Below are 144,179 nucleotides of genomic sequence, written 5' to 3'. Positions count from 1 at the left end.
TTATGAGGCCAGCATTACCTTGATCCCAAAACCAGAGAAAGACCCCATCAAAAAGGAGAATTACAGACCAATATCCCTGATGAACATGGATGCAAAAATTCTCACCAAAATACTAGCCAATAGGATCCAACAGTACATTAAAAGGATTATTCACCACGACCAAGTGGGATTTATCCCTGGGCTGCAAGGTTGGTTCAACATCCGCAAATCAATCAACGTGATACAATACATTAACAAAAGAAAAAACAAGAATCACATGATCCTCTCAATAGATGCAGAAAAAGCATTTGACAAAGTACAGCATCCTTTCTTGATCAAAACTCTTCAGAGTGTAGGGATAGAGGGTACATACCTCAATATCATAAAAGCCATCTATGAAAAACCTACAGCGAATATCATTCTCAATGGGGAAAAACTGAGAGCTTTCCCCCTAAGGTCAGGAACGCGGCAGGGATGTCCACTATCACCACTGCTATTCAACATAGTATTGGAAGTCCTAGCCACAGCAATCAGACAACAAAAAGAAATCAAAGGCATCCAAATTGGCAAAGAAGAAGTCAAACTCTCACTCTTTGCAGATGATATGATACTTTATGTGGAAAATCCCAAAGACTCCACCCCAAAACTGCTAGAACTCATACAGGAATTCAGTCAAGTGGCAGGATATAAAATCAATGCACAGAAGTCAGTGGCATTCCTATACACCAACAACAAGTCAGAAGAAAGAGAATTTAAGGAGTCGATCCCATTTACAATTGCACCCAAAACCATAAGATACCTAGGAATAAATCTAACCAAAGAGGCAAAGGATCTGTACTCAGAAAACTATAAAATACTCATGAAAGAAATTGAGGAAGACACAAAGAAATGGAAAAATGTTCCATGCTCATGGATTGGAAGAACAAATATTGTGAAGATGTCAATCCTACCTAGAGCAATCTACACATTCAATGCAATCCCCATCAAAATACCATCCACTTTCTTCAAAGAAATGGAACAAATAATCCTAAAATTTGTATGGAACCAGAAAAGACCCCGCATAGCCAGAGGAATGTTGAAAAAGAAAAGCAAAGCTGGCGGCATCACAATTCCAGACTTCCAGCTCTACTACAAAGCTGTCATCATCAAGACAGTATGGTACTGGCACAAAAACAGACACATAGATCAATGGAACAGAATAGAGAGCCCAGAAATGGACCCTCAACTCTATGGTCAACTCATCTTTGACAAAGCAGGAAAGAATGTCCAATGGAAAAAAGACAGTCTCTTCAACAAATGGTGTTGGGAAAATTGGACAGCCACATGCAGAAGAATGAAACTGGACCATTTCCTTACACCACACACAAAAATAGACTCCAAATGGTTGAAAGACCTCAATGTGAGACAGGAGTCCATCAAAATCCTAAAGGAGAACACAGGCAGCAACCTCTTCGACCTCAGCCGCAGCAACTTCTTCCTAGAAACATCGCCAAAGGCAAGGGAAGCAAGGGCAAAAATGAACTATTGGGACTTCATCAAGATCAAAAGCTTTTGCAAAGCAAAGGAAACAGTCAACAAAACCAAAAGACAACTGACAGAATGGGAGAAGATATTTGCAAATGACATATCAGATAAAGGGCTAGTATCCAAAATCTATAAAGAACTCATCAAACTCAACACCAAAAGAACAAAGAATCCAATCAAGAAATGGGCAGAAGACATGAACAGACATTTTTCCAAAGAAGACATCCAAATGGCCAACAGACACATGAAAAAGTGTTCAATATCGCTCGGCATCAGGGAAATCCAAATCAAAACCTCAATGAGATACCACCTCACACCAGTCAGAATGGCTAAAATTAACAAGTCAGGAAATGACAGATGTTGGCGGGGATGCGGAGAAAGGGGAACCCTCCTACACTGTTGGTGGGAATGCAAGCTGGTGCAGCCACTCTGGAAAACAGTATGGAGGTTCCTCAAAAAGTTGAAAATAGAGCTACCATATGATCCAGCAATTGCACTACTGGGTATTTACCCCAAAGATACAAAAGTAGGGACCCGAAAGGCTACGTGCACCCCGATGTTTATAGCAGCAATGTCCACAATAGCCAAACTGTGGAAAGAGCCAAGATGTCCATCAACAGATGAATGGATAAAGAAGATGTGGTATATATATACAATGGAATATTATGCAGCCATCAAAAGGAATAAGATCTTGCCATTTGCAACGACGTGGATGGAACTGGAGGGTATTATGCTGAGCGAAATAAGTCAAACAGAGAAAGACATGTATCATATGACCTCACTGATATGAGGAATTCTTAATCTCAGGAAACAAACTGAGGGTTGCTGGAGTGGGGGGTGGGGTGGGAGGGATGGGGTGACTGGGTGATGGACACTGGGGAGGGTATGTGTTCTGGTAAGCGCTGTGAACTGTGCAAGACTGTTGAATCTCAGATCTGTACCTCTGAAACAAATAATGCAATATATGTTAAGAAAGAAAAAAAGAAGAAGAAGAATGTAGCAGGAGGGGAAGAATGAAGGGGGGGAAATCGGAGGGGGAGAAGAACCATGAGAGACGATGGACTCTGAAAAACAAACTGAGGGTTCTAGAGGGGAGGGGTTGGGAGGATGGGTTAGCCTGGTGATGGGTATTGAGGAGGGCACGTTCTGCATGGAGCACTGGGTGTTATGCACAAACAATGAATCATGGAACACTATATCTAAAACTAATGATGTAATGTATGGGGATTAACATAACAATAAAAAAAATTAAAAAAAAAAAAAGAAACTGAGTTTCATTCAATGTTTTAATATTTGTCTATCTGAGAAGTAATAAATAGTACTTTATATTATTTTTATTTACAATTCTTTGAATATGAGTTAGATCCAGTCTTTTTTATATATACTATCATCCATTTGTATTTGTTTTTATTTGCCTATTTATGAGCCTTAGTAATTTTCCCATTTATATGTTCCTTTTTAATTAATTTCTTAGCATTATTTTAATATTCATTCAACTATTCATTCATTTAATCTTTCAACAAGTATTTATTGCATACCAGCTATGTTCCAGACTCTGTTCTAAGTGCTAGAACACAGCAGTAAGTTGATTCTGCACTGATGAAGTTTATATTCTGAGTAATGAGGAGTGAGAGAATTAATACATTTGATATATCATGTGGTGATAAGTAAATATAGAAAAAATAAAGCAGGGTATGGGAGATTCAGTACAATGGAAATATATTATTGGATGGGGGGTTTCTGTTTTATTTAAGATTTTTAGAGAAAGATTCTTTGATAGATGATATTTAAGTGAAGACTTGAATGGATAGAGGGAGTAAGCCTAGAGGATATCTGGAGGAAGAACAGTCCAGTTAAATGAAACAGCTTGAGCAAAGGCCCAGAGATGGTTGTTGCTCAGCATGCTGGAGGACATGGAAAGAGGCCACTGTGGCTGAAAGGGAGACAAGAGAGGTGTGGTCAATGAGATAGTTGGGGAGGGTGTCTAGATTATGTAAAAATTGGCAGAAAATTAGGAATTCATTGTTAATTCATGTAAGAGGGGAAGCCATTGGAAGGTAATGTACAGAAGATGGACATAACTCATTTTCATTCATAAAGAATCCTTCTAGCAGCTCTGTGTAGAAGATACTATAAAAGAGCAAAAGGGAAACAGAATAGCAGCCATGGGTCTCAATACATTATTGAATAATCCATTGTTAATTGTATTGAGTTGCAGTGTTACCTTGATTATATACTAAATTCCCAGGTGCATTTGGCTCTTTTGGTTTTTCTCCTTTAACTTGTCTGCCATTGTTAATATTAAACTTCACCTGGCTATTTGGTAGGTCGGTAGCTAGGGTGATCACACTACCCAGTTAACCAGAACAGTCCCAGTGTACACCTGTTGTAAATCAGTTAACACCTGTTAATTACTTTTAATGTGTCTTTTCCCATCAAGTGTCCTGGTTTGGATGATGAGCTACATGCTCACTCTATAACTTCATTACTCTTCTTTCATTCCTGGTTTTCTAGGTCTTCTTGTATATTTATTTTTAAAAAACCCTACGGTTTATTTTCTATCATACCAATAAAAAGTCAAGCTGATATTTTGTTCGGGATAAAATTGAATTTTATTTTTTAAAAGATTTTATTTATTTATTTGATAGAGAGAGAGGAGAGCGCACAAGCAGGGGAGCAACAGAGGGGGAGGGAGAAGCAGGCTCCCCGCTGAGCAGGGAGTCCAGTGTGGCACTCCATGCTAGGACCCTGGGATCTTTACCTGAGCAGAAGGCAGATGCTTACCAACTGGGCCACCTAGGTGCCCCATAAAATTGAATTTTAAAAGACATTTTGGCATAATTATAATTTTTGTCATATTTACCTTTTCCTAACTCCAAAAAGAGTTCTGCATTTTTAAATATTGAAGTCTTCTATACCCTTCAGTATATCTTAAGACTTTTTTTATGTGGCTTTTGCATAATTTTTAATACTTGACTCTTTTTAATATTGAGTCATTTCATAACATGTTTTCTTATGGAATTTTTTCAAAAATGAAAAAGTAATGATTATAGGGTACTGGTCACATACAATCACCACCCAGCTTCAATTACCATAAACATTTTCCTAATTTTCTAGTCATTTTAACATTTTTCTCACTAATATTATTTTTATGGCTGTATTTTCTAAATAATTGTTCATATACTATTATAAATTGCCACATTTATGAATCCTATTATTATTTCAAAAATGTTTTTTGCTCATGGGATTGTCAAGTATAAATCCTGTCAATTGCAAATGATAAATTTGATTTCCTTTTCTCATTATTTATACCAGTTATTTGGCATTGTTATCTTACATTAACTGATTTCTTATTAACTGGCATAGATTTCAAAATAGCATTATAATAAGTATCTTTTTAACATTATTCATGTTTTAAGGAAATATGTTGATAGAAACTTTCATACTTTCCCTTTTTAAGAGCAAATTATGGGGTGCCTGGCTGGCTCAGTTGTTGGGCATCTACCTTTGGCTCAGGTCATGATCCCAGGGTCCTGGGATCGAGCCCCACATTGGGCTCCCTGCTCCGCAGGAAGTCTGCTTCTCCCTCTCCCACTCCCCCTGCTTGTGTTCCCTCTCTCACTGTCTCTCTCTGTCAAATAAATAAATAAAATCTTAAGAAAAAAGAACCAATTATTTTTGCTGAAATTAGGTAAATTTGCCAGCATTTTGATAGGGATTTCTTTTCACAAATATTAACAGTTTTAATACTATGAGAGCAACATCTGCTTATTGCACAAATGTTGGAAAATACAGACAATTATAAGAAAAAAATTGTAAAGTTTGCCACTAATATAAATGTAAATTTTTGTATTTCTCTTTAGTAGTTATTTTTTTTATGAATTTAAAAATTTATACCAAAGTTCTTAATACATGATAATTGAATCCAGATTTGGTACCCTGAACTTTATAAGGTAAATAGTTTTACAGATTTTAAGAGAGTTTCATAAACACCATTTTCAATAGATGCATACTATTCCATCAGTTCCCTATATCACTCTGTGATTGGCTATAAGCTCCTCGGCTATGGGAAGAATTTCATTCAATTGCAGTGTGTGCAGTGAGACCATGAAGCCAAATCACACCAAGCTACAAACCACTTGAGTAGTCTCTACATGCCTGACCTTCTGTAGATCACATTCTATTGTATAACTTACAGTTAATCTGCCCACCAATCTCCTACTTTTGAACTTTAAGCCATCTCATTTATTTTTCCTATAAACAATACTGTGTTGAATATCTGTGTCCTGAGATCAAGAATGGATTATCTTTTTGTAAATGGTCTGTCTCCATATGAGTGTCAGCAAAGCTCCCCTGGTGGTCTCAGGGCTGACGACACAGTAGGCTCTTCCTTTAAGAACCCCCATTGGTGAACCTGTTTCCCTCCCAAGCTGGAAAAAGACAACCCAGAGCTTGAGCTGCCCCAGAATTACAAAGGCTTGACTTTCTCCATTTTTTTTTTTTCTATTAGGTTCTAAGATCTGTTTATCTCTTCGATTAGACATAGTTCATATTTTCTGGCCATTTTTACTTCCAGTATTGATCACTTACCCATATTTTCTTTGGGTGTTTGTATTTTTCTTATTGATTGATAGAAATATGATTTTGAATAGGGATATCAACCATTTCATCTTCATATATATTATCCCTCCAGTTTGTCTTGTTTTACTGTTTGGAAATTATAATAATAAATAAGTTGATATATCTTTTCCTGCACAGCGAAAAATTCTGCAAAGTTTTATTTTTTTTTAATTTTTTATTGTTATGTTAATCCCATACATTACATCATTAGTTTTAGATATAGTGTTCCATGATTCATTGTTTGTGCATAACACCCAGTGCTCCATGCAGAACGTGCCCTCCTCAATACCCATCACCAGGCTAACCCATCCTCCCAACCCCCTCCCCTCTAGAACCCTCAGTTTGTTTTTCAGAGTCCATTGTCTCTCATGGTTCTTCTCCCCCTCCGATTTCCCCCCCTTCATTCTTCCCCTCCTGCTACATTCTTCTTCTTCTTTTTTTCTTTCTTAACATATATTACATTATTTGTTTCAGAGGTACAGATCTGAGATTCAACAGTCTTGCACAATTCACAGCGCTTACCAGAACACATACCCTCCCCAGTGTCCATCACCCAGTCACCCCATCCCTCCCACCCCACCCCCCCACTCCAGCAACCCTCAGTTTGTTTCCTGAGATTAAGAATTCCTCATATCAGTGAGGTCATATGATACATGTTGCAAAGTTTTATCTAAAGTTTCTCACTGGTTCTTCATTAGAGAGACAGGAGATTCTAGTGCCAGGCATCTGCATCCAAATCCTGGAGCTGTTTCTTACCAGCTTCTGCCCTGGGCGGTTTAGGTAACTCCAAAGGTCCCTGATTCTGGATCCTCTCATTCCTCACCTCTTGCCCCCTCATGCTTTGTGCTCCACATCCTCTTCTCTATGCTAAGCTTTCACTTGCCATGAGGACTTTGTACATTATGCAACACTTTCTTCTAACTTTTCCCCTTATGATTCCTCAAGTCTTCATGTACATGTACTTTCTGATCCAACAACAAAGGCTAAGTGTTGGGGGCAGGGACTGTAAGTTAGCTCACCCACAAACCATTTCCAAAGCCCCTCACATTTGCCTTCCTTCAGTGTAGAGCAGGGGTTATCAAAGTGTGGTTCTGGGAGCAGCGGCTGCAGGTTTTTCTGAAGACTTGTCAGAATTGCAAATTCCCAGGCTCCTTCCCATACCTGCCCAGTCAGAATTCTGGGAGTGGGGTCCAGCAATCAGTGTTTTAGTAAGCACCCCAGGTGATTCTAATGCACAGTAAGGTTTGAGAACACAAATACTGTTCAAAGTGGAATACTAAATACCCATTCCCCAGCCTCCCTTGATGCTAAAAGCGGCCATATGATGATGCAGTTCTGGTTAGTGAGAATTAAGTGAACTCAGTTACTGAGGGTCCCGGGAAGGATTTTTCTGCCTTTAAAACAGAAAGAAGGAAGGAAGAAGGAAGGAAGGAAGGAAGGAAGGAAGGAAGGAAGGAAGGAAGGAAGGAAGGAAAGAAGATCTGTCTTGGAGTGGCCTTTTGCTCTTCTACCTTTTTGCTGTCTAGAACATGTTTGAAATGAAACTAAATTGTATCTGAGAAAAGTTTACAGTGTCAAATGCAATATAATAAAATGCAAATTTTATTGTCATCGTATCTGTGATCTCATTTACATTACGGCTAAAAATGCATGACTTAGTGCTGAGACCTCCTTCAATGTTAAAATAGATAGTAATGTGGGGGGTTTTGGTATGTATTTCTCTTCTATTTGTTCAGGATAAATCTTCATTGTCTTTGGAGAGAAGAATAAACCCAATAAATGTTATATTATTTCAAAAGTATCAACTATACTTTCCAGATACACTCACTTATTTTATATGCCTTACTCCAAACACTAAATTTTGATAGTTGATGGTTTCATTGTATCACAATGAAAAGTCCGGGTGGGCTTAAGAAAAAAAAAAAAGTGAAACTTTCAGAATGAACATTTGCTATTGATTATGAGAATGTGTCAGATATGTGTGTGGGGAAGAGGGGAGGGTGAATGGTGGGTAGCTGCATGATCTATTAATAAGAAACAGTTTAATGCAGGAGATCACTAAAGCATGGCTAATTCTGAAGCCAAAACCCACACATTCTTAACTTTCCCCCCAGCTTTCGAACCAGTCTCCACACACTCAGTACAGGAACTGGAACATTATTCTTTGAAAGCAAAGCCAGTGTTTAGAAAATCTGAAGTCGAGCTAACAACACAGCATATAGAAGTCACACAGGATGTTATTTTAAACTGTAATGCAGAAATGTCAGTTCATTTGATATCTTTATTTGTTACATGTGGGCTTGAGGAAAGCATGTTATGTACATTTTTGCTTTACAGATACTCTGTTACAAGGTATATTCAACTGTCAGGGAAGTTTGAGGTCCATCAAGGAGACAGGATCTTTACTAAACAGCTTTTGGAACTTGGAGAAAAGAATATATGATGATTTCTCTCATTGCCTCCCCTAGAACAATATATATTTAAAAATATCATTCAGGATTCATTGAGAGAGGATGTTTGGGTGAATCCATTGAAATGGTTATGCAGTTTAATCATCTAACTCCTATTCTATCAACATTCTCCCTCTCCGTTGCACATAATTCAAAGATTTAAACACAATTGGATCTGAAGAAAGACATAATGAACACCATGCTTAATTGGTTGCACTTGACTAATGCTTGTGCTATCTTACAAACACTACGGTCAAAACATCTCATGTAAACCACATCCTACAATGACATTTTCTCTTTTTCCTTTATTACCAGTTTTATTTGACTACTTCCAAAACGTTAAATCGGATGGTTAATTGGTGACCTTCTACTAATTGATTAGCTGGAAAAAGGGAAAAAATGAAATGTGAAGTTTTATATCAATGACACATGCTTTCATGTTCACAGCAGTCTGGAGATTATACATCGTTGTTTTGTATAAAGAGGATAAAAAAATTAGTTGAAACTTTTTATGTCTCTGCCACTACAGATAAGCAGAAAATTCTTTTGGCTACAACACCAAAATAAAGCAATCCTTGGCGATCCTTTTGGAATTGTTTCCAAAGGAAAATAAAAAGAACAAAGTTATTTTTCTTTAGCAAAAATTAAAAAGATAAAAAAAAGAAAACCGTGGAGTGAGAAAGGACCTTACTTTTATCAGTAGAAAAGTTAAAAAGAAGGTCTGCAAGCTATAGTTATACCTATGTATCGTAGCTGTAGGGAAACTAGAAACTACAGTTTAGTAAATGGTCTTCCGAGTGGTGGCGGTGGTCTTGCATCTTGATGGAGGCCACAGCATGTGAGGGGCCAGAGCGCGTTGGAGATAATGTACAATGACTCTCCACTCCAATTTCATTGAAAGGAACTGCCTGTCAGTATAGATACTTCCAAATGGGAGATGGGATATTTAAAATATTATATCATTTTTAAACTTTATTACCTTTAACAAAAGATCTTGATAGAACTACACCTCTTTTATAAAATGACCACAAACAGAAATATAATATTTAATGTGGAGAGATTCTAGAACTATGTATATTCAAAAAAGTAAAGCACACCTCTTTCCATATGATTGTCTTGATTAAAGACAATGCAAAGCTAAAGATATTGAACGTCTTTATTCAAAAAATTTCTTAACCTGTGTGGCAGGAGAGGAGGGTATTGTATATTCCCACAGGTGCATGCTGCAAAAAACTAGGGTAGTGATCAGAAACAGCTTTGTTGACAACCATTGAATTCTTTGCATGTTTATTTTAAAGATTTTATTTTTAAGTAATCTCTACACCCAACATGGGGCTCGAACCCACAACCCTGAGATCAAGAGTCACATGCTCCACCGACTGAGCCAACCTTGCGTGTTTGCATTGTTGTTTTACGTTTCTGTTTTTACTTGTATCCAATCATCATTTATAATGAAGTGGGTGGTATTTTATTATGATTTAGATGACAGCAGGCCATACAACTCCGCTCTCAAGAATACCTTTTTGACTTAATCTCAGGAAACAAACTGAGGGTTGCTGGAGTGGGGGGTGGGGTGGGAGGGATGGGGTGACTGGGTGATGGACACTGGGGAGGGTATGTGTTCTGGTAAGCGCTGTGAATTGTGCAAGACTGTTGAATCTCAGATCTGTACATCTGAAACAAATAATGCAATATATGTTAAGAAAGAAAAAAAGAAGAAGAAGAATGTAGCAGGAGGGGAAGAATGAAGGGGGGGAAATCAGAGGGGGAGAAGAACCATGAGAGACAATGGACTCTGAAAAACAAACTGAGGGTTCTAGAGGGGAGGGGGGTGGGAGGATGGGTTAGCCTGGTGATGGGTATTGAGGAGGGCACGTTCTGCATGGAGCACTGGGTGTTATGCACAAACAATGAATCATGGAACACTATATCTAAAACTAATGATGTAATGTATGGGGATTAACATAACAATAAAAAAATTAAAAAAAAAAAGAATACCTTTTCGACAGTGAATGCATATTTTACCCAAGAAACTAATCAACTCTTGTCTTTAAAATTATTTTATTTATTCATCCACTTATAAATCTGACAAATATACATTGAATGACCTGTATCTTCTAGGCACTGTTTAGGCACAGGGGCTAGAACATTCATTCATTAATGTATTTTGATGAGTTTGTTGTCAGTCATTTTCTGGAATTCATGTCTTGGTGGGGGGATTTCAGGTTGTTTAGAAGAGAACAGACAATCATGTGACTTAATTTTTCAACTTTTAGACAGTTTGTGAGTTCCTCATGTTGTCTATATCATTATTATTTTTAAATTTATTGATAGATTGATTTTTTTATTTAAGTGTAGTTGACACACAATGTTACTAATTTCAGGTGTACGACATAGGGATTCAACAAGTCTATGCATTATGCTGTGCTCACCACCAGTGTGGCTACCATCTGTCACCATACAATGTTCTTACAGTTCTATATCACTCACTATTGTGAAGAACAAAATACAGATCACCTCAAATTTAGCAGCCCCACTACAGTAGAACTTTTTTTAAATTTAAGTTCAACTAATTAACATACAATGTATTATTTGTTTCAGGGGTACAGGTCTGTGATTCTTCAGTCTTATATACTACCCAGTGCTCATTACAACACAAACCCTCCCCAGTGTCCATCACCCAGTTACCCCATCCCCCTACCCATGTCCCCTCCAACAACCCTCAGTTTGTTTCCTAAGATTAAGAGTCTCTTATGGTTTGTCTCCCTCTCTGGTTTGTCTTGTTTCATTTTTTCCTCTCTTCCCCTATGATCCTCTGCCTTGTTTCTTATCTGTATTAAAACCACTCACTTCTTTATATAAGAAATATCTAGCAAGGATTGAGTTTACTTTGATTTGAATAAGACTTGAGTTTCCCACCTTCACTGAACATGGGGGTGCAGGAGTTAAATTCACAGTCAGAGGTCAATTTAAAAAAGCTCAGTTTTTGCATATGTGAGTTTGTGATTGCAAACCATATAACTGTTACATACCCACTGCAAAGAACTTGGTGGGAAGTACAACCAAGTCATGTATAAAATCTTCTCTGAATTATCATTTTACTTTTTTTTTTTTTTTCAGAAGAGAGAAGTTTTGAAATTCTGGTCTTGCTCAAGGCCTCTTTCAGCAGCACAAGGATCATGGTATCATTGACTACATCTTCAGCTGTTCACGGACTTTGTCAAAGCATGGAGATTTTGAGAGAGACAAAGAGACCTAGAAGGAGAGACGGAGAGAGAGCAATAGAGACAGAGAATTATATATATATATATACATATATAATTTCAAATCACAAATTTAAATGGTAAACAAAATAAAATACACTGTATTACTTTTGAGAATCTTTCATAGGAAAACAGTAAGAGATCCTGGATAGAAAAATAGAGAGCAACAAAGGGTGAAAGGAGAATACAGCTTCAGAAAATGTTACCCATTTCAATATTTCAATTCAGTGTGAAAAAAACATTCAAGAAGGAAGTGTAAGAGTCACCTCAGACTATGTTGGCACTGTCATGGCAGATATGCCCTGCCACACACTTATGATGTGGACTCTTGGTGGTGTCGCCATGATTGATCAGTTGTGCTGCCTACGTACAGTAGTTCAGTGTGCAGACTCCGGCACCAGACTGCCTGGATTTTGATCTTGATGCTACCAAGTATGAATTGTGGAAATTTAGGAGAGTTAATTCATTTTCTGGTCTCTAAATTCCCTCATTCCCAAAGTAGCCCTGGTAAAATTCTCAGACTTATAGAGCTGCTCTGAATTAAAAAAAAAAATTAGGCACTTGAAACAATCTCTAGTGCCCAATAATTATTAGCTATTATTATTTTTGTTTACATTGGTAACTATTTCAAGTATTATCATTCTCCTGAGATCTCTTATTAACCTTGTCCTGTCTTATCCTTAACTGACAATCTCAACGTCTAATTTACCAAAATTATTGAATTCCTTAGGTGTCATATCCCTCTACTTCTTATCTCTTATTGATGAGTGTATCTATAAGAACAAACTTTGTTACTTTCATCTGCTATGCTTGGGGTTGTGTCATCCCACCTCTTGTGGACCAGCTCGTCCCTATCTTTAAATTCATCCTAGCTTTTGTCCATTGGTGGTCATTTTATTCCCTTTATCCTACTTCCGTCCTTTATGGTTCTCTTGGATTATTCTAATTTCCATACTAGTTTCCTTCCTCTTTCAAAGCATTCTGCACAATGTGGCCAGACTGGACTTTTCAAGTTATTTTTGTTCCAGTTGCTCCTCTAAGTAAATCCTTCCAATGGTATCCCTTTGTTCTTAGAATAAAGTGCTAATTCCATGAGATAGCCTGCATGATCTGGCTTCTGCCTACATCTTCTTCCACACTCCCACCATACTCCACCTCTTTTACTTTGTTCCTCCAGCTACCCAGCTCTTCTCTACATCACACTAACAGAGTAAGCCCTTCCCACCCCGTCCCGGTGGTCCCCTTTGCTTGAAGTGTCCTTCCACTGCTCCAGCAGTTTTTTTTTTTTTTTACCTGATTTGATGCAATCCATCTTATTCCAACTTCGATATTACTTTATTAAGGAGAACTCTTCTGACATTCCAAACTTTTTGATCACTACTTCCTCTTAAAGTTTCCTGAAACTTCTCTTCCCTCCGTAAGGAATCCTGAAATTTCCCATGATAGTTATCTAAATTGCAGATTTAATACTTGCTTGTTCAATTCTTTACTAACTGAACCAGAACTTCAACAGTCTAAGACCATGTCTTCTTGCTCACTGTTGTATTTCTGGCACAAAGTGACTGGTCAGTTATTTTTGAATAATTAAATGAGCAAATGCTATTGCCATCAATAAGAATTTTGATGTTAGAAGATTCCTTCACCCTTCTGTTGGGATATCAAATTTCACAATTTACTGCATGAGTTTTGACATTAGCCTCAGCTTTAAACTCTCTGTAACCAGCAGAGAAACTGACTAGGAATTTTAGTTATTTCAAATCCAAATATGATAAATCAATTTCCTTGCCCCTCCAGAATTCTCTTATGATAAAAGAATGGGATTGTGTGATTTTGTAATTGAAATGTACAGTAAATGACTTTGGGGGCATTGTTTGTGGCCATCTTATAATTTTGTGCTCAATAGGTGAAACTTGGACAGGTAAATCTTTCTTTGACTTGATTCTCTCATTTTTAAATGTGAGAATATGTTTTATCCTCTAAAGTCTTTAAAGGCATTCTTAGAATGTAGTAGGTACTCAATAAATGATAGAAGTTCTTTATGATTCTTGTTATTAATACTAAAACCAGATAGCTGTATGTGATGTCTGTTTCTATATATATTTGTGTGTGTATATATGGGTATGCATATATACATACATACATATGTATGTATACATACATATATATGTACATACATACATATGTATACATACATATATATGTACATACATACATATGTATGTATACGTATACACATATACATTATACATACATGTATACAGATATATGTATTATACATATATACATATATGCATATATATACATATATGTGTGTGTGTGAATATGCATATATATACATTTGATAGGCCTGTAAATCAGAGTATTTCTTGCCAAGATACCCACTGTTAGTAACCAAAGAGCAAACTGTTACATAAGAAGGTGTCAAGAACAGTTTGGTATACAGTAGGTATGCAGTATGTGTTTGTTGAAAGAATTAATTAATAATAGAGCAATTATAATACTACAGATCTTCTATTTCTTAGAAATACAGGAAAATGGAAGAAGCTTCAAAACTAAAGGGTTTACTTAGCAAAATTAAGATATTTTAAAATCTTTATATCCATGTTGGTTGATAAATTTACTTTTTTATATATTACTTTGAATTTTTAAGTGTAATTTCAATGTAATTAAACATTTAATTCAGAAGTGATGAAGAGGTCTTGATAAAAAATATGAGTTATTTTCATATTGAATTAATTAAAAAAAAAACCTCTTCAGTACTTCCTAGTTGTGGTAGAACCCTTCTCAAAAGGTTTTAAGTTCCATGCTGTCATTTCTGACAATGGACCTTGTACAGGACACTTCTTAATATCTTTACAATTTTTTAATCTTGGAGGCTGGAAAAAAAGTATAAGTATCTCTCTATGACAAATGTCTCAAAAATAATAACAGTAAAATAAATACGTAAGATTTACATGAGATAGTTGGCACTCTAGGTCAATCCTGTGGGGTGGCAACTTGAGAGGCAGCTCTACTCCTCACTTCTCTCAGGCAAAACTCAGCTAAGTATCAGTAAATATTGCCTTCCTTAATAAAGTCATCTAATACATAATAATATAGTTCCTGTTTCTCTGAACTGATCTTAGAAGTAATAAGCAATGAAGGGTAAGCCCCTACTTCTGCCATAACCAAGTCAAGAGGTGGAACCACGAAGAGCATAATTTCTTCTGTTGGCATCGGTTGGAATGCATGGTTGGTCATGTTGGGAAGAGGCTCTGTGGAGTATCTGAGCCCTGGTCACCAACTAGGGCAGCTGCAATTGACGTTCTGGAATCATAGAGTTAGGATGACAACCGACGAGGCAACCCTGCTCCCCCATTCATCTTTGCAAGAGGAAAGAGCTAAGAAGTAGGATTAACATCACATAAGTCAAAAGTCACAATTATTCTTAGGAGGAGTCTCCAGAGCTGTTCCTGGGATAGAACCTGCAGACAGAAAGGGAAAACTGGGACTAGACATTACTGGTGCCATTTCCATTTGTATTCACTGCATATTCCCTCCACCTCCAGAAAATAAAAATGTAAAAGACCTATTTGTTAAGTGCTATGAGCTGAATATTTATGTGTCCCCCAAATTTATATGATGAAACCCTAATCCTCAATGCGATGGTATTTGGAGGTGGGGCCTTTGGGAGCTAATTAGGTTATGACAGTGGGGACTTGATGAAGATTAGTGCCTTTATAAAAAGAGGAAGAGACATGGAATCTCTCTCTCTTTACGTGCACACACAAACGAAAGGCCACGTGAGGACATAACCAAGAAGGGGACCTTCACCAAGAACTTGACCACACTGGCACCCTGATATCCAACTTCCAGCCTCCAGAATCATGACAGTAAATGTTCGTTGTTTAAGGCATCCAACAGACCAAACTGACTAAAATACTAAGTTTCTGAGATTGACTGTCTCATTCAGTCAAACTATCAATATCATTTTGAGGGTAACTCTATTTCCAATAGTTAAGTTTCTTGGGAGCCATTCTGAAACAGCCTCAGTTGGATTAATGAAAATGTTAGACTGGAAACATACAAGCTTAAAGAATATTGGAGAAGTCTGAGTGTACAATGAGGTGGAGAGTGGGAGGTTGTGCAAAAGATGTTTGTCAGGTTTCTTACTCCTGGATGGAATTCCAAGTGCCGTGGCTGCACAACACAGTCATCCACAAGAATTTACAAGATAGGAAATGTAACTGTTACAAAAACCATGGGATTCAGAACTGGTCCTGCCAGCCTTCCAAATCTGCTCCAACACTTAGAATTTATGTTGATTGAAAACAATCTAAGTAAAAATTTATTTATTTATTTATTTTATTTATTTATTTATTTTTTTAAAAGATTTTTTATTTATTTCCTTGACAGAGAGAGACACAGCGAGAGAGGGAACACAAGCAGGGGAGTGGGAGAGGGAGAAGCAGGCTTCCCGCCGAGCAGGGAGCCCGATGTGAGGCTCGATCCCAGGACCTTGAGATCATGACCTGAGCCGAAGGCAGACGCTTAACGACTGAGCCACCCAGGCGCCCCTAAGTAAAAATTTAAATAGCAAAGCACGGAAATTGATGGGAGGAGGGCACAGGCATATTATATATAATGATTTATCATTTCATAAAATGTTCAATTAAAGAATCCTTGTTAGAAGAGAATGCAAACATAAAAAATGACGAGCACTGCATATTTTAGTAATGAATCTATTGTCTATGGTGAGATTCTTTCTCTTGTGCAAACACATTCACCTTCTTATAAAATTAAGAATGTAATAACTCCAAACCAACAAATTTCAATTCTCTTCCATGAAATTATGGAGTTTGAGCAACAATTTAAAGAGGTTCATTGAAATACAATGTGGTCACAGAAGGCGTGCTTAAACACCACCACTCTGGGGGCTTGCTGCAGACAACGAACGTACATGAGGGAAAGAAAGAAAACTGTCTTCTCTGGTTTGGGGAATTTGAGTCGTGTTAGGGAAACAGTTACTAATTTATAGCAGGTATCTGGAGAAGAGATAGTCTGTCAAAATAAATGTGTCTTTCCTCTCTTCTTGAGAGAAAGCTAGCTGTTTAATGGATTTCCTTGAGATCCTTAAAAATAGCAGGAAGAGAAATATTTCCATTATTCATGCAATGCTTTATTCTTTCAGGTTGAACAGGCCAAATATTTATACTTGTATGGGTGAAACTTGAAGGTTCCACACCATGCTGGATATTGAACTCTTTGGGTATATGATCCATACCCACACCTTATATAACCTGTGTCCAGGATCCTTGGGCTTCCTTAGTCAAAGGACTTGTGTCTGACTTTAGTCTTACATGGATTCTGAAAATTTGAAAGGTAAACACAGTGGGGAGGAGAGCAGGGCATGGAGTGACCTGACTAGTTGCCTGTGAGTGCTTGCTGTCTTCCTAGATCTAAAAAGGGCAGAATTTACACGTCAAATTCCTTGGTCATCTTGCTTTAGACTATTTAATCTACATGGAAAGTTCCCCCATTTTCCTTTCCGCCAACCTCATGAATTTAATCCTGTGCTTTTGTGAAGCTTCTGAAGATAGGTAAGTAAGTCTGAGGTTCAAATTTCACCCTCATCTATAGATTGGATATAGTATCAGTTACCTGCAGGGATGTGATAAAGATTGAATGAAAAAATGTATATGCAGCCCTTAATGAAGTGCCTGGCACATAAGACACTCCATATATGATAACTTTAAATCCAGATATAAAGACCTGCATCTATATTCTTTTGATTATTGTCATAACAATACTATCCAAAAATTACTTTTCCCTTATTTAGTATACAAAGCATACTATGTATGCTTTTCTCCCTATGATCATACAGATTACCTGTAAAAAGATTTTACCTTGAATTTGCTCCGTGATCATATCATATGTTTTTCTAGTGTGGTTGTAAGTTTAATTAGGTTGGGAAATAATTAGTCAACTTCTTTTATTTTATCCTCCGAGGCTATCTTAGGCACATAGTAGGAGAGCATGTGATAGGTCTTTGATTCTGAAAATGAATTTTGAATATTTAAAAGCATACCAGTCATGCTCCTGACCATCTATCGAAAGTGAGACATCTTATATAAACAATTTTCACTTTACTAGAAACAAATGTGCAGGACAAATTTGTTTGATTGTATTTGGCAGCCTTAGATCCTTTTGGAAGATAAGGAGGAAAATAATGCTTCATAATGATTGTAAATTCAATTTAAAATTGATTTAAAAGTCTTCCTCTTTGGTTGTTATGACTGTTTAAGTGCTGGCCCTCCTCCTCTAATTACCATGATTTCTGGCCCCTTGTACTACCCCTTTATTTCTTGCCAAGGAATAAAATCAAACCCCGCTGTGATGATCCTTTTTCGTTTTTCCAAACAAGCATGATCTTTTCAGAAATATAGAGAGTGAAGTAGGAGAAAGTGAACTTCTGGTTGAACTACTCATCTCAGAACTCCCCTCCTCTGGGAAGCCTTCTACACCTTCCCACCCCTAAGTCCCTATAGAAGTAATTACTCTTATTGTGATTTTTCTTGTGCTATCTCTGCACCCTGTGCATATTTTTAATCTTTCACTTTACCATACCATACTGTAACTTCTTTCTTTGCACACCTGCCTCCCTTCTGAGACTGTGGCTACTTGGGGGTAAAGCTGTGCTGTAGACACCTTTGTATTCAGAGCTGCTGTTTGAATTATATGTGGCAATTACTTATTGAACTGAATTGTTGACTTCTTGAATCATTAGTATTATTTTTGGTCAACCCCTTTTGAAAATATGTCTACCTGTCCATGTCCACAATAAGTGATCCATGATAACTATTTGGCTAAGCCATGATTTTGAAAAAGTTTTCTTTGTAGAGTGCTCGTATTTTCTACTTTTAGAAGTTAGTGTTATGTTTTTTAATCATTAAACTCTTGGCAATGAATTACTTCTGTTTTACGTGCAGTGTGAAGCTCTTGGTGAAAAGTTTTCTGCCTGCTCTGCTTTTTCTGATGAATGTTTTCCTGTTGAGTGTGTTTCAGTTATTTACTTTTCCTGTAATGACACATTCTATCCAACTATACGGTACCTCTCTCTATATAAATATCCCAGATTTAATTGCCCCTGAGGAACTAGCCTGATATTTAAAAGATTTATTTTCTCTTGGTTGTTCCTCTGATAAATTTAGCAAATACAGAAAGGCTGTTTTTTGGACTATTATGTACCATGTTTTGTTTAACCACCTTAATTTTTTTTGAGAAGATTAAGGTGAGTATATAAAAATTAATAACTGAATTCTGTTTATCTCTCTTCCTTCTTTTCAACTTTTATATCTTAATTTTTCACTTTATAAACTTCCGAATGTAACTGCATTAGAATATCAAGTTTTTCCTATACTCATAAGAGAGAGAATAAAATAAGATATATATATCAAATATATATATATAATATCAAAATGATTAATAATATGACCACATATTAATCATAAGAGCCAAATAATTTTCTACATGCAGTTTGGGCAAAAAGGCAGAAATTAATTTCCCTATTAAGAACTAAATTATATCCTGAATCATAACAAACAAGAAAATATTTTTATTTTTTATTTTATTTTATTATTTTTTAAAGATTTTATTCATTTATTTGACAGAGAGATAGCAAGAGCAGGAACACAAGCAGGGGGAGCAGGAGAGGGAGAAGCAGGCTTCCCGCCAAGCCAGGAGCCCGATGTGGGACTCAATCCCAGGACCCTGGGATCATGACCTGAGCCGAAGGCAGACGCTTAACCGACTGAGCCATCCAGGCGCCCACAAGCAAATATTTTTAAATGCTTAAAATTATATTTAAAGTAAAATGATCTCTGCACCCTGTTATATTAGAGTTTAAAGGGATATTAATGTTAATTGTCATTTTAAGGATGAGGTTAAGTTACTTGTCCAGGGTTACATACCTAGTTAGTAGCCAAGTGCTCCTGATATGCAAACCAAGATCCTATTATTTTTAGGCAAATAAATCAGGAAGTTAAACCATGAATTATCAATGTGTTTCCGTTTCATGGTTTTAACCATGACAATTATATAATGGGCTATGTTTTGGTACCATGTTTTATTAAGTTTCAATGCAAGTCCTACTATAAATAGAAAATAATATATAGCAATAATAATAGAAAAAAGAATAATAAAGAGCAAAACGTTACTGCTTAGTGTTTGTTTCCTTCTTTATCTGTTAAACACGTTTATTTAGTACCTTCAGTGTTCTTCATGGTGTTAGGAGCTAAGGATACCTACTCGGCTGAGACACATTCATGCCCTGGGAAGGCATGGTTTCAGCAGAAGAGCCAGCCATGTGAGCACATACTCTGAACATAAGAAGTCCTTTTAATATGTGATGAAGAATGCAGTTGAGCAAGGACTGATGATATTCTCAGCATTGTCCATGTTTAAGGAGATCCAACTTTTCGAGGGACATAACTGGATATAGCTGAAACTGGGAAAGAGGTCAGTGGGGCTCTCTTGCCCACTCCTGAGAGACTGTTTCCCTGGGATTGTTGCTTTTACAACCACTTCTCATTCGTCCCCGGGAGGTCTGTGCTCTACCTCCTCAGCAATCCTTGTTGTTTGTTAAGCTCCTGTATGTTTGCAGCTAAACGTCTCTTGTTCCTGTGGTCTGTCACCTTCCTCCATTTAACTATGACTATTCATTCCTTAAGCTTCAGTTCAAATGTCATCTCTGCTTGGAAGCATTTCTTGGCCCTCCAAAAGCTATTACTCAGTCATTTGAAATGCTTTATCTTGTTGAAGTGACCACTGTTATAAATTTATGAAGTATCTACTTTGTTTTCTTGCAATTTTGCATTTTATTAATTAAATGACTTCTAACATTTTTTTAATCCTATAAAAGATATGTGGCATTCATTAGGAAAAAGATGTCCTCTTCCTCAGAAATTGAATTGTTGTCATTTAAACAGATCGTGGGTTGTTTCCTACAGTGATTACTTAAATATTCACCTTAGTGTGGAATGATAGGTTGATGAGAGTTTACGTCAGAGATTTCTTAATTTTCTGACTCGTTAGAGGGATGAATCAACTCCTAACCCTCAGTGTGGCCTCTGAAAACATTGATCTTTGGGCCACTAAAGAGATCAAGCAAACCAAAGACGGTGTGGTATGTGCTTCAAGGAATAAAAAAATTTGAAACTACTTTAGTCAATCTTTTTCTCAAAATTTTATCTATCTTTAAACATAAGAAGAACCCTTTTATGTTTAAATTGAACTGCCAATTTTCTTTATTAATAAAATGTTGTTATAAACACCTTTCTAAGTGTAATATACCGAGCAGTATAGGAACCCTAACCAGTTATAACAAGTATTGCGTGGTCTATTTTACATGGTTTATATGATTGATTCTTCAATACGTCATTTGCCTCTTTCATCTTCTGAACTCATATCGTTTACTCAATTGCCTCATCAGTACTCATTTTCGTAGAGATTATTTCAATATGTCACACTTCAGAAAAAATATCAGACCTTGGAGAGCTTGAATTTTTTGCTTTAGTTTCCTCCAAAATTGCTTTGTATATTAGGTCATAAAGATTTCCTAAAACTAAATCAGACACGTTCAATCTTGTATGGTTATAATTTCTTTCCTTTAGATAAATATTATCTATAGTAATATGAATATGTTTTAAATTATTTTATGATGTCTTGAGAAATTATGTCCATTGTAACATCAGAAACAATTTCAAATTTTTCAATTGATCTTATAGGTTAGTCGTTGATGTTTTTCCATTTCCCTTTTTCCCTTTTCCCCCTGCCCTGAGCTTTCCAGTAAAACCAACATCTCTAAACAATTATCAGAGTGAATGTAATCTCTGGTTTGTTTCTAAAATCTTTAGTTCTGCATATATTTATACCACATACCAATGAATGCTAAACAGGTAATACTGTTGTAAGACATAATGGGCTGCATAATTTCAAACATGTGTCATCAGTCTTCTAAGATATTTTAGTTTACTCTTAATGCAAACCAAAGTCCTCTGTATGGAACGCAAATCATTCAATAATACTTTTGAAGTATGAATTTATGATTCAAATCATTATGATTTATTTCTTAATGCCATCTCTTATGATTTTATCCTGTTTCTCCAGTAAGAAAGAATAGGTCATCAGAATAGTTTTTATATTACTTTTTGCCGGAGAAAAACTGATCATTACCTCCCTGCTCACATCCTTTCTGAAAAGTACCTGTTCCCACTCAAAGCTTCCACCCTGGGGGATGGTGAACCTAGGTAGCTCCTTTATACCAGGTGACCACGCCCCTGAAGGGATCCAAATAGATTCTTTCCACCAGGAATTTGGAATTTAGAATGATCAAACTGAGTGAATCATCCAGCTAAGACAAACTGAGTCCCGAGATCATGGAGTGATGTGAATGGAAGTTGGTTCTAAAAAAAAAAAAAAAAGCCAAATCCAGTTACGGAGAGAAGACAGCTACAAGTCAGCAAAGAAAGGTGGTTTTCAGAAAGAAGCAGCAGAATGAAGCAGAAGCTCCAAGCTAGGCAAGAATACGAGACAGCCCCATGAAAAGCAGAGGGAGTGGTCTGGTTCTCAGCTCTGGGGTCTGGGTGGTGTGAGCAAGCTAAAGCGGCTTTGTTGCTTACCCTCAGATCCTGGGGAGACTGCCCATTGTACTCTTACTATCAAATTTCTTCCACTATCTGCTTCAAATTTTCTGTGCAAGCTTGAGTAAATTTTTATCAATTGCAACTTAATAATCCTGAGAGCTATTTAAAAATCAAAAGGTATTTATAAATTTAATAATACCTGAGGGGTATTATAAGTCAAAAGAGTAAAAGAGATTCTCTTGCAGTTCCATTTCATATAAAATTACCAGATCCGAAGTATGTGAATAATAAAATATATGCATGTCTGACCATGCTGCTGAAAGAGAACCTTTCAATCTTCAGGTGTATTTCCATATTAGAAAACCATAAGCACTTTTTCTCTACATGATATCTATCATGCAAAGTGATCATGTCAGATATTCTCTAATAAATTCTCAAACATCTTTTTGTCCCCAATCAAACCCAAACTCTGGCATGTGTTAAGCCTGAATTTAATGGAAAGTATGCTTATTTGTCTCTAGACTGGGATTTTTCCAAATTGTGTTCTTGTTTATTCTAAATTCAATATATGTATTTTTATGTATTAGGAATCTTCTGATTGTAAGAGAAAAAAACCCCAACCTTGAAATGGCCTAGACAAAAAGGAAGATTTATTGGCTCTCATAAATAAGATTCTCTAATCTAGCCTTCAAGTCTGGCTCAAACAGTAAGTAATAATCTTTCTCTCTTGTCTCTTGACTTCACTTTCCCCTGTAGAGCTTTCTTTCTCATGTAGGTATTCCCTTGTCTTACATCCTGCCAGTTAAGAAATCTTGGCAGAAGGAGAATTTCTTGTTCTTAATGTTTCTAGCAAATGTCTGACCATACTGCTAAGAAGCAACTTCTGTGACCAGAGATAGAATGCTCTGAGTTACTAGGTCTGGGTCCCATGTCCGCCAATGAGGTCACATGAAGAAAGAATGGAGCAATGGGGGTAGGTAGTTTCCCAAAGGATAACCAAGATGCTTCTACTAGAAGGAGGACAGATGGTGCTGGGAGGCATAAGCAAAGATATCCCCTAAATCTACCCAACACTTCATCCATTTCTGTCTTTATTCTGACTTCACCTGCCCACTTCAGTTATTATAGTTTTTTTGTTGTCAATTATGTTCTGTTGACCTGTAAGTTCTTAGGCACTGATAATTATTATCTTTCAAATGGGGTCCACCAATTCAAAAATCATTCATCTAGTTATAGTCTTAAGACCTGAGACCTTTTATGTGATACGATTCAGAGTGCCTGGTGATTTCCTCTTTAGTCCAAATATTCCCTTCCACTACCTAACACAAAAATGTATTTTTTTGGATCCCAGGGGTCTTGGAGGTTTCCAGATTTATTTAAACACAAATATCCCCTTAGAGCAGTAGTATCTTAAGCTATTCAGAGTTGGTGCTTTAGCAGAGATTAGTTGATGGCTACTGATAAAACAGTTTTCTGAGGGGCAGTGTCAAAGGGAGATAGAATATTAGATGATTTTTGTTGGCACAGCATCAAAGATTTACTTGGTCTAACTTCACAATTTTGCTTATGGTTATTCCGGCTCTAAGCCATCTTTTATACTTCTGCAACCCCAATGGCAAAACACAGATAAATTATAATGGATGTAAGAGAAGAGAAAAAAAATGACAAAAGGATTTCTTATTCACGGGTGTTGAAAAAAATAAAGGTATTTCAAGTTGCAAACCACATGGAAGATAAGATATGATAGCTAGCCATCGGTGTTTGGGGAATAAGACTCTGTGTCAAAGAGAGTTAATGTTATTATCTTTGTAAGTTTTTCTGGATAGGAAGAACTCACTTCAATAACAGGTACTGCAATTATAAAAATATTATTAAACTCAAGTACAAAGCAATGTTTTATTGAATTAAATTGTTGATGACTTAATTATGTCTTTTGACATTTAATACCTTCTAAGCATAGGCATTGATCAAGGTGCTTGGGATACACTGATCTACAAAATAGACTAAAATCCTCACCCTTGCTGAGCTTATATGTGAGTAGAGGACATAAAAAATAATCCACATAATCTGTAAGCACAATACATAGAATAATAGAACCTTATAAATGCCATAGGAAAAATATAATATAGAGTAAGTTAACAGAGACAAGGAGGGCTATGTAGTGCAATTTTAAGTAGAGTAGACTTGACTGGGAAGATGACATTTGGGCAAAGACTTGAAACCACTGAGGGAATGAGAACCACGGTTGTTGGCAGGAAGTTGTGGGCACAGCGACCAGCCAGTGAGAAGTTCCCAGGTGAGACTGTGTCTTAAGGGTTGAGCAACAACAATGACATTGCTGTGTTGGGATGAATGAACAAGGTGGAGAGTAGAGGAAATGAGAACACGGAGGATATTATATATTTTCAACCAAAATGCTTTAGTACAAATTGGTTATATCCTCTAAGGTTCTAAAAGTTTAGCTCTTTCTATTTTTTAGAAGCATGTTTTGCTTTGTAAATATGATTAAGTAAGCAAGGTCTGAGCTGTGGTCTACTTTGGTTAGATGTTATTTTTACCTATTTTATTTTATTTTATTTTTTTATTTTTTATTTTTTTAAAGATTTTATTTATTTGACAGACAGAGACAGTGAGAGAGGGAACACAAGCAGGGGGAGTGGGAGAGGGAGAAGCAGGCTTCCCGCTGAGCAGGGAGCCCGATGCGGGGCTCGATTCCAGGACCCTGAGATCATGACCTGAGCCGAAGGCATTCGCTTAACCCACTGAGCCACCCAGGCGCCCCCTTATTTTAATAATAAATCTAAATTTATTTCAATTTAGAATCTCATTTTATAAATAAATGTGAACTATTTTCTAAATTGGTATCTGCCACATATATTAGAAGAGTGTTTTTACAAATATGTTTTCTTGATAGGACCTTAGGATATGAAGCCATCATATGTGACTGGTTGTAGCCACAGACTGGATGATGATAAAAAGGACATAGCCATGCTAAAAAATATGCCTGAAAGTGGATAACTGCGAACAATCTCCCTCTAGCGTCCAAGAAGGAAAACGTGCAGACCTAACTCAAGTGGAATTTGTTGGAAACAATGCTCGAGTGAAATCCAAAGATGGAATTCAATTTGGGTCTTTCTGCTGATGTGCTGGGCAACTGCAAATCAGTTATTGATCTGAATCTTCAATAAATGAAAAGGTTTGATTGCATCATTGTGAATAACTTAGTAGCTGATAAAATTTATTAGATTTCAGTGTTTACTAAGTGTGCTTGCCAAATGGCAATTGTAATTATATGTATGACCATTTATTTCATAAACATTTGTCAACATCAAGCCCTGTGGATGGAGCTAAGGTATTTTGGGAAAAAACTACAAAAACAGAAAATCAGAGTCCCTACTCTTGATAACAATAATATATTTTAGATTTTCTGTCCTGAGTATTTATTCCCAGTCCTGCCTCTGCCACTAAGTGAAACAATTTATGGCTTCTTTCTTCCAGGGAATGTGAATGCTTAGAGAATAGCAATTCATTTAGTGTCACCTTAAGTAAACACAAGAAAGCAGTCTATGAAAGGAAATAAAATATTACATTCTGAAAATGGGTCTTACACTATTACTTGTCTTTTTTAGTGGTAAAGTTGTGAATTGATAGATGTTTTTTAATTGAATGAATTTTACTAATTACTTTTATTTTTTAATTTTTTTTTTAAGATTTTATTTATTTATTTGACAGAGAGAGAGAGAGAGAAGCGAGAGAGGGAACACAAGCAGGGGGAGTGGGAGAGGGAGAAGCAGGCTTCCTGCCCAGCAGAGAGCCTGATGTGGGGTTTGATCCCAGGACTCCAGGATCATGACCGGAGCTGAAGGCAGCCACTTAACCGACTGAGCCACCCAGGCGCCCCTTACTAATTACTTTTAAAGTCAGATTTTGTTTCCTTTTAGGCCTTGAGTTCTTGTTCAGTTTTTCCTGGATATTAATATTTTTAAACTTAGTTTTTCTACTTGCTCATGTAATACTTGAATATATGTTTACATTTATGTAAATGAAACAAAAATACAAATAAGCTGTACAAAAATGAAGTATTATTGGAATATATATATAATAAAAAAATCCACCATTTACCAATCCTTTTCCTTCACTCCCTCCTATTTCCCTGCCCATGGTAAGCTAGCATTAGGAGTTTGAGTTTTATTTAAATATTCAATTTGTGTACATATGTGGTTACACTACATGGTTATATTACATTTTTCTGCATTATGCCTTTATCACTTAACTGTGTAACTTGGAGATATTTGCATGTTATAACTATTCATTCATCTCTATTGCTCCATCTATACCTCTCTTTATATCTACTTGCCTATTTATCCATCCATTCGTCCATCCATCCATCCATCCATCCATCCATCCATCCAATCATTTCTAACATCATCTAATAAGTCTCCTCTCTCCATCATTCATTTCCATCTCTTTCTGCTCATCTGTATCAATCTATCTCACTAAGGACTGACTTTTTTTCCTTCCTTTCCACAAGACAGAAAACACTACCAATAGAACCAAACACTACCAACTATCGTATTGAATCAGATGTGACACCAAATCCATCTACTATAGTCTGGGAGACAGATGATGTTTTAGCATCATGACCCCTGGAGACCTTGCCCTGCAGCTAAGAAAGCTGTGAATGAGAGGCAATTCTCAGAGAAGGGGGATCTCTGAGAAAGAGGTGGGGGTCTGGGCATCCAATTGAGTAAGTTTCCACTTATATGTAAACTTCCTCTTAAAAATTTCAATTCAATTGTAAAACCAACTCTAATACCAATAACATTACTTTGGACATTTGTATAGAAATGATCTTCATACACAACTATTTCTGGAACATCCTCCTTTATGTTTCTCCAGTTTCTGGACCTGCATTACCATTATCTGTTTCACACTATAAAATGCACTGCCTTGGTATCTGAGCCAATAAAAGTACACTATTCCCCCCCCCTCAAAAATAATAAGTCAGGATATATTGTCTGAAGTGTTATTATTGAAATATAAGGGTAGAATTTTTTAAATCAAATGCCACCTGAAAAAAGTCAAAACATGTTTATTCTAGGTCCATCTCATAGTAAGAAATATATATGGATAGTGGCACTGAAGCCAACTTATTGCAGAAGAGTTTCAAAGAGGTTAATTCCTCAAGAGGCCTTTAGGACACTTACAGACCCAATGTTTTGATGTTTTCAACTCTCTTGAAAACTTTAGAGGAGTATAAATGCTATAATCAGTATTCATGAAGACACTTTGCTTCAAAGTCCACCTGTTTGTATAATTGGAGGTTTTGTCTTAAAATTGTTGTTATTGTTATTGCTGTTGTTGTTACTTTTATTTATAGACATTTTCAAAGCTATAAAAATAGAGAAGTGTATAATAAATCCACAAATACATCACCTGGCTTCAATAATTACCAACTTGTGACCAATCCGATTTAACTTATATCCCAACACACTCACTCCTCCCCCAGGTTATTTTGTAGCAAATCCCACACATAAAGCCATCTCATCTTTTAAGTATTCCAGTATATATCCTTGAAAGATAAGAATTCTTTAAGAAAACTCATTCACAGGAACCATGATCACACTTTAAAAATTAACAATAGCTTCGAAATTTATCACATATTTGTCATGTAAGTTTTTAAATTTGTTTGCTTGAATAAGATTCATACAAGATCCATGAATTACAATTTAATGTGTCTTTATTGTCTTCTAACTTACGGATTTCTTCCTCTATCATCTTTGTTTACTTGCATTTTGTTGTCCTTGCCAGTATTTATGAAAACAGAGTCATTTATTCTGTAGAGTTTTGCACATGATAAGGGTTGATAAGGATTTTACTGAGTTCATCTCCTTGGTGCTTTTTAACATGTTCCTCCATTTCCTGTATATCTGAAAATCCTTACTGTGATCTGGAGTCTTGATCAGATTCAGGTTCAATTTTTTTGGCCAGACAACTTGAGAAGGGGTAATATGTATTTCCATCAAGCAGCACATGTTTTTGGTTGCCTCAATTTCTGTAATGTTATCAATCATTGATGATGATAGCCTAGATTCCATAACTCCTTAGGGATTGCCAAATGGTGATATTCTATCATTTATCTTTCATATATTAACCCCTATGTGAAGATAATTTCTTGACCATTTATTTGGTTATCCTGAGGTATAGTAAGAATAGGAAAGACAGAATAAATGCTTATGTTTTTCTCTTTTATCATTTTTTCAAAATAATAACCTGGTTACTTTGCATCATCCAGGGGTGACCAATGATTTTTTTAAAATATTATTGGGGCGCCTGGGTGGCTCAGTCGTTGGGCGTCTGCCTTCGGCTCGGGTCGTGGTCCCGGGGTCCTGGGATCGAGCCCTGCATCGGGCTCCCTGCTCCACGGGAAGCCTGCTTCTCCCTCTCCCATTCCCCCTGCTTGTGTTCCCTCTCTCGCTGTGTCTCTCTCTGTCAAATAAATAAATAAAATCTTTAAAAAAATAAAAAAAATTATTATGAATTTATGGGTCGAAATCTACTTTATGAGTTTCAATACATTGCAATTAATTTCCGTATTGATGCTCATTTGTCCAGTGGAGACTCTTTCCGGCTCCTAAATCCTTTGGACATCCCAATTTTTTATAATTTCCTGGTTATCTGATTTTTCAAGATGATAAGGCTGATTTTATATACTTCCTACTTCAGAACTGCAATTAGTCTTTTCTGTGAAGAGTCCTGGATCCTTTTAGTAGGAAGTTAATAGTGATATTGCAAATTTAAATTCCTGTGTCTAGAGTTTACTTATACTTAACCTCATGGATCTTACATCTGTTTCTCCTTCCTCCAATATCAAAAAGCCTGGTCCCCCACCATGCAAAAGTAATTACAGTCCTATAGAAGCCCCATCACAGTCTCAGGATAATGATACCAACCCTAACACTAAGAATCTGGTTATTGAAAATAATTAAATAATGAATATTTCATAGTTATGTAAAATATTTATATAGTTACATAGCCAACTTTATGAAATAAGACTAGTTTATATTCATGGGCCCCTCCACCCTATTCCTATTCTCTATTTTGTTTTTGTGGTGATTTGTCTTTATTTTTAAAAAAATCTTAAGCAAAAACTTAGACATACAATTGCAGATATATATTTGTATCCTGCCCTTTGTTAAATGATAGTACACAGTTTTCCATCTTGTTTTTTTTCACTTAATGATGCATCTTGGAGATCACTCCATAGTAATGTAAAAATATATATTAATTCCTTTTTATAGATATATAGGACTCCATTGTGGATATTTCCTGAGTTTGTTCAACCAAGGCCCTGCTTATAGACATTTAGATTCTTTCTAAACTCTTGATATTATAAATAGTGCCATAATAAATACCCATGTCTATGTCTTTTCTTACTTTTACTAGCATATCTTTGGAATAGATTCCCAAAAGTGGGATTACTCACTGAGTCAAAGGTAACATGCACGTGTAATTTTGCTAGACTGCCGAATTTCCCTCCATATGGGATAATGCCATTTTGTATTCCCATCAACAATGTATGATGGTGCTTGTTTTCTGACAGCCTTGCTGTAGAGATATTGTCAAACATTTGGATTTTTGCCATCTTAGAGACAAGAAATAATATATTGGCATAGTTTTAATTTTGATTTCTTTTATTATATATAAGCATTTTTTCCACATTTTTAAGAGCCATTTAATTTTTTCTCTAAACTTTCTCTTCTTATCTCTAGGCTTTCTTCTTTATAGAGTTATTGGACTTTTTCTTTTCCATTTTTAGGAATTCTTTATTCATTAGGGATATTCACCATTTGCTTCTGATGTGAGATGTAAATATATTTTCCTGTTTATCATTAATCTTCTGACTTTGTTTATAATGATCTTTGCCATGAAAAAAGATAATCTTTATGAAATCAAATTTTCCAATCCTCCTCTTTATTAGTCCTTGATTTTAAATCAGAAGAGTATTTCCCTGGTTATGGAAAAATCAGTTTATAGAGGAGTTCGTCTATACATTTGTTTAACCTCCTGCATTGTTTTATTTATTTATTTTTACAATTAAATTTTTGATCCATTTGGAACTTACCTGTTAGAGTGTGAAGAATAGATCCAGTTTTACCTTTTTTCAGACGACTATCTGTTTAAATCAACTATTAAAAAGTCAATTTTTTAGCCTACAGATTTGGAATGCTGCTTTTATCATATACTAAATGTCCTTATGCAATTGAGTATACTGCTGAGTTTTCTATTGTGTCACATTGGTCTGTATGTCTGTTTATGAACCAATAACCAATTAATGCCTATTTTAGAGGCTTTAATTTATGGTAGGTTTATCTTCATGTCTCCAACTACTACTCCTTTTCTACAGAGTTTTCCTGACAATTCTTGTTTACTCTCCCAAAAGATTTTTTTATTCAGTCTAATGCATTTTTAAATCAACTTTCCTAATGTCAGGGGAAAGGAAACATGACAGATTTTTATGGAGATTATATTAAATTTATTAATTAATTCAGGTATAACTGACATAATGTCAAGTCTTCTAAGAATATTGTCTAACTTTTCATTTGATTCAGTCTACCTTTTTTTAATCTTTCAGGAGTAGTTTTAGTTGTTTTCACTTAGATTTTGTACATTTCAGGTTATGTTCATACCTAAGAATTGTATTATTTGTTTTTGGCAATTGACAAGGGGTCTTCTCTTCCATTATAACTTCTAAATGATTTTTTGTTAATTATAAGGACTAGTGATTATTGGACATTTAGATTAAAAGCTGCTTCTTTAGTAAATTTTGTTTCAGATATTTTCCAGATATATACTTGCATTATCTGCAAATAGAAATAGTTTAACTTTTTTAATTCTATGGCTATAATTGATTTCTGTTGCTCAATTGAATGACTATTACCAATGACGCAGTGCTCAATAATTGGAGATTTTAGTCATTCCTGTCTTATTTCTGACTTTCTTATTCAAGCATCAGGTGATTCTCTATTAAGTAAAGATGTTAACTTTTGTGCTATGTATGGAGATATATATATTATAAATTACATAATATAATGTAAAATTATAATTTATATATAATGTATAATTATATATTATATATAAATTACATATAAATTATATCTATTATATATAAAAATTTATATATTATATATAAATTATATATAAAGTATAATTATACATTATACAAAATTATAATTATACAAAAATTATATGTAAATTGTAATTTTACATTATATTTACATACACACACACACACACACACACACATATATAACTCCTATTCTATTTGGTAATTTTTAACATGAATGGTGTTGGTTGAGTATTGCCATATGCTTTTTCTGCATCAATGGAGATGATCATATTATTTTTCTCCTTAGTTCTATTATACTGATAGTGCATATTAATGGATTTCCTAAACTTTCATTTCTGAATAAACCCCACTTAGTCAAAAGTATATTGTTTAAAAAGACAGTTGGATTTTGTTTGCTACTACTGTAAGATTTCTTTACATCAATATTCACAAGGAGATTCATCTGTTATCTCTCTTTTTCTCTGCTCCCACTTCTCCCTTATATAACTTGTTACTGCATATAGCCATTATATAATACTGCCTCTCTCTGAAGACCATCATGTATTCTGAATTTCATAGGTAATTGCATATTTAGTACCAGTCCTTATTTCAATGTCTCCCCAATCATTGGGGTTGTCTAAATCTTATTTTCTGGTAAATTTCTAAGGGAGGGCTTCTGTAATAATACTCTCTGAGTTTTTGGATTCACAAACTATTTTGTCTGGAACCTTTGAACATGATGGTTAGTTTAGCGGGATTCAACATCCTTGGTTCACATTTCTTTCTTTGACTATCTTAAATATTTTACCTAATTGTATCCTCGCATAAAACATCATTGTTGAAATTGACATGATCTTTTTCCCACTGCCAAAAGATATTTTTTTCAAGTTCAAGAGTTTAGAAGATGTTTCTAAGAAAGGTGACTTTCTCCTGTGTAATATTATGACATGTATTTTCAGATCTTTTTGTTTTTGTTCATTTTATTTTAGATCACTTTCTTAAATTATTTTATTTAGCAGGTTTGTTGCTTTTGTTTTTCTTCCATTGCTTGGGCTTCTTATTTGGGGAAAGCTGTTATAAGCTTGTTGGATCTTCTTTTCCTATCTTCTATATTTATCATTTTTCTTGAACTCTTTTTATCCCTTTTCTTATTTCTTTTGATTTATTGAATCTCCCTCTTTTCTCACCTGATATTTCTCAAAAGCATTATATGTTGCTCTTCTGTTCTTTCCAATTCAATGTCATTTCTGAAATAATTTTTCTTGTTACATCTTTTTTTCACATCTTTCTTTTCTTGAAACATGTATTAGAGTTTTCTAATTCTGATTTATGATGTTCTTTCATAGATTCAATTTTTTAAATTTCCTTTAACATGTTTTAGAAGTTTAGGTTACTGTTTTAATTGTTTCTTGGAAATTGTTTTTTGGCTTGCTTGTAGTGATGCTATTCTAGTCCTTATTCTCTTTTTTTCTCATATTAAATTTACACAGGACTGGGCCACAATCTTTTATTTTTGCCCATTTTTAAGTCAAATAAGTTTGTCTTTGTGTTCAAGAGAGGATTGGGCCAGAATAGCTTTTCCAGCGACGTTGCTCTAGCACTCCCCTTCTATTGTGTTTATAAAGTGATTTAAAAAATACCCTCATATTGTGGATATCTACTTCCTCCTTTTGCTCATTTTAATCTAGAATTTTTCTTTTTGTCCCAATTGTTCCTGGCCTGCTCATTTGGGTTCTATTTTCCTAAGTTTTTCTTCATTGAGGAATTATTTATTTTTTTATTTTATTTTATTTTATTTTATTTTTAATTTAGAGCCTGCAGAACTCATTCCCTCCTGGTTTTGTCTACCGTTCGCAGATTGGCTGTGTTCTTTCCAATAAGGACCTGATACAGACTTCAGGGTTCTCTGTTTTTAGAGCCCCATTTCTTTCCTCAATTCATTTTTCACAGAAATCGATATTATGTGAGCCTTATAACCACTGGTGATTTTGCTCACTCACCTTATTGCCTGATTTTACTTTAGATGTCATCTGTGGGGTTTGTTGTTGTGGTTGTGGTGGTAGTTGTGTTTATTTGTTTGTTTGGTTTGGGTTTTGTTATCCTAAGTGTCTTTTTTTTTTCTGGTTTTGTATAGGAGGAGTTTGAAAACTATGCCATCATGTATTCCCAGACTCTACCTTCAAATTTTTAGTATAGGCTTTTTGAATAACACTAACCCCTTGTGTGGGGGCTGCTTTATTTGATATTTATTGCAAGCGGTAGAACATGGGATGAGGTCAGGACAGAGTGAATGAGGAGGGAGGCAGCTTGTTGAAGTAGCATTTTAAAGAGCCAGGGAAAAAAGATGCAAATATTGTTATGGTGGTGGGCAGTCACAGAAGCTAAGGAAGGGTAAGAACTGAGGTCCTTGGGTTTTGTTGCATTTTTTTTTTTTTCAAGCAGCCAGAGACAGTTTGAAAATAAAGTGGCAGTAAGATTAAATTGTGTGGTTCATTTCCAATGCATTCTGCACATTCATTAGACCATTTGCAACATTGTTTATCTGCTTTTGTTTCTGAGTCTTCTGGAAGAGTTTTTACAGTAGACTTTGGTGCCACATGGGCAACCTCTGCACTGACTTTGACAAAGAAAGATGGCTCCTTGTGTGTAGGTGGGTAAAGGAAATCTTTCTGACTTTTTTTTTTAATCCTTTTAAATGTAGGATTCAGAAGTATTACAACATCTTCATGGGAAGAATAGATGAATTATTTTGTCAGGTCTCTCCCTTCAATTAACACTGGTTCTCCAGAAAAGTTACTTTGTAATGATCTCTAATTCTTCATCTTTCTTACTATTGATAAATGTGCATTACTGCCCTCTGCTGCATGAACTTGGACCTCTCCTAGTCTTTGTAGACTGATAACAACTGTGTAAGATCATTGATTTTTTTAAGTCCATTTCTAACAGTTGACAGGAATTCTTCTCTTGACGCAATTTGCATCCCCCATATGTATGGATTTACTTAGAAGCATTACTTAGAGTGGTTTCCTTAGAGGTATTTTCATAATAAATGGCCATTGAAAAAGAAAAGCAGATGATCATGTCTACTATATTAAGAAAGTGCTTTACAAATGAGTGGCAGATAGTGTACAAATTAACTTAAAATTAACAGTCTTAGACTGTATCCACACTTGACTAAAAAGAATGAAACGTGGTGGATTTTAATAAGCATAACTTTTGATCAGAACTTACAACTGTGGGCTTTTTAAATGAATCACCTCCTGGAATTATGCAAACACGTAGAAGGAAAATCAGGTAATTCTGTGAATTTGAAAGTAGTACTCAGAAGGTTATAATTTTATCTTGCCTATTTTATCATGTTATGCCTAATTTTATCATGTTAGAAAGGGCCCCAGTGCTAGCTCCAGGGTTAAGTGGAGGAAAGAAATATATTCAATATTGTAGAACAAAAAGATAGTTTTCAAAATTTGAATAGTTCTATTACATGCTAAGATCATATTTACAGAATACATTTTGATACCTAAGAGGCCAATTGATAAGAGGCTTGAGAATTTCATTTTCTTATTAATTAAAATACAACACTGGCATTGGAGAACAAGGCTAACCCACTTTTAGAACACAAACAGTTGTTATCTCCTCAATCTTATTTGATCTTAGATTTATACAAATTTGCACATATATTCTTGACACTGACAACAAAAATAGCATTTTATGGATTTCAGAAAGAACAATAACAAAAACCAAACTAAATCTGAGCTTATTCTCAGATTTCTTGATAATTTAAAAACTAAGTGGTCAAAGTGCACATATATTAAAATATGATTTCATGAGCAGGTTCAATGAAATCAGATATTCCCTCTGCTTCCACATATTTAACACTGCCTTGAACTAATTAAAGGTACTGTGATTCCAACTGGCTATTAATTTATTGAGTAAATGGAACAAATCAAATTAAATAAATGGACAAATTAAGTTAGTAACAGAACAACTTGCTGATTGCTAGATCACTCTATTTTTGATTGCCGCTTCCTTTTTCTTTGATCTACAATGATTTCATTTTTGTATCCTATACTCCTGTATTTTATTGTTTCCATCTTTCATTAACAAAGTGCTGTTTTTAAATGTAAAAATGACCTTATCTTCTTGGCAAACAGCTTGTATTCTTTGTTTTCCTTTTCAGGGCCCCAGTGGAATCTTGACAATCATATTCAAACTCAGTCAGCTGGGTTCATATTCAGCCATAATTCACACACAGAAGGACGGTGAGGAAGTTAATATCATTAATACAGGCCAGAGGTAAAATGTAATAGGACAAATTTAAATAACATTTTTAAATGGACGTATGACACATCTCCCACATTAAGTTTAGGAACTCTGGTAGCGTTCCAGAAATGTTACTCCTTCCCCACATGTCCAAATGTTTTAATATGCACTATGTCTATAAATCCATCTGTTATGGGCTGAATTATGTTTCCCTCACAAATTCATATGTTGAAACCCTAACCCACAGTCTCTCAGAATGTAACTGCATTTGGAGATAAGGTCTTTAAAAAGGTCATTAAGTTAAAATGAGGTCTTTAGGGTAGGCCTTAATCCAATATGATTTGTGACCTTTTAAGAAGAGAAAATTTGGCCAAATACAGAAAGGGACAGCCATGTGAGGATACAGGGCAATGGTGGCCATCTGCAAGCCAAGGAGAGTGGCCTGCAAAGAATCCAAACCTACCAATACCTTGATCTTGGACTTCTCGCCTCCAGAATGATGAATAAATTTTATTTCTTAATAATAAGTAAATTTCTGTTGTTTAAATCATCCAGTCTGTGGTATTTTGTTATAGCAGCAGACTAAGAGCAAAATAAGACACCATGTTTAGAGCAGAGAGCCTTTTCTGGTTCTCTGCTAAATGATCACTCAGTTTCCAAGAGCCTTTACAACATTGGACAGAGCTGAAATATATGTACTCATCTACTTCTATTCTTGATGTTATTTGTAGCCATGTACCAAGCTCAGCTCCTGCAGGGGAATCAGTGTTAAGTACTATTGCAATAATGGAATTTTCTCCTTTTTAAGGTGTGCTCCACATTGTTGCCATAACTGGGCATTATATCTAAAATGAGAGCCTGCTGTGCTGCCAGTTACTCTGTGCTCAATATTATTTTAATATTGGACGTTGTTTTAATGGCATGAACTAAGGGACCCAAATAAGAGAAAATACATGTCATGCATGTAGAGTACTTGACCAGCTGGCACATGGTAAGCATTTAATATATTTTGCTTATTATTATTGTTTTTATTACCACTATTTATTCCAAGCCAGATGCCTATAAAATTCCTTAAGCTGACTGTAGTTTAATATCTTAACTTTTCATATCTCAAATTGCTTTTGAGCATTGTAGCCTATTCTTACAGTATCAAAAGGTAGAATCTATTACAAAATGATCATCCCAAAATAAACTAAACACAATTTACAGTCGCTGTTACCAAGCCCTAGTTATGCTTCAAACACAGATTTTAAATTGCCACTTGGGTACCTATTTTCTTATTTTTTGCAAATAGTTCTCACATTATTTTTCAATCTATGCCACAATTTATTTTCTAGTTGAAGTTTTTCCATGGTCATTAGTCTAAGGTTCAGATAACTGACAGGAACAAACACACTGTACCATGACTGGATTAGCTACCCTGTCCTTCCATTTTTTAATACTCTCTACTTCAAGTGACCAAATCATTTCTGACTGGATAAATTGCCAGATTTTCAATAGTTTCCCCATTTGATTAATGTTTGTTTTGGAAATACTCTGTAATAATAACATGGTAGAAATGAATCCATCTTGTTGTTGGCAGGTTGAGGGCTCATAGAACATTTTGCCTAAATCACCGTGGCTTCCAAATCGTAGCAGTTAACAATTGATTAAAACCAACCAATCAACCAATACATCTCTCCCGCAAATAAAAACAATAACAAAAGCAGAAATTTAAAAAGTCATGTTTCTGGAGCCCTTTCTATAAAAAATACAGCAGCTTTAACTTCTCTAGAACCCTGGAGACCTAAGAAGCAGAGTTTGGAAGCCCCTGGTCCAGATTATTGAGAAGTTGTTTGCTTTCTTGCTCACCAAGATGAGATTTCTTACAATGAACCTCTCTTAAGAATTAAACGTTTCCCTTTCACAGCCAAATGTAGTAGTTTCCAAAGATGAATCTTGAAATAGACTGCCAGAGTTCAGCAATGGGAGTAAGTGGACCATCAGGAAGGATCCTCAGTGTATAAAACCAGCAGAAATTGGGCATTGCAAAGGGAAAGGCTTGGTGTTCAACATTTGGAGAATGTTTCTAATTTCCATTTCACCAAAGGTCTCTCGCATGCCCAAGAATCAATAGAATTTTATCCACTTGTGTTTTTTACTATAATATCTGCACACTTTTTATTAGTTGGGTTCAGGTGTTAGGGGAGGGATCTGTTCAATAATTCTCTCTCATTTGAGTGGCAGATAAAGTATTGAGAAGATGATTAATATGTCAGGGATCAAAAACCAAGCCATTATCTAAGGAATTACATTTCTGATCGATTCACTGTGAAATCCCTGAAATCATTTCACTTGTGCATGATTGTGTCAAGTACAGTAGTGCCTCAACTGTGAGTGATGAGGCCTTTTCTCATTAGCTGGTCTTGTTGTCCCTGAAATCAAGGTAGAAAAGAGTTAGTAGCTGAAAATATGGCAGGGATCAAATAGGAGATGCAAATTTTCCTATCTGGTATGGAAATTGGTCCTATCAAGAAACACAAAAAATGTTCACAATACCAGTGCTAACTTAACATTTACTGAAGGTTATTTGAAATGTAATTGACAGCAACACACGGTACTATTATTTTATAGGCAGAGTGAGAAACATGAAATTCTCATGTGATAGGATCCAAAGAGTCGAGTACTACTAGAATAGAGAACCAGGTAGCCTTGTTTACTATGGAGAGGGGAAACCCACATAACCATATTTTCCAAATCTTTTAACATCCAATAAGAAGAAGGTCTGTCACGTCCATCCTGTGTGGACAAGATGATTCGGGGTCCTAAAGGCGCTACTAAAATATACTCTCCCTTCCCAAATTTGCATAATACCATACTTCTGTTCTTACTAACCTAAAATGACCACAACTAGTGTCATTTCGTTGGGTTCAGCCACAAATGTAGGAGTATTGTCTCCTTGTGCACTCTAAAAGTGTACATGCAACTTATGAGAAAAGGAAAAACTCTGGGGGACATCTGTAATTTCTTTTATTTCCACAGTCACATGAATTCGATCTAGTTCAGAAGTTCCAGATACCCTGTGAGAGACAGAGATTGGCAGAATTCAGTAGCAGATGAGAACAGAAGAAGGCTCCCGAGAGGGCTGAGAGACAGATTTCAGTGAGGCAAGGCCTTGACAGTGGACCGCAAGCCTTTCCATAGCCAAGGCCCGGATTTATGCACCTTTGTATCTTCAAGACCCTAAACTTAATACATATGCAGTGAACAGATGAACAACTGCTAAACAGACTTATGTAGGAAGTGGTTACCAATGCAGGGAAAGAGATAATGGGATAGAAAACAAGAATAAGGCAACGATGTGTATACGCTTAGCTCACCTTAAGGCTAAGTAGTCAGAAGGAAACCAGGATCCAGAAACAACTACTGAGACAGTTGTGGTTTTTTTTGATGGAACCAAGATGACTGGAGGAGCAAGGAGGGAAAATATGGCCAAAGGAAAAAGTGTTCATAGAGGTACTTTCTTCTGAATAAGAAAACCCTATCCTTACTTCTGTACAGTGTTGCTTTTATGTTTACTCCCTAATGATGTTATTGCAAAATGCATAAAAAATATGTTTATCCAAGTAGAATATGAAGTGTGTAACTTCATGCTTATAAAAACACACATGAGAAAACACATGTGTGGTTATGACAGTAATCCAAAGGATTATGTTATTTGCAGTTAGTTGATTTTATGTATGCATATCTACTTGTCTACATGTGGGTTATGTGTGTCTTTCTGTCTGTTATACAATTTTACAGAGAACATTTGGATCATGAATGCAATTCGTTTTTACCTCCTTTTTGGGTATAATGGTGTATGTTGTAGCATTTGATTTCATAGTGTGATTTAGTTTTATGTATGTGAGAAAATGTTTGTGCACACAAAAGTGAACTTTGATTTTCAACTTTGTGTAAAAATTTGCTTTTGGAGCTTGTAGGGTGTTGTGTAAGCAAGCCTCTGAGATAATCTGTATCATGCTACCCAGAGCTGAGGGGTTTTGTGAGAGTAAATAAGGTGAGCTTGACATCATTTTTCTTTTCAGCAGAGCATTGGCAGGAGTTAGGTATGACTATATGGGATCTAACTTTGGTTGGAAGTAAGGAAAGAGGAACTGATGGAAATAGGCAAACTATCTTCAAATTTTCTCTTGGTTCATTTGTTCCCTTCTTTAGCTGATGGTGGGTATTCACAACCTTCAAATGGATGTAGAGTGGTTTCTTGCCTACATATTTAGCTCTCTTTTGAATTTTCCTTTTGCTCTAAAATACTCTTGAAAAATTCCAAACCAATAGTCTCCTAACTTAATTTTCTCCTTTTCTCTAATGTTTTCTGACTGGCATATCACAAAGAAGGCAAAAGATATAATATAGCCTCCTTAAGGTGTAAACAGTGAATCACAAGTACTTATTAATTGAGTTTCCTTGCCCTCCACTGGTGCGTGGAATGCTTCCTTTGTCCTTACAAATCCACTCCTAGACATATTTTTAAAAAGTGGAAAAAAAATTGAATGTGAAAATCTCTACCCTAAGAAAGCATAAAGGCAATCTAAAGATAAGAAAAGATGCCAGAGGGTTCCTTAAGTTTTAATGCCCCTTTGCTTGTGGTGTTTAAAAAAAAAAAAAAAAAAAATCTGCAACTGGAAGCATTCCGGGCCAGACAGACTCACAGATCAGGGCAGGAAATATGCAAAGCTGGTGCTGTCTGGGAGAACCCAGCCATAAATTCACACTTTAGAACTCGGCCCTTTTTTGGGGCAAAGAAAAGAGTCACTATCGTTCTCACTTAGCGACATGTTGAATGTATACTCCTGTACACACTGGTGTGCATCTGCATCAGGTATGAAACCTGAGGAACCCGGGTCCGAAGATCAGATCTAGGGTGCGGTTAGGGAGATCAGCTTCGTTCTCTAGTTGTTAGCTGCCAGCTCGTGGCACTGCCTCAATTTCTCTGCGCGCAGGCGTTAGAGCCTGAGAAGGACAAATGCAGCAATTCCCAAAGAACCCTTCGCGTTGCATTGGAAACATTGGCGCTTAACCGCCAAACCGCTCCAAACCCGAGCCCTGGGCTAGCCCGGGACAGCTTGTCTCTCCGGCCAATACTTCCGCGCCCCCCGGGCCGCTGCCACTGGCGCCCCCAAGCGCCGCGCGCCCGCGCGTCCCAGCCGCTCTCTGCACCTCCTTCGACCTTCTCAGACGCAAACCTGACCTGGGGAGCCTGGGGGCTGACAGGAAAGGCTTCCCTGGGAATTCCCAGAGGCTAGGGAGGAGGCAGGGAGCTGAGGAAGGCAGGGTCTCAAAGCCTTCCCTGCCTCCGTTCATTCCTGTTTGGGATTTCCTCTTCGCAAAGGGGGCAGCTGCCTGGCACAGTGGAGATGCCCGGTAGAGCTGTGAGACTGAAACCCTCGGAGCCTACTCAAGGCACCCCATTTCCCCCAACCCCGAGGAGACAGAAACGTACGCTGCGTGTGTGGTGGGGTCGTGGGGTTGGGGGGTCCAAAAGATGGAGACTAGAAAATTCCAAACGTCTCCCGGGTGAGAGAATAGGAACATCTTTCCCCTTTTTCTGGTCCTCTTCTCCCCAATTCCAAAGCCCCCGTCCACGTCAGTTGGGCACCCCCTGGCACAACATAGCGCAGCCTCACAAACACACACTGGGAGACACAGACTAAAACCCAACTTGGGCACTTGAGCGTACACAGACCGCAGCATTAACGCCCAGATGCTCACTTCTCGAAATCTTCTATGGGGCTTTTCTAGGGCTCCTCTAGGAGTCAAGCACTGGAGATGGGTTGGGAAACCTAAGAAGGGTGCTGGCGGTCCCCAAGGGCGGTGGCAACCTGCCCCTCTCCACTTCCACTTTTGCCCTCCGTCTGTTTCTAAAGGTCTTTCCACCCGCTGGAGCTGTTGTCAGGCATTAGGAGGCCTCACGTTCCTTTGGGAATGAATCCCATTTTCTCAATTGTTGTGGAGAGCAGAGGGGTGTGGGAGGGGGACAAGAGGGAGAGGCAGGAGGGGGGACGCGGGGGGGGGGAAGGAGAGGAGTGGGGCGGGAACGTGGGGGGTGAGAGAAACGTTTTCACTCTTTGTCACTCTTGAATTGGGGGCGGAGGAAAAAAAAAACCCACTGTGGGAAGCTATAAAAAGCAAAGGGGGCGGCGGTGAGAGTGCAAACGGAGAGAGCGAGACCGCGCGGCGCGCACGACCGCTCCCAGGGCATTGCTGCGTCGCCGGCAGCGGTAGGCTGCCGGGTGTGAGCCGGGGAGCGACACTTCGCCGAGACTGTGCCCGCGTCCGTGGGAGACCTCGGCTCTCCTCAGACCTCAAGGGTCCGGTCTGGGGCGTTCCTGATCCCCCTTATAGCGCCCGCTATCATTGTGTCCTGCAAAGGTTGAGACATAAAGGGTCGGGAAGGAAAAGAGGAGAGAAAAGCAACTGAGGCCGAAGGAGAAGGAAGCGGTGTGGCCCTCCAGAGCCAATTAAGAGAACTGGACCGCGGAGATCCGGCGCGAACGCGGTGGTGTGGGGCAAGGAGCAACTGAAGCGGTGCGGTCTGTGGGATTGGGTCTTCTTGCACCTCGGGTCACGCTTCCTTGGCGAGAAGGCGCCTCGCCTTTGATTGCTTCCAGTTCCTGCAGAACTTCCTGCCCTGGTGGAGAAGCGGGTCTTGCTTGGGTCGCATTCGCTCCTGGTCTGAGGCGTGAGACTGAATTCACACGGTGCTGGGCCCCCGAAGCCAAGTTGGGTTGGGGGAACAGAGCCTGCGAGCCCCCGCACCGCGAGTGAGGGGCCCGGTGTTGGGGTCCTTCCTCCCCTTGACCCGCACCCTTCCGGGCTTTGCGCCTCCCCGGGGACCCCTCGCCGGGAAATGGCCGCGTTGATGCGGGGCAAGGACTCGTCCCGCTGTCTGCTCCTACTGGCCGCGGTGCTGATGGTGGAGAGCTCACAGCTCGGCAGCTCGCGGGCCAAACTCAACTCCATCAAGTCCTCCCTGGGCGGGGAGACGCCTGCCCAGGCCGCCAATCGATCAGCGGGCACATACCAAGGACTGGCTTTCGGCGGCAGTAAGAAAGGCAAAAGCCTGGGGCAGGTAGGAAAACACTCCAAATACACTCTATAGTCAAGAGCGGTAGGCACCAGCGCTCTAGAGCGCGTAGTTTGCCTTTGCACCCCTCAACCTTTCAAGTGCGCCCCCAGGTGTGGCGCGCCCCGCAGCTGGGGAGGGGTTCCCGGAAGCAGCTCTTCGTGGGTGGGGGTGGCTGGTGGTTGCCGGTTCTGGAGGGCGTGGAGTGGGCGGGTTAGGGTTCTCCCACCTTTGCTTGGGGACATGGGCAGGTACAAGATCCAGTGTGTACTGGTGGGGAATGGTCCTTCTCCAGATTTACCACGGCAGTGCTGATGATAATGTTAGTAGCAGCTAACACATAGCAACGATTTTGGGTCAGGCACCGTTCTAAGCGCTTACATATATTTAATCTTCACAACCCTATGAACTAGGCGCGGTTACTTTTCCCCATTTTGCCAGTGAAGAAATTGAGTTATGGAGGGATTAAGCAATTTGCCCAAGGCACACAAGCTAATGTTAAGTGGCAGAGTGGGATTCCAATCCGAACAGTCTGGGTCCAGATCCTGGTCTCTTTACTGTTACATTTCACAATCTGGAGGGGGAATTTACCCCCTTTCAGGTTCTGTTCCCCTCGCAACCACTTTCTTCCTTCAAAGAAGTGAGGTCACAGACAGAAAACTTCAACAGACGCGCCATTTCTCACTTCTGTAGCCTCGTAAATAAATCATCCAGGAGGGAGCAATAAGATGAAGTAACAGTGACAGCATCGTAGCGCGGGCGACCGGAGTGCCTGCGATATAGCAAGGTGGACCCCGGAGTCATTCTTGCAAAAGGGCGTCTCTCTGTCACACAGACAGATAGACAGATAGATTGACAGTCGCTTGCAATGAGTTACACAAACATACACACACCGTAAAACGAACGTGCACACTCGGCACCCGCTGTGGCCGGCGCGCAATGGCCAAGAGAGGGGGGCCTTGTGGGCACCGGGAACCACGACAGCTCCCCCTTTCTGCTCCTTTTGTAGGAAGCCAAAACTGAAAGCTAGTTGGCCAAACAGCACGCGCACCTCTCAGCACAACTGTCAACCCGTGAAGGTGGCTCGTTGCCGCACGGATCCTGGGTTTCCTTGTTTCATCAGAAGAGCTCGCTGCAGCCGCCGTGCGAGCTCTCGGTGTCCTCCATGCCCCTGCCGCTAGCGCAGGCAGGCAGCAGGGTGAAGGGTGAGAGCAAGGGCCAGTCCTGCAGGGACAGCGAGGGGAAAGTTAGCAGCGCTTGGCCCCCTACTGCCCTCTCACGGGGACAGTTTTGCTAGTTTTGCAGTTCCAGAATGCTTCCTAGGCTTTGAAATGGCAACCATTTCAGCTATCTTTTCAAAGGAATACAAAGTCTACAATCACAGGTTGTTGTTGTTGTTTTTTTTCAGGTCTCAAGGGAAATAAACTATATATATGCCTACATACTACATGCATACATATCCTTTGCACATTCTCGCACATGTGCATATACCTCCACATTTATGTGAGCATTCTCATTCCCTCTTCCTCTTCCCTCCGAAACACCCTGACACTTTCGATAGTAATGGACATAACTTTCTATTCTCTTAGACATCCATCATGAAATGAGGCAAAGTTTAGAAAGGATCCTGTCAATCCAAATCATAAGACTTTTCTCTAATGGTATTGACTTCAAATTCCACCTTATCAGTTGAAGAGAGCTAGATATTTACTTAGTTCAGCCAAGGACAGAGGGATGGACCCAATGATCTTTTGAGGTTCCTTTCGATTCTAATCCATGTACGTTCTGTGAGTTTCTGTAAAAGACTTTCTGTTTTTATCACCACTGGGCCCCAACACTTGATGTTCCTGAATCAAATTATCAGTTATGTCAGAACTGTCATTAGCCATGGGGTTACATGGACTAAACTGAGGGTTGCTGCCCAGAATCTAGCTTATGTCTTATGTTTTGATATGTCTATTTCGCTATCTCTCCAAATATCTGCTCCTTAAAGAGGTCGCAACTCTATTTGCATGTCTTCAAACGGAAAATTTATTTATTTTACAAATGAGTATAACTCCTTTCTTTCTTTCTTTCTTTCTTTCTTTCTTTCTTTCTTTCTTTCTTTCTTTCTTTCTCTTTCTTTCTTTCTTTCTTTCTTTCTTTCTTTCTTTCTTTCTTTCTTTCTTTCTTTCTCTTTCTTTCTTTCTTTCTTTCTTTCTTTCTTTCTTTCTTTCTTTCTTTCTTTCTTTCTTTCTTTCTTTCCTTCCTTCCTTCCTTCCTTCCTTCCTTCCTTTCTTTCTTCTTTTTGAGTTGAATTTCTTATATACTCTCCATAACCTAGTGGTTCCGTGGAATATATTTCATTATATTTACTTAACTGTAATACCAATATCCTTAAGATTTGATGTTCGGTTTGTGAGAAAATGTTAATTTATGAGAGATAGTGGTAACATAAAATAAAACACTGAGTTGAATCGAAGTAAGATAGCTGGAAAATAGGAGGATTATCTTTTGTTATTTTCTGCTTCTCACTTGCTTAGCGGGTGATCTATAATGTATACTATTATGAAGAAACAAATAGAAAAATCTATCTTCTTTGAAGTAGAAAGAGGAATTCTTTGAATATTTATGGGTCTCTTTACCTTCTTTATTCTACTAGTTATGTGGTTTCTGAAAATCTTAGAACTCTCATTTTCAATAATGGAATGGAAGTTAGAAAGACTATTCAAACAGGAAGATGCCATATCCTGTTTTGGAGAAAAAAAAATCTAGAATTGAATTGTAGCTGAGCTGAATTTTTATCCATCAGAATAGAAAAATATGATTGATTGAGAAGATTGGAAATAAAGTGCCACCTGATCAAACTAGCTAATTAAGTAGTGTCATCCTGAGGCCTGATCAGTTGATTGTCTCTCCTTCCCCCATCCTTGACTGCTGATGCTGAAATGTATGTGTTTCAGAGATACAGGATTCAGGAACAGGAAACTGTAGGATGCAAATTCAAGTAGGCACTTTAGAAACTTAGTCTTTGGTCTTCTTTTCCTTAAGTGAAAATTGAATAATTGTCTGTTTTTTCTGACTTACTTTGAGAATAGAGAATTAAAGCAAAAATTTATTGTGATTGCAGAATAAATTATTGAAGGAATTTAATAATTCACTAATCTACAAAAGTAAAAATGAGACAAAATGGGCCCCAAGGTTTTCTTCATTCAATGTAGTCTGTTTTCATATAAGGTAAACATTCTTATGTATAGGAATTCTATTTGTTCTGGAGGCAAGGTGGATTATTTGTAAATCAGTACTGGAAAAGATGCCTTTGAATTTCAGGAAAGATTTAGAGAGCTCAGAAAGAGAACATACTGTTCTTCAGAGGTGTTACAATTCCATTTTTAGGTTTGCTTTCAAATACAGTTATAAGTTATGATGGAAAATGACAGAAAATTGAATATGGCAGTATTCAGGTGATTGATACAGAAGGAGCAAAAATGATTTTGCTGAATTATTCATACATATGTTTTAATCTGACTTTCTGTTTTCATCTCTTCCTTATGGGTCTTAAAAGATAGTTTACATCTGTATAAGTATATGGGATAAATTAAGTTGTGGACTGTTATTAATGTATATACATGTCAATATATTTCAGTTTCTAAAGAGATTATTGCAAACATTCTAAATTAAAAGGCATTTTAAACAAAATTTTCAATATCATGTGGATACATATATTCTGAATAAGTACACTGTTGCTCGACATCACCTCTGGAGTTTGAGGTGATCAACTTTTATCGGCCACCCTTAAGAACAAACTGAAAACAAGCAATTTAAAAACTCAATTTATCTTTGCAGTTCACTTTTTTTTTTTTTTGTAAATGGAAAACCTTTTGGATTTGTGCTTGTAATTACTTCTTTTAGTCTTCTTTACTCCTTGCTTTGTCTTTTTGAGACAAGCAGATTAATTTGAATGCAATGCTATAGGATTTTTAAATATTTTTTAAAAGTTATGAGTAGAACAGTGGAAAATAATTATGTTTTAAATGTAAATAAGCTTCTTGGCATGTATCTCTAAAAAAGAAGCTGAAAACTGGTTTAACATAAATTTAGATTCTATGATTTTCTCATATAACTTGGACATTTGGACAGGTTTGGACGAAGTTGTGCTGTGAATAAAGAACGCTTGAAATGCATTGAAACAGAAGCTTGAGGGAGTCGGCTAGAGAGTACCAATATTTATGCACTGCATTTTCTTAAATAAAAGTGCCACATCTACTTGTATGCGTAAACACTCATGAAAGTGCTCACAAAAACAACTATATATAAACTAGATAGTTTATTTTCTATAGGTGATCACTTCGCTTTTTGAAATTATCCATGACTTTTTTTTTTTAACACCAGCCCAACTTTCTCCTGCTAGAGAGTAAATATCTGCGATTTCCTCTGGACATCAACTGACGCTAAGTGTAATCGGGAATGCAAATCATTTTCAAAATGTAAAGTTTCCAAAATAGAAAGATTTTGAAACAATCCACAGTAAGGTTCCTGTTCCTTCACTGTGAATAATAGAGAAATTGATAGTTGATACAAGTGGAAGGTGACCTTGTGAATAGCAAGAAAAGTATTTTAATGATAATCTATGAGCATCTATCATTTTATTTTTGTGCTAGAGGAGAGAGAGCAAGGGACAAGTTTGCTTAAACTCACTCCAGCTGTGACTTTGACCCTACCAGAGTCTTCTTTAGTACTCCCCTGTAATGCAAACTTCTCCCAGGATGTTTCAAATCTTATAGTTTTTAAAGTAGAGAAAGCAATGTAATAGAAAGGTAACTGATATATTCTGTTCTAGGAGAATATTGCCACTTCTTCTTCTTTTCCCGGCACAATCATTTTGAATGGATATTAAAATAACCTGTTAAATTATAGAGGTCTTTTATAAAATCAACGTATTTACATTTTAGACTCACTCTTTTCTGGCTATTCATTCTTTGATATTGATGTAACATCAAAATGGATTACAATCTTATTTCTATCTGTGATTCCCTGATAGCCCTCTAAAGTCATTTTACTTCATTGGACTTCTAGTTACTTGTATTCATCAATAAAGGAGATAAAGCTGCTCCTAGTTATTTATCTGATAATTGAAAAGATTTATGCGATATTTGTGTCTGCCTGTGATTCTTACTGAGTCATTTTTTTTTTTTAATTTGAGGCGGAACCCAAAAGGAAACAAAATTAATAACAGTTAGTGGATAGATTTTTGCATTGTGTAGGATTGCTTTAAGATAACATAGATTAAATATGGAATGAATAATGAAAATTTAGTATTACCATGTAAGGTAAGCAGAAGTTAATTTACTCTTCCTCCTCTGTCCACTTTTGCCAGGAACTAGAGAACAGCAACATATTTTTCTCTAATTGTTGTTGTTTTTTTCTTTTTTCAGGACAAATATAAATCATTCTCCCAAACAAAGAGGTCAAGTGATATAAAATATGGGAGATTTTTTTGATAGGAACATCTGTCCACAGGAAGAAAAGTCACCACCCAAATATTTTAAGTAGTGGTTTCCCAGCGTGTCTCTCATGCTAGCAACTTTGGGTCACTGCTCACTTCTTTGGGTTCAAACCAATGATGGAAGGCCATGAATGATACCAACATCTAATCAAATGTCCTTAGGGAGAGCTCATCCCATAAATCCTTGTAAACTGAATCAGAGAAAACGTTAAGGCAGAGGGATTTCAGTATCAGATCGAAAATGCTGTATTTTAACTCAAGTAATTAGCTTATGTAGGCACTAAAAAACAGAATTATTACTTCAATCCTGATTCCACAACCACTGAATCTGTATAACAGATTATATCTGTGGGATCTTAATACTAGTTTAAATTTATCTATGTGCTCCAAATAATAAACGTAGAAATGAAATCAGAAAAAGCACAAAAGTAGTAAGTTTTTAAAAACCCATTACTTCTCTCTCCTCCACAAATAAAAGGGACAAATGTGCATCAGATATCCTTTTAAATATATTACAGTGCTAATTTAATTGATTCCACTTATGTATTATAATTTGGTATAGAGAATAGTTACATATTTCATAGTCATACCAATTTTAACTACCCCACCCTGGTCTAAAACAAACAAATGTATAAAATCAATGAGTGAATAAGTACAGTAAGTGGCAAAACCAGTCAAAGCATCACAATTAGGAGGCTTGATTTCTTAAAATGGTGGATCTATCCAAACATTTCCTAAAAGATGTTAGTTCTCCATATTATGCTTTATCATTCCAAGTAAGAATGTTCTTTTTTCTAGGAACTGAAGGAAGTGAGTGATCTTCAGACATATCATTTCCTTAACTGGCTTACAAGTACTTATAACGCACATTAAATTATAGTTTGAGGTTCCATTTATTATTTACTCTGTGCCATGAATTGCTCCAGATGTTTCATTTTAATTAACTCTTTTGAGCCTCTTAACAGCCCTTCAAAGGGCAAGTCCTATTATCATCCTTATTTTTAGAAGTGATGAAATATTTTATAAATGATAAAACAATATTTTTCCTGAGACACAGAGAGGTTATGCAGTTTGTATAAGTCACACAGCGTTAAAAGGAGAATGGCAAAACACACTCCCCAGTATCCATCTCCCTGCATCTGAGCACTACCAGGTGCCCACTGACAGCAGGCAGAGGTCTTCTCAGGGACTTCTCTACAAGGACTGTGAGTTGGTTTGGCGGGCATCACTCATACTCTGCTTCGATGGGGAAAAATTATCTAGGGTGAGAGCCTACTATTGCTTTCACGTCTTCCTTACTTTTGACTCCTAGCTGCCTTTCAGAGAATCAGATGATCTGTAGCAACACTACAACACTATAGTTTCCAAACAGGTTCTAACTTCTGTCTTGCCACTAACCAGCTTAATGTCTTTGAAAGAGGCACTTCAATCTCTGCTTTTTTAAAAAATATGTAAAATAAGATACAATAACAATAGCAACCGTAAGAGTAATGATACTTACGTGACTGAGGAGAGGAAAGTACACTTATTTACTGTGCTAATGTCATTATTACTACCACCATTACAGAAATAGGTAAGGCCAAGTGTTCGCACACAAAATAGAAAGTGGCTGTCCAGTCTTCCCCCGGCCAAATTGGGCAGGGGCAACTACATAAATGCATGTGATGTCCATGAGGGAAGCAAATGAACTCTACACCAAGGCCAGGAATTGTAAAACAAAACAAGACAAAATAAATGCACACACAAATATGTTATCCCATTTCTTGTATCGAATGTGAACATAGGGATGGTGAGTCAGCGCTGTCTCGTACAAAGTAAGCAAAATAGCATATAATTGAGTAATTGGTGAAATCACACAGAAGCCAGGGTATGGCAGACATTAAAATATAATCGCAGTAAGTGAAGGTCCTAACCGCCACGGCAATATTAGTTATGTAACCACAGGAACCAAAATAATTGAACAACATGTCAGAGTCTGCTGCCAACAGCATTAATTTGATATTCTCCAAAGTGAGATAGCCTCTGCAAAGGCAAGTTTCTTGACACTTTCTGCACAGCCTGGGGCCCAGAGAGCTTGCTGAGAATTTGGAAGGTTTACAACCCTCTTTGAGTGTCAGCTGTCCTACTAGGAGGACTCAGAAATTTGGAGCTCATTATTCCCATTCCATTCCCTTCACTTTCTTTGTTTTATTTGAGCTATTTCTTTCATGATTCAGGTAATCTGGAAATATTTTAACAATGTTAAACGAAGAGTGAAAGTCATCTCTTTGAAGTACATGATAAATTTCTTTTAACGGATCAGAAACAAGCTGCCAAGCTTATTTGCCAATAAGTGTTTCTATCTGATAATGAGCTAAAAGACTGCATTCAAATGGGAGGATGGGTGGGGGGAATTGTCGTTTAAAACCAACTGAAATGACAGCTCACATTCAAATAATGGTCTTCACTTGCTCATTCTAGCTTCACTTCATCTTAACCCTTTGAAACTTGGCTCAACAGGCATTGGGTTAATTTATCTCTTGAAATCCAAGGTCTTCTTTCCAAAAATCATCCTCTATACTCTGTAGTCTCTCCTTTAACACTTAATTTATCCCCTTACTTCTGTTGCCACATATTTCCATGTTCCTTTCTGGGTTCTTTCTTTCTTTCTTTCTTTCTTTCTTTCTTTCTTTCTTTCTTTCTTCCTTCCTTCCTTCCTTCCTTCCTTCCTTCCTTCCTTCCTTCCTTCCTTCCTTTCTTTCTTTCTTTCTTTCTTTCTTTCTTCCTTCCTTCCTTCCTTCCTTCTTCTTCTTTTTCTTTCTTTCTTTCTTTCTTTCTTTCTTTCTTTCTTTCTTTCTTTCTTTCTTTTCTTTTCTTTCTTTCTTTCTTCTTTCTTTCTTTTTTTCTTTCTTTCTTCCCTCTACAATCTTCTGTCCATAAATGTGGGCATTTCCTCAAGTCCCTTCCTTAGTCCTCTTCTTTTTCTGTTCCACTCTCTCTCTTTTGCTGATATGATTTCCTTCTTTGGAAATCATCTGTCGCATAGGCAGAAATCTACCCTTAGTTTGATTGAACTCCTGAGCCCCCTTACCTGCTCAACAGTTTCGGAAGTCTTTCCAGAAACAAACAAACATATCCATATCAAAAAATATACATTTTATGTCTGAATTGTCAGGAGTTAGGCAACCAAATCTTTATGATTTCTCATGCCAATAATAAAACCTGGTAAACAGTACCCTAGGTTAGTCTAATGAAGGCCGTAAGAATCAAGTCTCATTGCCCAAATTCTTCTCATGCTCTGGTCTGTTCATCACTCACTGGTGATGAAAGAAAGCCATGTAGATTCCCATGAACCCTACATATTTGAATGCTTGGGATTTAAATAGCCTCCACTTTTTTTCTCTATGATAGACCTGTTGTTAAAACAACGCATGTCTGATTAGAATGTGCACAAATCTAGAATTTATGCTTATAAAACATTACGTATTATAATATGTACATACACATTTTAAACAATATATAATGTTTATTTTTATACCTTGAACTACTTACCACAGAGTATTTTTTTGCTATTTGCTATTTTAGAAATAATTGTTAATTTTTAGTGTGGAAAAACCTTAACATTTACTTTCAACCTGACAGACGCTTAAATGTGCTTTCATAACTGTGTAAGAGGATTCTTCAAATGTACTTATTCATCATTATTCAAGATGGAGAACTTTATAGAAAGAACCAAGAGAAGCTTTTATCATCTACAGGTTTCCAGACCTTGTACAACAGACTAAAGTGGGCATAGTTGAAGCTGACAGATACAGTAGAAATCATCTCATTTAACTCATTTTATGTAGGAGGGAACCATGCTAGGAGATGTTTCCTGGTCTGCCCCAATGTACTACAGTCAGTGCCTGTGACGAAAGAATTTCTCCTGGAACTTGGATTATTTGACTTCTAATGCAAGTCTTCCAAATAATCAAAAGCAATGCTTTCTGTTAAGTCCATAATAGCAAAGCTCTACAGAAGAATTAAATTCAGTTGATTCAAAGCTAGTGGGAGTTAATTATATCGAGAGCTCTTTTTCAGCTCTGAATTTTGTATGTCAAAATGTATTATCAAAGAGTACAATGTCATTATGACAACTGTGTCAGTAGGATTTAAACAAAATTAATGAAGGGGAGTGGCTTTGCGTATATTGTCCTTGCTCATTTTTTCAGTCATGGTACTTAATGACATGATTAGCAAGAAGCCTGGCTGAAGAGAGTCTGCTCAAGAACAGTAGGAGCACACAGAAGAAGGGAAGAAAATAATGGTGGGCTCTGGGAACACAGATTGCTTGACCTTTGTCCAAGTATCATTTAGGATAGAGGCTAAAGGCTTTAAAAATTTTCTGACAGAAATGCACGAACAGAGAGATACTTTATGTTGTGACCCAGCACACACACACACACACACACACACACCTCTGAAAAAAAAGCTTCAAAAATAAATATTCTTATGATGGGTAATGCAGTGAGACATTTTCAAAATTTTAGTCCTTTCCTTCTGTTCTGTTCTATGCTGGTCTCTTGTTCTATTCTATTCTCACTCTCTCTCTCTCTGTCTCTTTAAAATGCTGGTCATGACTCATTGAATTGATTGATCAAAACCTGTGGTTTGAAAACCTCTGCCTCATTTGATACTCACTCTGCATGGAACTCAGGGTACTATGCTTGGAGATCAGCAGCACTTTAGGATCAGCCCCAGTAAGGGGAGGTAGAAAGCAGAGCAGGTAGATTCTTCATGGACAGAAGCGTGCATTGTCTCAGACCTCTCCCACTTTCTCTTCTGCAACAGTGTGTCAGCCTCTGGCCTCTATGTGGTGTACCTCTTCACCTGAGATGTACTTAAACTCTGCCTCTCTCTCCACTTCTAGGAATAGGTGACCAATAACTATACTGCATGTGGTACTTGGATGTTTCAGACATGTTTACTCAGAATCTGTTATGCTACATTAGTATTGTTCTTTTTGGGCGTATGCCATGTGCACAGTCATACTTTATTTCTGAGAAAATGCAGTTGAAGATGGTTATAGTTTCTACGTGGGACAGAAGGTGAACCTCAAAGAGCATGGGATATAAATTCAGAAGACTTGGTTAGCCTATCTTTTTATATGCTTGCCCTTGAAGAAATCACCTGACACCTTTAAACCTTAGTTATCTCATCAGTAAAATGTTAGTTCATAATAATAATATTGTATTTTCCTTGCTCTTCGCCAAGTATAAAATATTGCTTATTTAGTTAACATCATTAGAGATTATTTTGTGCAAAACAAAATTAAGACCTTTCCACTCTGAATTTATGAAGGACAAATGTGAATTAGCTAGAATCAACCCAAGAATGAGTTAATCTAATTGGATTTTATGATTCTGGAATCATAAATCCAGTTTCTGTCTTGATTGTCTTTTTTTATAAGTAGGAAGTTGAAAGTGGAAGGTTTTTTTTTTTTTTTTTGGTTTTGTGTTGTTGGTTTTTTTCTATTTGTTTTGATTTTCTTGGATTTATTCAAAGATTTCAGTGCCAGTGGTAATACTTTCACCTTTCTGATTAAAACTTAGTTTTTGTTTTTGTTTTATTCTTGCATGCTACAAACTGCTCTCTTGCTTGCTGTTAGAAAATCCTGTCCATGATATTCAAGGAGAGCTCTATACCTTTTTTTTTTCCTATCATGTCAGAGATGTGTTACTATTTATATGTTCTATCTTGGAAAGGCATGATAAGGGTCTTAATAATAGAAGTAAGTATATTTTTAAAGCTCTGAAACTAAACCTGAGGGTCATATTTTGGACACATTATAGGTTATGGGGTTCAGAATGGATAAAATTTGGGGAAATAGCCAATTGTAGTCAAGTTGTCTGGATGTGAAATCACATGGACTGTGACAGAGGAAATACATTTTGTCAAAATTCTTCAAACAGGAAAGTGGGTATTTTCAGAGCTGTTGGAAACATATTGTATTGCTAAGGAGGCATTTCCTAGTGAACAATGTAATAACTCTGATCATTCATAGTTACAAGTGCTGGAATCTCACCCAAACATTTGTCTAAGCTAAAAATAGTCTAGGCTTCCTGCTTTTATCCCTGCTCTAAAGCAATTATTCTCTAATTTATAGGATTCTACTTCTTTCTTAATATTGATCTCTTTTGATGCTTTATTGTCCTCCAATTGTCATTGTTTTGACTCAGACCATAATCATTTCCTGATGGGCTATTACAATATTGTAACAGTTTTGTACATCTCTAAACCATCCTCTATACTACTTCTAAAGTGAAATTTTTTAAAGTAAAAATCTGATCAGGCTATTCTCCATCTCATGTCTATTTCTAGAGCATGAAGTCCAAACTTCTTGACATGGCATACAATGTCATCAATTACTTTGTTTCTCTCTACTTTGTCCCTGGGGCCACACAATTGTTGAGTGAAAGAGCTGGGATTTATAACTAAGCAGTCTTGCTTGAGTCTGTCTACCCAATCACTGAGCCATGCTGCCACCTTGTATAAATTGGAAGCCAGAGAAATCAGCTAGAGAGTTTTTATTGGTACATTTCAGATTCAGATGTGACTAAATTCTTTGGATCAGTCAACTTGCTAATTCCTTATTTACTTCTTAGGTGTATTAAATGCTATAATCATAGTAAACAAACATTTGACATAGATGCCATGCTGGGTCCTTGAAATAGGTAACCATAAAGACAAATGCAGTCTTCTTGTGGAATCCAGTTAGAATTTTAAGATTGAAAGAGGTACCCAGAAATGGTCTGGTTCATTCCTGTTTCCAATACGATGTTAAAGTTGGACAACCTGCTGTGTTTTCCTTTTTACGAAGAGTTCTGAGAATGAACACTTGTATTGCATTGCTTAGTTATCTCATTATCTTAACTTTAATTATGTTAAGAATGGGAACATCCTGCTTTCTGTTTTAAGTGAAGCATGAATAAAACAAACCTGGGTATCAATTTCTATGTAAGATCCCTTCCTTATTAAGAGAAAATGTAATCAAATTATTTTAGTCATTCTTCACAGATTACACTCTGATTCCCTTGATGAACAGTCAGGCTGACCTGGAAGAGTAAGACCATCTCTATAAACAGTGAAGAAAAAAGTCTGGTCATGGTGGACATATGGTGATAATGTGAAAAGGTGGTGTCTGCTTTTTCTTTTCTAAATATTTTAGAAGGAATTAAATTTTGATTTTTTTTCCCTTTGTAAATGCCTCACTATTCCCTGAGGAGGTCTGATCCTAATTTTATCATTTATAAAGCACTAAAGAAACATTAATGGGAAGAGGTAGACTTAGCAGGAATTAGAACGGCAAGAAATAACAAAGTTGCACTAGTAGGAGGATAGGAGTCTGGTGACCTAAAAATGGAATTGCAGAGAGGGTGTGTTCAGTAAAGTGGACAAGATCTTCCTCAGGTAGGGAAGAGGGATGGAATGTGTACTAAAATACATCAAAGGAAGAAATTTGATAAAGATACAAGTTTAAAATGATGTCATAGATTTTTTTTTAAACAACCACACTGAAATATTATTTTTCCAAATTAGTCACTGCAGAGAACTCATTCTTTTGATATTGTCACTTAGATTTTCTGTTGGAACTAAATTCAGAAATAGTTTACATGTTTATTTTAGGTTATAACTTTATGACCACAAACAATGTTATACATACTGATTAACATACCACATTTAAAATACTTGGCTCCAAGTGGCTTTATATTATTTCCATAAACCAAAAACCCCACAGAAGGTAAGGATGTCAAAGAAATGTGGTATAGTTTCTGAAAGCAATTCCAAAAACTTCCAAAAGACAATCTGAGTCAAGGAATCAGTATTGTGGTTTAAATTGTAAACCCTTCAATGTTGATTGCTTTAAGGTGGGAAACCATCAGTTGGGTTTATGGTCTTAAAATTTAATATATATATATATATATATTAGTATATATATATATTATATTATCTTGTAATTAGGTCTTCTCCATTAGAAGAACCTGGTCAGAATTTATGTAATATGGTTACTATTTCTCAGAGGATCATGGTGTTCAGGAGCATTTAATGAATGCAAGCCAGCAGCACATTCCCCACCCAAAACCCACTCTTTTCCTGAAAGAAGAGGCAGGAACAAATCAAACACAGGGCAATTCCCTAAAGTCCGTCTGGTGATAAACATTACTTTATATGCCACTTAATTAAAATGTGTACACTGAAGTCAGAAAAACAAAAAGGTCTGTCAAAAGTTATTTTTTAATGCAAACATTCTATTAAAATTTCAGCGAAAAAGCTAAATTGCTGAACTTCAGTGAAAATGTTTTTGCCACTATTCAAATTAATACGATGCTTCCAAAATGTTCTTTGGAAATCCTTATAAATTTTTTTGCTTGCTTATTTGCCCTACTGCTATCTTCCCAACACTTTTCAGAGGGAAGATTTTCTTTTTAACAAGAAAAATCTTCCCGAAATTAAATTCCAGTGAGGTCCTGGCCACACCAGCTGCAGCATATTGTAACTGAATTTTAGTCTCTGTTGGTTCTTCTTGTTAAAAGCACAAGTGCCAGCACTCAGGTCTTACGCCACTGACGTCCCAGTGATTGATTGCAAATTGGATTGGAGTGTGTGAAATATACAAGCTTTCAACACAAAAGAGCAACTATATTTGACGGCTTGACACTTAAAAAAATTAAGTTAGACCAAAAAATATAATTCTGGTTCTTAGTAACCGTCAATAAAGAAGAATGCAGCCCAACCTCACCAGTAATTTTGTTGTTGTTTTTAACTCCACTTCTGGGAGAGTCAGAGACTAACTGGAGAGAATGTTCTTTTTTTTTTTTTTAAGATTTTATTTATTTATTTGACAAAGAGACACAGCCAGAGAAGGAACACAAGTAGGGGAGTGGGAGAGGGAGAAGCAGGCTTCCCACGGAGCAGGGAACCTGATAGAGGGCTCGATCCCAGGACCCCAGGATCACGACCTGAGCCGAAGGCAGACGCTTAACGACTGAGCCGCCGAGGCGCCCCTGGAGAGAATGTCCTGATAGTTGTTGAGACCAAGATGCTCTGAATTCTCAAGGGCCATTTAAAATATCTTAGGGAATCAAGGCAGGGTGACCAAAGCAATGAACAAATTATTGATTTTGAATGCATGCTATCAGATTTAAGACTCTCAGGCTTAACGATGAGTCCATTGCAACCATCATAAGGGGATTTAGTATAAGGATTTGAAAGAGTGGTGATCTGCAGCTAAAATACATGAAAAGAACAAGCATGACTCAGAGCTACTTGTGACTCACAAAATCAAGCGGGAAAAATCAGCTGACCTTTCTGTCATAATCATTGCTTATCCATGTGTAGTGTCACTATACTTCTCCAGTGAACTCCTAGCAATATCCTCCAGCCAGCATTAGTGAGGTCAGATAGGTGAGCAATACATGATACCTTGCTTCTAGAAGATAGGGCAACTAACATTTGTTGAGAACCTACTTCATGCCAAGAACTTTATATTATCTCACTTAATCTTCTCAATGCCTTATGAGCTTCTGTCATGTGCAGAGCACTCAGTAAATGTTTGTGAAAGACAGGCAAGAAGAAGATGCTGGAAAACTGAACAGTTACATTATGAGAAAGCTCAACATATGGTATCTGTGGTCCTGTGATGGTTTAGCTTCAAATTCAGAGTTATTTGATCACAGTTTTAATGTAGAATGATTTTGCCTTGCTGAGTTAGTAGGGAGACCACTTAATTTTTTTTTTTAAATGAATGAGATTTAGATGGCTATCAGGTTATCAGGCCATTGTACACATGGCCAAAAAGTACATGAAAGATGCTCAATGTCATTAATCATCAGGGAAATGCAAATCCAAACCACAGGGAGATATCACCTTACACTTGTTAGGATAGTTATTATTAAAAAAAAGGGGGGGGCAAGAAATAGCAAGTGTACATGAGGATGTGAAGAAAAGGGAACACTTGTGCACTGTTGGTGGGAATGTAAAGTGATGCAGCCATTATGGAAAACAGTGTGGAGGTTCCTCAAAAAATTAAAAATTGAGCTATCATATGATCCAGCAGTTTCACTTCTGGTATTTATCCAAAGAAAACAAAAACACTAACTCAAAAAGATATATGCACCCTATGTTTATTGCAGCATTATTTACAATAGCCAAGATATGGAAACAACCTAAGTGTCCACTGATGGATGAATGGATAAAGAAATTGTTTATAGAAATGGAAATTATATAAAATTCCATATATAACAGAATATTATTCAGCCATAAATAGAATATTTGGATATAATGAAATATTATTCAGCCATAAAAAGAATGAAATCTTGTCATTTGTGACAACATGGATAGACCTCAAGGGCATTATGCTAAGTGAAATAAGTCAGACAGAGAAAGACAAATACTGTCTGATGTCTCTTATATATGGAATCTAAAAAAGAAAGAAACCAGCAAACATATAAACAAACAAAAACCAAGCTTGGAGATACAAAGAATAGATTGGCGGTTACTGGGGGGCAGGGTAGGAGAATTAAAAATGAAGTGGAGACACATAATCCAATCACTGAGGCTGGAAACTGGCACAACTCCATATGCAATTAGTTTAGCAAGTGTGTCTGATTATTTTTTTATGTGCTTCATTTCTTGTACAAGATACTTTTTAATTGTACAGAAACAGACTAGCATGTTTTACTGAAACAGTCCTCACATGAACCAAGAAAGAAAAATGATCAGTGGCATTAAATCTGAATTGCAAATAATTTCTCAAGTCGGTCTACATTATGTTTTAATTAAGATTATGAGTTGTTTGTTCCTGTGCCTGAAAATTAAGGTGAATACTCTGATCTTGGTCAAATTGGAATCTGTTGAGTGGGTTTTGTGAAATCTTTGTTATAGTTACTGCTTTTTCAGGATGATACTACAACTCTATTTGTAACTATATTATATATTTATAACTATATTATAAAATTGAAGTTTTCTTTCCGTTTTCCTACCAATCTTAAAAAAAAAAAAAGAGTGAATGAGTTTATTTTCCCCATATTGAGATTTTATTTTGTTTTGTTTTAGGAGTTTAACAACTTTATAGAACTGTGCCTGTAAACTCTAGAAACGTTATCAAAGTGCTTATCTTCTCATCTCTGAAGAATAAACCAAAATTGCCATAATCTTTAAGAGGAGTAGATTATAAATATCTATTAAAGGAAAAAATAAACATTTAAAATATCTGATCATTACTAAGGGCTGGCGAATGGTAATATGTTGCTAAACAAGTATTTAATATAGATAGTTTGTGGGGAATTCAGTCCCCCCAAATTGCAAAGAAGTGTTAATTTATACTCTTTTAAATATTGGTTTTATTGGGAGGGGGAAGCAAAGGCAATCAATACTAATTGTTTAATAGATTCTGGATTGTGGGGCGCCTGGGTGACTCAGTTGGTTGAGCGACTGCCTTCGGCTCAGGTCATGATCTCAGGGTCCTGGGATCGAGCCCCGCATCGGGCTCCCTGCTCCGCGGGAAGCCTGCTTCTCCTTCTCCCACTCCCCCTGCTTGTGTTCCCTCTCTCGTTGTCTCTCTCTCTGTCAAATAAATAAATAAAATCTTTAAAAAAAAAATAGATTCTGGATTGTCCACCATGTTTTCTCTGACCATATTTTCATTAATAATCAGGAAGTCAAGGTGTGGGCCAAATGTCTCGTTATGTTTCAGAAAGACTAAGGAAGAGAGACCTGGTTGGTCTGATTGTTGCAAACCCAGGGACAAGAACATAGAGCATTTTTGGAATGTGCACATGCTTAGCACCTGGAATTTTCTGAGAGTTACAGTCATACTTCATCAGTCACCAGAATGAAAAGCCAAATGCCGATCTGAAGGAGAACTTCTGAGGCAATTCTTCTGGAGCTAGCCATATACCCTACTTGTCATCTCTCAGACATAAGCCTTTAATCCCCTCTTCCTAAAATTGTTTATTTTAAAATGTGAGGAAGGCTAAGGATGTCACAGTCAAGCTGTGAGCTTCCTCTTTAAAGAATCCCATCCTTCAAACCCATCTTCTGCAAAGGAACTGGCATCCCATGTGCTGAGCAGATGGCGTCCTGCAGCACTGGCCAGCCCACATGTGCAGCTGGTCCTATCTGGCACACAGGTGTCCTGATTTGGACCTTCTTGAAATTCTGACACCCCACTTTCCTCCATGGGGAGGTATGACTTGGTTATGCTGTTTTCTGGTGACAACAGATATACTGGCCTAACAATAACAGCTCTGACTAAGGTGATAACATAACCCTCTAACTCATATTTAGCGGGGACCCAGGGTGTAGGGTTTGTTCTAAGAGTTTGAGCCAACGTTTTGGTTTTGATTTCCTCTTTTATATTGTGTTTTGTCATTCATGTCTCCTCCCTTCACCTCTTTGAATTTTGGGTACTTCTCAGAAGGGTGGGAAAGTCCTTGGAGGGGGAAATGCTATTGTAATAAACAAAGCTAAACGTTCTACATCAAATGGGTGGCTTTCCTAATCATTGGCAAATACCAGGCAACCACGTTCCAATGTTAAGTAATCTTCCGGGTTTAAAAATGAGAAAAACTAGACACATTCATTAAACTTTTCATAGCATTTGACAAAAACTACTGTGAAAGTAAAAGGCGATTTCAAAACTGTAGGCAACAAAGAAGAAATTTAGTTGATGTTCCTTCTGCATAATCTCTTACATAATTATTTCAGTCTCACCAAAAATATTTGTCAGTGCAGAGCCCAGATGTTTTGAAGTTTGTTTGTTTGTTTGTTTTTTAAAAAGAAAGCAATATTTAAGAACTTTTCCATTTCTTTCCATCTTAGTAACAGCTGCCCCTAACAACTGCTTGTAATGAATATGGCTAGGTAGGAAAAGCATTCGGGGAAATAATGAGGGAAGTAGATGGTATCACATTTTCGAGATTTAGATTGTGTTCTTGTTTTCTCTCTTTCACAAAACATAACTTTGAAAATTAATATGTCTTGTTTATGGAAAGCTCTTCATCTTCACTCAAGTATGCCCTACAAAATGGATTGACCCTGCCTTTAGATAAGCAGACGTAATTACTCAGCTCAAGGGGGGAACTAAAAGTTTATTACCCAGAAGTGATTTTATTCCACTGTGTTAAGATAATTCAACCATTCCCATTGATCTAAAAGGGATAATACAATATGGAAGAGATATTCTTATTTCCAAGAAGTAAAGATTTATTCTATAAGAATGACTCGTTTGATATTGATTCCGGACTGCATTATAAAGCAGATTATGAAATTCAGTACTTAGGGAAATAGATATACCTAAGAAATAACACAGGTTACTTAGAATAAATTATGACAAACTAATTTTATTATTTCTTGAACAAGGGACCTGGTCTGGTCTCAGTATGATGTTTAATCCTTGCCATCTACAGTCATTCCCTTCATGATTTAATGATTTGTTAGCATTAAATACCAATATATGCCAATGACTCCCATATTTGTATCTCTAGGAAAAACCTCTCTTGAGCTTCAGAATAATATATCCAAATTCCAAGCTAACATTTCCATTAACAGATATTTCATACTGACCATGTCAAAATCCCATCTTTTCCCTCTTTCTAATCTGTTGCACCCATGGATTCCTCATTTCAGTTAATGGTAAATCCATTCTTCTAATTGCTCAACCAAAGGCCTTGGATTCCTCTGTAACTTACCTCTTTCTCTCACACATCAGGAAAGCTCCTTAGCTGTATCTTCAGAATATTTCCATAGATCAAAACAGGCATCTCAACAAAGGTATGAGTTAATAGTAGCTCACGGAAAAATGACTTGGGAATTTCAATTCAGCTGAATAAGATACATATGGGGCAGAGCAGACCTTCCAAGAAAAATAAGATCATACAAATGGGAGAAACATAATTAGTTTATATTCTAGGAGGTGTTTTATCTGTATAAATTCAGAACTTTAAAAAAATTTGGAAACCAATTCAATCATCAAGTCGGCCTTCGCCAGGACAGGAAGAATTACTCAAGTGGCATTCATTAGCCATACTCTATAAAAAAACAAAATACTTTGTAAATCCTGTTCTTTGTTAGTAAGACTGGATTCTTCAATCATTTTTTTAGTGACGAGATAACATCAAAAATCATATATCAGCTATGTTTTCTTGACACCTTCCAAATGTTTTTGTTTGTCTGTTCAGTTTTTCCTATGTATGATACACATATAGTTAGCAGTGGACACTAAACACACAAGGAGAATGATTTTTTAGATTGGCCATGATGTTCTCTAACAGTCTTATATTGAGATGTGACTTAGCTTCCCAAACTCAGACTTTCAAATCACTTTGCTTTAATTTGACTCTCTGGGAAGACAAAACTTATTTATTGTTTAGGGAAAGGGGAAATGATATCACACAAAAGGTGTTATGATATTGTTATCACACCATTTATCATAGTCCCAATTTTTATCATAAATATCAAATATTTCTCCTTTATTCTGTCATATTACCAATATGATTTATCTGTCATATTGGTACATAGACATTTGAGGAAATTTGTATTTCATTTCAGTAACTAAAAGTATCTTCTTTTGTCTAAAATTTAGGTTATTCTGTAATCCCATTTATAGGACTTAGTATCTGTGTCTCAAGAGAGATGAAAAAGACAAAATTAATATTGTGGTATTGACAACCAATGAAACAGACACTATAGCCTAGATATAGATTGGAACATCAATCGTTAAGAGGAGGGACTATTTAAAAACTAATGCTGGAAAAATTGAGTATTTATATGGAAAAAACCTGATACTGTAATACTACCTTACTTTATATAAAAATCAATTCCAAATGGGTTAGTGTTTATTAATAAAAAGAAAAAATATATAAAAATTTTAGAAGAAAATACAGTAAATATCTTTTAAGTAAGAAGAGACTTTTTAAAGCAATGCACTAACCAAAAGGAAAAAAAAAAAGATAATTTGACTGTATTAAAAGTAAGAACACTGGCCTATCCAATGACACCATAAAGAAAGTAGAAAACACCTAGCCACCCCATCCCTCCCACCCCCACCACTCCAGCAACCCTCAGTTTGTTTCCTGAGATTAAAATTCCTCAGCCTGGTGATGGGTATTAAAGAGGGCATGTACTGAATGGAGCACTGGGTGTTATACGCAAACAATGAATCATGGAACACTACATCAAAAACTAATGATGTAATGTATGGTGATTAACATAACATAATAAAATAAAATTAAAAAAAGAAAGAGAAAGTAGAAAACAGGCCATTGGCTAGAAGATGTCTGAGTATATACGGCCAGCACAAATCTTGTATGAATAAGGATTGGTGTCTGGAATATTCAACAAATCCCTATAAATCAACAATGAATTAAAAGGGAGGTAAACAATATTGGAAATTAAATTAAATTAAAAATAAAAGAAAAGGGAGGTAAACAATCCAATAAAAATAGGAAAAACACATGAACAAGCAATTGACAGAAGAGTAATAAAATGGCCAAGAAATATTTGAATAGACCTCAATCTTATTAATAGTAAAGAGAATGCAAATTAAGATATTGACCTTCCATTTCATACACATTGGATGATCAAAAATTAAGACCTTAATAATACCAAATGTGCAGAAATACATATGGAAATTTATTACATTGTTCACGGGAGTGTAATTACTACAACTACTTGGCAATACCTTGTAATTATGAACATTCATACTTGCTATGACCTAGCAATTCCACTCCTAAGAACTCCCAAAGAAGTGCTTTTTTTATGTGCACCTGAAGATATGTATAAAAAGGACCATAGCAGCATAGCTTATAATATAAAAAAAATGGGAAACAACCTAGTTTTTCAACAAGAGAATGCATATATAAATGATGGTAGATTAATATTGTGGAGTGTTATAAAGCAGTGAAAGTATTTAAATGAACTATAGCTAGAAGTGAGCATGAATGAAGCTTTGATATATAATAGTGACAGAAAAAAACAGTATAAATAATATTGAGAATAGTGTTCATTTTGGGAGGAGTAAGGGAATCGGTATATGGAAGGTATATTAATAGAGGCAAGTTATTTATATTGTTCTAGCTCTTGGGTTGGATGATGGGTTCACAGTTGTGTTTGATACCTTACAAATACTTAAGTGTATTTTGTATGTGTCCAATATATTTTCAACTATTTAAAAACAAAAAAAATTAAAGGTAATACAAAAGAAAAATGAGAATCTTAGTATAACTTAAGGATTTTCCATTCAGGTGGGATATCTGCAGATGAAATTCAAGAGGGGGTAGACATCTATGAGCATGTCCTCTGAAAAGTGTTGTCACTTTAAAAGTAACTTTTAGAGGTCATATGTTGGCAACACTATGATAAACAGTACTAGGGAAAGTTGTCTAAGAGTAGGACTCAGACCTTAGAGAATGTAGATAAAGATTTTATGAATTTCTTTCTCAACTAATGATGAACCCCTTTCCCACTCTCACATATCCCTACCTTCTGGAATATTCCCCTGATATATAAACCTGGATATCTCCCTGCTTACTCATCATCTTTGAAAACATCATGGCTTTGGAAATGTGCTACCTAACCCAGAATGTAGAGACTTTTTTTTTTAAGAAAAGCACTTATGGCTTCAATAAACACCCCCTTCTGCAACACGTATCTCTATCTTATTGCTGTAACTTCCTAGGATAGTGAATAGAGGTGAAATTACTTATAATGAATGAGGAGAATAATGAATTTTAAGGTTTCAGCACTGAAGCTAACATAAATATTGGATGATGTTTATTTTAATCACCTTTGCAAAAAACTGTTGCTGAATGATTCTACTGGGAGTGATATTAACTTATTTGCTCCTTGGGTACCTTGCTTGTAAAGTAGGTTATAATTCTTAAGCTGCAGTAAAACAGGTTAAAATCACTTTAAAATCTATGTGTAAACTTTCCCTTCAGCAATATTATATGCATAGGATATGAGATCTTTCAGTGGTTTGGCTTTTGATGAATTCTGCATCTTGGAGAGAGTAGTTTAAATGATTTTTGTTATTTAAATGGTAAGTTATATCTAGTTAGCAACTTCCTGTTCTAAAAATGATGGAGGTGCTATAACTCTTTCTTTAAGAGCAAAATAGGAAATTAAATTAATTTTTTCTAATTTATTGACATAAAAAATTGCTTTAGGCCAGTGGTTCTCCAAGTTTGGTCCATGGATTCCTGGGCATGTCCCAGGACCCTTTCAAGAAGTCTAAAGATCAAAACTTTTTCATAATAACACTAAGATGCTATTTTTCTTTTTTTCACTATGTTGACAATTTGTTATTGATGGTGCAAAAACAATGGTGAATAAAATTGCTGGTACTTTAGCATGAATCATGATAAGAGCACCAAACTGTACTAGTAGCTATTGTATTCTGCATCAACATGCTTACAATAAAATTATACATACATACGTACGTATGCCCCTTTCCCTTAAGAATGCTCTTGATGAAGCAGTGAAAATTAATCCATTTTATTACATCTTGATCCTTGAGAAGCCATCTTTTCTATATTCTGTGTGATGAAATAGAAAGTATGCATAAAGTACTTTTGCTGCATGCCATGATATGACTGCAATATATGAATTGCAAGTTGAACTAGTTGCTTTTTTTTTTTCTTTACCTGAAAGAATGACTGAAAAATAAGCTGTGGTTATTCAGACTTAGCAAGTATTTGGCAAATACTTTCTCAGAAATGAACAAAGTGAACCTATTACTTCAAGAAAAACAGTTCATGATATTTGTTGCCATGATAACATTAGAGCTTTCAAGGTCTGCATAACTGTACGAAACAACATTTTTTAAGTGATCAATGCATAATGTTGCAAAAATCACAATGCAAAGTAGACCAAAGGTTTTAATGTGATAAAGTATGAAAGGTTCATTGACATGGTTTCAGTTTCCATACTGCAACTAACCTTTAAGAAACTACTATCTGTCAAGTTCTGGCCTAGTAATCAAAGAATAGTCACAATTATATGAAAAAGCTATTAAAATACTCCTCTTCTCTCAAACTACGTCTCTATGAGAAGCCAGATTTTTTTAAATCTATGTCAACCAAAACGACATATCACAAGAAATTAACTGCAGAAGAAGATAAGAGAATCCAGCTGTCTTCTACTCAGATGTTAGATTTCCAAAAATGTAAAATGATGCTTCATTACACTTTTCTTCTGTTTTTAAAAATACTGTTATATTTCATAAGCTATATAATGAGGTTATTATTATTTGTAAGTGAATTAATAAATATTTTTAAAAATTTAACTTCTAATATGGTCATTATGGATAGATACAACAAACATAAACAAAAGTTTTTGAAGACCTCAATAGTTTTTAAGATGCCATTAGGGTCCTTAAACTCAAAACTTTGAGAACAACTTTCTTATGCAAATTCTGTCTTTTTCCTCCAGTGGTTAGCAGCAAAGTAAACAGAAAACTTTCAAGACTGTCAGAACTTAACAGGTGAACCAGGAAGGCAACTTGATCTATTCTCCTTAGTTTAACATTCTAGTTTACTTAGGTTGAACCCCACATTTATTCTCTTAACCAAAATTTACTTAGAACCTTCTATGGCTTAAGTATTGTCCTAGAACTGGAAATACAGAAAAAAAGACAAACACCCTTGTACTCCCCTAAAAAGGACGTGTAAATTCAGTATTGGATTTAGCTTAAATTGATAAAAGTGAAAGATTAAATTAAATATTTGATTTAGCTTAAATTAATGACAGTGAAAGATTATGTGAAAACACCGATGTGTACTTAGTAGATTTTTCAAGTTAGAAACTAGGAATAGAAGTATTTATCATTTTTTATTGCCCACCCACTCTTAGGTTTAGCTGTGTTAATAAAGAGTTAAACTGTAATTCTAAAGGGACTTGTTAGACATTTTATAGTTTTAGGTTGATGGGTCTTTAACCAAGAATCATGGCTGTACTCTAACTCAGAGCACATACACTGTGAGTATAGACATCATCCAGTTACCCCTTTCCTATCCTTGTAGGAAGACAGCCTATTTGTAGGTAAATCATTGAAATGGAAAGAAAAAACCCATAGGTTTGTTTTGTTTTGTTGTAGTGTAAAAAGCAGCTCATTTAAGTCTATAAAGTGATGGTAAATTTCACAGATGGCTAAATGCTTTGGGATCTGTAGGGGAAAATAAATCCTTTTGAAGTATAAATTTGAGGAATTGAGGAAACGTCACCTGGAGCCAAATTCTTATTCCCTGCAATTCGAGAAGAATTCCCACAGAATTATAGAGATTTAGAAACTGGTTAGCAAGTACTCATTTAAAGAAAAATATCTGTTAGCCAAGGAGCCTACAATTGTTTTTTTGTGTAACAAAATGCCTTATTCCACTTTGATACTGATTCAAGAATGTCCCTTCCGATAGTATGTCAAAATGAGGGCTTGCATATTTTATTAAAGTGACTTTCTTGAAAAATATTGCTGTCTCTTTGCCCTCCCCCAGCTGCAAGTTCCCTTGCTGAAGCATGATTTCATAAATTTATTCTGAAACAAAATTTTATTTTTCCTTTGCTCTATCCCTTCCAGCTGCAAACTCCTACCTGGCTTTGTGAGATAATTAATACATATGTTTAAAATAAGAACCCATCTTCTCCCCTCTACTCTCCCAGCTGCACATTTCTAGCCCTTTCGTGGTTTTTTTTTTTTTAAGCTTTTTATTTGCAATAATATGTCATAAATACAGAGCAAGTTTAGATTCTGCGGTACCTCTTTCCAAGCCCACATGTTGTCCTGACTCTCAGTGTTTCTGATTCTTGCCAGCGGAGAGTAGTAGCCCAGGTTCTTCCTCAGTTGAAACATTACTTTTAAATTCCACTATTTTTTATTTTATTTTTTTGAGCTTTTCAGTCCTCAAAACATTACTAAATGAGCATTAGCCAAGGAAGGGCATAATAGGGTTATAATACCCTATTTTGAAATTAAGAGGAATATTTTGTCTGTGCTTGAAGACAATGGAAATCCTACTTTTTGAACTAATCCTTTAGTAGGCCATCTATAATTCCTTCATACTGAAAATATAAGTATATGAAAACATTTCAGTTAAGAAGACACACTTGATTCTACTTTGATAACACTTGATGTATATATTTGTTTTCACTTGTCAGATTTGCAAACAAATTCTGTTTGGCAGTTTATGAAAAGACATTACAAATAATCAAATGCTCTTGATCATAGAATAATGTATTGATATTTCTTTTATATAGTCCAGTTTTGATTGTATTTATTGGTCATCTTTCTAGGTATCTTGAACATTTCTGCTTAGTAAAATATCTAATATCTAGGAATAGATATCTAATACCTAGGAAATAAAAATATCTAATATCTAGGAAATCCTTCTATGTTATTACTATAGTTGACCCTTGAACAACACAGGTTTGAACTACATGGCTCCACTTATATGTGGATTTTTTTTTATAAATACAGTACAGTACTTTAAATATATTTTCTCTTCCTTATGATTTTCTTAATAACATATTCTTTTCTCTAGCTTACTTTATCATAAGAATACAGTTATAATACATATAATGTACAAAATATGTGTTAATTGACTATGTTCTCAGTAAGGCTTCTGGTCAACAGTTAAGTTAGTTGTTAAGCAGTTATTAGTAGTTAAGTTTTGGAGGAGTCAAAAGTTATAGGTGGATTTCTGACTGTGCGGGTGTTGGCACCCCAACCTCCATGATGTTCAAGGGCCAACTGTACTGTTATTTTTGTTTGACTTATAATTTTCATAGACTATTAAACCCTAAGCACTTGGAAATAAACATAAGCCTAATTAGACATTAAATAAATCATTCAAAGTCTAGAGAAAGTTCAATCTGCATGTGTGTGTGTTTAAGGTATTGTATGTATGAAACATTAAAGGAGCTTTGACTTTCTCCCTTTGCTTTTCCACTTCGTGGATGGAGTGAGGTTTCCAAATTACAAATTGGATGGTGTCTCTTCCCTTTAAGATAAAGTTCTAAAAGGACCCACAAGTCTATGATTTACAGGAGCACTTATCTTTACCTGGTACAAGGTGCTTCTTCTTTTTCCTATTACATATTTGCTTGGATAATTTATTCAGCCTGCACGCCTTCCTGAATTTCTCAAGACAAAACAGTGTTGCTAAGTTCTAATAGCACCCTGTATTTATTCTAACTATAACTGTTGCTGTTCTGAATATTTTGAGTCAGTATTATCGTTCACTGCCCATTCCCACCCAAATTGAAAGATCCTATCTTTTCCACCATTGTACATCCAGTGTCTAGCACAATAACAGACACAAAGTGGATGTGTAACAAATATTACTTGAATAAGTGAATGAATGTTGAATTATAAAATCCTTTGAAGTCCCTCTCAATCATATGCAGTATGATTCTACAGTTTTTTATGGAGTCCATTTAGCTTTTAATGGTGGTGATTAGAGAATACTTATTTCCTTTTGACTCTGTTTTATCAGAGGCTGAAACATAGGTAGGGACATAACCAGTGGAACACTTTGGAGTTGAATCAAAAAGGTACAGCCATAAAAGGAGTAAAGATCAGGAGATGATATGGGGGTCTAGTTTGGGAAATTTCTCATTTTGAGAGCTGCTCTTTCCCAAGGAATTAACAAACCTGTATAATGACATGCAATTGCCTCCTGCTGTTTACCTCAAGTCCTAACACTATCAAGTATGCCATTATATGTCTACACTTGGCATATGGCATGACTTCCATCCACTCACACACCACTTCCTAAACTTTACTACACACTAGAATCAGCAGAAGCCCAGGCTCCCCTTCAGACCAATTAAACCAAATCTGGTGTAAAATCCACACATTCTTAGTTTTTAAACCTCTTCAATCAATTGCAATTGTGCAACCAATTTGAGATCCACTGCACTTGAAGATGACAACGGAAGTGTTGATTTGGAATCACGGTAAACTCCATGAGCATGCTCAAGGAAAGGCATCGTTGGGTTAGAAAACCACCTCTGCAGTGAGCCATAGCACCATCACATGAAGGTATTTGATTTCTTTTCAAAACATTTCTTTTTTATTGTAGTGTTATAACTTAAAATTATGTTTATTTTACTAATGGAGCTGCAAATGAAGTCACTCTAATTACATTCAGGAGTGCTGAAATAAATGACTACTTTGGCAAGGAAAGGCAATACATATGAAAAAATAATCTGCTTCCTTACTGCCACCTTCCTTAAGCCCATGCTGAAAACGAACTTAAATTTTTCATGACTATATAAAGTGTAAGTAGAACCTCTGTTACTCTTGAGTCCACTGACACAGAAGGGATATTGAAGTTCCATGCAGGAACTTCAATTTAAGGACAAACTTAAAAAACTATGCAACTCTCCTATTTCTAAAAATGAATTCAGTATTATTGCACTGGGGAAAAACAACCTCAAAAAAGCGAAGTTACTATGATAGTCATTGTTATAAGAAAGTACACCTATTTATTTTATCCATTAGCTCTGAACATTCGAAATGAAGTTTTATTTTAAGGAATTTTTTTGCTTTACAACATTGAAAACACTGTCTCTTTGAAAAGTCTTCACAGTCTATCAATGTTTGATGTATTTGTCCTATTAACACTCCTTATTTCCCTCCATTTTCCCCTTCAAAGTAATTACAATGAAGAAGGTTAAGATTTCATTTCAATTCACTCTCAAAATGGTATACTTCCCCATCAAATTTTAGAACAATATTTTTGCCAAAAGGTTCTTATTTAACAGGTACATGTTTCCTTGGTTTTCATTTGGCTTTGCTTTGTACAAAAAAGCAGGACACAAGGCAGACATTGTCACTTGGCCTTTCACTTCTCTCTCTGTGGGGTCAGATTGGCAGGTACACAGTATGAGTGTGGGGGAGGGGATGAGCAGAGAGTAAAAAGAAAAAGTGGAAACCGCTTGTACCCAATTCAGCCATCAAATGAATCGTATAGAATATAACACTTGACAAATACTGCGCACTTAACATGATCTGGGAGTCACTAAAGACTTCAGCCAGATCCCCGAAATTCGGTCCAGACAAACAAACCTTCTTAGTTGCCAAGAGATTGCGGAAGGTGTTCTTTTTCCCACAACCAGGTGCTGCTAAGCATGGAAAGAGGCTCTGAAACCAGGGAGAACTTCCTGCTGAAGTTAAGTTAGGTATATTGAAAAATCGACTGCTTTGAAATTATTGAGATGTTGAAATTTCTCCATCTGAATCATGCTGTAACACCCTACCCACATCACCAAATTTACGTATTCAAACATGATTATCATTAATAACAGAAGAAAACTGCTCAAACCATTACCTTCTAGCCCTTTAATTTTTATTTCCTACATTTATCTTCTAGCTCATTAGCGACATTCTAGCTCTTTGATTACCTTCTTAGCACTTTAGTTTTTATTTCCAACATTTTCTTAAATGTGGGAATTGCTCTTTGAAGCCACAACTGTTCTTTTATGCAGAAGAGTGCTATTTATTTTAAACTCCCATTGGCACTGTGATTCTAGTTTCTGTAGAATTGTGCTGTTTTGAAACAGCAGACTATGGTCTTTCCCGAGGAGTTTCTTCAGTGATTCTGGTATGCTGTCAGATTTGGGAGCCACTGCTCTAGAAACAAAAGTGTTTCTTAAATGAGGTGGAAAAACTTCTTCTTGTACCTAGTGTACCTTAATCAGTGGAAGAAGATACTTCATGGAACTCCATTGCTAATTGTATGATCATTAATATAATTTGTTTAATAAGGAGCTACGCGTCCATTAGAAACTAAAACCAAAATAAAATAAAAGCCTCTGCATTTTTATCTCCCCACTTACAAAAATCTTTGAAAATACCCTCTACCTCTTTAATTGCAAGTTCAAAATAATAATGCAACTGGGATGCATGGGGTGTATAGGCAAATTAAGAGCATGGTGCACACCAAATACCATATAAGGAAGAAAGAATGAGATGATAGAGCATCATCAAAATATCTCCACATATTTTGGGAGAATCGTGTTAAAGGCATTGTGATGGAAGAAACAGATCTTCTAGGTTTGTCTGCTGTTTCACATTTTTAAATTTTCTATTTACTGTTTTTAATTTTCTCTTACTGCCATAATTAATGACGACAAACTTAGTGGCTTAAATCAACATGTTAATTATCTTACAGATCTGGAATTTTGGCACTGGTCTCCTGGGGCTAAAATCAAGGTGTCAGTAGGGCTGTGTTCCTTTCTAGAGCTCTGGGGGAGAATTCATTTCCTGGACTTTCCTGGTTTCTGTAGACTGCCCGTGTTCCTTGGCTCCTGGGACCCTTTTCCTCCATCTTCAAAGTCAGTAACAAGGTTTTCCTTTCACATTGCATCTCTCTGACCCTTCTTCCTCAGTAACAAACATCTCCAAGTTTTATATTCCTTTCAACTCTAGCCTGGAAAGCTCTTCCAGTTTTAAAGGCCTGTATAATTGGATTGGGCCTGCCCAGATATTCTAGAATAATCTTTTCCTCCCAAGGTCTTTAATATCTGCAAAGTCCCTTTTGTCATGTGAAGTAATGTATTCACAAATTCCAGAGATTAAGATATAGACATAGTTGTTGGCCTTAAGTCTGCCTACTACAGCATGCATGATCTTAGGCAGTAATTTGTATAGCACATCTTCTATAATTTTATTGAATTATAAGAATTACATAGGGAGGTAAGTTTAAAAACTTTATTAGAAGTATATTTTGTCAACTGCAGATGACTTGTGGCTAGTGGTAGAATAGATGTTAATAGATTCTTAATTGGGGCTTTGGTCTAAATCACCCTTAAAAATTTCTTAGGAAGACATTATTGTGAATCCTAAGCTAGGTCTATCAATAATAACATATATATATATATATATATATATATATATATATCTGTTTTTTCTTCACTACTGGAATAGATCACCAGCATTGTGATCTGCCTAAGCACCAAGTACAGTAGTTAGTAAATGAAAACTGTATATTTTTAAACATTTGAATCATAGTGAAATGAGACACCATAATATTACAATACAGAGACACATTGGAACTGAGTAATTCAATGGCATATTCACACACCCAATCCTTCACTCATTCTGATTATGTGGTCTGGAATGGTGGACTTAATTTAAGTTGTTCTCTCTCTTGCATTCTATTTTATCGATTCTTGCTCTCTCTCTCAAAGCACATAGTATTATAAATACAAGTTATATTGAACCATGTTGCTTCATCATCAACTTGAATTTTGGCCATCGCTCATAAGAAAAGAAATAAGTAAAACAAATAGGGAATATGAATTCCATCCCTGTGAGTTTTCCCCCCCATCTAATAGTTCAGTTTGGAATGCAAGACTTATACAACTTCTAGAGCTGTGCTTCTCAAATTATGATGTGCAAATTACCTGGGGATCTTATTAGAATACAAATTCTTATTCAGCAGACCTGGGGTAAAGCCTAAGACTTTTTATTTAAACAAGGCCCCAGGTGATATGATAATGATGGACCCAGTTTGAGATATATTAGTTGTACCTTGCTAATGAGGTGTTGTTGCTATGGTAACCCAACTCTGTAGGAAAGGAAGCTGCAGGTACAGGCATTTGGTGTATGTGGTTGGCTGAGGAGCCAAAGGGGCAAAGCTACATCTATGGAATTATGACTGAATGCCTCGAATTCAGAACCCCACCAAGGCAAAACTTTAGGGCTGTGTCACCAAGCCTTGTATAGCCCTTGGCTCAATGATAGTGAAAGCTGATGGGATCGCTTGCTGAGATGGGATCGATCCCAAGGGTTCTCCAGTTGGCCAAGGGCACACGGGGGGCCTGGGGGAGTGGTAGGGTGAGGGACTGAAGCATGAGCACTTCTGTTAGGACTGGAATGATGGCAAATGATGCCTGGGCAGTGAAGCCAGAGGAAAGTTTGGTGGAGGACTACACCAAGTCCTATGCAGATCCCTCATCTGACATAGATAAAGGGGAGAAAGACTGAGTCATCTAATAGCTCGTTCCATTCAAAGTTTCCCTCAGGATAGCAGGTACCATGGAGAATGCCCTGTGAAAAAGGAAGGCAGAGATCTACAAGCCACGGACTGCTAAAGATTGCCAACAACCATCAGAAGCTATGGGAGAGGCAAGGAGCAAATTCTCCCTAGCACCTTTGGAAGGAATCAACTCTGCCACCACCTTTAAGTAACAAGATTTTAGTGGACTTGAGCTATGAAGGATCTTACCTTCAATCCATCCATAATCCTGTAGTAGGTGTGTAAAGTGTATACTATTAATCATTTATGGAATATGATAACTTATCTGACCTATACTAAGCATTTAATATGTTATCTAATTTAATCCCTATAATGGTGCTAAGAGCTGGGCATTATCCCATTTTAAAGAAAAGGAAACAAAAGGTGAGGAAAGTCCAATGATTTGTCCAAGATCACACAATTTATAAGTGGCACAGCTGAATTCAAATACATCTATGCTTTTCTAGGATCTGGAATTTTAATCACTGTGCTATAGAAAACATTTCGACAGGGAGTCAACCCAGAACCCCAACTCCAGATATTAGAATATTAGAATGAGATTGATTTTTATTTTTATACCATTTTTAGGGCATAACAACTTTGCTGTTGGCTCAACATTTGTTCAATGACTAGTGGTTTTCTCTTCCTTTTTCTTTTTCTTCCTTTTTTCTTTTCTTCTTTTTCTTTTTGGCAGTAGAAATCATTGAGCCAGCAAAGCAGAAGCATGTGAAGCCCTCCAGCAGATAAACATTTTCCATTCACATTTTGAAGAGAATAAAAAAGCCAAATAAAAGAACCCAAATGGCAAACACTATAAAGCCATTCCTTCATAAAAATAAATTTTTGGTGAAGAGGTCTTTCATTTGGAAATTAGATCCAGCTTCTGCTTATGGAAAAAGCAAGTAAAAGGCAGGGAGAACCAGTACGTCTGCTAACTGTATAGCCACACAGTGATACTTAGAGTTCCAGAATGCAAAAATGTAGACTTAAGAGATTTGAGCAATTTGTTTGCATATCTATGCACTGTGAAATCAGGCATTGCAAAGAAACAGTGTCTTGTAGCTAGTTCAGAATGATATAATTCAGGACAGATTTTTTTTTCTCTCCAACACATGGTTTTGAAATCGAAGATTTATTTTCGTTGAAGGAAGATGGAAAAGTCATTATGAACCAAGTGCAAAAAATTAAGCTCTGAGTAAGATTTTCGTGGCACGTAACATTTCACTTCCTGCTTATCTTTGATTGGATGAGCATATTTCTTGTCAGCAAAGACCAGCAGGTTTTCCGGAGCTGAGGTCTATGGTAGTACAGTAAAGGTAATATAATGATAAGGCTTTCCCATTCCAAAGGACAATGGTTTTTGTCTGTTGTGAATTCGAAATGTTTATTTTTCCTAATTCTAGAAATTGTCTTTATGCATTGCTATAAGCCTTACCTTATGGGAGACAAGTAGTTTTTCATTCCTTTAAGTTAAAAAAATAGTTCATTCTTTTGTACACATAAGCAAGACAAGGAACTGAATGGTGTGAGAGGTGGCAAGCCACGATCTCTGCCCTCCAGGACCTTAAAACCTGCAAATAATCTGGGTTAAGAGGAATGAAAAAGAAAGAGAACGCACTGTTCTTTACTGAGCACAAGACACCTGCCAGATTTTGGGCTAAGAGCTTTAACTATATTACTTAATCCTCACAGCAATCAGTACTAATTGATTTAAGCCCTATTTCATTGCCTCAAAGGGCAATTTCCTTAATTTAGCCTTGCAAGTGTAAATATCATCATATAAGAATTAAATTGTTTATTTAGAAGATTCTTGGAAGATGAAAGTCTTTAGGATTACTAAGATCTATTAGTTTCCTAGGACTGCTGAAACAAAGTACCACAAACTGGGTGGCTTGGAACTACAGAAACATATTAACTCATAGGTAAAGAGGGAAGAAGTCTGAGATCAAGGTGTTGGCAGAACCATGTTCCCTGCGAAGGTTCTAAGGGCGCATTCTTTTCTGCCTCTTCTTAGCTCCTGACAGTTGTTGGCAATCCTTGGCCTTCCTTAGTTTTGTATGTACCTTTGCATGTTGCTCGGGTTGGGGATGGAGAGTTATAACGACCACTGGTCTCACTGGGGCTTTATGTTTCTAAGCTGAGAGTAAGTTTTTATTTTTACTTTTTTATTTGTTTTGTTTTTAGCAGAGAAAAGAGCCCTGTCTATATGATATGGGAGAAGTAAAGAGAGGTCAGTCCATAGACCAGTCATACCTGGCTTGTCCTCCCAGGAAGCTTCAAGTCTACGATCTTAGAACAAGTTGCAGTTACTACAGGTCAGGTAGTTGTGGGACTTAGAATAACTACTTATCTCAACTCACGGATTTTACAGGTGGTGAGATCTAACCTTCCTAGTTGTGTCACCATGGACAAGAGACTTAATTCAAATTTCAATTTCTTTATCTAAAAAATGGAGATAATATGCATGGCATAAGGATTTTATGAAACAATACATTTAAAGGGTCCAGCATCATGCCTGGTGTATAATAGGCTATAGAAGTTTGTTCTCTTTGTCCTTTGACTTATGTGGGTACGCTATATCTCAAAGGGGCACAATGTAGGAAATCTGATAAAGGACCCCTCTCTTAGCATATAGAAGGAGGAAAGAGGTAAAATAAACCATGATTAGCATATAACACAAGAGAAGATACTGAATTGTTACCCAATAACAAGTCAACGGATTCGGGTTCAAATGCCCTTTTGCTCCTTGAATAGAAGCCTCAATTGTGAGCAATGTTTCGGGTGCCAAAACTAGTGAAGTGTCCAGTGCTACAAAACTGGTGGTGCAGATTTTATGAAGATTGAAAAGCCCATGATCATTTTGTCCAATGTTGTAAACAAAATTCTTTATTCTAATTGAAACAAGTGCTATATCGTTGACGAGTTAAACAGAAACACTGTAATTTAATCTCTAGTCATTAACATCAATCCAAACCTACCCAATTGTGGTTCTGCAGTTTATAACACTAGCAAAGAAAAATCCATAATAAAAGCAAATTTCCTATTCAAATAGAAGACTGTTCCTCTTAAAAGTAAGAATTTATGAGATCTATAACAATATATCTTTGATTATTTATAAAACTGCACATTGTTTTAAGTATTTTTGTCTGTTGATCTTTAGATTTCTATTTTATCACCCCTTTACACACTTTCCTTTTCTCCAGTTACATATGCTGTTATCACTGCTTTATGTATTTCTTTTTACATTACGTATTTCATCATCATGCTTATTCATTTTCATGGCGATAAGGTTTCAAAACATTCCCCTTCCGTTCACAGGCACCATTCTTTTCTACCATAATTATTTGAAGAGTTGAAATCTTACCAATTTAAAATACTCCAGTTTATACTTAAATTTCCATGACACATTTGTCTATAGAATATTAAAGTTAAAAAGATGAAAAAATATAAAAATTTCAACTTGTTTTTTAATTAGCTATTTGTCTTTCATGTAGCCATATCCTTTCTAACTAAAGAAATGAAGATTGAATCAGAAAAAGAAGTTCCCTTAAAAAAGATATATGGATATATATGGATGTTCATACACACCACCCTCCACATGCCCCACATGCATTTAAACATTTTCTTCATGAAGTAGGGTCACATCTAATGCATTCTTAAAACCCTATAATCTGCAGTGACCCAGGTCTCGTGCGAGGTGATTCACATACTTCAGTGGTTATTCTTGTAGCAAATCTAGAAGATAGGAATAGGGTTATCATCAGGAAAGTAAAGTCATTTGCCTAAGAACACAAAAGTTAAGCACTGAGGTCCAGATATTAATCCAAGTCTTTCTGATTCCAGAGTTTGTATGCTTCCTTGTAGCCAATTCTGCCTTTTATTTTCCCTAAAGAAACTTAAAGTGGATGACTCTAAGGAGTCCCTTTACTTGCATATTGGTTAAATCAATGATCCCCATTTTTAATGCTTCAGTTGTTCCTCTGAAAGTTTTTCACATAGTATTCAGGAAGCTCTTTTTATCAGTTGCAAAGTCACATGCTTATAATAGGATTGATTTATGTCACAACAAAATTACTTGGGATTTTATTGCCTCAAACATAAGCTTTTTAATATGGTTCTCAATAGGAACTACTATTTAATGCTTTCTGTAATTTGCACAAATAAACTGATTTCTCTTTCTAAACAGGATATAGGGTAATTTTTCTGATTAGCTATAAGCTATTCAATATGGCTCATCTTAAGAAAAGTTGACAACAAATTTCTCTAACATGTACTTTTAGGAAGTATTATTGATATTTTATAGAACTGTTCCTTTTATGGGAGAAACCATTGTTATTATCATAATAAAAATTATCATAATTTAAAAAATTTAAAATTATTATCACAATTATTACCTTAAAATTATTATCATAGTTTTTAAAATCACTGTTCTTTTTTGACTAGACCTACTGAATTAAATGAGATTTATTGTAAACTGTTGCTGGCATCCAGTCCAGAGACTGCTTTTGGAAGACACATTGACTGGTTGTCCTTACTAAAATAAAGGAAGTGATGAAAATACACCTTTATGCCCTTGCAGACCCAAAGTAATTACAACAATTTGACAGAAAAATGTGGATATACTTTATGTACTCTTCTTCCAGAAGAAATTTAAGCAAAATAACTTGTTTGGTGGCCAGATGGAGGGCCACCGCATTGTGAGATTGAAACAGAATGGACTAGAAAAACCCAGTGCATTCAAAATAGATTAGAAAATATGATTCATTTTATTTTGTGGGAAAACAGGATGTCTTGACAACTGAGAAGAAAAGAAAGCGTCCCTTCACTTGGATATTTCAATCTCTCTATGCCAGTTGTTTAGCATTCTCCTGCCTCACCTACTTATATGTTCACGGAAACGGTGTTTCATATGCCGAAGGAGCTCCGTATCATTCTTGTTCTTGAACAGTCCTGACAGCTTTAAGACTGTAATTCTAGAAACAGGAGCCTGGTATTAAGCATCTGCACATGTTCTCCATTATTTCCTCCAGAAGAAAACAATAGCTGGATAAGATTATGCTCTAATGGAATCCATTTTCACTAAATAGGTACATTTAGTCAGATGTAATTTGGTGGACCATAAAAGAGAAAAAGAAGAAACTATTTAAAATGAGAAGGGCAAGTATAATTCCCATTAAAAAGTGCTGGAGTAACTGATTATGCATACATGCGTAATTGCAGACCTGAATGTTTATTTCAATACACCTGAGTCTTGGAGATGTTTTTAGAAGAAGAATCAGTATTTAAGCTACCTGGACCTTTATCAAGGATGCTTTGATTTATTGACCTAATGAGTTCCCATCCTCCAATAACTTTTTTTGAATGAAATTACAAGGAAGGTTTTCAGCTGGCATGGTAAAGGAAAAATTGAACTCTAAGGAAATTAAGAAATATAACTCGAGAGTATCTAGACAGCTGACTGGCCCCATATAACCTTGTTGATATTCTTGGTAATTTCCTATATTTCAGGAGGAATTGAATCTATTCACTTGAAATCTTTCACTTGAAAGTCAAATAGAATGTATACTGAATTAAATGGGATTTATTGTAAACTGTTGCTGGCATCCAGGAGAAAGTGTGTTTGTTATTCCAGATCTTCAAAGTCACAGCTGGTAAAAAAAATCTGAAAACCATTTTACAGGATGAACAAATAATTGAAACTTTTTAACCTGGAAGGAACGTCTAGCAATATTTTTAGTATTGTCATGGGGTGACTGTTCATTCATTCATTCATTCATTCAACCATTTATTTAACAAACATTTCTTGAGAGCCTACTGTGTGTCAGGCCTGTGCTAGAGGTGAGGAGATAGAAAGAGCTCCTGTGTTATAGCTAGTGTGATGGGGATAGTTATTCTTCATAACTGGAAGAAAGAACTGAAAATAATGGGGAGGCATTACAGAGATTCAAGCTTGCATTTTGCATAGGGTAAACATTTCTAAAAATCAGAGACTTCATAAAAAATAAAAGGCTATTTCATGTTATAAAATCTCTAGGCGTGTTCTAAAGGTGATTGTGCACCAATTTATAGGGAGTAGTTCATACATGATAGGTGGTGAGAACTTCCACGCTTCCTCTCAACTCAATGATTTATTTTTAAAATCACTTATAATTTATTATTAGTCAAATTAAAATGAGCTTTTCAGAGTTAAACTTAGACCACAGAAAAGGCTAAACTAGGTGTCAGACGGATGCTCTTCAGAGAAGCAGGAAACGAACCTACCGGTTGTATTGCTGTCACACCCGCCTCAGAAAGAAGAGAGCCAACGCTGTGCAGCTGTTTTCCCCCATCCTGCTAGTTTTTAGACTAGCAAAACAAGTCACCGAGGGAACTGTGAAAACCTGTCTCCAGCCCATGACCCAGTAATTTTGTGTGTGAGGTTAATCACCAGACGTTGCCCTTTCTTTGATGTCGTGGAGTGTGAAGGTAGTTGTGGCCCCCAAGATTTGTCAAATTCAACACCCATGTGATTTCATAGTTTACCTTAGAACTCTGGCCTCCAAAGAACTTCATTCAAAAACCTTTCTTCATAACATACTAAACTTACAATCTGCTGTCTCTGAGAGGCATTCAGTTACTTTTCCTAGAAATAGAATGGAATCCTTATCAGAACACTTGAAGTAAGAAATCTCTAAGTTTATACTTTCCCCCCATATTTGCATATTCTGTCTTCCATAAATCAAAGCATAGGCTCTTTTTAAAATCTGATCTGTAAATTATTGTAGATGGGGTCAGCTTTGTATCTGAATACTTATCACTTAAGAGACTACGTGACTTTGAAGATCCAGAATGACAAATATACTTTCTCTTTCTATATTCTATTTGACTTTCAAGTGAAAGATTTCCAAAGTAGATCTTTCTGGTTTTTAATGCACTCATTTAATGCTTTATAATGCTTTCCCTGACCCCCTTTAAGATCTCTCAGTATCACAGAATTAAGTTTGGGACAGATATTCACTGGCTAAGAAGTATAGAAGTAATTTTTTTTCAAATTTCTCATGGCAAAAAGGGACTTAAAGGTACATAGAGTCCTGTTCCTCAGCGGCCTCCTTCTACATGTGAGAATGGTCTGTTTTCCCTACATTATGTAGGTTTATGAAAATTCATATTGGATAATTTATTTTTTAAAGACTCCTTCAGCAAAAAGTAAGTAAGAGCAAAATACATTCTTTCTCTGTATTTTATTTCATGGAAAACAGTAGAACAAATATCCACTGAGATTTGTATCTAATCGGGAAAAAAAAAAAAAAAAGAACAATAGGGCATTGGTGAAATTTCCGAGATGAAGTTTAATTTTAATTTATACATTCTTATATAAAGTAGTTTAAGTAGGAAAAAGACTTTCAAAATTCTAATCAACATATTTACAATAATGTTTTTAGCTAAGGGAAAATAAAAGGATTAAAAAATACTATATATTTTAATTCCTGAATCAATAATTCTCAAGGGTATTGTGTAGAAAACAAAATTAGAACTATAATTAATTTTAATAGAACATTTAATAATGTTAAATTCTTAAAACATGAAAGAGGAAACAAATTGGATTATAGGAAATTAATATTTTGGGTAGTAGTTCTAGTATTATATGTAACTAATACTGTTAATGATATTAATAATATTATCTATAACAAATGAAACCAATTTTTAATATAATAATATGCCAGTCTTGAGAAATTGTCGGTGGCAGAATAAGCATATTTTACTACAAAAACGAATGGGGAAATAAGAGCTACCGTCTCCTTACAGCTGTCTGAGCAGAGTTAACTACATGTGTGGGTCAAATGAGAGCCCTTGTAGCACTTGCTCTAGCTTCAGGGGCGCAGGGCAGTCCTTGGAGGGGCACCAGGACTTCAAAGGAGAGCGGCTGGGGGCCAGATGGGGCCAGTGGGAGCCATGAGAGGGTTATTTTGGTAAGTTCCTTACAAGGTCTTCTTGTTTTTCCCTGGTTACTCTCCTATTATTTACACAAAGAAAGTCATGATACTGAATGATAAAAGAGAAGAAAAGAATTGGTCTCTAACACTCGAATTATTTATCTGCAATAGCTGGCTCACTCAGAATAACCCCTCTGAATTATTTAATTGAGAATTATAAAGTTTAATTGTGAACTTGCAATAAGGATGGTTTGTGTGTGTGTGTGTGTGTGTGTGTGTGTGTATGTGTGATTGTTTTGGAAAGACTCCTTTCTGGAAGAATGAGAGATGGATGCATTGCAAGCTCCAAAACTTGGCTTTTGTCCTTAAGAGATCTCAGATGGGTTGGTAACAACCCAGAGATAAGAAAGTTAAATGGCCCCACTTGGTGAGAAGAAAGGAAGGCATGTGAACTTAATAGTGGAGAGGTTGCTAAATACAGTGTCTGCTGGCAGTTTCCATAAACCACAAAATGCTCTTTAAGTTCTTCGAACCAAATTACCTCAACCACTAGATAAGGTTTCAATGCATGATATTATTATGCCGCAGGCTTTCTCCCCCCTTCCAAGTTAATATCTTTGTTTTGATTTTGGCTGGGGAAGTTCCTTTGTTGGTCAGCCACAACATTTCCATTAACTCACATAAATTCCCCATCTCACGACGCCTGCCAGTTTTCTCCCTGCCCAAACAGGATAGATAACATTAGCCGTGTTGCGTGAAACATCTAAAATTAAAATTATTTTTCCCACAGCTTCCGACCACTGGATTGTGAAGTATGAACTTGGGAATACTTTTTATTTTAATAGGAACTAGGAACTAGGAACTAAACCTTTATGTATGATATTAGGAATTGATAGGTTTTAAAAAAGAAGAGAATACCAGAGTTGCTTCCGAGATTACTTTTTGATCTTATGAAATCTAGTGTGCCTGTTCTAGCTGCCCAGGGAGTGGTCACTGAGAGCTTGTATGTCTTCCCCGTTCAGCTCCTAAAAGCACGGAGTTACCCTTTCAACCTCAGAGGCCTAATCCAGCAATCCAATTAGTCCACAATCCAAGTGGCCTACGTATTTACTAAATTGCTATTGGATGTGAAGCAAATTGGTCCTTGTGGATACTGTGGCAGTGACTACAGGGGTAAAGTTAGCTAGTATTTCATGGTTTAAATAAACTAAAGAAATGAGTCTATTACTGCAATACCTAAGAACTTCCATTTATTGAGCATTTCACCATGTATCAGGCATGGGCCAAGTACTTCAAATGCATAATCTCTTGAGTTACTGACAACAAGCCAGAGAGATGAATATTATTTTTCAAATTTTATAGATTTATAGGCACCACTCCTTTTAACAATTTGCCCAAGGGTATATTGTAACCAATAAAAGAGCCAAGATTTAAACACGATACCAAAGGCTGTGCTCTGAATCATTACTCCATGCTATTTAATTGAATCCCAGTTAGCCAGGCTTTGGGAAGAATGGAAGAGAATAAACTTCCTTGCACTTGAACTGGTTTCAGATTCAAAGGATCCCAAGGAGAGTCATATACTGGTTCTGTGAAGTATTTGTATGGGATCTTCAAAGCTCCTGAAAAGATCCCCATTAATCTACATGCAATTCTGTTTCTTTCTCAGAGGGACAGGATCACTGGTGAGGTCTCGGTTAGACATGTTTGTGACAATAATGATAGCAATAAGCCCAAAGAGTTTTCATCTTCTGCCAGGCACTGTTCTAATTGTTCTCCATGCAATAACTCATTCCAATCTTCACAACAACCCTATGAGGTGAGTTCTCATGTTCTGGGGGCAAGATGTAGTGGGGGGGACATTTTCCTATTCAAATATATGAGTGAAGTGTGACCTACTGTATTCTCTTTTTAATGATTCACATTTCACATCACCCTAGTAAAGTCTCTGAGAAGTTCTGCAGTAAAGAAACAGCTTTGTTTTAGCCAGCATATCCCAAATTTATTCTAATATATGCTCCCATCTCCACTAACACCTATTAACATTTCATAGAGAACAAATTGAAGATTGCTGTTCCAGATCTTCATAATAGCTGAATTCAGAAGCAAACCCCTAGGCAAACGTTTAATGGCCAGGAGGTGGGGAAGAGGCAGCAGGTGGGGAGGGATGTTACTCCAGCAATTCCAGAGACCACACTAGAGACACTGGGCTCAGGTGACCAAAGTTGCATTCGACATGTCAATCAAAATGTTGTTTGCCAATGCTGAAATAAATTTAGGAAAAGTCTGGCATGTCACCACACCTGGGCACTTAACCAACCCAAACCTTTAGTGTTTCTGCTACTTCTAATGCAAATCTTTCATCTAATAATATGGTGATTCCAGGATTTAGGGCAGGCTGGCATCATACATGTAACTGCTGATAATAGGATCAGTTTGTTCAAGCAGAGATCATGTTACATTTACTGGTAATGGTTGTTGGTCTTTCATTGTTGGTCATTTCGTTTCATTTTTTTTGTTGGTCATTTCAGGCTTGCTGCTTATCTCTGAGGAGAGGTTCAGCAAGTGACTTAGATTCAAAATCTGGTCACCTTCCTGGCTCCATGGGATCACTTTAGGGTGTAGTATTAGGATGGAAAGAAAAAGGAGTGATGCAAGGTCCATGGAAACAACTGGAGAGAGAATCCAAGTGGCAAAGTGAGTGAGGGAATTACCTGTCACTAGAGTTCAGGGTTTGGAGTTGAGGGGAACAGTCAAATGGTTATGAAGGCTTTGAACAGTTAGAGCCTCAGTGATGAACTTTGGTGATGGGTGGGATTTGAAAAACTACAGATGAGGACCAGTAATACTCTGGTGTGTGTGTGTGTGTGTGTGTGTGTGTGTGTTAGAGGCCAGGCCAAAAGGAGTGAGTATGGAACAGAAACACTGTGGCAAATTGAGCCTGTGTTCTGGAAATTGCAATAACTTGATCTGGCTGCATGGAAGGGCTCACATGAAACTTCAGAGAAGTAGGTTAAAATCAAGTTATGGGGTTCTTTGCAGGCCAGGCCAAGAATTTGAAATTGCTTCGGTAGTCAAAAGAGAGCCCTTTAGGTTCTTGAGCAGTGGGGATGACATAAAAAGCGGCGTCTTAGGAGGAATCGCCTAGTGGTGCTAGGTGGGACTATCTGGAAAGTAAGAGAGAAGGCAGAGGGCCATGCAGCTGGCACAGGCACCTGTGCACCATGATGAAGACCAGGATTCCTACTGCAGAGGAATGGAACTAAAAGGAAGGGCTTGAAAGATTTCTGGGTATAAGGGTGAAGGCAGTCATAGGAGAATGCAAGTGTACCAACCTGGGTGATTCCTAAAACAGAGGCTGAAATAATTGACTCTGAACCTCACTTTATGTGGCACATCAATTTTGTCAATATACTGAATAATTTTACTCTTGATATAAATAAGCTCATTGTTTCATACCCAAGCAATAGCATTTCAATAATTGTCTGTAGAAATTCTTTTCAAAAAGGAATTTTCCTAATCCACTGGAAAAAAAAAAAAAAAAAAGAAAGAAAGAAAGAAATGGGTTCTTGATAATCTGTGAGGCTACATTAATTGTTTTTCCCAAGGGGTATCCACCAAGGGTTTATACTGGAAGGCCATTTTTCCTTTGCATAAATTCTATACTCACAGAGGACAATATTTTTTAATCTAAAAAAGAAATCATCTGATGCCTTTCCTATTGAGCATCCTACCTTCAAGGCCTGTGCCATAGATTTGCAGCTTCCTTGTGGTCATTTTCTTTCTATATGTGCAGAAGGAAAAAAAGAAAAAAAATGTAGAAAAGTCTTTTTGATTTAAGCATTGAGTATATTTTCCACTTCTTTCTCATCCTTCAATAATCTGTTCAGTGCCCAAGGAGGTTGACCTGTGAGAAGTGCATCCGGGCACCCTTGCCTCTGGTTACCACTTGAGTTTGGCCATCAGAAGAGACTAGCAGGGGAGAATGGTAGGAAGAGATTCAGTGGTGTGTTGGAAAGAGCCAATTTTGCATATTTTCCCCCAACCCTGCTTTCAGTGGCATCATGTTGTTAGCTTGCAATCAGCTATGATAGGAGAATTTATACCATGGAAACGAGGACATGTTATAAATCAGGATTTTCATTTTTGGAAAATCAAGTTACCAGCATACCACTAGAAGAGTGTGTGTCCAGCTATTTATACCTTTCATTCCCTCTGTTTCCTAGCCGTCTAAGTTGGCTATGTACTTCAACCAAAAGTGGATGGAGGGGGCTCTCTATTCAGGTTTCTGTAACTACTGCTTTCTCTTCAGACTTAAAAGAGATGATGGTTTCTTGTCTTGCTCACCTCAGACTACTGCACCATCTCTTTTGTTTCTCTAAACCTGCACCATCTAATATGGTAGCTACTAGCTACATGTGGCTATTGACTGTTTGATGGTGTGTGACTATCATAATAGTATAACATGAATTGAATTTTTTATTTTATTTGGTTAAAATTAACTAATTAAAATTAAAATTTTAGAAACAGAAATGGTATAAAACATTTTTCCATTAAATACAACTTTATTGTTTTGGTAGGGCTTCATTTTAATTAAGACATTATTTGAACTGAGATGGGCTATAAATATAAAATACACACCAGATTTCAAAGACTTGATATGAAAAAAAAATGAAACACATCTAACTAATGACTTCCTCATATTTATTTCATATTAAGATAAAATTTGGCTATGTTGAGTTAAACTAAATACATTATTAAGAATAATTTTACCTGTTTCTGTTCACTTTTTTAATGTGGTTACTAGAAAATTCTAAATAGTGGTTCCCACTATTAGACTTTCCGACTCTAAACCTTGCCCATACTACTGTAAATAGCCCCTTTATACTCTTTTCAAATACACAGCTTAAACATACCATCAGCTTCTGACTAGTGGAGCCCAACTGAGACCACCACCACCACCACTACCAAAAAAAAAAAAAAATCTGTGATTAATTCATTTTTTTCTTTATGAGCTAAATTACCACTCTCTTTTTTAAAGAGAAAAGAAACAGATTTATTTTGGAGGAATACATCTAGTGGACACTATTAGCTAGGTGACACTTAGCTTCTGATGTTTCCTAAACAATTTTTACAATGTGGTCTAGTGGAAGAGTCCTCAAAAATATATCCCAGCTGGAAGGAAGTATTAATATTGTTAAGTAGCTTTCATATGCCAGATAATTTTTGGATAGACTGTCTAATTCAACTCTCTCAATAATCCTGAGATATAGGAATTTTGAGATACCCTCATTTTACAGACCAGGAAATTGAGACATGGAGAAGTTACTTGCTCAAGGTCACAGAGCTGGTAAGCATGGAGGCCAAAATGAAGCCCAGATTTTCTTGACTTTATAGCCCAGGATCATCCTAACACATCGAGCAAGAAATATTCCTTACTCTAAGGCATCTTAAACAAAATTTAGAGGGGGAGAGTTGTTGATTTTACTAGATATTGATTCTTAAGTTTTCCCTGCAATAGATGGTCATTCGCCTCCTTTTCCCTCCTACCCAAACTCTCACACCACATTCTACTTCTTCCTTGGCCCCAAGTGTAATCATTTTTGAACAGCCCTAGAAAAGACCGTAGCTCACAATACTTCCATGAAAAGTTGCTTCTAGGGGTGGCTTGTCAGGTCACTTGCAGGAAGGGAGAGCCAGAGGTTTTGTGGAATAAATCAGACCAATTTGGGTGGGCTGCATTCTGCTGAGCCTAGTCCCAACCCCAGCCGCTGTCTCACCTCCTCCTGCTCTTGATCCTTAATCAGAGTCCTACATGGACGCTTAGATAGTCTTAGATAGCCTCTGAAACAGAGGCTCAGAGATGGAAACTGTACCCAAGTCACAAAAGGGACGAAGGTCCTCGACTTAGGGTTGAAGATGTCACAGTACTGCCTCCCATTCTTATTTCCAGTCTGCATAATTTGATCCTCCTTCATTGACTCCAATTTACAACTTCTTGGGAGTTTTAAAGTGATGTTTACACACATGTTAGCAGTTGTTGCATTGGACTTCACATATCCTCTCTTGCTAAATGGGTGTGAAATAAAAATATTTTTTTAAATGCAGGTAGGGACTGAACTTGAACCCATGTTAAGTCTGGAATTGTACATAGCTGTGTGACATTAAACATTGAAAAGGGAATGACAGGAACCTGTAGGATTACTGCAAACTGGTCACGATTTTGTACTCCTTATCTAGTGCAAGGAATCCTTTGGATGCATAATAAATACCATCTGATTAAATGTAACAAAGCAAGGGATGCTTCCTCTTATACCCATCTTATTCTTTGGTCTGATCTAATATGACTGTTTGACCACCTAGATATCCTCTCATCTAAACTCTTCTGAAGATGAAAACAGAGGCAATGTTACCTGGGATTAAAAGCTGATCTTAAAATCAGGCAGATGTGAATTCAGCTGTGTTACCTAAATGATACAGGATTGTAGACTATCTCCTTCACCTCTTGACACCTCAATTTCCTTATTTGCAAAAAAAGAGTAACAACATATCAGTTAGAGTTATTCAGATGTAAGCAACAGAAACCAACTCTTAAGTAACTTATGCAAAATATTTTTTAGAAGGGAATTTATTGTATAAGGATATAAGGATATGAGGTGGCTGAAAGAATCCAAGGAAAGAATGAATTGGGCCTCAGAAGAGTATGAACTGATGGAGTGCCAGAGTTCTAGAAAACAAGGCTGGATGGCAGTTATTAGGATGCCTCAACCAGAATGAGAAAGCTCTAATCAAATCTCATCCTTTGGCCTTTTTACTCAAGATGTAAATTCCCAGGAAGTGTCTGCATGGCCTGGTTAGGGTCCTGTATTCCTTCCCTTGGCCAAGGGAGGGCAGGGAAAGGTAGGGTGCAATAAATGAGAGAGACTGAGTTCTTTCTCTTTTTAAGATTTTATTTATTTATTTGAGAGAGGGGGAGTGAGAGCACAGGGAAGGGGTGGGGCAGAGGGAGATGCAGACTCCCTGAGGAGCAGGGAGCCCAACTCGGGGCTCAATCCCAGGACCCTGGGATCACGACCTGAACCGAAGGCAGCCACTTAACCAATTGAGCCACCCAGGTGCCCTGAGAGACTGAATTCTTAAATAAAATATCAGGGTGCTGTTACCAAGGAAGGGGACATGGGTATTGAACAAGTAAAAGAAATGAAATGTTTTACAGACTCTCGACATAGAATCATTATGCCATTCAAATGAGATCATTGGTATTGGTACACACAGTGACAGTACAGATGAGTGGTCAATAAAGATGATTTAAAAAATTGTCATTAAGAAAGAGTTCATAATACAGTACATTATTCTCTGTTAAAAATGGTCATGTTCTCAAAGAGCATTATTTTATACACACACACACACACACACACACACACACACACACACACACAGCAGTCCTTTAAGTTTTAGTAATGAGACATTGTAACAATTTGCTATCTAACTAGATGGAGATACATGGAAAACAAAATAAGTAGTAATTATGTCCCAAATAGTTAGCATACAGTTATTTGATTCAAAAATCTGTCTTTGCCATTTCAAACACAAGCCAACAATAAATCCCGCACCATCTATTTTAGTTATGGTAAATCATAGTCGTTTGTGGTCACGATTATGGCTAATTGAGGGATAAAGGATTTAATTTCGGAGTATGAACGAAATACACTCTTGTTGACATTTGCATGACAGTCTGGGAACAATAGGGGAAGAGCTAACAGCTATGTGATATAAATTCCCCAACAGAGAGAATAATAAAGAACATTTAAATCAATGATTCTGATTCTTAATGATGGTACTGATGATCCTAGAAGCTTGGACTCTCCATGTTTATACTACACCAGCTGCTTCAAATTAGAGAGACTGTAGACTCTTCTGCCATGGGTTCATTGATGGTGTGTGTGTGTGTGTGTGTGTGTGAATATGTCTCTCCAGTTATGTGCAAACAGAAAATCTAGAACACTTAATATCCTGACATAGTTCATAGAGGAATATATTCTGTGGCACACTGCTTTACCATCCTAAGATTGCCAGTGTGCATTGATATTTGTAACTTTTTAAAGAACATTAAGAAAGAATCTAGTTACATTTGGCCTAAAATTGCTTAGGGACTGCATGACACCACCAGGAACTTAAAAGGAACAAACACTGTATTTTTTTTAATTTAAACTTCTGCTTTCACTTCACAACAATGTCTTCCATTAAAACTAAACAATTAGCACTGTCAAAGCAAGGCCTCAAACAATTAACATAAGACTCAAAGTTATTTCCCTCATCATAAATCTTCAGTAAAAGACAAAATATGTATACAATATGAAGAGGAACAGAGTATGCCCTCTGCTTCCATAACACAACCCCAGTAAGAGAAACTCCTCTACACTGATGGTAGGGGTTTAGTGTCATGATATAGCTCCTGCAAAAAATTTTCAGGGAATTCTGTAAATAAATATAGTTGAAAGAAATTTAAAATAGTGCCATTTTATAATTGTACTGTGTGCAGTTCACTGTGGGTATTAAACTGAAATCTGAGTCATCACCCTTTCCATTCTGGAAACATCTTAAAATTCATGCGGTGCCTCTGGGCTGCCATTGGGGGCAATGTGGAAGAGACTTGGCTGACGGGTCTAAGGGATCTGTGCCCCATCAGAGACTCAGGTTGAATTTGTATATATATTTGTATATCTGAGTGAGATTTTTTCCTTCCTCCCATCCTCCTTTCCACCCTCCTTCCCTCCCTCCCCTCCTCCCTCCCTCCCTTTCTCTCTTCCTTTCTTTTAGTTAAACATTTTGTTTTGTGATAATTGTGGATTCACATGCAGTTGTAGTAAGTGACATAGAGAGATCTGGGGTAACTTTTGCCAAGGTTCCCCCAGTGGTAACATCTTGCAAAAGCATAGTACAGGATCACAACCAGGTTTTGACATTTGTCAAGATACAAAACATTTCCATTCTGCAGTTATCTATCATGTTGCCTTTTATAGTCATGTATACTTCTCTCCTGCCCTAATTTTGTCACTTCAAGAATGTTCCATAAATGGATTCATACACTATATAATATTTGGGGGTTGGCTTTTCTTACTCAACAGAATTTTTTGGAACTTCGCAACAGGTGGTTGTGTGTATCAATAGTTTATTCTTTTTTTATTGCTGAGTAATATTTCATTGCATGGAATACCAGTTTGTTTAACCATTGACCTGTTGAAAGGCAGGTTTGTTTCCCATTCTTGTCCATTGAGAATAAATCTGTTTTAAATACTTGCATACCAATGTTTATAGCAGTGTTATTTCCAATAGACAAAAGGTAGAAACAACCAAAATGTACACCAACATATAAATGGGTAAAGAAAATGTTGTATATACATAGCATGAAATATTATTCAGCCTTAAAAAGGAATGAGATTCTGATACATGCTGCACCACGGATGAACCTGGAAAACATTGTGCTCTGTGAAATGAGCCAGACACAATAGGACATCTTTTGTAGGATTCCACTCATGTGAAGTACCTAAAATACGCAAATTCATACAGAGAGAAAGGAGAGTTAGAGGTTACCAGGAGCTGAAAGGGAGAGGAAAATGGAAGTTATCACTTAATGGGTATGGAGTTTCCATTTGGGTTGATGAAAAAGTTTGGAAAATGGGTAGTGGTAATGGTTACATAGTGTTGTGAATGTACTTACATGTCACTGAATTGCGCACTTAAATATGATTAAAATGGTAAAATTTATGGTATGTGTATATTACCACAATAATGAAAAAGGAATATATGAACACTTGTGCACAGGTTTGTGTATGAACAGAAGCCTTCATTTCTCTGGAATAGAAGCCCAGGAGTATAATTGCTGGGTCATATGATAGTTGCATTTTTATTTTTTAAAGAAAATGCTAAACTGTTTTCCCAAGTCCTGTGCCATTTTCATTCCCATCAGCAATGTATGAGTGATCAAGTTTCTCTGCAGCCCCACCAACATCTGGTGTTGTCACTGATTTTTTTTAAAAATTTTAGTCATTCTGATAGGTGCGTACTGATATCTCACTGTGGTTTTAATTTGCATTTCCCTAAGAACTAATGATGTTGAACATCTTTTCAGATGCATTTTGCCATCTGTATGCCTTCTTAAGTGAAATGCCCCTTCATGTCTTTTGTCTACTTTCTAATCGAATTGTTTGTCTTTTTACTGTCGGGTTTTGAGAGTTCTTTATATACTCTCTGTACTAGACCTTTGTTGCAGTTGTAATTTGCACATTTTCTCCTACTCTGTCACTTGCTTTAATTTCATAGAACAAAATTTTAAAAATTTTGATGAAGTTCATTTATCATTTTTTTCTTTCTGTGGATTATACTTTGGTGTTAAGTCTAAGAACTCTTTGCCTAGTCCTAGATCTCAAAGATTGCTCCTACTTTTTTTTTTCTTACAAGTTGTAGAGTTTTATAATTACATTTAAATCTGTGATTCATTTTGAGTTGATTTTTATATAAGGTGTGAGATTTTGGTCAAAATTATGATTTTTTTTCCTCATGGATATCCAGTTGCTCTTGTACTACTTATTGAAAACACTGCAACTTCTCCACTGAACTTTTTTAATTACCCTAAAAGGACCCTCTTTCCTCCCTCCCCTCCTCCCTTCTTTTTTCTCTTTCTTTTTGGCTACTACTTTATATAATCTACAAAATCTCACTGTGGCTGGTTTTTCTTTGTGTAAACTAAGGTTTCAGCACCTTTGTGCTATGAAGTTGGATGCTCAACATGTCCATGGAAGTCACGAATTTACATTTTTTCTGTATTTACCAAACACCTACATCGACATTTTACTGGTCCAGTTATGTACTTTCATAGTTGTCATGTTAATTAATGAGCAAAAGAGAGATGGAAACAGGTAGAATATTTTAGTCCTCTCTTTGTTATACTATGTACCCAATGTCAGCAACACCAATTCCTCTAGGCTGATTCCTGTTCTGCTGTGTCAGGAGGCCCTGACACTAGGAAATGGGACACAGGAGACTTCCCAGTCAACAAAAGTGGTGAGAACAGTAACTTACAGGAGATCCTGTACCTTCTTCTGTCCTTCCCCCCCTCCCTACCTGGACAAAGTAGACAGGTCTTTGCTTTCATGGAGGTCTTATTCTAGTGAAGGAGGAAGAAATTAAGTATATAAATGAAATAATTACAGATCAGAATAAATGCCATTTCATAAGGTTTTATCAGTTACACATGGGAATACTCCAAATCTTTGAATATTCATTGTGTAGAATGTGATATTAGAATTACAAAATGTGTCATTAGAGTGATATTTGTGTTGAATTTATTGACAATATTGTATTGATTTGCCCAATATTTATTGAGTATACCAAAATTGTCCTAGTTGCTGATATAACCTTAGAGGAAAAAAAATTGCATAAGTTTTGATCCCTAAGAATTTATAATTTACCTGAAGAGATAAGAATATACATAAAACACATAAATATATTAAATGAGTGTCATATAAAGAGAATGAACGATAAAGATTAAAAACAAAAATAGTTCAGTGAAGAGGAAAAGTCCCTTCTGTTGGGAGTGGGCCTGGGAAAGCATCACTGAGCAACAAAGATGGGCTTTGCAGCAAACTTTAAAGTGGAGGCAAGATTTCAAATAGTTCAAGACCATGAAGGAGGCAAAGGACAGTGAGGATGATTGCCCTAACAAAGGTTCAGTGTCCAGAGAAAACACGGCTCTCTGTTTCAGGGATGACAGACCAGTTTTGACATCATAGTTTAAAAAGTAAGAGATTCAAATACAAAGGGAATAAATGCACAGTAACACATTTTGAATGCTGTGGGAAGATGCCTATTTGTACCTGGACCCTATATGCACAACAGCTTCCAAAAGAATGAAAAGATTTAGGCTTTAGATAAGACGGAAGAATGTTTCCATTTGTGTGATTGCTTTTTAAGATTTTATTTTATTTTTTTTTATTTTTTTAAAGATTTTATTTATTTATTTATTAGAGAGCGAGCGAGAGAGAAACAGCATGAGAGGGGAGAGGGTCAGAGGGAGAAGCAGACTCCCTGCTGAGCTGGGAGCCCGATGTGGGACTTGATCCCAGGAGTCTGGGATCATGACCTGAGCCGAAGGCAGTCGCTTAACCAACTGAGCCACCCAGGCACCCGCTTTTTAAGATTTTAGATCGAATAATGGATACAATGTAGTGGCTTATAAGAAAAATCTTTATTTTCCCAATTTCCCAAAGGCTTAAAATACTTGTTTGCATAATGTGTCAACATAAAATCGCAATAAGTTTATTGTTGCTTCAGTTCACTTAAAAAAAAAATTCAGACCACTTCTTCATGAATCCATAGGGCACTGATTCCGTCCATTTTTCCTGTATGGGCTGACCTTCTGATAATAGCAGCACATTTAAGTGTTGGAATCCTGACCCATATTGAATCTTTGCTCATGTCACTTGTCATCTTTGAGTGGGGAGATAATAATAACGTTTACTTCATATTGTTGTTGTCATAAGGATAAAATGAAACCATGTATGTGTTTTTTTTTTTAAAGAAAATTGGTAGAGCACTAACTTAATATTATTAGGTAATAAACTTTATGATGGCTTGGACTACCTCTCAGATATCTTTGCATTTTCCAAGTGCCTTCTGCACTATCTGGTATAGAGTACCTAGTTATTTTTGGTAGCATTACTGAAAATAGCAACAGTACCGCAGTACATTTATTTGCCTTTACACATAGAATCTGTTTAATAAGTTTGTTGATGAATGAATGAATGTTCCATGAACTTATTTACAAGGAATTTAGCATGTAACTATCTTTTTAATCAGAGTAAAGCATCTAGACTAGAGAACATATTACTTGTGTCCAAAATTATTACTTGTTATAATTCTGATATAATTTATAGTGTCATGCTGAATAAAAGTCAAATTACATGTCTTCCATTGACTTTACTTTGTGTGTAAGTAGACATTATAATGATATAATAGTATATAACATGCAGAAAAATTAAAAAGTTTAAGTTTCAAAGTTTCAAGCCTAAACATTTAAACTTAATTTTTGATACCACCTAGACAGGTATATGCATGTGGGCATGTATATATATGTACATACAAATATATCTTTCGGTATATAACTATATATGTAAATATATAGATGTATAGATATTATAGATATACAACCATATAGTCTCAGTTGAAATTAATAGTACTAGTGCCTCAGAATGTGCTGAGTTTCAAATCACATTGAAACAAAACAAACATGTATAGCTCTACAACAATTGTCTTATTAAAATTAAAACCATTTCAGAGTTCTTATCGCATTCTAGGTGGGAGGAGCTTTCTGTAATATAGACTGGTGTACCAGAAACCATAATATAGACAAAAATGAAATTTTATGTGTAGGTCTGTGGATGAATAATTTAAGACTTATGATAATAAACTGAAGTGACTAGTTTTATGAATTTCCCCCTTATGAATCTATTTGACCATTTATACAAGTCTTATGTGGTTAAGTGTCAAGGTTTAACAAGCAAACAAACGTCTGGGTACTGTGATGGATGAGACAAGACAGAAGTGAATCCGTGCACAAGTGCAGCGAGTGTGAGTAAGTTGGTAGTAAGGCTGGGAATAGCACAGCGTTAGCTGAGTGTGTTACACACTTAGCAGAGCAGACCCTAAACATGTGTAAGCCCTTATGGTTTTGGTCAGCAACGCTGTCCAAAAGCGACGTGGGGCTCCTTCTAGGATAAGTCACAAGTATGTAATTTACCATGGAGTGGCCTATTTATGGTACACAGGAGGATAGCTTGCTGGTTGTTTTTTCTACAGTTATGAAATCTTAGGAGCAGTTACAATCCAAGATACTGTATAACTTTGCACAGAGATGACAGGATGCTTCCTACAGTCTTCCTGTCTTTGAAGAAGATGAGATCAGAACTCAAGGAATGAGAAAAATGTGACTTTTTGAGCCAGCTGAACTTGCCTTCAAATCCTGGCTCTTTATTTCATTTTTGTTGGCCCATGTTTTAGTTTTTTTGTGCAACAGATAAAACAGTATGTAACTTGCACGGTCATTTTGAGTAGTAAGTGAGGTAATGGATGCAAATATACAATATAATGCCCAACATCTTTTAGATGGTCATACTCCCTCATGGTCTAACACCGTATCTCCACTACATTTCCTATCATCCACAGGGAAATTAACCAAAGAATCTTATTTTTATAAATTCTAAAATTGAAAACTTTAAATGTTTTCTTATTGAAAATTGATGCTAATTTATTGAGAATGCGATAGCTTCTCTTATATTCGTAGCTATAGAAAGAAGTTAGCAATTGTTCTGAGAACATTATATATGTTATTTTAAAAGATTTATTTATGAGAGAGAGAGAGAGAGAGGGGGAGTGGGGGGAGGGGCAGAGGGAGAGAATCTTCAAGCAGACTCCCTGCTGAATGGGGAACCCAGTGGGGGTCCCATAAGAAGAAGACATGTCTATCCTATTTGTAGTTTCACAGCACTTTGCTTTGCACTTCATAGATAGTCAAGAAACATTAGTTGATTTTTTTTCTCTTGAAAACCTTCATTGCTAAATCTGGAAGGATGGCATTATAGAAACTCTGCTTCTCTGATCCAAGTACTAATCAAGAAGCTCTAGGTAGTAAAGATCTATTTAAGTAATAAGTGAAAAAGCAAGAATTTTGCTCTGTAATTTGTGACTAACTTTGATAAATTTTGCTTCTGTGAACTGATTTGTTCATTTGTGTAAAGATGGCGGTAGAAAGGAGAGGGGGAAGAAAGAGAGGGAGGAAGGGAGATGACACAATTCTTTAAATTCTCAGGTGTGAGAAATTACTAGTGAATTATCCTTGAAGTGATCAGATTGCATTTCAGGAGGTTGCACTGAAAAAGGTGTATTAGCAAAAAAATTATTATAGCATTACCAGCCTGAGGCACTTACTTCTTTGTACCTATTAACTAGCATCACAAATGAATGGACGCTCCATCACAATGGATTTAGAGTACCAAAGAAAGTAGTCTCAGGTTGCTACAGCTGGATTTTTTTCAAGGGTGGAAAATAAAATAATGAGGATACCAACTGGGCCACCCACTGCAAAGTGTGGGTGACCAAGTGAGCCAACAGAACCTCTAATGAGTATTTACTCCAAAGAACTCTGCATGTAAACTACTTCCAGACTGATGTAGTGCCAAGCTTAAGGGATTAAGTCCTTCAATGGCTTTTGTTGATCAGCAGCCACGGCATCTAGGAACAAAGGAGGGGTCTCCTTATTAAACATATCAAGAATATTACTTTCAGACAAGAATAATGCAAAGAATGGATCAAAGAACACTATAAAATAGATGGAAGACAGTAGAAATAAGTAATAACAGCATCATTCATACTCTGGATGTAGGGTGATTTTATTTAGTTAAGGCATTATTTTTCCGAATACTTTAAAACATCGCTTAACATTTATGTGGTCTGGCCTACATTATAGGTAGTGGTGTACATGTCTTTGGTTTTGATGATCTCAGGGGCTGGAGTTTCTCTGCTCTCTCTCATCAGTGTGCCATTAATCTTCTGGTCTTTTCCTCCTCCAGCATTAAACAGAGTATAGATGTAAGTTTTTTAATAATCATTTTTGAAATAAATTGAATCATGCAGTTACTATTGCTTTAATAATATAGAAAGCACGAGGAATAACATAACATGGTTTTCTTTTAGGAGAAAGAGATCTGTGAACAAAGAAATTGGATATCCAGAGGGAATAGCTCAATATCATTTAGAAAGTTAGTGGCGGGGTTTATCCTGACTCAGGGATCTTGCATATCTCAGACAAATCAAATCCCTCAATGTAATGCAAATGACAGGGTGCATATGGAAAATCACATTCTCAATATGTTTACCCAGGGAAAACACAAAGCAAGAAAATGTTTGCACACTGTGACAAAAGTCAGTGCTAGAATATGTTCTAAGATGGCCACCCAAACAAATGTTTACTTCTGTAAAGCAAAACAAAGCAAAACAAAACAAAACCTAGTTTGGTATTTTAAAAGGTTGAAACGTAACAACAACAGCCATTTGATTCCTTTTTCTTCCTGTTTCTAAATAGTTGTGTTAACATTTTAAAAACTTGACTTTTCTAGTCCTTCTCGAAGAAGTAGTCAGTTGCATTTAGCAGCAAGATTTCCTAAGAAATGCTGTCGGATGTAAATTGTGGCCATGTTTCCTCCCTTTAGATACAAACTAGTTATATGGGTACTAGGAGTTGACTCGAAATTTTGGAACTGAATTGTCTTGATTAAAGATTTTTCCAATGATCAGCAATGCCAGTTTTGCCACAATCCTAACATTCTATGGGTACAATAGGCCCTGTGCCGATATAGCAGCTGACAAACTAACAAAAGTAATACATGCTGATGATATTGATGATGATGGTAATAATAATAATAATAGCAACTGTTGAGTTGTTTTGCTGAGATTTTCACATACATCATCTCACTGAATCTTCAGAATGACAATGGCAAAGATAGATAACCATTACTCGTTTCTAAATGGCCTACAGTTGCATGCTTGCTGTTATATACAGTCGGAAGGCTTCCAAAATTTCTGTTTATTTTCAGTCTTAATTGAGCAATTCCATAAAGTGCCAGAAAGTGTTCTCATTTTTTTATGTTAATTGATTCATTTAATTCTCTCGATAACCATGTGAAGTAGAGAGTAATAATGCCCCTATTTTATAAGTGTGAAAAGTGAGGTTAAATTGTTACAGGTCATGTATCTGAAAAGTGGTAGAACTGGGATTCAAATCCAAGACACCTGGCTAGAGCACATTAATGTTTGACCCAAACTCAAAAATACGTGTTCTGAGGAAAATAATCACAGTGGCTGGGTTTTCATAAAGTTCTATCCAACTCATGATATCTCCCTCCTTTGTTCCGCAGCCAGCTCTGTAGCAGACACAGGAAGTTCCCCAGGGCTTCTGTCCCTGGGGTCCGGCCCCCCATAGTGGAGCTGACAGGAAGGTTGGAATGAGGGTGGGGGAGGTTTCTGATCAAGTTGAACTCCTGGAGATGTTTCTGTGCTCTTGAGGACTCCACGTCTTTCTTTGTCAGCAACTTTCCATTGGCACCATGAATCATTCCAAGTTGTTTTTTCCTCCCTGCATTCTTGAGTTTGGAAAGCGGTAGCATATTACTCACACCTGAAGCAAGCATTCAAAGTAAATGTCAAAAGCTTTGAAAGGTGGTATCACTAAGAACCAGAAAACAACAGAGGGTGAAAGTATATCACAGGGAAAACATATTTCTTCTTCTTCTTTTTTTTTTTTTAGCTATCTCCCCACCCTACCCCCTGACACACATACTTAAACACTATACTTGGTACAAGTTATGTAATTAATTTTCAGAGTAAAACTTTTTAAATTTTGGAATCAGCATGGGGCTGAATTTCCTGAGCAGAGGGCTAGGAAACATGGGAAGGGAGAAGTGAGGAAAAGGGGGCATCAGCACTACTGGTAGAATAGGTCCTAAGAGTGAGGAGCCCAGGAAAATAGTCCTGAAGAAGAAGAAGTGGGAGTACCTGGGATGACCTGGGCTATGTGGGATAAGAGAGAGGACAGATCCCAAACTGGAAGCAAAAGTTTTAGCAGAGACAGAGTGAGGGAAGCAAAGGACTCAATTCCAAGCAACGATCATGAAACTGCTTCTTTGGGGTAATTGACTCCTAAAAAAAAAATGGATAGCCTTTTTCTCCAGGAACCTAGTACTCAACTTAATTCCAGAAAGGAACTGGGATTTGTTTTAGGTCAAATGCTAAAATTTCTTCTTGAGTAGTTTTCTTTTACTCTGGGAGTGTCTTTAAGTTGACCAAGTTACACTTTTGTGAAATCCAAATTGGCAACGTGGGAAAGGGAGGAAGAATCTGACCATATATCTTGAGGGAGTGTCTTTTTATCTTCTCTTCAGCGGGGGAGTCAATAATATTAACTCCTTTCTTCTTAACCTGAAGGAACTACAACGAGAGCCAGCTCTTCAATTTTCTGTAAATCCGAAGTGTGACAACAGCTCAGGAATCTTGCCAACTCATTGAAAGCCAAATTGCCCAGAAAGCCATAGGGAAATGAGAAATCAATTACCTCATTATGCAGTCCATTTTATGCATTATGCATTTCTGCTATCTGTTGGGCACACTGTGTTTCACACCAACTTGAATTAAAAGATAATTTTAAGAATATAAAGCATGGCCCCAGTATTTAGACCCTTACTTTAAATCTTAATCACAATCAAGACCTATCTGGGTGGAGAGAATGATGTATGTGTGTGGGCATGCATACAGACACACACAGACACACAGACAAACACACACACACACACTAAGATGCTGGAGAGAGGGCTGATATGGTTGTATCACCTAAGCAAGTTACTTAATTATCCTGGCCTTATTAACACCATCTATAAAAATGATGATAGCAACCAAAATGAGACAAGCTCTGGAAAAAGTTGAGGAGCCAAGGCAGTGGGGGTGGGGACTCTATTTAACCTAGATATCTCCAAATCTATACCACTTACTCTGTCTCGCTCTCTGTTGTTTCCCTTTCACTGCCCTCCCCTTCTTTCTTTCTTTTATTTATCAACTCTATTAAGTGTCAGGCATTGCATTTCTGGTATTTAACAAAACCCCCAGCAGGAAAGACAGATGTGTGCCCTAGGATCATGTCATCATTCTCCTCAAAATCCTTCTGTGACTTCCTGTTTCTTCTAGAATAAACCAATGTCTGACTAGGTCTCATCTCACTGGATCACCACCTTGCTCTCATCCCTTGGGACACTTCATCCTTCTTTGTGCCATGCTATCTTGTGCCACAGGGACTTTACACAAACCATTTCCACTTTCTGGAACTTTCCTCAGCGTGGCTCTCCCTTCTACTAGTTAGCTGCTAGGCATCCTTGAGATCCCAGCTCAAGTATCACTTCTTTGGAAAACCTTTTCTGACCCTTCATCTGGATGAGGTTCTCTTGCTATATGCATCTACAACACTGTGCCACATTCACTCAGAGTACTTATCTAAGTTTAACATATTTATTAATCTCTACCCCACCAACAGCAAGCTCCATAAGAAAACATTGCTTGTCTTCTTCCATCCTTGTGAACTCAGCGCCTCCCACGGTGCCTGATTTAGGATAAGTGCTCAATATTTATTAGTTGAATGAGTGAGTGAATGAATGTTTGAATGAGTAGATCCACCAAGACACTTTACTGTCATCAATTCTTGTCCCTATCAGTGCTTGTAATGCTTAAAAAAAAAAAAAAGTAGTCCGCCTTTAAAATTTAAAAAAATTTACAAATTGTGCACTTCTGTACTACACGAACAGACTCTAATAATGAAAATAATTCTTTGAAGACAGTTCCTTATTGTGATCTTTCTTCTACTTGTAATCCATTATTAATCAGAAACCTATGGCTGAAAAGCCTGGTAGTTCTGAGACAGCCTCCAGAGAATTATGACTTGCAGGCTGTTCATTAACATGCATATTGTCTAAAGAAAGAAAGAACCCAGAGGCTTACAATATGCTCTTTCAAACATGACTATTTGTGAACAATGGTCAAGACATTTAATTTACTTCCTAGCAGATGAGATTTAAATAAAAAACACACGTACATTCTTGAGAAAATTAGAATGGTTGAAAATTTGGAAGGGATGGAGAGTTAGCTACTATTGAGAAAACCCCCAGGATATTGAGGAGGTTGCATTCAGTTGCTGCTCTTGTGACTGGAGTTGAGAGGAAGGCTATGCACATTTTGGCCTATCATGCATATTCCCACATAAATTCCATTGTGTATGAAGAAAATGAATGAACTGCATGTTTCTTTAAGCTCAGAGTCTGATTCCAAAGTTTGGTTAACATTTGCTGTTTTTCTTTGGTGAAGGAATATTATGTCATAAAAGGCAACTTTTTTTACCAGAGTCAGTATATTAGCTACTGCTTTTTGGCAGATTATTGTGTTAAGTAACTACTCGGTCATTTTCTCATAATTTCAATCACCTGACATCACCTTAAATTAATTATCCATGTCTTATTACAAAGATCTAAACCTAAGTTCATTTGAAACTCTGTACTAAAAGCCTTTACGTTTTCCCAAGTTATTTTTAAATCTTAAATTACTTATGTATCACTGGATTTTTCACTGGACTTCAAATGCAATGAAGAACTTCTCAGTGGTATTAATATTCTTTGGAAAAAATTGAAAGAATTATATAAAAGATCAAAAGCAAGCAAAATAGCTTGCATGTATTAAATCTTATTTTTGGTGGGATGTTTCGAATAGTTTTTATTGCTTTTTAATTGGGAAGACCTGCATAACTCTTGGCTTTGACATTCTTAGGAAACCTATTCCTGCCAAACTTAAAAATAACTCATTAGGCTCACAAAAAGATATGTTGCCTTAGTTTTAACACAATGGTTGATATTAGCTATTCCCAAAAATATACATATTAATTATCTGGATATTAACAAAACATGATATCAGTATATTTCTATTTTGTGTCTTTAAAACTGCTTTTTTGGTGGTATTTAAATGTTAAGAAATAAAATTCTATGATGAAGTAAAAAGGACAAAGGAGTTTAAGAAAAATGTGGAAGAGAAAAAGCTTTCTTCTTTTACCTTTATTCTATTTTAAATCAAGTAGGTTGAGTAGTAATAAACATAAATCAATCAGGTTTTCCAAAGAAACAGAACTAATAGGAGAGATATATATTTATGGATATAGATATAGATACAGACATATAGATCTACATCCATATTTCTGTATCTATATCTATATCTATCTAGACATAGATATAAACATATAAATCTATATTAACCAGAAACATATAAATCTATATGTCTATATCTATGTATATTTTGAAAGAAATTGGCTGACGTGATTGTGGAACTAGGTCTGAAATCCACAGGCTAGAAACTCAGAGGTGATACTGCTGCCTTTAGGCAGAATTTCTTCTTCCCTGGGAAACCTTAGGCTTTCCTCTTAAGGCGTTTCAACTGATTGGATGAGGCCCACTCCCATTAATCTGGATAATTTCCTTAAAGTCAGCTGATTATAGATGTTAATCACATCTACAAAGTGCCGCACAGCAACACGTAGGTAGATCAGTGCTTGATTAAATGAGTACATTAACCTACCAAAGTCAACACAAAACAAACCATCACAAACACCAAGTTGCTTTATTAGTCTCCAAGTTTTCAATCTGTTGAGTGCTGGCAATTCAATTCATATTCTTAATTTAAATTTCAAACTAAAGCAGTTTTTAGTTATCTTTTCTTCCTTTAGTTGCTCACCCTTTTAGTCATTTTGTTATATATCTGTACATTCATCTAAGAACTGGAAAGAGAAGAGAATAAACAAAGATCACTCTATCCATCCATGTACTTGATCGGTAGGTCAACTATACAAGACTCCTTTGCAGGCTGGTGAAACTTAGGGACCCCTTCTCAGAATAACGTTTAAATAAAATAGTAGAACTAAGAGAAACATCATTTATATTGAAATACGATTAACCAAATTTGTGATGTGTTTATTTATATATTGAAAAACAAGATCAAGCTCTATCTTTAATAGCTACCATAATTTTAAAATGGCGATGAGTGGAAACAGTATTTTGAGATCTAGAAATAACCAATGTAATGTGATATGAATGTATCTGTAATTTCTATTGTTGACAAAGTCACAGATACTGCTAATAACACTGTGATCCATTGTGTGCATTCACAACTGAAGGGCATGTAGTTAGAGTTTAGTGAAAAATAAAGATGTCATATTTTCCCAACCAAGTTCAGAGACCTCTGGTTAAGAACTAGTTCATTGTTCGATGAGAAAAAAAAAATAATGGTTTGACCAACTAAGACTTGGCTATGGATTTAATTTCTCAAGTTTTGTCTGGATGACAACAATAATAATAATAGCACTAGCTAACACCCATGGTACTTATCAAGTGCCAGACATTGTCTGAAGTGTTTTATATATATCACATCACATCATTCTTAGAAAAAATTTCATGAGGTAAGATTTTACAGATGCACAGAGAGGTGAAGTAACTTGCCCAAAGTCATTCAGTTTTTTAGGTGGTGGATCCAGGTCTGTTGCAGCCTTTTAACTATTGTGCTATGTCTGGTAGTCTCCCTTTATCCGTGGTTTTGCTGTTTGTGTTCTCAGTTGCTAGCAGTCACCTACATTCAGCAACAGATGATCCTCCTTCTGACATATCGTCAGAAGGTCAATAGTAGCCTAACACTATGTCACAATACCTTCGTCATTCACCTTCCTGCATCTCATCATGTAGGCATTGTATCATCTCACAAGTGTGAGAACAATACAATAAGATATTTTGAGAGAGAGAGAGGGGGCACATTAATATAACTTTTATTATAGCATATTATAATTGTTCTATTTTATTATTAGTTCTTATTGTTAACCTCTTACTATGCCTAATTTATAAATTAAACTTTATCATAAGTATGTATGTATAGGAAAAACATAGTATATATGGTTCCATACTATTCATGGTTTCAGGCATCCACAGAGGGTCTTGGGATGTATCCCCTGTGGATAAAGGGGGACAACTGTAATTCATAGCTTGTTTCTTTGTATTTGCCTGAGCTGTATGGTAAATAATGGAAGGGCAAAACTACGTGAGAAATTTTTTTCGATAGAAAAAGTTATAAAATATTTTGAATATCTATAAATTTGCATAAGGGGTTTACTGTTGTCTAATTTATAAATTATTGTAACTAAATTGTTCATGTCAGAAGCACAAGAAAGAGAAAACCCATGCTTACAAGGAAAGTCTGTGACTTACTATTAGCAAACTCTTCTTTTCTTTTAGTACAAGCTGTCAGTGGTTGCAAATGTAAGAGTTCAAAATTTCTTTACAAGGTTAAAACATTTTAAAATTTATTGTTATATGGTTGTTTGACTCTTGGAATTCTAGAACCACTTTGTTATGAAAATGTTAAGATCTTAGACATTTTAATAAGATTAAAAATTAAGGAAAACTAACATGGTGTTAAAACATAGCTACTATAATTAAATATTAAATATTTTTCAACTCTAAAAATTTTGTAAAAGAGACAACCCACAACATGTACCAACTTTTCAGCAAAGTCAAAATACTTTTTTTTCGGAAAGATTTAATGAGTTTAGGTTTACTGTTTTAGAACACATAGAAATTTAGCCAACTCTTAATTTTCTGGAGAAAGGGGAGGTGAGATGGCATGAGGACTCATACGTAGTGTCAAGCTAAAATTAGTACTTAATATAAACATTCTCCTTTATCAAATTATTAGTTAAGCTTCTAACAAATAGATGAATTGTTTAAATGGAACTAACCTCTTCATATATTAACTGGTCAAAAGAGAAAAATTCATATGAAAAGAGGAAAAAATCAAATGCTTGCATTCCGCACCTATGCATAATTATAATGAAAAATAAACATACAGTGACCATAGTATTAAATCCTTTTCCTCACATGGAGCAGGCCAATGACAATAGAATGAAGAAACCAGTAGGGAAGAAGAAAACAGGAAAAATATAAACCTACCCATTTCATTGTTCCTTTACAATTTAATTAATCATTATTTTTAAGACTCATAGGAAAGAGAATTTAATTAGCTATAAGCATTTTTTTCTAATTATAAATTATAACTGATGTGAAGGAAAGTTGACACATCTTATAACAATATGAAGGTCAATATGAAACATTTTGAAATTTTAGGCAGTGTATCTTAAGGCTAGTTGGCCATTTATTTAATGAGACATGAATCACTGTTTATAAAATAAATTTATAATGGATATCAAGACATCCAAGTTCTTCTTTCTGTGCATAACTAGTTTTATCCTTTTGTCTAAGCTTGCACCCCCTCAGTTCAGTTTACATGCCAGTGAGCAAATTGTTTCATAAATTGATGACATGTTGAGCAAACTCAGAAATCACATTTTAAAAATTACTTGAGCTTCATTGTGTCTGAGCTTAATTGAATATCTACACACTCTAGGGTAGGAAGGGCAAATTGATTTCTCAAGGAGCAAATGAAATTGTTGAATGAATGAAGGAATAAGAGAAAGAAGAGTGAACTTCTGCCAACCATAACTTTTTTAATATCTTTCATTTTTGCAAACTATTACTGCCATGGATTTGCTCATTTTTTTATTTTTACCTTATTTTTTATTAGGCATATTCCAATTCCCATTAAAATGCAACCATTCTGTTCTAGAAATGAAGTTACTTATGGGAACTTTTTATAAATTGTGGCCTAGGTCCCACTTAATCTCTGCATCCTCTTAAGAGTCATTTGAAAAAAATAGGCATAAAGAATTAAGTAGACTTTCCAGATAAATGAAGAGATTTACATGAAAAGGAAAGGAGTAATTTCCTTGTATTGAGTACTGTAAGCCAATCATTTCTTAATAGCATGGAAGACCAATTTTCTAGAGTCTCTGAGAAAAAAGAATGAGATCAATCAAGAACATAAACTTATGTGAGGCAATCAGGCACTCATAAAAACAGCTTAATGTAATGAATTTTTGTGACGTGGAGATTTGGGATATTTCATTCCTAATCCACCAGGAAAACCGTTTTATATGTTTGGAATATTTTCCCACACAGGCAAATAAAATCTTTTTTTAGATGTCTTGCGATTTTAGAAAGTCAAATACAGTATTGGGCATATATTTTTGGCTTTCCAAAATAATGTCTGCTTGATATGATCAACTATTAAGAAGGGAAATGGAAACAATTTATCTGCATTTAATGCCATTTTTTCATCTTTTTTAAATATAGATTTTATTATTTATTTGAGAGCGAGAGAGAGAAAGCATGAGCGGGGTGGGGGGAGGTGCAGAGGGAGAGGGAGAAGCAGACTCCCCACTGAGCAGGGAGCCCAATATGGGGCTCAATCCCAGGACCCCAGGGCCATGACCTGAGCAGAAGGTGGATGCTTAACCCATTGAGCCACCCAGGTGCCCCTTTTTTCATCTCTTAAATTCTTAATAATAACCTTTCTGGTCACTTTTTTATTTAAGGAATGGTGAGAACATGAGGAAAACTGAATCTATTGGGCAGGAGGACAGTTGGTTGAACTGGATACAAAAAATTAGAAACAGCATAAACCTGGCCAAATGCATAATTTTTGTCCTCTGTGGCTAATTAAAATTTTACCAAGCTATAACCTTTAAAAATGATGCCAGGCATGCATCCATGAATTCAGACTTCCTTCACAGTGACTACCACATATACAGCATCAGTATAAGAGGACTTTATCTTTTTTAGTTTATATGTGTGGTTTGGGGGGAGTTATAGATGGGAGACTAAGAGTCACAGTATCACACTTGTTTCTTGAATAGATGTGCAAATCTTGCAAAATTATAGGCAATGTGTAATCCAGGCATATTCTCATAGATCTTAGATTTGCATCTATTTTTGATTGATTCTTTAAAAAAGGAATGCCAATACTGTTCATACTTGAGCTTGGGATAATTGTATTTTGTTAATAAAGCTACCAACAAAGGTAAAAGTAAACCAATCCATTCCAAAGACCCTGTAATACAATCTATATATGATTTATATATCTAATATACATTTTAATGTACATTATCGTGTTATCAATCTTTTCTATCCTAGATCATAGTAATTGCAAGAAAGCTTTGCAATGCAGACAATTCTGAATAAATTCTCAATTCTTTTACTTCAATAGACGTGGCCAGCTAAATTTTTTGAAGATTTCTTGCTCCTTTTAAAAATCCTAGGAAGAGTATCATCTTAAAAAATATGGACTACAAAAAATATGTATGTGACTACATTCTCTTACTCCTTAGATTAAATTATCTTCAGAATTCCTGTATTCAATAATTATTCACTGATTCTCTTCTTTGCACCAAAAATTGTATCATGAGGTTGCATATAGAGATGAGCTAAACACCTTATTTGCCTTTAGGGAAAATTCTAAACCACAGTAGACTGTGGAAATGCAATAAAGGGAAATGAGTTCAATTGGGGGCAGGGATGGGAGTTCTGTTTCTGGGCCTGGAGTGCAGGAGGAGGACATGGAAGAGAGGGCTTCACAGAGGGGCAATATCCATTTAACTCTTCACTGGACTATGATGCAACTTAAACATAGGAATTCTCTCCTTATCAGTATTCTGTAGTTAATAGCAGTGGTTTACCACCAAGAAATGTTTTCCATTTGCTCTCTTTGTATTTCTGATTATGACAAATAAAAAATATTTGGCATATCTAGGTTTAGCTGCAATTTCACCAAAGGTTTCCATGGTACACCAGGTAATTGTTGACGTTTACTGGAAAAAAAATTAATAATTGACTTCTCCCTTGGTATTGTTAGGTGTGAAAAGATGAATTGTGGTGATTTCATGGATGATGTGTTATTTGTGTTGGGTGTGATTCCACAGAAGGGAGAACAATCATCTGATACACACACTCTGGTGCAGTGGTTCCTTTGCCCTAACCTATAAAATCGCCCCAAACTTCATGCTCTAGCCTAACAAGTGGAGCCAGTGATGAATCTATTTTTTAAATGTATCCACCGTACATTTACTTTGAAAGAGTTTGAGCTATACGGATACTTTACCTTTTTTTAAAAAAGATTTTATTTATTTATTTGACAGAGAGAGAGAGAGCACACAGCAGTGGGAGTGGCAGGCAGAGGGAGAAGCAGGTTCCCCACTGAGCAGGGAGCCTGATGTGGGGCTCGATCCCAGGACCCTGGGATCATGACCTGAGCCAAAGGCAGACGCTTAACCGACTGAGCCACCCAGGCACCCAGATACTTTACCTTTCTGACTTTGGAAGGATAGGAGGAAGATATGGGTAAGGAAGAGTAGCATAAAAACCACTCAGCCTTTAGTTTTGGGGAGGGCATAAGTACATTAAAAGAGAAAATAAAACCCATGACATTTCCAGTAAGTTGTTATTTTAAAAGATACTTAACATTAAAATCTAGCACACTATGTCTTGTTCATTATTACTTGATTTATGAATAAAAAAATTTCCATTGAGAAGACATGCAAAGTTGCGTCACTATGCAATTTCCCAAGGCTCTCCAATTGAAGCAAAGCAATGTTGTTAATTATGAACCTGTGAGGTCATATTCCACAATGGGGAAACCCCTCCACGTTGTCTGGAAATGTTTCCATTCCAGTTTGTACAGACATGCCTTCTATTTAACACTGTTGGGGGTTTCTGTATCCCATGAACTGCCAAAGACTTGCTTTTCTCTGTCACATAAAAATGGGCATTTCTCAAATTTGATTTAGGCTGTCATTTGAAATAATGGAGTGGTGTATTAGAGAATGTATTTCATCTTGATTAAATGAGATTACAGCAGTCATCTCTTCTTCCTTTCTTATTCTCCTACAATAAAAATAAACTGTTAGGTATTCCGAATGGAAAATATAAGAAAGTGATGATAGTATTATGTCAGGGAAAATGAATCAACCAACAAGACAACAATTCAAAACTTCAAAATTCATATGCACAGTCCTAGCACTTTTAGATAATAGCTTACTTCCTAGATCTTTTGTCTGTGAAATTTTAGCTGGCACAGTGGTGACTTTGGCTCCATAGGGGAGAGGAGAGAACTTTCCATCAGAGGTGATTTTTCTATTTTAGGGGTTTTATGTAAATTGCTGAGAATACTAACACTTTTACAACATTCACAATGTACTTTAATAACATATTATCTCATTTGACCACTCAATGGTGTAGTAAACAGAAAAGTAGTTACTGTTACATTGTGTGTTTGTAGAAACTGCAGCTTGGCTGATAATTTGCAGGAGATATACTTAGACTCTAGCTGTGACTTGAATTTTCCTCACCATACTGCACAGCAGGATTTTTATACCATAAGAAAACTAAATGTTAAGAGCTTATGGATAAACTGACTAGAATCATAAAGTTTGTACAGATTTGAAGTTAAAATACTTGATTTCATTACCTGAAAGTGATAGGGTTGTGCTACATTATCATAAATTCTATATCCTATGATTCTGTGATTCTGGAATGTCAGAGGAGGCTCAAATATTCCCCATCCTGCAGGGAACACTGAATTCTCGCTTATCTCTTTGCTGGGCTATATTGAGACTTAAATGTAGGATTTCTTTTTTTATGTGAGGAATTACCTCTCGTGAAAACAGAAAAGAAATCTCAGTAGCCTCTGAGCATCTGAGGGAAGGGAAGGTGGGATGAGAAATCTCAAAACTTTCCCTTTTCATCTACTGAGTGAGGCAACTCATCTATAGTCTTGAAAATCATCAAAATGTAATTGATCCTCCAAGTGGTTATGGTTAAAGCCTTCTTTGTCTCCCATTTTTCTTTATTAAACACTTGTTACTTTGTTCTTTTCATGTAGAGCAGAATCACTGGGAAGGTATGAACAGGGTTTACACCAGAAGGGTGTTCTAGCCACCTATTTAAATTTGTGCTACAAATGTGTTTTTGTCTGTTTTATTTCCATAGAGAAAGGTGAAGCTCAATCCCCTCTTTGGAGTAGTGAACACAGTGATGGCAATGGCCAGCACTCAATGCTGGTTGTCCTGGTAACAGCATCTCAAATCTTACACTAACATCTGGTGTTCTTAAGCTTAACAGCTGGTTGTCTACAGAAAAATTTGAATAAGGAGTTGAAACACAAATGGGAATACCACAAAATAAAAGTGGTTACCTAGGAGGAATACCAAGAAATAACTAAGCTAAAGCAGGAAATTAGATGCAACTTGCAAAAGACAGAGAGAAATATATCGGAGAATTTAGAAAATGGATAAAAGATCATGTTATCCCCCCAACATTAAATAAAATGAAGATTGTGAGTTTAAGTTTTACATTATTTTTATAAGCAAATTGACCAACATGTTGGGAAGATGAAAGATCCTGATTAAATTTTGGAGAATTTGGACTAACAGAAACAGACTGTTTTTTGGAGTCTCTGTGAATCCTAGCAGAAGTGGTAACCATGATTATCAGTTCAGTTAAGCCTCTTGAAGCTCATTGTAAGGTATCCAAAGATTAGAAAATGCTCGAGACTTCCCTTAGAAGTGGTTGACCAGTAACTTTTAACTTCTTATTTTTTTCATGGAATTAAACATGGTATCATTATATTTGAAGGATTTGAGGCTCTTTTTTATTTTTGAGAAGATTGTAATTTATGGACTCACCGAGTGCATACTGACACTGAAGTAGTGCCCATTTTAAATCATAACCTTAATACAAATAAAGAGTTTTGGTATCAACATTACTCTTCATTTATCAGGGCACAGGACCTGATTATTTACAAAAAGTTGTTAACAGAGTCATAGTGATTTTTCTTCACCTTCATCTCTTAAGTTGGAAAATTCATTAAATTCCCAAGTTCTTTGGTTAGAAAAATTTCTGCTATACCTACTCTCATCCTAGGTGACATCAGAATATTTAAAATAGAAATAGGTCCTTGCCTTTAAGGGCATTGACCAAAGCCAAATGGAGGCTTTCTTGTGGTTTAAGATGTAATCACAGAAAGTTAAATAAAACCACTGGACTAATCAGGGTGTAAAACTTGTGGTGAGTAGATTTAATAGGTAGAAACAGGAAAACTGTGCAGAAACAGAAAGGGAATTAGAGTTTTACTTGATACAGGGAAGAACAGTTCTGGAATTTGTTTCCAAAATGGAACGGACAGCCCCTCGAGGTCATAATTTCCTCACTGGAGCCAAGGCTGGATGGCTACTTGTCAAAGATGCTGAATAAAATCTTCATATTGAGTTAAATAATTGCAAAGCTCACATCTAAATCCAAGATTTAGTTTTCTTATTGTTTACTCAATGCCACACCATACATGTAGCTATTTCCAGACTTGCATGTTTGTTTAATGGCATTTAGAAAAACTATATTACTTTCCATTTAATGCAAATATTTTCCCAAATGGTAGAAATATCACTTTTTTTAAGAGCCAATACTTTTGGAGAAAATTTTAAAACACTAAAAATTTCAAAGAATAATTAAGTCCCTGACTTTCATCATCCAGAATTAGGAGCTTTTTAATGTTTTTTCATATTTGATTAAAAAATAAAATGTTAGAGTTTAACATGTTTAACTTTATTGTTAAGAATGTTCTGAACACCGCTTAACTTCCCTCCCTCTTTCATCTCATCTCATACTCCCTTAGTCACAGGTTTTACTGGTTTTCTTTTAAATGTTTTGAAACACTCCTACCTTTTTGGAGAATGTTTAAGGAAAAACAGGAAGATCATGAGGAAGGGATGGTACTGATGGAATTTTAGTGAATGCAGATGTAAAGTCACAACACCTAGGGTGCCAGAAGAGATTCAGAAGATGTCAGGCAGTGAATGGGAAATGTCTGGAGTCACAAGGGACAAGTTTTAGTCATCATCATGTAGAATGCCATCTGCACAAGACAGCCGAAGCCATAGACGTGGGTAGGATTCCGGACTGCAAGATTCTATAAGAAAAGTTAAAGTCAGAGGCCGGCCAGGGCTGTTTAGAATTACTATGTTAGGTGAGAGAGTAGAGAGGACTCATGTAAAACAAGGTGAAGAACCAGGATGATGTGTGACAGAAGCTCAGGAGAAAATGATTGTTTATAAAGACGAGCCGGTCCTGTAGAAAGAGTAAGAGAATGATGCCTTGAATTGAGCCGTTAGAGGGTAAGTATACCCAGGACTGATGAGATTCTGCACGTTGGTAGCATCAGATTTCAGGTTAAATGATGAATTAAGAAATATATTAGTGGCCAGAAAGAGGAGACTACAAGTGTAAAGCACTCTTTCAAGAAACTGCCAATGAAAGAGAGAAAAGAGCATTGTTAGAGACTTGGTTTTTAATAAGAGATTTTCTCAAGGGAAAGAAAATTTGCTAGTGGGTGGGAAGAAATAAAAATGACATGATCTCTTTTTAACAAAACTCTCACTAGTCAAACTCAGGAAAACAATTTATTCTGGTGGTGGGGCAAAGTTTTACAAGAGAAAGGAAAAGCAACTGGAAGAGGACTATATAGGATGTCAGCAGGTAAGAAATGCTATAAATAGGGGAAAATAAAGTGGCAAAGGAGACGAGAGACCGGTGGAGTGGGGTGTCAGGAAGGCCTCAATAATAAGGTGGCATTTGAGCAAAGATTGAAGGATAGGAAGATGTCGGCCATGTGGCTTCTGGGGCGGAGCTTTCCAGGCAAAGAAAAGAGCTAGTGCTGGGCCCCAAGTTGGAGGACGCCTGGTGTGTAGGAATAATAGCAAGTAGACCAGTGTAGCTGCAGCAGGGTGAGCCAAGAAAGGGGTGAGAAGCAAGAAAGAAGCACAGGGCAAGCTCATGTCAAGCAGAATGGGCTCGGGCTGTTGTGTCCAATGAGATGCAAAGCCCATGGACAGTGTTTCCCAGCACCTGACAGGATCCAGCTCCCATTCCAACGGGCCCACTAGGGCTGCTGTGTTGGGAATGAAGTGGGGTAAGAAATGGGAGGGAGGGCCAGGGTGGGGGGCTCAGAGCAGAGTGCGGCAGTGCAGATGGCAAGAAAGGGTTGCATTCTACAAACTCTTTGAAGATAGAGCTGTCTGGATTTGCTGATGCATTTGAAGTTAGGAGTAAGAGACGGGAATCCAGGCTGGCTCCAAGGTTTTCAGCCTGACCACCGCCGCTGTAGACTTGCCATTTACTGAGATGGGGAAGACTGCCGTGAAGAAGAAACGAAGCAGCATTTGCAGCATTGTTTGAAGATCTGGACAGTCATCCCTTCCCATGCGGGTTTTCACAAAACATGCATCTCCTGGGACTTCTTTGTCATTCCAATTTGGAATTGAATTGTTAAAGGTTTTGCAATTCAAGACACGGTTTACACTATGCAGGATCCTCCCAGGCAAGTTGTTGTTTGTAAAGCACTTAACACAGAGAGTGGTGCATAGTAAATTCTCAGTAAATATTAGCTATGATTAGAAATTTTTCATAATGCCAGGCTGTGTTAACAATGATGCTGTTTCGCATTTATCAAATGTTCTGTTTCGATATCTAGTTTGTTTTACTAGGTGAAACAAACCATAAAAGGAGGTGTCATATTATTTCTGTAATGCAAAAAAAGAAGCCGATTAATTACGAATTGCCCCCGGAAAATGGGTAAATTTTTTGCTAGTTGCAACAGCTAGCTTATTAAAAACAAAAAAACAAAGTAAAACTTTTTTTTAACATGATTTCCTTCATTCTACAAATGGCAAACCAGAAGCTCACCATGATATGTGTAAAACCTATGTGCTAACAACAAACGGATGGCAGTCAGGACTTGAACGGAGAATTTAGTCTCCTAGCCCTCAGCTACTTGGACCACAATACGTTATCTCTTTTGTTTGAGTCAAAAAACCGTTTGTACAAAGATCCTGCGTGTGCAACTGCTTATTATTCGTCAGAGCTATAAAGGGGGTTTTCTCCCTCTCCCTCCCGATTGTTTCTGCCGTTATTTGCTATCTGGACACAAAATAAATAGAAGTCGTAGCAGTGTGACCAGAGTTATCATCTTTTTGTCCAAAGTTAAAAAGAGTCAAAATAGCCACCCACCCACGGAGCAGAGATCTAGAAATGTGTGGGTAATTCAAGTCACCTGGTACCATGGGCTCTGCAGGTGTTTGTAACACACACCCTTTACTGGTAAATGGTTTCCTGGTGTTTCATTTAGTCCCAGTGTCACTGCATAAAGAAGGAAATCTCAGACATCAAAGGAAGAAAGAAGATTAAAGGATCCCAGCACTTTAGAAACAAGACCTTGTCAGCTCTACCGTTTACTCTCCTGCAATGCTCCTCCTCACCCAACCTCAAGCTAAGTGACCAGGAGGGCGTGCACAGATCTGGTAGGCAGATGTTGGAGTATATGTCGGCTGTATTACAAGTTGTCATCTGTACACATGTACGCACATGGGGGAGGGGCGGGCAAAGAAAGTGGTTTGGGGTTGATGCTCAAACACTGGCATCAACTCATGCGGACATCCAGGAGGGGAGGGGTGCCCCAATCGGGGCCTTTAAGATTTTTCAGTGCACTTAGACTATGACATTGACATGAAACCTGACTTGCGTAGGAATTAACCTATGTGTAAAGCTCTGTCCTCCGTGTCAAGAGTATCTGTTGCCATAGAGCCATGTATTTAGAAGCACCTCAAGTCATGCTAAGGAAGCCCTCTTACCTTTGATACGTAAACTAATTCATTCAACAGTGGACGACTACTCTTTGCCAGGCACTGTGTGTCAGACCCGTGCTAGGAGATAGCTCTCGTTCTGGCATTTTGGAAGTACAAACTTTACAGTTTTCAGTTTCTCAGGCATGCTGGAAGAGATAATATGCTTAGCTAATTAAGAAAAAAGACTGATTTTCAGCAAGGAATAAGGTTCTAATCTACATGGTAATTTTTAAGCTGACAGAGTGCTTTCACCTGCAGGTTTTCATTTTGATGTTCATCCAGCCTGTGAGGCAGAGAAAGCAGACACCTCCTATTAGCCTATTTTGTTTAAATATATAACATCCCCATTTGAATTAGCAAAATCTAAGATTAGAACATAGGAGACTAGACAACTCAGTGTAGCACAGCGTTCTGAAAGGGTGGGCTCTGGACCAGCAATATCAGCTTCACTTGGGAACTTAGTAGAAATGCAAACTCTCAGCCCCCACCCCAGACTTCACTGAATCAGAAACTCTGAGGCCGCAATCTAACATGGTCTAACATGTCCTCCAGGTGATTCTGATGTAGGCTAAAGTTTGAGAACCACTCGTCTGGTAAGGAGTGCAGCGTTAGAAAATCAGGGTTCTGTTTCTGGATGGGGCATTTACATTCTGCAAGTCACTTAACAGCAGCTGAGTAACTTCCTCCCTTGTAAAGCTGAAGTTAGTAATGCCTACCCAAACTGCTTAATGGGTTTGGGGTGGAAGGGGTGTATTTTGAAGTGACGGAAATGTTTTGGAACTAGATGGAGGTAGTGGTTGCACAACACTGTGAATGTACTAAAGGGCACTGCATAGATGGTTAACTTTAGAGTATGTGAATTTCACATCAGTGATTTTTAAAGAACTGCCTACCCAGCTCACCTCCCTAATCGGTGAGAAAATGTGCCTGAAGGCTCTGTGCCAACCAGAAGGTGCTCTACAGATGTGTTTGTGGGAAGGCTATTCGGAGAGTGACTATTCTTAGCTACTTTTATTTTTCCTGAAAACCAGAGAGCCCTGTCATTTCAATTAGACATTTAGCAAGTGTTGCCAAATAATGTGGCATTTTAAAGAAAACATTTTATCTTTACCGTACTTCCCAAAGCAGCTGCCATGGGATGAATTCGGGGTGGGCAGAGGGGAATACCAGCTGCACCTGATGTAGCTGGCGTCAAGAGATACAATCCTACACCTCCTGGTCATACATACTCCTCCAGTTCTTCCAAAACCAAAAGCAAAATAAAAAAATTAAGAAACTCCATGTACTTAAGGAAATTCCATTCAGTCGGATATCGATTCTTTCCTCTTGTCTGCCTTTTCTAAGATAATGGGGTTCCTGTGTGCTCCCTGAAAAGACGGGCTGAGAGTAAGTGTATCGTTACCACCTGGGTGTGACTACCCAAATGAGCAATGGCTTGTTTCTGCCCCGTGTGATTTTCTAACGGGCAGGAACCACGTCTTATGCCCCTCTACCACCCCTAAGATGCCTACATTAGCAGCCCAGCAGTAAATACTCAGTGGATGGCAATGGCCTGCAATGGGTATTTTCCTGTGGGCTCCTGGGATAATTTTCACTCTAGAGATTGGAACATCAGAGACCGGAGCACTCATTCATGAATACAATGAACGCAGAGCCACCTCCACTTAGTAAATTGTGAATAATCCAGTTTGGGGAAGCTCAGAAGTTTATTCACACCAGCAGAGGTCTTGTCAGCCTGGTGCAGTCTTATCAGGGGTTGTATTTTGAGCCCCTCCAAGGTGAGGATGGAATCAGGAGAAGGAGAGAATTTTGACTCCACGTTGTCAGGATGCTGCCTGTGCTCCACGTGCGGAACCAAGGGATTTCAGGTAAGTGTCTGGAGTTGGCTGCTCCTTGAAGAGTTCTGCCTATGTTACAGGAGTTCTTAGTTTTCTTCCTACTGGAAATTTCAAACATAGACAAAAGTAGAATAGTATGAGTGAATCTCCCTACATGCCCATCCTGTAGCTTCAATTGTTTTAAACTCATGTTTTAAACTCATGGTTAATCTTGCTTCATCCACACTGCCCAACTCATCCCCACTTTCTGCAAGGCATTTAAAAATAAATCCTATACATCATATTATTTATCCACAAATATTTCAGTTGTTTCTTTAAGAAAAAAGGACTTTTTATTTAAAAAAAAAAAGGTTTATTTATTTACTTGAGAGAGAGAGCGAGAGAGCAGGAGTTGGGGGGGCAGAAGGAGAGGGAGAGATAGAATCTCAAGCAGACTCCCTACTGAGCATGGAGCCCAATATGAGGCTTGATCTCGTGACTCTGAGATCATGACCTGAGCCAAAATCAAGAGTCGGCTGCTTAACCAACTGAGCCACCCAGGCACCCCAAGAGAAAAGAACTTTTAAAAAATAAGTACAATACTATTATTAAAACTAAAAGTTAACAACACTTCCTTAAAATCATGAAATATCCAGTAAATAGAATTCTTGAGTGCTTACAGTTTTGGAAATTATCAAGGGGAAATGATTGCCATCAAAATTTGTGATTTGTAATAAACAGTGGTCTTCATTCGTTTATAAAGGGACACACCAGTCAAGTACCTAGGCGAATTGTGAAGTCATTTCTGTGGAAAGCACATCTGCAAAATATCTGTAGTTTCCAGGAGCCTGTTATTTTCAGGGTCTCATGAAAATATGTGCAGTTTGTAGAGTAGCTCTAGCAACTGTGGCATCTGTTAGCAGGAGGAGTCTTTTTGGCTGGTGAGATGGTGGATTTAAGGATCCACGGCTGGGCTGAGGTTATGTGGAGAGTTACTGAACTCTAGTGAGAAATGTGAAAAGCTCATCCTCACCACACCCAGGTTATGCACCCAAATTCCCAGACAATTTTTGTCTTATTTTCGGCAGTCTGTCCTCAATGAAAACCATACTGCTCTATCACTGGAAACACATTTTTTGCCTTTGATTGGGTATTGGTTGAGGACTCAGCAGCAAACTGGCCCGACAGCAGGACATGGGTGTGCATTATTACCCCATCTCTGTACATCCAAACATGTTTATCTAACAGTGGAAAGATCGCCCTGCAGATACTACCAGAACAGAACACATGGATGTTAAATAAAATTCTCCCTAGAGTTCTCCAAACACATGTTGGCAGTTGTGACAGAGAGAGCTAATTTGTTAATACTTAAGGAGTTCGCTACTTTGAAGACAAATAACTCTATGTACAGTTATTGTTAAATATTAATATTAATTTCTATTCTATAATCAGTAACTGGCTGATTACTCTTTTAACTGATGCATTCTGTGAAACTGTGCTTTAAAGAGCTGTGATTTCTTTTTGGAAGGTTCCCAGAAAGCAGAACTGGACTTTTTAGCAAATTTGCTGTTAGTTATTAATGTGTCTCTATAAGAAAGGCATTCTAATGTTTCTTGGGATCATCATTTGCAAGTTGTAAACAGTTTTCAATGTACCATGTACAAAATTACAGCTCCAGCCCTCGTTACTATGAGATGAGCAGTCTTATTTCAAGAGCTTATTCTTGGCTTTTCCAGACCATCCTGTTTAAAATCCCAGGCAGAATTTGATCAGCATGCATTCGGCAGTGCTGTGTTCAGGGAGGGGAGATGAAAAGCAGCCATGACCAGATCCTTATGCTTTTGATCTGCCCTCAGAAAGAGCCTGGCTGGTGCTGGGTTTTTGTAATAAAAATCACTTCATCCAATGTTAATGTGGAAACAACTTGACTTGCTTGTGTGAATGAAGTTCTGGTGATCTCATTTAAACCCAGGAAATGTTAGAGTCAGACCGTAATCCATCCTGTCTGATACGTGCTGTGCCCAGGTGTGGCTGTGTCTTTCCTCTTTCTACAGAACAAGGGGATCCAATCACTCTAGTCTCTAGACTGGGCAGCTAAACTGTACAGGAGTCATATAGAGACCCAACTTTTTAAGATACACAGTGACATCCCTGCCTGGACTCAAAACATGTAGCAAACATACAACTTAGAAAATTTAACCTAGAAAGTAGAGTTCTTATTTCTTACCTCTTCGCCCAGGCAATAGGCCCATCTCATCATTTTACAAATACCAAATATGCACCTAGCTTAGGTTGAATAAAGTCCTTCATAAATTCCTTTAAGTTTATAAACTTGGGAGTGGGTGTGAAAAGTGTACGGGTGTCTCTAAAATTCTGATGTGTGGGCACAATGAGGAGAGTTGGATGGGTTTGTACAAGAACTATAGACACGATTTGAAATCAATTTGGTTCAAAATCTAAAAGCACTGTCCACGTTTTCTGGTAAAAATTGACATGCCCGTGAGACTTAACTAATTTAACATGGCTTGTGAGAAACTTGTTTAGTTCAATTTGTTTAGGATCATAAACAAGTCAGAAATCCAATAAATGCTTTGGTGGGGCATTCCATGAGGCACACATTTGGAAAAATTGCTTTCGTTGTTATGCTCTGGTTGCTATATTGCTGTGACCAAGGTATATCAAGTAACTGGATCCCCTTAGTATTCCATCTGTGTACCTCCGAGATGTTTAAAGGAAGCCATCATGAACTACTCAGTCACCTTCTTGCTTCTTTGCAATAATATGTCATAGTGGTGGGATTAACTATGAACACTATCAGATATGATCCACCAATGAGAAAAATATTAAGAGCTAAAGGCAAAGAAAAGTTAGAAGGAGTATTTAGGATGGAGTGTCACCAGCTTCATCTGATCCTCAGAAGTACTCAGAGTCATAGTTTCCAACCCACCAATAGGCTTAAACAATGGCCTGAGGACAATTAGGAAAGAGGTGAGATCCAGAGTCACTGCTTTGAAGGGCCACTCGGATAGCGTGATGGCTCTGGCAGAGACCACTGATACCACTTAGAAATGAAAGAGCCCACTTTTCACTTTAGATAATTTACATGTGAAAAATATCATCAGCTACAGGAATGTAATATAAAGAAGCTGGTGATCGTACTTGAAAATGCAAATCTGAGGCTCCACATGAAACACAAAGCTAAGTTGCTGGCTGGAAAATTACTCATCAGCCAATCTCTTTTCTTCTGAAACACATAATGATGTCTTTAGCGATATGGTGCTAAGTGATAAATGGCTTATGTAGAACCTAGCTGATTTTTAAAAATCCATTTCAAAATGTATAAAAATATCACCATTTAATTTTCAAGTTTTTTTTTTTTTTTTAACCGTCTTCTGATTGGTACTTATGTGAGCATTTTTGTCGATTCATTGTACAAATTTCCAAATACTTTAACAACAAAACCTCATTCATTAATTCATTACTGGACAAAATACAGAATGCTGTTGTGCCAGGCATGAGGTGACCACTGGGGATACAGAGGTGAAAGATGATTTCTGTAATCAAAGAGTATAAAGAAGGCAGAGGAAGAATGTAACAGAGCATGATCTATATCATGGTACAGATGAGCCTGAGGTATTAACAGGTGAAATGGAACATCCAAATCAGCTGGAAGTGAGGAGCCAGCCCAGAAGATTTCCCAAAAGTAAAGTTACTTGAAATAGTCTCTGAACGGTGAGTTGGATTTATTCCGATGATGAAGTAAATGGAGGAAAGGTATTCTTGGCAGAAGAAAAATGTGTACAAGTGCCTGGTCCTGAGGGAGTGTGGCTAATGGGTGTGCAATGGCCCCATAGAGCTGGCATGTGCACGGCGGCCTCCTTCAGTCCAAACAAACAGGACAGATTTCAGATAGCATTCCAAACATAGTTCTGGAAACATTTTAGCATTGCACGAGAGGGAAAAAATATTTGAAAAAAGTATAGGATCACAGATCAACCCTAGCAAAGTTGTATAAAAACTCTATTAGCCATTTGGCTAACGAGTTCTATTCCGTTTGTTCACCCAGACTTCTGACTAGCCAACAGCACTGGGGTTGTGCTGAGGCTCTACCCCGGTCCCCGGGGCAAGTGTGTGTGAGGGTGGTCCTCCCTTTCCTAGTTGCGCTCCACTTCTCTTTCCCACCCTCCCTCCCCCGTCTCACATTTTAAAGCCCCATATTTTCTACAAAGTGTGGAATGTGAGCCAGACACAGAGGTGTTAAAAAGAGTCCAATGCCAGTACATCTGGGGATTCTTAGTAATGAACAAGGGCCAATAAAGGAAGCAACAGAGATACAGAGGAGCATACTTTTTGCACAGGCTGGAAGGACCGAGGGATGGAGGGGAAGTGACTTAAGCCTGGAGACAGGATTTCATTTTTTTCATCTAGTTACAAATCATCTGACCTCCCTTGCACTATGGAGAATGTGCTGGTCACCACACCAAAGCAGATGTATGGGATGTGGGTGGCGTGGGGGACCAACGTCTTCAATGTGTTTTCTTTGGGATTACTAACACATTGAGTATGTCATCACAAGATGTACCACATTTCTGAGGCTGATATTTGAACACTAGGGTCACACAAACCAAAGAATCTGTCATCTGGCTTATAACTTCCTCCCTTTCCAATCTTGTAACAAAGCATTTAAATAGAATTTTTTGATAGAAGTAGATTATAAACCAATGAGTGATGTCTTTATGCCACGCTGTTTGCTTGAGTAAGTTCCTTTGTCCTTGTGTGCTGAACTTCTCTTCCTTCTTCCACACAATAAGAATTTAAATTGGTTCATGGGTGTAGAAGGCTGGTAAGTAAGACCACGTGTGTCTTGAGATATCGATTGTTTTTTGGAAAAGCATTTTATTTTAATAAACAACATGTGGTCACATAATTGCTATTATTAGACCCTAAAAATAAAAATACTCTCCAAGCTGGGGCTTTTGAACCCAATCATCTTGCAAATGTCTGAAATAAATGAGTAGCCTTAGCTTTTGTAATTTCATCCATCAGGAAGTCAGGCAGCTATTCTACCCAGATGCTTTAACCCTTCTGTTATGTTAGAGACTCTGAGACTGGTTCCAACTCTCTCTAACACAGTTTGCCCTGAACTTTGGAACCTAGAAATGATGATACGAGTCTATTTTCAGTGCTTCTCATGTGAATATCTATGTGAGACCTGTCCCATCAACTGAACATTCTATAAAAATAAAAATGAAGACTGGGCATGGAGCACAGATTCTTAACCTGTTCTATAGGTTATATAAATATTAGCTGGAGATAGCTAGAGAAGGACTCAAGCTGGGAAATGGGAAAGAACTGGGATGGCAAAATAATGGATTAAATGACTTCCATTCCTTTCTCTTAGTAAAAGACAAGTTGGCTTATCCAAAGCTCAGGAGTTAAAGTCCTTCACCCTGCTGCACACGTAACTTGCAATTTAGTCCCTCCATATGTCAGTAGTGTGTCATGTCCTAATGATTTCAGTTCAAGAGTCTTCACACACTTACTATTTATTTTCTTCCAAATGGCAGAGGCAGAAATAGATGAGTTATTTAGGCAGGATTCTTGTTAAAATTGTGAACCACCTCTGCATCCTCCTTTTTTTCTCCTTTTTCAATAGTTTTTTTTTTTTTTTTTTAAAGATTTTATTCATTTATTTGTGAGAGAGAGAGAGCGCGTGTGTGTGGGCAAATGAGTTGGGGGAGGGGCAGAGGGAGAGGGAGTGGGAGAAGCAGATTCCCAGCTGAGCAAGGAGCCTGATGAGGGGTGATTCCAGGACCCTGGGATCATGACCTGAGCCGAAGGCAGACACTTAAACAACTGAGCCACCCAGGCGCCCCTGCATCCTACTTTTTTAATCAAAAGGTTTTTAGTCAAGTCAATCTTTGTGTCTATCATGATTAAGTAAACCTCTTGCTCCAACCGCCTGAGGAATCACGTTGGGCCATGCTTCTTCTCAAGTCATTGCTTCTCCTCCTAGCACACCTGGAGGGATAAAACGCTGCCTGCCATCTTGTTTATGACTCTAAATTTGAATGGTAACATTTTATATTTTCAAGCAATATTTATACAGAGCTTAAAGTAGTTCTTAAATAGAAATTGAGTCTTTTCACTGCAAACGAATATTGAAGATTATATATATATTGCTGTGATTTTTCCATCTTCCCAACCATAAAAGAATGAATTTTTCAATTTTATTGGCTTCTATCAACTGTTTCCTCAAAATCAGAATAGAATGTGGCAAGTGGCCATGTGATTATTAGTCTAGCCTAATTCCTAGAGGAGATGGAAGAGAATTAAATGAGATTGGAGAAGTGTAAAGTTTGCATGGTCTATACTAAATGAATAAGAAAATAAACATTGCTTCAATTAAGTAATTGTTGGAACAATGGATTGTTTATATATAATTTAAATGTATTAATAATCTGATTCTGCTAATAAGGTGACATCAATGAAACAAAACAGAAAATTTTTAATTAAGAAACTTCAGTCTGGATTCTTGATACTCTTGCAAGAAGTCCTGGTTCTTTCACGTTCTTGGAAACTTGAAACCCAAGTTCTTTCAAGCCTTCCTAATACAAAGCTATGAAGCATAAATTAGCAAGGAATAAGAAATTTCACCTTGAATATCAGAAGGTTAGTTCTTTTAAATATTGTATTAATTTTAATAGATAATACACACACCTAGTGCAAATTAGAAAATATTTAAAGGACTTTACATGGAAACTAAAATTTTCCTCTTTTCTCAGTTCCCAATAACTCTGTCCTACCTTTTCATAGGTAAATTCTGCTTCATATTTCTTAAGTGTACCTCCTGAAATAATACATTGGATAACTTATGCACACACACACAAACAAACGTATGTATATTAACACACACATTAACCTATATCGTCACTGGATTTTTTTTATCTTCATTTATAAACCATGATATTGCAAGTGAAAAATGGCTCAAACTCATGTAACACTTAAAATTCACAAGTGCTTACACTTGGGCTCAGAAATAGTTACCAACACTGACCTATTCTGTAATCATAAGGAAGGTCTTTCATAAACAGCGATTTGAAAGTATCTTAAGATTTCATATCTACCTGGACATCAATATTTGAATTTTGAATGTGATTTTTCACTGGAAAGGGAATTTGATGCTCTATAAGAAATAGGAAATAATAAAAACACACATCATCTATTTATCATACTTGATATGGGGAGGAAAGCTACTTCTTTTGTAAAGACCCCAGGATACATGATGCAAAGAAAACTGCAAAGCTGTATATTGCCAACAAGACACAGGTGTACACCACATGAGGGTATGAAACAATCCAGCCACAATGGGTGTGTTGACAGCTCTGAGTCTGCACTGTATTCCTCCCAAAGTACACTGGTGTGTTTGTTATGCGTTACTTTATTTTTTCATATACTTTCAGAAATTCTCAAGCCTATCGCTAAGCACAGTGGCTAAGTAGTAGGAGTAAAGATGAACCTGTCTGGAAATAGTTGTCAGTGAATCTCTTACTTAGACTCATGTGTCAGGGAACCAATTTCCCACTTAGACCCGTGTCTGTCTGAGAGATAATATTGGGTCCATATCTCATATGGACCAGATATTTTCTGTATGATATATATACGAGAGGCATCAATCTTTGCAACAATTCTATAGAGCAGTGTTTCCCTATCTTACCTTATCTATGATCACCAATATTATTTATTAATAATACAGACTCCAGGACCATATCCAGTTCTACAAAATTAGAGTCTCTGTGAGAAGGAGTCTGTGAGTAAGTAGTTTTTAAAGAAATCCTGTGAGATTTTAAAGATTAGGTAAGCAGGGAAACGCTGCTGAAAGTAGGAATGCTATCCATCTCATTAAGGAGGAAACTGAGACTCTGTTAAGTAACTTACAACAATGAATTAATTGTGGAGGCATAATTCAAACTGCAGTATGACTCCAAAATTCTTCCTACCATGTTACCTTTCTGAAGGTCATGAGGTCAGGAAAATGTGTAAGGCTACATTGAAAATTTTATATTGTAAACATTTGATCCAGGATTTGGAAGAAAACTTGAAATTGTGTGGTTTCTTCCTCTGTTTTGTTTAGAACAATTATACTCCACCAATTGCCAAATTATAAAGGGCTTTATAATTATATATGGAGTATAAAGGTCTCCAACCATTGCTGCAAAAACAGTCTGGAGATGCTGCTTTTTGAGCATGGAACAGAAGTGTTTTTGTCCTATCTATTCCACATAAGGGGAAAATGGGTCAAAAACATGAAAAAAAAATCAGGTAAACTACAAGGTGTCGATTTCTCTAGGTGCTGAGACTGTATGGAAAGGGTTAGCTTTGCCCATTTGCCCCATGATCAAAGCAGCAATGTACATGTTACTGCTGAGAATGCGTTCTGTGTTCAAAGTAGAGAATTCCCTGGAATCCCCTTTCTGGTTAATGAGATAACAGAGAACAGGGTGGAGCAACCCAAGTTAGGGAGAACCTTGCCTTGATTTCATACAATTATTGTTTCTTAGGATTTCAGTGAGGCTCTCTGAATACACTGGGGAAGTTAAGAGACCACTGGCAGAGATCCATCTTTCCTAACTTATGATCCAGGCAGCATTAGCAGAATTCTCTCAGCTCTGAACTTCTGTGTCAAAAACCAAATATCTAACAACCCCAGCCCTAAAATGAATATGTGGAAAAGGTACTCGAAGGTTTTCCACGGTGTGCACAGCATGAATTGTTTTCAGGGCATCAATTTCCATATCCTTAACTCCCATGATTTTTTTTTTTCTTAAAATTGTCTGGGAATGTGCCTGTGTTTACAGTAAGTCTTTTGCCATTTTATGTGGAAAGAAAGGCAACATCGTCATGCATTCCAAATCTTGATATACTGCATTAACCAGCAGAATAAAACCTTTTATGGATGACAGACTAAAGTAAAATTTGGAGTATTGGTTTTAAACAAAGATGTTCTTAACAGTTGATTAGGGCATCCTAAACACATCTTTCCTTGTCTTGTCATTAATTCTTTAAAAGTGAAGCTTGGCACTGGCTGGAAAATTCTGGATACAGAACATCTAAAATAGTTGTGATGACTTGTATATTTTAAAATTTAACTGGACATTTTCTAAAACTAATTTTCTCAAAGAAAAATATCCATGACCATGTTGTGACTTATTTTAGGATCAGTATGCATTGATCAATCAGGTAGGTAAAAGCTATTTTATTGAATCATGTCAAATTACTGTGAATTTCATCTTATAAACATTATATGCCATATTCATAAAACAAACTAAACTTATGCTGAAAGATTTTACATGTCAGATGTGTGAGAGGATATATACTTTTCAAAATTATTTTAGGGATGGTGCAGGGAAAACATTTGTAGATCACAGAACGGGTTGTGTCTGGATTGTAGCTGGTGTTCAGTAAATAAATGCTGAATAAACAATGATTGGATATTGAATGAATACCCAAACAGCTGCCTTCATGAACTTGTGGCAAACAGCCAGAACACCATGAACTTCTCCCCTCCAATTTAATGTAGCTCAGTCCTCCTGGCCTTATGTTCAGGAATCCTCAAAGATACACCCTTATCCCCTAGAGGTAATTGTGGACAAAGGAAAGATCCAATGGCACAGCCTTTGGCAGGCAGTATGCAACCACACATTAGCCAGATTGAGTTCTATGTCCCTGTACCTCCTGAAGTTGCAGTCTTAAGGTTGGACTTTGCAATTACCACCTTAAAGGATAGCATACCTTGCAGATACACTGAAACAGAGAACTATCAGATGGAACGTCAGAGCAAGGGAAATTAATCTTTTCTTTAAGGACCTAGGGGGAGCCAGTGTGATGGCAACAATTTCCCAAATGTAATTGCCAACCTCCTGCTATGTTGTCTTTGAGACCCCAGACATTCTAGACGTTCTAGTCCCCAGCCCTTTGTTGCTACCTCCTTCTATCCACTCACCCCAAATGTTTTTTATTCCCACAGCTGGGTCGTCCCCCTGCAGGCTTTCTTCTGCCTGCCCAGCTGATGATGTTTTTCTGGCTCCAGAAAACTTCCGATTGTTACAAACAATGCTTGCGGGGACAAAGGATTGTCCCGATTAAAACAACAACAACAAAACTAGGACGGTCTTGCAAGAATCCGGATGGGTGGCCAGCCCACATGAACACTATGTGATGTTTCTCTCTTCTTTTTTTTTTTCTCCCCATCATTAAACAGGAACAATGTCATTATTTTGAAAACTCAGGAGTTACACTAAGGTTTCAGTTGTGGCCAAAGGTTTGTTCAATAGCTGGTGCTGCTGAGATGCCTAAAACACTTTTTTCTATGTCATTATTCTTAGGGGTCTGATTCTGTCATTATCACGTTTGTGTCTTTTAAGGGATGGGCAGCCCTGAAAAATAAGAATAAATTCCACCTTGAATCTTAATCTTGAATTAGCAGGTCTTTTTCTCCCTGCAGTTTTGAGAATAATTGAAAAAAAAAAAAAGGCTCAATTAGTTCAAATAAGATGGAGTAACATTTCATTTTATTTCATTCATTAGAATATTATTTAATTATCACTGCATGATGGGCTTTTGCTTGTAACTCTGATTACATTGAGTTTAAATGGACCTAAAACTGTTGTCAAGAAATGAAATGAGAAAATGTTGTTTACAGGATTGCCCATGTTGTCCGCCAGTATTCTGTCTTTCCAACAGCTGCACCAGGACATGCTGTTGGTATTTGGAGGCCTCTAGAGAGTGAAGTGGCCAAGTTTATTTTTCTAATCTCTAAATTCGGCACACAGGTCAGCACTGAAAACTCCTTATCTATGTGTACAACAAACTGTCACTAGTTAATGCTCTTAGTCATCATACCTTGCAGGGAGGCCTGAAAGCTAGGGCAGGACCCTGAATCCCCAAATTCTCTGCTACTGAGCACATAGGACTTATCTGCAGAAGTTACTTAACCTCTCTTTATTTCATTGCTAAAATTTTAAGTAATGATTCCAAATTAGCACAGAGTATATAGATGTAAAAAAAATCCTCTATACTAAAAAGAAATGCTCATTTTTGATGGACTTTATTTTCAAGCTGTGTCCAATGCGTTCACTCGTTTTTAGTTCCTGTCGTGGTTGTAATGATAACTAGTGCTGCTATTTACAGAAACTATTTTTAGCCTAGAAAGGGGGTTGGGCAAAACTTCTTTGTTTTTTGGCCTGATCATGGACAGCTCTCATATATTCTTAATTCATGGCCCATCATCTGCTATTATTAGGTGTCTCAAATGAATCCATCTCCTAACTGTGACTGAGGCTAAGTCATGAATGATTTTGCATGAAGGCAAGTATTCCTGGATGCTTATGCAGCCAAATGTCACTGTTCCTCAGACTGTTTACCTAGACAAGTCAATGAAGAACCATGCCAATTCACTATTAATAATTTCCATAGCAGCTAAAAAAAAATCGGTCTTCTTATTAATTTCTACAAATAAGTAACAGGGAAGCATATTATTGTTTTTGTTAAATAGAAAGTTAGACTAAGATACTCAAATTCATTTTTTGTTTGCCATAAAACCGTCATTAGACGGGAACAGCAACAGGCTTTTGAGGCCAAAGTAAGTGGAAAATAAAGATTTTTCTATGGGAAAGTTTCTGAATGGCACTTTTATCAATGTATATAATTCCCTACAGTGGCTTATTAATGCCATGATCATCCCTTCTTCAGGATCCTCCAAAACTACTTTAACCATGTGCTTCCCTCTCCTTTCTCTCTTTCTCTTTCCCTCCCTCCCCACCTCCCTCCCTCCCATTCTGCCACCCTTCCTCTCTTTGCCTACTACAATAGAATTTCCAGACATTTTAAAGGGGAAATGTGGGAAGAAACAGTAGCAAGCTGCAGAGCCCTCATCCTTGAGATGAAAATGTCTTATTTCAAGCTCTTTATTGAAAAATAATGTATTAGGCTGAAAATATGAGAATTGCTATTAATGGTTCAGATCCATATTTTCTCATGTTCTGTGTTTTGTTGCTAATGGTTATGCCAAAGGAAACTATATGGCTGAGTAGATCTGGGCTGGGAGACATTGATTTCAGAAGGTAAGGCATGCTCCCGTCTTCTTCGCTTTCCCTAAAACTTGCTTCCATCAATTTGTCCTATCACTTTTTGATTTTATTCATACTTAAAGGTTGTTTATTGGAGCAAGGAGTTTCATAAGCATACTAGAAGCTATATAATATAACCTTGCATTTCAATTATTAAAATTTTATTTTAATTGTCAAAGAATTGCTTTTAATGTTATGTTCTGGGATTGCATTTCAAGTGCAAGATCACATTAACAATAATCTTTCATTACAAAAAATTCTGCATATTTTTTCTGCCTGTGTCATTTCTATTTAAATTGGCTTTAAATAAAACTACAAAAATAGCATAATAAAACTGCATGTCCTCTAATATATTTTATTTCTTAGACCAACTGAGCTTTCCTCTGAAAAACTCGTGAGAATTTTACTGTGATCCTATTCAAATAAAGGGCTACTAAACATAGTACTTTTTGCAATATCATCTGCATCAGATATTTTCTTTCTTAAAAAAAAGATTTTATTTATTTATTTTAGAGAGAGAGAGTGTGTGCAAGTGGGGGGAGGGGCAGAGGAAGAGGGAGAGGCAGAGAATCTCAAGCAGACTCCGTGCTGAGTGTGGAGCACATAGTGGGGCTTGATCTCATGACCCTGAGATCATGACCTAAGCTGAAACCAAGAGTCAGAGGCTCAATGAACTGAGCCACCCAGGAGCCCCATGCGTCAAATATTTTCCATTTCAAGCATTTCCCATTTCCCACAAACTGAGAATGGGAAGTTAATGATGTGTCTTCCACAATTTTCTGCAAAACCAACTGCTACTTTTAGCAATCAACTTGTTTTTTACCTTATAGACTATTGTGTGTGTGTGTGTGTGTGTGTGTTTTTTAGGAATGGAATCAAGTATTATTCTATATTCAGGATCCCTTGAAGATTTGTTGTTTGTGTTGCAAATTGCACATGATGTTTTAGGTAGCACATGTGTATTTCCATTGAAAGAACATGTCCTATTTTTGAGGAAGAAAAAAAACTTGTAAGACATCAAATGTTTCTTGCAAAACAATTTGATGAAATAAATGTAAATGAATCAGAAACATGTGAATTGTATTTCACTTAAAATTAATGGGTTTAAATATGAAGGGAGTAAAGTGCTTGGGGGAAAGAGTGTGGCAAGGCGGGAAATTACATTTGTTTTGTTTTCATCAGTCTTGGATTCTTGAAAAATGGCCTAATACTCTGAATTTAACCTCATTCATATTCTCCATTAAGCCAAATGATGGAGATCCAGAAAGGGACAATAATATGCAAATTCATTTTATAGCTCTATCTGGCTCCGATTATAATGTAGGCATCAAACATGGCCACTATGCAATCCTTCAAAAGCACTTGCAACTCAAAATTCGTGATTTTTCTATTGTAATGATGCTGAAAGTGTATTTTTCCCCCCATAGAACATGTAGAGTTTTCAGCCTCACATGTCAGCTTAACATTTATTTCCTCTGTCAGACTGAAGAAGATCAGATCTGAACAGACAGCACGGGGACACTGAGGGTAGCCACACACAGCAGAAGGGGGAGGAGGAAAGAGGGTGTAGGAGAGGGAGAAAGAAGGGGAAAAGAAATAGACGCTGCGCGCAGACCGAGGTCACCAAACCTCATTTCATAAGCAAAGAACTCAAATCCCCCTAATTATTTGAGAGTCACAAAAACTTTAGCCCATAGGTTTACATTCATACCCTGTATGCGTGCTTAAAAACAGCTACATAGCTTCTTTTTACTTTTTGTATTTTTCAATTAAAAAAAAAAAAAACAACCCATGCATTATTCTGAAAACAGGAAAGAGCTACAAAAAGAAAAAAAAACAACTTATAAATAAGTCTCCCTGTCAACATGCTTCAAAATATGAGGAAGTTTGATGTGTGGCGTGGCAGCTCAGTTTCTCAACTCTGCCTCTGCAAACAGGGACGTTTTAAGTGTCCTGAAAACTTCCAAGAGGCAAGGAGTACATAACTGGAGAATGTATTTTTATTTTGGGAGATAATCTAGGGCATGGCTCAAGTAGCCTCACGTGGTGAGAAATAGAGGCACCAGGTCCTGTCTGTATAAGCTGAAGGCGCCAGAGCCCATACGGCTGTTTTTGTATGTAAAGAGCCCGCCTTTTTATTTCTCAAGAACACGATGTCATTGGAGTTGAGCATTTCTCTGACCGCTTAGAACCCCACTGCTGCTCATCACCCGCGTTTGGAATGAGGACCCTGCTCCTTGATTTCTTTGTGCCAAACAGCCTGTTACCTCAAATGGTTCCGGAAGTGGTTCTCTGCCGTGCTCCTCACGGGCAGGATTTGTGGGGAGTCCCTCTGAATGTATTTGTCCCCTAACTGGGCAGGAGATGTGTTCTAGCTTCTAACACAGCCCTTTGTTGTTTCATTTAAACTTCCCCTCATCCAGTTCAGTGGATGAAAAATGGAGTAGTGAGGCTCACTGTTTCATTTACACCATAAATCAGTGGCAACATAACAGACACAACAATTTCTGAGCCCCCAAAGGTACTCTTAAAAGCTCTGCTGATCCACACAAAATGTAAAATCCCAGCTCCAAAGTCGTGTCAACAAAAATATAGGAATAGCATCAACTTTATCTTTGCCCCCGTCAACAATCAGTAGTTAGAGGGTCCTCGATGAAGGAAGTGTCGCTCTGTAGGATCTGTGCTCAGAACGTGATTTCAATGGCCTATTTCCTTTGACGAGAAACCTGCTGTGATTTATTTCCCATCATGATTTGCTGCAGTAACTTTGATAGGTGTGACGGAATCTAATCTACTTTGCGTTTGGTGTTGTTGTCGCACTTTCTGACAGGCCTACCCTTGTAGCAGTGATAAGGAATGTGAAATTGGGAGATATTGCCACAGTCCCCACCAGGGATCCTCGGCCTGCATGGTGTGTCGAAGGAAAAAGAAGCGCTGCCACAGAGATGGCATGTGTTGTCCCGGTACCCGCTGCAATAATGGTAAAGATCTAGTTCAGTGTCGACAGGCCTCTTCCTCTTTCTGTAGGAGGCGTGTCTAGCAAATTCGACTACATTCCCCTTAGCCAGACCCCTGAAATGCAAGGAGCCTTTCAAAACTGGCAGGGATTGGATCACGGTTTAGATATGTGTACAATTACTTGGATTACCTCCCAAATCCTAGTTTTCCTGGGCTCTGATCCATATTTCTAGATTTTATATTCTATGGCAATCCAGGATTTGCCATGCCAAAGTGTTGTACGTGAATAGCTATAAACACATAAGTGAATACGTGCAAAAGACCTAACAAAGAACCTGGTGCGATTGAGCAATACAGTCGTGTGTCCCTCTTCCAGTTTCATACCTCGGCTCTTATATTCAGGGTGTCTTCTTTTAAAGCCCCCCCTACCCAACGCACCACACTCATAGTGAGGGAGGGATTGGCTCCTCCAAATGGAGACACGTGGGTCTATTCCCCAGCCTTTCCATAAGCATGACTTCACCCAATGTCAATGAACTTCTAGGCATACAATTCAGCATTAATGATGAAATGAAGAACCACAGACAACACAGGATAAAACCATTAAATAATTACAGAAGGTGATCTGAAACATAAACCTAGTCATATAAACCAAGATAATCAGACTCCTCTCCATATACATGCTCCTGACCTCTGGGCAGAGTCCTATTGGAAGTACCTGGGACAGGTGAAGGGAAGAAGACCTCATACCATTAGAGATGTTTACAATGTAGACTAGGGTGATATTGTTGATTGAACAAAGGAACCTGGATCCTGAAGATGGATGTCTGGCCAGGCATTTTAAAAGTAGGAATAGCTAATATTAATACTTACTAAGTCACTACTCTAAACACACGTATTCACAACTTAATGAAATGTTTTTATTCCTATTTTTGCCCATGGACACTTGGTCTTGAGATGAGATTCAAATTAAGGAAGACTGACTTAGGCCAAACTAATTCTATTTAATATTAAATAATATGATTTAATATTGTTTATGTAAATAAATGAATGGCTGAATGAACAGAGGATAGATAGATGATAGATAGATGATAGATAAATAGGTAGATAGATGATAGATAGATGATAGATAAATAGGTAGATAGATGATAGATAGATAGATAGATAGATAGATAGATAGATAGATAGGAGATAGCGACACTCCTCACATCAGCACAATACTTGGATACACACTTTATAGAATCGGATAAGTCTAACTACTTACTTGCCATCTCCAGGCATCTGCATCCCTGTCACTGAGAGCATCTTAACCCCTCACATCCCAGCTCTGGATGGCACTCGACACAGAGATCGAAACCATGGTCATTACTCAAACCATGACTTGGGATGGCAGAATCTAGGAAGACCACACACTAAGATGTCACATATAAAAGGTAAGCGATCTGTAGCTCTATGCTTACTTTTTCTTGTTTTAAGAGAAGTAAAATTAAAATATTGATAATTCATTGCATTGGTTTTAGAAAAAATACAAGGAAGATATTTTGTTGGCAAGATTTTAACTGAATTTATTAATTCTTTTGAGGATGCTGGAGGTTTCTAAGAGATCTTAAATTGTTAGGAAATATATATTATGAGAATTGCAGCACCCCTGATCAATCATTCCATTTTCTAAACAGTCCTGCCTTTAAATGTTTGCAGTCATATGATTAAATCACTAAGCTTTTGAATCATTTTCTCACCTTTGCAGAAATTTAATTTCACTAAACAACCACATAATATACTATTCATAGACCAACTTATCAAAAATAATTGGTTTCTAGTGGGATTATATATGGTCATAAAATCCCCTTACTTGTATCAAAATATTTGGGAAGCCTAATCACTAACAGTAAATTTTTAAAGCATGAAATTATTGAAATTTATTACTAATAGTAGAATGTTAAGGGCATGAAACATGTCCATCTTTAAAGGAGGCTTCTCTCAAGTGTGTTCTGTGGAGCAATACTCTTTTAAGACAGTCTGTGAATGAAAGTGTGCCGTGTTTAAAAGTTTTGTAATAATGCATCTCCCAGTTTGGGAACTTTATACAATTGGGATATTGAGGGCTCTGAGAAGCCCAGCAGTGAGGAAAACTGGTTCAGTTTTTTAAACACTGTATGTCCCCATATTTCTTGACCACAAAACTTTTCCCCACATTTTCATGTTCTGCAGAGCTAGTATCCTATAGAATAACTGACCTATTAGTCAGACCTGGAATATTAATGTTGACATGGATAGCGTTAAAAAGATGAACAATTCCTCTTTAATTATCCCCTGTCTATGCTCCCTGAAGACCTATGTCTTTACCCCATCTCCTATTTCTATTCCACCAAATTCACATGCATTTGTCATTACATGAGTATCCTTCCTTATTCCAATAGATAGCTATGTCACCGTACAGTTTCAAGTTTACTAATATTTTTATATAGTTTTATGTACAATTTTCTGATGGCAACTAGGAAGAAATCCTAGTGGGTCGTGACCATATCACACAGTGGGATTGGTTATATCTGGGCTGACAGACAATCCTTTAGACCGGGATTGGCACGTTATAGCCTGTGCGCCAAATCTGTCCCACTGCCTGTTTTTGTAAAATAATGTTTTACTGGAACACAGACTTGCCTATTCATTTAGGCATTACTTATGTCTGCTTTTGTGACAGCAGAATTGAGGAGTGACAGATCATATGGCCTAACAGGCCTAAATATTTACAATCTGGCAAAAATACAGAGAAGTTTTTTGACCCCTTCTTTATATAGGTGACACATCAACCCAGCTGTGATGTGTGTTTGCTCTTCTGCTGATTTAGTCATTTTTCCTGAATTAAATATCCAGATCTGTTCTTCCACATGTTTTTAATGATGGGTTCTTTGTTGACCCTGGGGCTGTCTGCCCTTTCTCTACTCTGCTCTGAATCACAGCTCTTTAGAGACTGCACGTCCTATAGGCTCCCTGTCAGGGGGGCCTTTGGGATTCCAGTCCCAGCTAGCGATTCCTGGCCCCAGATTCTGACATGACCTTCTCCGCTGGATCCTTCAGCCTAAATGTGGTAGCGGCTTCCTGCTCTGTTGCTTTACCATCCTCTGGGCCTTCTTAGTCCTGCCGCCACCTGCGTGCCTAGTTCTCTGCATTAAACATCTTCTGTCTTAAGTTTCTGTTTTCCTGGCTAGACACTGAGGCGGGGTTTTAGGAGTCCCTGAGAATTTCAGCTTTCTCTTTGAATCAGAGTTTATTTATACCTCCCAAGAAGGTATCAAATTAATTACTTTGAAAGCAATTCTCTATCTTTGCTTATTTTTCACTCACCTTGTTAAAAAAAAATGATCGGAGAAAGATCTAAGAGCAGACCATGCCGAAGTAAAGAGAAGATGAAGCACAGTCCTCGCTATTCATGAAGCTTGATATTCAGACAGTGAATAATCAAAATAGACAATAATGGCTTGACATGATTAGAGGGAGAGCCGATCGATAGGAATCCAAGACTTGCCACCATAAATGATAATTCCATGGAAGACAGTATAAATAAAAATATTGTATGTGCTTCTGATTGCAAAGTAGGATTTTTTTCCTATAGTGTCATGGTAATATCTTTTGGTCATCATCTCTGTAGGGCATGAAGGAGACCCCTGCCTACGATCATCAGACTGCATCGAAGGGTTTTGCTGCGCTCGCCACTTCTGGACCAAAATCTGCAAACCAGTGCTCCATCAGGGGGAAGTCTGTACCAAACAGCGCAAGAAGGGCTCTCATGGGCTGGAAATTTTCCAGCGGTGTGACTGCGCGAAGGGCCTGTCGTGTAAAGTATGGAAGGATGCCACCTATTCCTCCAAAGCCAGACTCCACGTGTGTCAGAAGATATGATCACCTCTGAGGAAAATCATCACTAGCAGACTGTGAATCTGTGTATTTAATGCATTATAGCATGGTGGAAAATAGGATTTGGATCTCAGAAGAATGGTTAACATAAAGAATGTGATATGAATATAGAGATCACAGAGAGAGAAAAAGGAAAAGAGAGTAAGCAGATTAGAAAGAGGTAACAAATGTAGTACAACCGATGCATTCCCGTGATGCAACTTGTTTATGTAAATAATGTACACATTTGTGAAAATGTTATTACTGAAAAAAAAAAAAAAAGCACACAGTGAAACTTACTGACGAATACCATGTGACTTTCCAAGAGTTTAGGTTGTGCTGGAGGATCGGTGTCCTTCAGATTGGTGATTGCCTATAGAAATAACCTAAAAGCCATATTTCTAGTTCAAGGTTATTGTTTAGCAAAATAGTCCCTTGGCATACAATAGGCTTTCACATGCAAAGAGTTGTTAAATAGGAAATGAAAGCATGGAACATAGATAATTTGCAACACAGAATCACCTTTTGGTTTGGAACACTACTTCTACGGTTCAATGAAAGGCCTTGGTAGATAAGAAAAAAAGCAGTCAGTATTTTCCAAATAATTTCAAAATAATTGCAAGTCTTTTCATGAACACCTTTAGGAAAAACCAAAGTTGTTTTGCTTTAAACTGTTTAGTTACATTTCTCAAAAATTTATTTTCACCGGTAATTCCCAAGAATGTTTTTGTATAAGACAAAAACAGTCCATTCACATTCTAAAGGAATGGCATTGCACCTTTTCTTGATTGTATGTGATTCCTACCCTGAATATATTTTATTTTCCAAACTATCCCAATTAATTGTGAATAGTACAGAGCAGAATTTCACAGATTTCAAAAATTTTTAAGGTGTCCAAGATACAGAATCAACGCTAATAGATTGTTATTTGTTGAAGCTTTGGCATTTCCCATGTTCGGTAGGATTAGATTGGTAAATACATTTATTCTTTACACACGCAGCAGTACATTGAGGAAAAGCTGATAATAGAAACTTGATCTACATTTGTGCTGCACTGAGGGACACAAAGGAAATGGATAAAACTTTGTCAAGTGCCCAGGTTTTGGCAACATGTCGATCATATGTCTGAGGCACAAACTGACTATTCATATTTGAAGCCTGAGGCCGCACAACCTAAATGGAAGTTTTCCATGGGATTTGCTATCACAATATTTACTATGCAGATGAGTTCTGTGTAGGTCACTAGTTGGCCTCAAAATATTTATTTTATATTTTTTGAGGTCCTAAAATAATATGGGGAGGTCTCATGAAATGGACTCCCAAGGCAAGTAGTACAGTTAGGTTCCAGCGTCCTCCCTAAACGTCTAACTTGCCGATGGCACCATCTGAAATTTCTGTACCAATCTCTCTCTGCAACAGCTGTTTTTTTGCCAAAGATATTGTTTCTGTTTTACTGCAGCCGTTGAAAGTAAAAAATATAAATGGAATAACTTGTAAAATCTACATATTGCTAACCTATAGAAACCACAGTTTCCAAATTCTTTGAAACCATTTTATTACTTTTTTTTACTTTACTCAGTTCTAAATATTTATGTCTAGAGCATAAAGCAAAAAAGTTATCTTATAGTTGTTACTTTTGACCTTTTCTTTTATAGACTGCAAGTCACTCCTTAATTTTCTTTTACTCAAACCCCTTCTGCAGTTTCAAATTCAAGTTTTCCCAGTAGAGATTGAATCTGAGCCTGCATGTCTATTAAGAATTTCAGCTTCCCATACACATTTACAAGGGTGCTTAAGATTTACATTTTTTCCACGTCTGCTAAAACAAAAATTATAAGCGAATCTATCCAAGAACCAAAGTTTGTGCAAACAGGTTTCTATAAGCTTGGCAACATGAAAATGGAACATTTCAGTCAAACATTTCCTATATAGCAATCACATTTACAATCTAGTTTTTGCATTATTTCCCTTATGTACATCCCAAAATTATTATTTGAAGTAATTTATTTACAGGAAATGTTAATGAGATGTATTTTCTTATAGAGATATTTCTTACAGAAAGCTTTGTAGCAGAATATATTTGCAGCTATTGACTTTGTAATTTAGGGAAAATGTATAATAAGATAAAATATATTAAATTTTTCTCCTTCAAAAATGGAATTCAAATTTCCTTGTGTTTTGCTTATGAGAAAAACTTTCACAGAATCATGGATTCTCAGAGATCAAATGGACGATCTGATTTGACAGTTGGGGTAGGAATCTTTTGGATGACCTCACTATGAGATGATCCAAGGCAGTTTACTATTACTAAAGGCAGCTTATTCATGGCAGGGCAGATGTAATTGTTAGAGAGTTATTTTTTCATTAAACTGAAATATCCCAGCTTGTGCTTTCTACCCATTTATTCTTACTCTGTGTTCTGGAACATCTTGGAACAAGGGTTCTCCACAAACTTCTTCAAAACACTTGAAGCCACCTAGCCTATTTCCTATAATCTTCTACCCCGATTAAAATGTCCCCAAATAGAGATGCCAACATGCTTAGCATATTGGTTCATTCCCTGATGGCACAAAGAAGCTACAAAATATCTTTATCCCTGTATGGATACGGACTGAGTTACCTGGCCCTGAGTGAACTCAAAGCCACTTCCTGGGGAAGTCTTTCCTCTGCTTCCTAAACACAGAGACGTCAGGAGGGTTTGTTAAACAGAACTTACCAATTTTGAGACTGGGAGTGGTTGTAGAAGCCCATGTTGTATTAGAGATGTTAATGGGCTAGAAATGTGGAAAATAAACATTCTATGACAGTGGAATGGATTAAGTGTAGCTATGGCCGCGTGATGAAGCTAAAACAGTCCCATAGCTAGAGGTCAGAGTTGAAGATACCTCAAGCATTGCTGAAATAACTCCCACATTATTCTAATTAGTCACTTAAATAGTTATTCTTAAATAGTTATCCACTTCCTCAAATTGAGAACATTTGTATTTCCTAGCTACAGTGTATTTTTAGACTATAACTGTCATATGGGTGATATTTTTCTTTTCCACTGAGCTCAGGGAGATGCTCTGAAAACTGACAAATTGTCTTGACTTCCCTTTTAGCCAAGAAACACAATGCCTTATCACAGCCCTAGGATTTGAGGGGGGAAACAATCAATTACACTTTTCTCTACCCCCCCAAATTCAGGCCATTTGAGAAAAAAAGTTAAGAAAGGAAGGCAGATGACAGATTACCCTAGGCTGGTAAAGTTATCGGAGAGTGTGGTGTGTAGCTTAGTGTAGGCCAGAGGATACTAGAAAGAGCCAGGTTCCAGAGCAAGATACTAGAAAGTGGCCCATTCTCAGACAACACCAGACAACATCATTTCTATCTGTGGGAGCTCCTATAAAATTTACTGCATGGATGGGCAGAAGAGAGTGACACACTTTCTTCTGGCAGTTTGTGCCAAAGAAGGGTGGGGAAGGAACAGAACTATGCATTTCTCCTTCAAGAATCTCATTTGAAATTCTACTGGATAATTCACAGCACATGAAAGGAGTGAATGAGGGATAGCGACAAAGATTATTATACACTCCACGTTCAACTAATGTTAAGAACTAGAAAAGAAGAAACCCCTCCCCCACATCATTCCCCAGATCTTTATATTCTTAACATATTGTACATAGCCATTTGTCTCGGGTGAACATACCACCATAGATCAGCTATCTACTAAAGCAGCACCTGATGAGGTCTTCCTCCCAATGTCAGTCACTCCTTTATGTATACTCTCAGGACCAGGGGTGGAAAGTTTAGATTTTTATCCCCAGAAGATGGCAAGATGGATGAAAATAATTCATTAATTCAATTGACTCCAAGACCACACTATACTCAGGATTGGAAAATAACTCCTCTTTCTTTTTAGCATCTCAAATTATGTCCATCATATTATCCACCAAAATCTATCAGTGGTTCTGCAGTGAGATTAAATGACACATTGGGTATCTGATAATGTATAAAAAGTACTGCAATCATAAAATTCCAACAACCCAAAGACTTCTGAATATAAATCCTGTTCCATTAAGAAATCCCAAGGAGAAATTAATGCACAAAATTTAAACCCTATTGCATGTTAAAGTCAAAATAAGTTGAAGTCCAACAAACTTAAAGTCTGTATTTGTTATCTTCCTCTTTAGAATAAGGAGCCCAAAGAAACTGAAATGCAAAATCTTCAAGTTAATGGCTAAAGTTTTCCTTCTTAATCCCGGATGTATTCTGGTCTCTCTTAGCTGGAGGGTTTATTGATGCCTGTGTAGAGTGGGACTCTTTCAGCAGCTATGGCCAGGACAGTATCTCACTGGAATGAGAGACTTAAATTTTTTAAAAGATTTTATTTATTTACTTGAAAGAGAGAGAGAGATGGGCGCCTGGGTGGCTCAGTTGGTTAAGCGACTGCCTTCGGCTCAGGTCATGATCCTGGAGTCCCTGGATCGAGTCCCGCATCGGGCTCCCTGTTCGGCAGGGAGTCTGCTTCTCCCTCTGACCCTCCCCCCTCTCATGTACTCGCTCTTTCTCATTCTCTCTCTCTCAAATAAATAAATAAAATCTTTAAAAAAAAAAAAAAAAAAAAGAAAGAGAGAGAGAGAGAGAGGGAGAGCTAGCATGAGTGGGGGGAGGGGCAGAGGGAGAAACAGACTCCCTGCTGAGAGCGGAGCCCACCTCAGGCTAGATTCCAGGACCCTGCGATCATGACCTAAATCAAGAGCCGACTGACTAAGCCATCCAAGCTCTGCTGAGAGACTTAATTTTTAATAATGTCCAATCAATTTTTGGATATATCTGATTAAGTCAAAGACGTCACCACATTTAGAAAATAAGGCAATCTCTAGCTCTTAGGACAGATATACCAGGCAATACCCTGTTAACAAATCTAGGACATGGTGTCATCAAGAACAATAGCAAAGATGCTTGGAATATGAGTGAAAGAAGATAGATGTTTTTGCTTTGTTAAAAATGTCAACTAATAAAAAAAAAAGTCAACTAATCCAAATCAGTTCTGGAACCCAGGACCTATGTACTTAAACTTACTTGGGAAAAACATCCCACCGAGATATTAGATACAGCACTATAGTTTACCATATGATAAGCTGGGAGGAGAATCCACCTGTGTATTCCATCTACTTTTAGAGAGTGAGTGGTATTTGAGGCATTACTGTCTTCACGTAAAACTGGTCAACTTTAGAAACTCACCATTAGCTATTAGCCTCATTGGGGCTTCTTTTTTACACACCTGGCATATTCAAAGTATCACCAGTGCTTGAGAATATGTTTGGTCTGGTGATGTGGCCTCCATAGTATCTTGTAAGTTGATCTTTTTTAGGGGTGTGCCATAATGGCAGCTTCCATTACTTCATGCATTACTTATTTCCTCATCCCTGCATTTATTCAAGCTGTAGAAGCACATCAACACATTCCTGAAATAAAATTGCTATTGATACTCCTGAAAATTATTTTAGCAAATGGTGCCCTGAGGCCCAGAAGACAGTCCCAACTTACATTCCTTCACTCAACACATACTCACCGAGAATGTCTTCTATGTGCCAGGCAGCTTTGCAGGCACATTCGATAGAAGCAGAAAACCAAACCAAAAAAGTTCATCCTTTCATTGCTTTTATATTCCAGTTATTTTTTTTAGGGCAATAGCTGGGAGGCAGAAAATAATTAAATAAAAATTACATAAATACTATAGGAGACAAAGGATGAGCCCTATGAAGAAAATTGAAGCTGGGTAAAGAAACAGATTCTGTGGGGCTGGGGGCATCTCTTAGAGGAGGCAAATATGAGTAGAAACCTGAGTGAAGTGGGGGTTGGGAATGGGAATGTCTGGAGAAACAGCAGTAAAGGAAGAAGAACACAGGCAAACATTTGACATTGGGAAAAACCTGAGAAGGAGACTCAGATAGGATGAGCAAGGGGAGAGAGAGGGAAGATGAGGTTAGAGAAGGAGTTGGGTCAGATTGCGCAGAACCTTATTGACCTTCATAGGTACTTTTATTTTGAAAGAGAGCTGGAGCTGCCGAGAGCTTTGGAGCAGAGGAGTAGCAGGAGCTAACAGGTTTTCAAAGGTTCACGCAAGCTACTGTGTAGAGAAGAGATGAGGTCATCCAGGCAAGAAGCACTGGTGGCTGAGGTTGGCGAGGTAAGGTGGAGGTCACGACAGATGGTTGGATTGAAGGTATGTTGGAAGTAGAGCCAGCTGGCTGTGCTGTTGGACTGGATGCAGAGCCTCTCTAGCCCAGCCCAGGGATGAAGATCATTGAGAAATCGTTGATGAGAAAAAAAGGTTAAAAAAAACTCTTTCCTGTATTGCACCTTTGTATTTAATATCTAAAGGAAGAATTGCCCTCATATAATGTTGACAGCTCTTTAGGAAGTTGCCCTTTGCAAATTTCTCACCAGCCATCTTGAGAGCTTGAGAATAAATCATACAAAGGAGAGGCTGAGTCAACAAGAAGAGAGAACTTGTTGGATGCACTAAGAAAAGCAGTTGCAGACAAACGGAAGAATGAGAGGGTGGCAGGAAGACATAGAAAAGGGAATAAACAGGGGCCAGAGCACAGAGACAGAGCAGAGAGTTTTAAGCCAGAATGTAGGAAAAAGACATCAAGTGGAATGCTAGAAATCCTAAAAGGTGCTAATAAGAAACTTCAATTTGATACAGATGTCAAACAGTGTCAAGGAAAACTTACGGGAAGAGAATGGTTGACTCACAGCAGTAGGTTTAGAAAATTATTGAAGCAAAGGGTGTAGCCCAGGCAACACTCCCATTGACTTTGGGCCAATGAGTTGCAGTAAAGGGCAATTTGTCAAAGCAAGTCATAGTTCTCTTCGAGTTTTAAATAATTGTAGAGGGTAGGACCTGGGAATTCTAAAGAAATAACAATATGCAAGTAATTGAAGTACTTTCCTGAGAAATACACTTGCCATCATACCTCTCACACATACGTCATGAATACCACAATGCACAACCTTTTAAAATTTCCTGGGGGTCAACGTTCCTTATAGATGCCATGGACTTGTTTTATTTGCTCCACACCTTCCCACTTCACTGCACCTGCTACACCAGTCATCATTCTGTGTTTAATGGCCAGTCAGCCTCCAGGGGCTAGCAACAGATGGAGAACATCAGATCAGCTAATGCATATAAAATACTCTAAGTCCCACTTAAGCTTTTCAGGCAGACTATGAAATTGAGATCATTTATCCTCCATTTCTTTTCCTACCTTGCCTATCACTCCTTACCACTGTGCTCTTCTCTGTTGCAATGCCCATTTATTCTTTCTCCAATTGTATGCCCTACTTAAAGCTTATTAGAGAACAGGAAAACCAAGCAATGTCTAAGGAAATTTCACAGTAATGTTCAAACTATTTAACACACATCCACATCTTATAACTTTCCAAGATCCAAATATAGTGATGCTACCTTTTACAATGCCTGAGAGGAATACACAGCAAAGCTCATTTTTACGTGTATCAAGGGACCTTGAATTCTCTATGGAGAGTATACTCCCCAATACTCCATTTGGCTTCAGTTTGGGACTGTTAAAAATCATTCTTAGCTGTGGAGAAATGTGAGGAGGCTATGCAAAACGTTCCTTAAGATAAAAGCAGTAAATACAACTTAAAAGTTAGGATTTATTTCTTTAGTGGGTGTAAAGTTGCTCAAAAATAGTTTTAGGGCTTCAGAAGAGAATGGGTGTCTATTATTTAACAGGGAAAAACAATCTCAAGAAAAACCT

The 144,179-nt window shown here is 37.0% G+C and overlaps 1 protein-coding gene and 1 non-coding gene across 2 annotated transcripts; one reads left to right on the top strand and one right to left on the bottom strand.

The window, feature by feature from the left end:
- The first annotated feature begins 42,026 nt into the window (after positions 1 to 42,026).
- Positions 42,027 to 138,572, top strand: DKK2 (dickkopf Wnt signaling pathway inhibitor 2). Its single transcript, XM_036094750.2, has 4 exons — positions 42,027 to 42,941; positions 132,383 to 132,533; positions 133,788 to 133,943; positions 136,160 to 138,572. Exons 1-4 carry the CDS (start codon positions 42,720 to 42,722, stop codon positions 136,408 to 136,410), a joined length of 780 nt encoding a protein of 259 aa, XP_035950643.1. The 5' UTR covers positions 42,027 to 42,719; the 3' UTR covers positions 136,411 to 138,572.
- LOC118537423 (U5 spliceosomal RNA) lies at positions 90,629 to 90,743 on the bottom strand. The gene has a single exon (XR_004918141.1). It is a non-coding gene; the product is annotated as a U5 spliceosomal RNA (small nuclear RNA).
- Positions 138,573 to 144,179: the final 5,607 nt, after the last annotated feature.

This window comes from Halichoerus grypus, chromosome 3, assembly GCF_964656455.1.
Source record: "Halichoerus grypus chromosome 3, mHalGry1.hap1.1, whole genome shotgun sequence".
Classification (NCBI taxonomy): domain Eukaryota; kingdom Metazoa; phylum Chordata; class Mammalia; order Carnivora; family Phocidae; genus Halichoerus; species Halichoerus grypus.
Note: the sequence above shows the minus strand (reverse complement) of the source record. Positions and strands in the feature narration are given on the sequence as shown.

What these genes read in the sequence shown, in the direction of transcription:
- DKK2 (XM_036094750.2), top strand. Translation starts at nt 42,720, where the DNA reads ATGGCCGCGTTGATGCGGGGCAAGGACTCGTCCCGCTGTCTGCTCCTA. An exon ending in AAGGCAAAAGCCTGGGGCAG is followed by an intron (nt 42,942 to 132,382) that starts GTAGGAAAACAC and finishes ACTTTCTGACAG; the next exon opens with GCCTACCCTTGTAGCAGTGA. An exon ending in TAAGATGTCACATATAAAAG is followed by an intron (nt 133,944 to 136,159) that starts GTAAGCGATCTG and finishes TCATCTCTGTAG; the next exon opens with GGCATGAAGGAGACCCCTGC.